Source organism: Bufo gargarizans, chromosome 6 (assembly GCF_014858855.1).
Source record: "Bufo gargarizans isolate SCDJY-AF-19 chromosome 6, ASM1485885v1, whole genome shotgun sequence".
In the NCBI taxonomy this organism is placed as follows: Eukaryota; Metazoa; Chordata; class Amphibia; order Anura; family Bufonidae; genus Bufo; species Bufo gargarizans.
The window spans coordinates 139807238-139951416 of record NC_058085.1 but is presented as its reverse complement, the minus strand read 5'-3'; the positions used below and the strand labels follow the sequence as shown (position 1 = coordinate 139951416).

The following is a 144179-nucleotide window of genomic DNA, read 5'->3' as shown; positions in this document are numbered from 1 at the left end:
TAGCTTGTCTCTGTAACTCTGTTTTTTTTTTGTTACAAATGAGCGGGGGATTTTTAAATTCTTCAATCTGTGGATATGCTCTTCCCAGCAGAGGCCAGTGCTTCCTCAATGTTGTCCAATTTATGATTAAAAGGATGGTATTTATGAACCAAGGCCACTCGTGGGGTGTCTATTTCATCAGATCTACAGGGATTCTCTAGATCACTCACGGTTTTCCTTAAGGCTAATGAGGGATATCCTCTTTCCTCAAACCTCCTAGTCATTTCCTCAATCCTAAGTCCCCGTATAGAGGGGTCTGAGACAATACGTCTCACTCTCTGATACTGGGACTTAGGAATTGCCCTTTTCAAAGACGGTGGGTGGGCACTGGAAAAGTGGAGGATACTGTTCTTGTCTGTCTCTTTTCTAAATATGTCTGTAGAGAGGTTACCATTGGGATCCTTAATTACCCTTGTGTCTAAAAAACTCAGTTTGACTATCACAAGTTAATGTGAATTGTAAACCAACACATGCATGGTTCAGATGTGAGAGGAAGAGTTCAACGGTCTCACGTGGCCCCGTCCATATGCAAAAAATGTCGTCGATAAATCTTTTCCACAATAAAATGTGGTTATGGTACCACTCAGTATTGTATACACACGTGTCTTCAAATTTTGACATATATGCATTAGCATAGGGCGGGGCCACGTTCGACCCCTTCGCGGTCCCCCTCCTCTGCAGATAATGGGTATCTTCAAACAGAAAATAAGTCCACTATTAGGACTAAGAATTTATTGCTCCCAATTCCCTCCCATTTTGAAAAATATAAACACACTATTGCCCAATTGAAATTCCAGGTAATAGAACGGGTCATGAGACCCAGAAGGGGAGGTGATATTAAGAAGCTATTATTACGCCGAGAGACCTACTGGATCCATACCCTAGATACCCTGTACCCCAGAGGTCTTAATAGGGATTATGAAATCACACACATTTAAGATCCCTTGTCAACCAATGCATCATTTCTGTTTAATCTGGTGATCTAACATATATCATCATTATTATTATTTTTTAGACATCATCTACTCATTGAAGAATCTCCCATCTGAGATGGTATCTATAATATATAATATAAGTGTTGTGATACATTGCCGCTATATGGTTTTCTTTCTGTTATTTTTCTGTTACTTTTTGGTTACCTCCCATGTACCACCCCTTTTGGGGTCTGATGTCACTGGGCGGTTCCCCCATCCCTGGCATTATAGGTGTATATAAACCTGTGTTATATGATGGACATTTATCTGTTGAAAAAGGCTACTATAGCCGAAACGCGTCCTAGAATACAGGACATATTGTTACTTTGACAATAAATTTGTTATAAGCATCAAGTCACGTCTGCTGGGATCCCTTACTTCATTGCACGTGGAAACTGATCCTGGTCCCGTGCGGCGTGCATCCAAGCGAGTGCTGACCAACTTATCTTCACTTTAGGCCTCTTTCAGACGGGCGTCACATTTTGGCTCCGGATGCGTCCCGCGCGGGTAGGTACGCAATTGCAGTCAGTTTTGACTGCGATTTGTGTTCTGGTTTTATCCCATAGGTGCAATGTCTTTTGCACGCGCGTGATAAAAAACTGACTGTGGTACCCAGACCCGAACTTCTTCACTGAAGTTCAGGTTTGGGTTCAAGGTTGTGTAGAAGTAATTATTTTCCCTTATAACATGGTTATAAGGGAAAATAATAGCATTCTTAGCTGGAGGGGTTAAAAAAAATATAAATTTAACTCGCCTTAATCCACTTGTTTGTGCAGCGCAGCTTCTTTTCTGTCCAAATACATGAGGCGGGTGCCGCAATCAAATAGCCGACACTGACTAAAAAACACCTAAAAGTGGCCCCATGTTGTAAGCGGATCCAAATTGACAAAAGGAGGAGCAACACAAGTAGGCGGGTTCAGCAATACCATAGCGCTAAATACCATCCCATCAGAACCATATGTCACAGTGCAGCACAATATATTGCCCCAAAAGCTGTCCCCCCTGTGCTGACCATCAATGGCTTCTATTTGTCTCTAATTTAAAATATGAAGCAGAAGGTAAAGGAGGTGGTGTGGGTCACAGCAGTTAAATTCCCAGTAAGGTCTATGACCAGTCTGCCTCTGGTGCCACAGCTGTCTGTAGGTTGTGTATGGTATTTCATCTCAGCTCCACTGAAGTAAATGGAGCTGAGCAGCAGCCTGCAATACCACACAACCTGTGACCAGGTATGGTCCTGTTCTTGAAAGAAAGCAGTCATGTTTTTCTAATCCTGGACAACCCCTTTAAAAACGTGAAATCTGAACTACTAGGAATATAAGATTTTGAATTACATACTTTAGATGTGTGATTAAAAAAATTAGATTAGAATTAGATCGCACATACACAAGCTTTGATCTATTCTCAGCAAAATTAACATTGCTTCTCAGTGCAATATTTAGTGTACGCACCCCTATACTGCATGCTATATAAGAGGCATTAGTGTACGTTTTGATCAAAAGGCATAAGCCCACTCATCACGTCAAGGTTGCCTCTTAGAGTGGGACCTCCGACACCACAGCTCCGGCTCCTGCTGTCTGGCAATGCCACCCTGGCCCCGAGTCCCACCAACCCACCAGCGCAGGGCCACAGCAACAACGGCTGCCACCCAGCACCGCATGTGAACAGTTGTTAAAGCTCACCTTGTTATGCTTTTTGATGAAATTGTATACTAATGCCTCATGTACAGCATGCAACATAGTGGTAGGTATACAATAAATTGCGCTGAGAAGCAGTTATTAGATTAAAGCATAGTATTGAGGATGTGTGCGATCCAGTTTCACTTTCTCATATTTTACATACCGTATTTTTCGCCCCATAAGACGCACTCCCCCTCTGTGCCACCCACAGATCCCCCCCCCGTAACAGTGCCATCCACAGATCCCCCCCGTAACACTGCCATCCACAGATCCCCCCCCCCGTAACAGTGCCATCCACAGATTCCCCCCCCCCTGTAACAGTGCCATCCACAGATTCCCCCCCCCCTGTAACAGTGCCATCCACAGATCCCCCCCCTGTAACAGTGCCATCCACAGATCCCCCCCCCGTAACAGTGCCATCCACAGATCCCCCCCCCCTGTAACAGTGCCATCCACAGATCCCCCCCCTGTAATAGTGCCATCCACAGATCCCCCCCCCCGTAATAGTGCCATCCACAGATCCCCCCCCCCCCGTAATAGTGCCATCCACAGATCCCCCCTGTAACAGTGCCATCCACAGATCCCCCCTGTAACAGTGCCATCCACAGATCCCCCCTGTAACAGTGCCATCCACAGATCCCCCCCCTGTAACAGTGCCATCCACAGATCCCCCCCCCTGTAACAGTGCCATCCACAGATCCCCCCCCCCTGTAACAGTGCCATCCACAGATCCCCCCCTGTAACAGTGCCATCCACAGATCCCCCCCTGTAACAGTGCCATCCACAGATCCCCCCGTAACAGTGCCAGCCACAGATCCCCCCCCGTAACAGTGCCAGCCACAGATCCCCCCCATAACAGTGCATCATCCACAGATCCCCCATAACAGTGCGTCATCCACAGATCCCCCCCCATAACAGTGCGTCATCCACAGATCCCCCCTGTAACAGTGCGTCATCCACAGATCCCCCCATAACAGTGTCCTTCACAGATCCCCCCCCCCCCCATAACAATGCCATCCACAGATCCCCATTAATAGTGCCATCCACAGACCACCATTAGTTCCAAACCCACCAAAAGCACACCTTTTGGTTACAAATATTTTTTTTCTTATTTTCCTCCCCAAAAACCTCTTATAGGGCGAAAAATACGTGTACTTTGATATGCCCGAAATAAATGGAAAAAGATCGTCTGAAGCTACATCACCAGTGAAAGAATACCAAGGTTAAGATATTTATACGAAGTCTCTCAATTGCCATGTATGCAAATAATGTATAATCATCCTGGTCTGACATATGGCTTCTCCTTTGGAGGTATGAATCACCTGCCCTGTGTATTGTAGGTAAACCATGGAACATACTGTGGAGTGAAGTACTACCAGTCTCATCAATAGGAATCTCCTCTTAGGAGATTACCTTACAATTTTTATGTATTTCATATATATTATCTCAAATTTTATATTCTAATATCATCCTCCGACCTAAGGGGGCACTATTCATTTCATTGATTTCAATCATCCTTTCTACATCCTTGGGAGTGGCGCCTTTTGTAGTGTTTTCTGTTTTTTTTTTTTAATCTTGTCTGGTGGGATCCATCTGGTATATCCCCTGGTTATATTATTTGGAGACTCCAGACAAGATTCACCTGTCACTGGTACATACTGTGGAGGACATTGTGGCCAGTAATGTTATAGGGGACACTTTCCAGCTCTGGGATTACCTCTCATTTTCAGATAAGCAAAATTGTTATTCTTGGTTGAAAAAAAAGAGTTCTGCAGAAGCTAAGAAATCCTGTGTCCCCTACTCTAAAATACCCTTTTTATAGTGTGTGTTATGCAATTTTATTTAGTGTATGGATCAGATTTTTTTATTTTTTTTTATAGCCTACAAAATGTCAAGAGATCTCTACAAGTATGGCCTATCAGTCGGCTTATTCAGTAGGTCAACGCTGTTTATCTTGTTTGCTGTGGCAAAGAGGATTACGTCTGTCAAAATAAACCATTTCAAGTTGCATTAACATGATTATGGATGATTATAGGAGTCCTTAAAGACCAATTATGGAGAATCCACTTGTGTAGTAAAGATATTGTGTAATGACGTTCCTTAATATCATTATTTCATCTCTCAGGTTATTCTTGGAGAAGGTGTGGGATGTAGTTGTCGAAATTCACCCTCTCAGTTTACAGAACTAGGGGAAACAACAAATCAGAAGTTTTTGTAAAACTTTTTTTTTCAGATAAAAAAAAAAAGGAATTCAAATGTGGAGTGAGGATTATTTCGAGATTGTAGGATGGATTACTTGAATGCATTAAAGGGGTTGTCTCATCTCACAATGCAAATGGCGAGATGGAACTAAGAGATGGGCTAAGGTGACCAGGCTTACAGAAACTGCTGACCAACGCGGCGCTCTGCTGTTTTTTGTAAATCAGGAGTTAAGGAAGCAGCGAAGCTTGTTCTGCTATGCTGTTTGCCAACTCCCATTCATTGTATTGGCAGCTACGAAAAAAAGCTGAATGCACACTCGCTCGGTGGTTACGGTAAGCCTGGAGACATGCTAAAGAATTACTACAACTTGAATACATACTAAATGGGCCATACATAGAATAGAAATCAGAGCTTCCTTATCTGAACCTATATGAAATCCACTTAAAGGGTTTGTCTCACTTCAGCAAATAGCATTTATTATGTAGAGAAAGTTAATACAAGGCACTTACTAATGTATTGTTATTATCCATATTGCTTCCTTTGCAGACTGGATTTACACTGCTCGTTTCCATGGTTACGACTAGAGATGAGCACATTTTTCAGAAATTTTAATCTGCCGGTTCGCGAATTGCGTTAAAAAAACGTCTATTTTCTGGCTGCAGAGAGCCTTTATAGTGGTGTAGAACACTGTGCCTTGCAGTTACACGCATAGGGAGTCTGCTGTGGTAGTGAAACAATACTGTGAGTCAGTATGACATGCAGAGGACAGGGGTCGCTCTTAGAATCACTGCACACTTCACTTATTTGGGCAGTCATGGGGCCAAAACTGACCAAATAACTCAAGTGGGAACTCAGCCTTACAGGTCAATGTTAGCGTCAAGAAGAAGCGCACTCTATTTACACTGTCGTCAGCTGATTCCACATAGATGTCTATAGAACCTGTTCTATTAAACGCTTATACAAGTATTGTTCCCCCGACAGTGGAGTGGGTGTCAGCAGTAAGTTTGTGTTGATGTCACTGATTATTTTGCCCTTCCTCTGAACTGTCAGAACAATAACCCCCAAGCATCTGCCTTCACTCGCTCAGCATTTGGTCAGTAATCCATCACCATTGCTATTAAAGGGGTTGTCCGGGTTCAGAGCTGAACCCGGACATACCCTTATTTTCACCCCGGCAGCCCTCCTGAGCCTGGCATCGGAGCATCTCATGCTCCGATGCGCTCCCGTGCCCTGCGCTAGATCGCGCAGGGCACAGGCTCTTGTGTTTACAATAACACACTGCTGGGCGGTAACTTCCGCCCAGCAGTGTGTTCGGTGACGTCACCGGCTCTGAGGGGCGGGCTTTAGCTCTGCCCTAGCCGTTTTACTGGCTAGGGCAGAGCCAAATCCCGCCCATCAGTGCCGGTGACGTCACCGGGGTTCCTGTCAGCCCCATAGAGAGCCCCGGTACGTCACCGGAACTCAGAAAATGCCTTTGCCCTGCGCGATTTAGCGCAGGGCAAAGGAGAGCATCGGAGCATGAACTGCTCCGATGCTCATGTCAGGGGGGCTGCCAGGGGGAAAATGGAGGGCTGTCCAGGTTCAGCTCTGAACCTGGACAACCCCTTTAACAAAAAAAAAAAACAAACAGGAGTAGATCCAAAACAGAGATGACACGTGAATGGAATATTTGCATGTCTTCTGTGTTTTGTACCCACTCCTGCTTTTGGCTACCAAATCACAAACCAATTCTGATGGGACCATACAGGCCTTACAGCTTCTACACAGACAGGATCTGTTGTACATCTCATTTATTTATTTTTTACTTCCTTCTGACAGATAAGGAGGAGGGTCAAATAAATGATGATGGTCAGCCAGGCCGAAAGGCAAAATAGTGGCCCAGTCATGAAGTGGGGAGGGTGGGAACAGCATGAGAAGTCCACAGAGTGGCCCTATGACATAGTGGTGAGGTGGGAGCAGCATGAGGAGACCACAGAGTGGCCCAATGACAGTGTGGAGGTGGTTGCAGCATCAGGAGGCCACGATACACCAAACAAGTAAACATGCATTAGTAAATAATAGAAAATGTACACACTTTATTTATTACCCACATCATATAATGACATCAATGCAATTAAAAGCAGATCCTAAGCAGCAGCACATAGTAGGTCATGCACCAAAGCAGCAGTACATACATATAACTACTATCATTGTAGCTCCACACAACAGACCAAAAGTGCATCAATAGAACTAAGGTCCATTAGACAATGTCCCATGGAGTAATAAGACTGCAAAAGTGCAAGGTGGATAAAACAGACTGACCGTGAGATGGTGCAGCCTCCAATGACTCCCCGGTGTGCGTTTCGCCCAATGGCTTCTTCCAGGGGGGCGTGCATCAGTAGGCCACAGAGCGGCACACTGACAGAGTGTGGAGGTGGCAGCATCAGCATCAGGAGGAGGCTACAGAGTGGCACAATGACAGTGTGGAGGTGGCAGCAGCATCAGGAGAACACAGAGTGGCAAGGTGACATAGTGTGGAGGTGGCAGCAGCATCAGGAGACCACAAAGTGGCAGGGTGACAGTGTGGAGGTGGCAGCAGCATCTGGAGACCACAGAGTGACCTGATGACCGAGTGGGGAGGTGGCAGCAGCATCAGGTGAACACAGAGTGACCCGGTGACAGAGTGGGGAGGTGGGTGGCAATACCAGATACCAGTACGAGCTGAAGATGGTTGGTGAAAGAAGAAGCACTTGGCATCAGATGTGTGGCATCAGGCGGGTGGCAGCATAAGAATAGTAGATTAGGCATGTAGCTCAAGAAACCGGTCTCTTTTGTCAAAGTGTTGGTGTGGCACCATGGATGATCTAGTCTGATACATCAGGCATTGGTGGGTGGAAATCCTGGCTGATCCACGCTTGATTTATCTTGACAAAGGTCAGTCTCTCCACATTTTGGGTGGACAGGCGACTTCTTCTTGGGGGTAACTATGGCCCCTGCCGCACTAAACACCCGCTCTGATTCCACACTACTGGCCGGGCAGGACAGCTTTTCCAGGGCAAACACTGCTAGTTGCGGCCACAAATCCAGTTTGACTTCCCAGTAGTCCAGCGGATCTTCAATGTCAGGTGGCAGGGTACTGTCCAAGTATGCCACCTCCTGCTGGTTCAGGTCCTGCTCCAGGTCTAGCTGCTGCTGCTCTGCTGGTTAGTAGTTTCTTCGCTAGGCGGGTAAAGAAAGCTGCTCATGCTAGACTCAAGTTGTTGCTGATGGAGCTCAAACTGCTCCATAGTGCCCCTATAATGTGCCAGTATAAAATACCCCTATAGTGCTCCTCTCCCCCCCTTCCTCCTAGTGCCCCCCATAATGTACCAGTGTAAAATGCCCCATATACACTCATAGTAACATAGTACATAAGGCCGAAAAAAGACATTTGTCCATCCAGTTCGGCCTGTCATCCTGCAAGTTGATCCAGAGGAAGGCAAAAAAAACCTGTGAGGTAGAAGCCAATTTTCTTCACTTTAGGGGAGTAAAAATTCCTTCCCGACTCCAATCAGGCAATCAGAATAAATCCCTGGATCAACGACCCCTCTCTAGTAGCTATAGCCTGTAATATTATTACGCTCCAGAAATACATCCAGGCCCCTCTTGAATTCCTTTATTGTACTCACCATCACCACCTCCTCAGGCAGAGAGTTCCATAGTCTCACTGCTCTTACCATAAAGAATCCTTTTCTATGTTTGTGTACAAACCTTCTTTCCTCCAGACGCAGAGGATGTCCCCTCGTCACAGTCACCGTCCTGGGAATGAATAGATGATGGGAGAGATCTCTGTACTGACCCCTGATATATTTATACATATTAATTAGATCTCCTCTCAGTCGTTTTTTTTTCTAAAGTGAATAACCCTAATTTTGATAATCTTTCAGGGTACTGTAGTTGCCCCATTCCAGTTATTACTTTAGTTGCCCTCCTCTGGACCCTCTCTAGCTCTGCTATGTCGACTTTGTTCACTGGAGGCCAGAACTGTACACAGTACTCCATGTGTAGTCTGACTAATGATTTGTAAAGTGGTAGGACTATGTTCTCATCACGGGCATCTATGCCCCTTTTCATGCAACCCCCTCTTATTGGCCTTGGCAGCAGCTGCCTGACACTGTTTTTTGCAGCTTAGTTTGCTGTTTATTAAAATTCCTAGATCTTTTTCCATGTCAGTGTTACCGAGTGTTTTACTATTTAATAAGTACGGGTGACTTGCATTATTCCTTCCCATGTGCATAACTTTACATTTGTCAGTGTTAAACCTCATCTGCCACTTATCTGCCCAAGCCTCCAATCTATCCAGATCGCTCTGTAGTAGTATACTGTCCTCATCAGTGTTAATTACTTTACACAGTTTAGTGTCATCTGCAAAAATTGATATTTTACTATGCAAGCCTTCTACAAGATCATTAATAAATATATTGAAGAGAATAGGGCCCAATACTGACCCCTGAGGTACTCCACTAGTGACAGTGACCCAATCTGAGTATTTACCATTAATAACCACCCTTTGTTTTCTATCATTGAGCCAGTTACTTACCCACTTACAGAAGTTTTTTCCCAGTCCGAGCATTCTCATTTTACAGACGTGGACAAAATTGTTGGTACCCTTTGGTCAATGAAAGAAAAAGTCACAATGGTCACAGAAATAACTTTAATCTGACAAAAGTAATAATAAATTAAAATTCTATAAATGTTAACCAATGAAAGTCAGACATTGTTTTTCAACCATGCTTCAACAGAATTATGTAAAAAAATAAACTCATGAAACAGGCATGGACAAAAATGATGGTACCCCTAGAAAACACAGAACATAATGTGACCAAAGGGACATGTTAATTCAAGGTGTGTCCACTAATTAGCATCACAGGTGTCTACAACCTTGTAATCAGCCATTGGGCCTATATATATGGCTCCAGGTAATCACTGTGTTGTTTGGTGATATGGTGTGTACCACACTCGACATGGACCAGAGGAAGCAAAGGAAAGAGCTGTCTCAAGAGATCAGAAAGAAAATTATAGACAAGCATGTTAAAGGTAAAGGCTATAAGACCATCTCCAAGCAACTAGATGTTCCTGTGAGTACAGTTGCACATATTATTCATAAGTTTAAGATCCATGGGACTGTAGCCAACCTCCCTGGACGTGGCCGCAGGAGGAAAATTGATGACAAATCTAAGAGACGGATAATCCGAATGGTAACAAAAGAGCCTAGAAAGACTTCTAAAGAGATTCAAGGTGAACTTCATGCTCAAGGAACATCAGTGTCAGATCGCACCATCCGTCGTTGTTTGAGCCAAAGTGGACTACATGGGAGACGACCAAGGAGGACACCATTGTTGAAAACGAATCATAAAAAAGCAAGACTGGAATATGCCAAACTACATGTTGACAAGCCACAAAGCTTCTGGGAGAATGTCCTGTGGACAGATGAGACAAAAATCGAAGTTTTTGCCAAGGCACATCAGCTGTATGTTCACAGACGAAAAAATGAAGCATATCAAGAAAAGAACACTGTCCCTACTGTGAAACATGGAGGAGGCTCTGTTATGTTCTGGGGCTGCTTTGCTGCGTCTGGCACAGGGTGTCTTGAATCTGTGCAGGGTACAATGAAATCTCAAGACTATCAAGGAATTCTAGAGAGAAATGTACTAGCCAGTGTCAGAAAGCTTGGTCTCAGTCGCAGGTCATGGGTCTTGCAACAGGACAATGACCCAAAACACACCGCTAAAAACACCCAGTGGCCTTCTATGAGCCCTGACCTCAATCCTATTGAGCATCTTTGGAAGGAGCTGAAACATGCAGTCTGGAAAAGGCACCCTTCAAACCGGACACAACTGGAGCAGTTTGCTCATGAGGAGTGGGCCAAAATACCTGCTGAGAGGTGCAGATGTCTCATTGACAGTTACAGGAAGCGTTTGATTGCAGTGATTGCCTCAAAAGGTTGCGCAACAAAATATTAAGTTAGGGGTACCATCATTTTTGTCCATGCCTGTTTCATGAGTTTATTTTTTTACATAATTCTGTTGAAGCATGGTTGAAAAACAATGTCTGACTTTCATTGGTTAACATTTATAGAATTTTAATTTATTATTACTTTTGTCAGATTAAAGTTATTTCTGTGACCATTGTGACTTTTTCTTTCATTGACCAAAGGGTACCAACAATTTTGTCCACGTCTGTATATACTAACCTTTTATGTGGTACAGTGTCAAATGCTTTGGAGAAGTTCAGATACACGACATCCATTGATTCGCCGCTGTCAAGTCTAGAACTTACCTCCTCATAGAAACTGATTAAATTTGTTTGACATGACCGATCCCTCACGAAGCCATGCTGATATGGCGTTATTTGCTTATTTCCGTCAAGATGCTCTAACAAAGCATCTCTCAGAAAACCTTCAAACAGTTTACCCACAACAGATTTTAAACTTACCGGCCTATAGTTTCTGGGCTCTGTTTTTGGACCCTTTTTGAATATTGGCACCACATTTGCCATGCGCCAATCCTGTGGGACATTCCCTGTCAATATAGAATCTGCAAATATCAGAAATAAGGGTCTGGCTATGACATTACTTAATTCCCTTAGGATACAGGGGTGTATGCCATCCGGTCCTGGCGATTTGTCTATTTTAATCTTTTTAAGTCGCTGTTGCACTTCTTCCTGGGTCAGACAGGACACTTTTAATGGGGAATTTATTTCAACATTCGGCATGTCATCTGACAGTTTATTTTCCTCAGTGAATACATTGGAGAAAAAATATTTAACAGCTTTGCTTTCTCCTCGTCGCTCTCTGCGACTCCCCCCTCATTACTCTTTAACGGGCCGACACCTTCAGATTTATACTTTTTAACATTTATATAATTGAAGAACATTTTAGGATTTAGTTTTACTCTCTTTGGCAATTAATCTCTCGGTCTCTAGTTTGGCCGCTTTTATTTGTTTTTTACATGTTCTATTTTTTTCCTTATAATTTTTCAGTGCTTCCGTGCTACCTTCCTGTTTTAGTGTTTTATATGCTTTCTTTTTGTCATTTATTGCTTTCTTTACAGTTCTGTTTATCCACATTGGTTTCTTTTTGTTCCTTAACCTTTTATTCCCATACGGTATGTACCTCTCACAATGAGATTTTAGGATGCTTTTAAAGATATCCCATTTTGTGGCTGTATTTTTATTTGTGAGGACTTTATCCCATTTAGTTAGGCCTATGGCCTCTCTTAGTTGGCTAAATTTAGCTTTTTTGAAGTTTGGTATTTTTGTTCCTCCCTGTAGAAACGCTCTTTTGAATGATAATTGGAAGGTTATTACTTTGTGGTCACTATTTCCCAGGTGTCCCCCAACCTGCACGTCTGTTGTTCTGTCAGGCCTATTGGTTAATACTAAGTCCAGTATGGCCGTCCCTCTAGTCGGGTCCTGAACCAGTTGGGAGAGGTGTCTTTAGTTATTGCCAAGAACCTGTTTTCCTTTATGAGATATACAAGTTTCAGTTTCCCAGTCTATATCTGGGTAGTTGAAGTCCCCCATAATAACCACCTCATTATGATTTGCCGCCTCGTCTATCTCGTTTAGTAGTAGATTTTCTGTGGACTCTGGTATATTAGGTGGTTTATAGTAAACTCCTATTAGTAATTTATTATTGTTTTTAGCGCCATGTATCTCTACCCACAGTGACTCCACATGTTCATGTCCCTCACTTATATCTTCCCGGAGTGTGGGCTTTAGACAGGACTTTACATAAAGGCAGACCCCTCCCCCTCTCCGGTTTTGACGATCCTTTCTAAACAGGCTGTAACCCTGTACATTAACTGCCCAGTCATAGCTATCATCCAGCCATGTCTCAGTTATTCCCACTATGTCATAGTCCTCCTCACACATCACTAATTCCAGTTCACCAGTTTTATTAGTCAGGCTTCTGGCATTAGTATACATACATTTGAGAGGTTTATGTATATTTTTTACTCTACACCTTTCCTTCTGAACTGTTCTAGTCCCTCCTTCCGTTCCTCCCCCAGTCTCACTACCTTGACCCCGGTCTCTATCTGCACTATCTTCCCATTCTATAACATAATTACCCTCCCCCCCAGTCCCTAGTTTAAACACTCCTCCAACCTTCTAGCCATCTTCTTCCCCAACACAGCTGCCCCTTCCCCATTGAGGTGCAGCCCGTCCCTACGATAGAGCCTGTAGCCGATAGAGAAGTCGGCCCAGTTCTCCAGGAACCCAAACCCCTCCTTCCTACACCAGTTCTTGAGCCACTTGTTAATTTCCCTAATCTCCCGCTGCCTCTCTTGTGTGGCCCGTGGTACAGGTAGTATTTCGGAAAATACTACCTTTGAGGTCCTTGCCCTCAGCTTTTGACCTAAATCCCTGAAATCATTTTTAAGGACTCTCCACCTACCCCTAACTTTGTCATTGGTTCCGATATGGACCATGACCGCTGGATCTTCTCCAGCCCCTCCCAGTAATCTGTCAACCCGATCCGCGATGTGTCAAACTCTAGCGCCAGGAAGACAGCACACTGTTCGGCGATCACGGTCTTTGTGACAGATTTCCCTATCTGTTCCCCTAATAATTGAGTCTCCCACTACCAGCACCTGTCTGGCCTGCCCTGCTCTCCTAGTTGCCTGCTTACCGGAGCTGGCATTCCTCTGACTGGCAGAGGAAGTGTCTGGCTGTGGCAGTGCCATCCCTGGACTGACATCCCCCTTATCTGCCAAACGTGCAAACTTGTTGGGGTGTGTCAGATCAGGGCTAGCCTCCCTGGCACTCTTCCCTCTACCCCGCTTTCTAACTGTTACCCAGCTAGCTACCTCACTTTCCTCAGCCTCCTCTCTGTCACCCTCCCCCTCATCTACCCCAAAGAGTGCTTGCTCGGTGAGAAGCAAACTCTTTTGCAAATTGTCAATGCCTCTCAGTGTTGCAACTTGCCCATTTAGAGACTCGATTAGCGATTCCAAACGGGTAATTTGCTCACATCTTGAACAAAGATATGCACCCTTGAAATCCTGTTCCAGGACTGCATACATCATGCAAGATGTGCACTGGACTGCGTTGTCAATTGTGCAACACATACTAAATGGGGAGTACACCAGCAAAGTAAAAAATACAATATAATGTAGTACTAAGAAACTGGCTAATTACAGTCCCCCCACTCACCTAAAGAATTATTAGGAACACCATACTAATACAGTGTTTGACCCCCTTTTGCCTTCAGAACTGCCTTAATTCTACTTGGCATTGATTCAACAAGGTGCTGATAGCATTCTTTAGAAATGTTGGCCCATATTGATAGGATAGCATCTTGCAGTTGATGGAGATTTGAGGGATGCACATCCAGGGCACGAAGCTCCCGTTCCACCACATCCCAAAGATGCTCTATTGGGTTGAGATCTGATGACTGTGGGGGCCAGTTTAGTACAGTGAACTCATTGTCATGTTCAAGAAACCAATTTGAAATGATTCGAGCTTTGTGACATGGTGCATTATCCTGCTGGAAGTAGCCATCAGAGGATGGGTACATGATGGTCATGAGGGATGGCCAAATTCGGACATTTTTCCAGTCTTCAACAGTCCAATTTTGGTGAGCTCGTGCAAATTGTAGCCTCTTTTTCCTATTTGTAGTGGAGATGAGTGGTACCCGGTGGGGTCTTCTGCTGTTGTAGCCCATCCGCCTCAAGGTTGTGCGTGTTGTGGCTTCACAAATGCTTTGCTGCATACCTCGGTGGTAACGAGTGGTTATTTCAGTCAACGTTGCTCTTCTATCAGCTTGAATCAGTCGGCCCATTCTCCTCTGACCTCTAGCATCAACAAGGCATTTTCGCCAACAGGACTGCCGCATTACTGGATGTTTTTCCCTTGTCACACCATTCTTTGTAAACCCTAGAAATTGTGAAATACTCAGACCGGCCCGTCTGGCACCAACAACCATGCCATGCTCAAAATTGCTTAAATCACCTTTCTTTCCCATTCAGTTTGGAGTTCAGGAGATTGTCTTGACCAGGACCACAACCCTACATGCATTGAAGCAACTACCATGTGATTGGTTGACTAGATAATCACATTAATGAGAAATAGAACAGGTGTTCCTAATAATTCTTTAGGTGAGTGCATAATGCCCCAGTAAAATACACCTTCTAATACTCCACAAAAGGCTTAAGAACATATAACTGCACCGCTGAACGGCAAATACATTTTTTTCCCACTTATACATTCCACAAAAGGGCTTTAGAACAAGTAACTGCACCGCTGAATGGCAAATATATTTTTCTATTTTCCACCAATACACTCCACATAAGGCTTTAGAACATAAAACTGCACTGCTGAGCAGCAAATATATTTTCCATTTCATCCACCATGACGGCCCACATTGAGATTGACCCTTGACCTCTGTAGGGGCAGGAACACATAGAGAGTTTAAGAACCCCCCACCCCTCCACCTCCTCAGTGCTTTCCTGCCCCTACAGGGGCCAACACGTGGAGAGGATCCTCCTCAAGGAGGATTACATCGTTAGTTTTACTTTGCAGGTTCTCCAGCTGGCCTCCCGCGGCAGGGGCTAAGGCTGGCCAGCTTGGAGCATCGAGGACCCTCGTCTCGGCCTATGCTGGGGCCTGTGGTCCTCCCCCATACCTCTCGTACTTCCTTCCCTCCTTAGGGAAGCAGTCGGGGGTGCCGGATTCGCGGGCGCGCGGTGTGCGGTGTGCAGCGTTCTTCCTCCGCATGCTGTGGGCTTGTGACCGGCTGGGGGAGCAGGTGCGGCGCATGGAGCGCTCAGGAGGCAGGCCGGACGCCGCACGCATCCTCTCATAGGCTCGTGCGGCGCCGGCTCTTGCCGTCACTAGGGGCGCAGCTTGATGACGTCAGACGCCGGGAAATTTGAAAAGGGTAATAGACCGCGGTTCCCTCCAGCTCTTGCCTGCTGCACCGCGATGTCTGAGACACCTGCTCCCCGCCAGGAAGGCCCTGATCCCACTACTGCCAGTACCGTGAGTCCCCTTCTGGGGGGTATATATTTCAGTCTTTTGTCATTGAAATTCTAATTGGCATATCTGGTTGCTTCCTCACTCCAGGGCAGCAAGGAGTCAAAGCCAAAGTCCAAACTCCTAAAATGCTGCGCTTGCTCTAAGCGTCTCCCTGAGAACTACAAAAAAAGGTTGTGCAAATCTTGCACATCGGAAATTTGGAAAGAAGAACAACCAGATATTCTGTCTGAAATGAAATCTTTTATTGCGGACGAAATTAAGTCCTCTTTAGCCACCCTGACAGCCCCCGCTAGTACTCCTATCCCCTCCAAGAAACGCAAGTTGTCCGCTATCTCCTCTTCTGAGGGCGAGGATGTTGAAGTGGCTTCCACCTCATCCAGACAATTTCCTAATGAGGAACCCTTGTCTGACGGGGAAATTCCGGACGAGGATAAGAAATATTTCTTCTCCGCTGATGAGATGGAGGAGCTGCTGAGAGCAGTTAGATCCACAATGGGTATCGAGGATACCCCTAAACCTCGTACGGTGCAAGACGAAATGTTTGGGGGCCTTAGATCTAAATCCTCTATAGTTTTTCCCATTAATGAAAATATAAAGGAGATGATAATGGAAGAATGGTCAGACCCGGAGAAAAGGTTAGGCGTTCCTAAGGAGTTCAGAAACAGGCTCTGCTTTGATCCGACTGAATGCAAACTTTACAATCAGACCCCTAAAGTAGATCTACAAGTGGCTAAGGTAGTAAAGAAGACCGCCCTACCCTTTGAAGACTCCTCACAATTGAGCGATCCTATGGATAGAAAGGCGGACGGGCTCCTAAAAAGATCCTGGGAATCAGCCATGTTTGGGGTCAAGACTAATATCGCTGCTACTTCTGTTGCTAGAGCAATGTATATATGGCTAGGGGAGTTGGACGTACACCTGAAAAATAAAACCCCAAGAGAAGAGATCAGAGACTCGCTCCCTCTTCTTCGCTCCGCCACAGCATTTCTGGCCGATGCTTCTGCAGAGTCGATCCGCTTCTCAGCCAAGGATGCGGCTCTTTCTAATGCAGCCCGGCGGGCGTTATGGATGAAGGCCTGGTCCGGGGACAAGGCTTCCAAGGCTAAACTCTGCTCCATCCCCTTCTCAGGGGAATTTGTCTTCGGTCCCACTCTGGATAAGATCCTAGAGGGGGCAGCAGACAAGAAAAAGGGGTTCCCAGAGGAGAAGGATTCTAAAAAGAAGCCCTTTCGTCAATTCCAGCCTCAGCAGAGATCCTACAGGGGGAAAGGGAAAACTGGCCGATGGAGCTATCCCAAAGGAGGGAGAGGAAGAGGCTTCATCCTCAATCCCCAAAATAGACCAAACAAACAGCAGTGACGCCAGAGTAGGGGGGCGACTGATGGGTTTTCTATCTTCCTGGAAACAGGTAACTTCAAATCCCTGGGTCCTAAATGTAATCTCTCAGGGCTACAAGATAGAATTCGCATCAGTCCCCCCAAGAAGATTCTGCATCTCACCCCAGCGCAGGTCAGAACTTCCAAAAATTTGGCAGGGCGTCCAAGACCTCTTAGACCTAGAGGTGATTCAAAGGGTCCCTATCCCAGAGGAAAGGAGAGGGTTTTATTCCAGCCTTTTTTTTATAAAAAAACCAGACCAATCCTTTCGCACCATTATAAACTTAAAACCCCTAAACAAGTCCATTCTATACAGGAGGTTCAGGATGGAAACAATCCCATCCATAATTCCCCTGATCCAGAAGGGGGCGTTCATGTCATCGATCGATTTAAAGGACGCCTACTACCACGTCCCCATTCATCATCTTTCTCAGAGGTATCTAAGATTTGCTATAAAAGGTCAAGACGGATCAATCCATCACTTTCAATACGTGGCCCTTCCTTTCGGTATCTCCTCGGCCCCCAGGGTCTTCACAAAAGTAGTAGTAGAGATGGTGGCCTATCTTCGTCAAGAGGGAGTTACAATCATCCCATATCTCGACGACTTCCTGATTCTGGGCAAGACAGAGTCCGAGAACCTCCGAGCAACGCAAAGATTCTTGGAATTCTTAAACAATCTCGGCTGGATCATAAATCTAAAGAAATCCACCCTAATCCCATCCAGGAGAATAAGGTTCCTGGGAGTGGAACTGGACTCATCCCTGTTAAGAACTTTCCTCCCTCAGGACAAGGCCACGACTCTAATGGAAAAGATCCGAGCATTCCAGAGGTCTCGCAGTTGCTCCATCCGGAAGGCCATGAGTCTCCTGGGCAGCCTAACAGCCTGCATCCCTTCGGTTGCCTTGTGCCAAGGCCACACAAGGGTGATCCAGAGTTGGATCCTAGGCATCTGGGACGGGAAGCAGGTAAGTCTGGACAAGACTTTCCGGATCCCGCAGGCCGTAAAAACAGACCTAGACTGGTGGAAAGAAAGAGGAAGACTGCTTGGAGGCCTACAGTGGCAGAACCACCCGGCCGTTCAGGTTATCACGGACGCAAGCCTAGGAGGCTGGGGTGCAAAGATCGGAGATCATCTTCTACAGGGCTCCTGGCCAGCCGAGATACGAGTCAAGTCCTCAAACTACAGAGAGCTGTATGCAGTCCTGGAGGCGTTATTAAGGGGAGAGAGTCTTTTAAAAGGGCAACACCTAAGAGTAATGTCCGACAACACCACAACGGTGGCCTATCTGCGACATCAAGGAGGGACAAGGTCACGGCCTCTGGGTGCGTTAGCAAGAAGAATCTTCTCCTGGGCAGAAGAGAACGTCTTATCTCTCTCCGCCATCCACCTAAAGGGCTGCGAAAATACGATAGCAGATTTCCTGAGCAGGAGGACGATAGATCCAGGAGAATGGTCTCTGAACAGGGACATCTTCCGGAAGATCTCGGAAAGATGGGGCCGTCCGGAGGTAGACTTGTTCGCCTCCAGAAAAAATGCGCAGGTGGAATGCTTCTGCTCCCTAAACCGGGAGGACAGACCCTGGGCAATCGATGCCCTATCGATACACTGGAATTGGAACCTGGCCTACGCCTTCCCCCCAATACCTCTTCTTCCCAGGGTCATCCAGAAACTCCTAGGGGAACCAACTACTCTGATCTTAATAGCCCCTTTGTGGCCAAAGAGGAGTTGGTTCTCCACTCTAAAACAGCTATCGCTGGAGGATCCATGGGAAATCCCTTTTCAGAAAGATATTCTAGTCCAGGGCCCTCTACTTCATCCAGACCCCGGGATATTCAGACTGTCAGTCTGGATCCTGAGAGCGAGACATTAAGAAACAGGGGTCTTTCAGAAAAAGTGATATCTACCCTAAGGGCCAGTAGGAAAAATGTGACGTCTGCCATCTACCTAAAGATCTGGAAGAGATACTGTTCCTGGTTAGGAGTGGAGCGCCCAGACACCTCCTCCCCTCCCATCAATAGGATCTTGGACTTTCTGCAGTGCGGCTTGGAATTGGGCCTAAGACCTAGTACCCTGAAAGTCCAGGTTTCTGCTCTCAGCTCCTTTTATGACTGCAGCCTAGCTAGCCACAGATGGATCAGGAGGTTCTTTAGAGCGGTTTCAAGGTTGAGACCCTCCCTGAAATCGAGGGCTCCTACTTGGGACCTTAACATAGTCCTAGAAGGCCTAACAAAACCTCCCTTTGTACCGTTATCAGAAATCTCTTTAAAACACCTTTCCCTAAAAACTGCCTTTTTAATTGCTATCACCTCAGCCAGACGTATTGGAGAGATCCAGGCCCTTTCTTGTAGGGAACCCTACCTCCAGATCACCCAAGATCACATCCGTTTAACTCTCGATCCAGGTTTTCTCCCAAAAGTAGTCTCCCCCTTCCATCGGGAACAGGAGATCTTTCTACCTTCCATCCCCAGATCTGAATCTTCAGGGTCTAGTGTTAATTTACATCTCTTAGATGTCAGGGATACAGTGATCCAGTACCTGGATTCTACCAGGGATTTTAGGGTTGATGGCAATCTCCTTGTTCAGTTTTCGGGGAAAAATAAGGGAAAGAAACTAGCTAGGTCTTCCATAGCCAGATGGATCAGATCCACCATTGAATATTGTTACAGGTTCCAGAATATACCCAGTCCTGATAATGTTAAGGCCCACTCTACTAGGGCCACTGCCTCCTCTTGGGCTGAGAAAGGAGGAGTCTCGCTGGACCAGATTTGCAAGGCTGCAACCTGGTCAAGCACCAATACCTTCGTAAAACATTACCGTCTTAATCTTCCGGATTCGAATGAAACTCTTTTCGGCCGGAAGGTTTTACAGGCGTTATCCCCACCCTTTTAGTTATCTGTTATGTCTCAATGTGGGCCGTCATGGTGGATGAAATGGAAAAACCGCAATTAGACTTACCGGTAATTCCGTTTCCTTGAATCCACCATGACGGCCCATACTATTCCCCTTCCCAAAAAAAATAAATAAAAAATATATATAAAATAAAAAAATAAAAAAAAGGGGAGATATATGCTTACGAATATATCTTTTCGTACTTTAAGATAAATAGGAGTTTAAGGGTATGGATTAATATCCTTTTACTTTTGTTCCACCTTTTCGGGTAATTGTAAAGCACTGAGGAGGTGGAGGGGTGGGGGGTTCTTAAACTCTCTATGTGTTCCTGCCCCTACAGAGGTCAAGGGTCAATCTCAATGTGGGCCGTCATGGTGGATTCAAGGAAACGGAATTACCGGTAAGTCTAATTGCGGTTTTTCTTTTTTCCTCTTATACACTCCACAAAAGGCTTTAGAACATATAACTGCACTGCTGAACGGCAAATAGGCCCTCATTTTTTTCCACTTATGCACTCCACAAAAGGCTTTAGAACATATAACTGCACCGCTGAACGGTAAATATATTTATCTTGCAGACATCAAGGTAGACCTGCAGAAGAAGGTGACAGCGCAGTATGTGATGTATATATGTGTGTAATGTATGTAGTGCATGGTGTGATCATCACATACTGCACTCCATACATTACACACATGTATACATCACATGCCACACTCCGCAAAAGGGCTTTAGAACATATGACTGAAGGGCAAATAGGCCCTTACTTTTTCTGCATATACACTCCAAAAAAGTCTTTAGAACATATAACTGCACCGCTGAATGGCAAATATATATTTATTTTTTCCACTTATACACTCCACGAAAGGCTTTAGAACATATAACTGCATCGCTGAGCGGCAAATATATTTTTATCTTTTTCACTTATGTTCTCCACAAAAGTGCTTTAGAACATATAACTGCACCTCTGAATGGCAAATAGGCCCTTATTTTTTTCTACTTGCACAGCCCACAAAAATGCTTTAGAACAGTGATGCCCAACCTACGGCCCGCGGGCCAAATGCGGCCCACGAAGCCATGTCATGCGGCCCGCGCACTGACCTGGACTTTATCAGCGCAAGGAGCTCTGCGAACGGCACAGGCAGCAAAGCAATGTTGCCTGTGCCTACAATCTCCCCGACCCGGCCACGCCTCCTAGCTAATTTATTCACTGAACTTGCCTTTGTGAAATTGAAGAGAAGTGGCGTAATCTCGCACAGGCGCACTGGCAGAGGCATCGAAGTGCGCATGCACTATCTTCATTGCATCTGCCAGTGCGTGATTAAAGGCGCTTCTCTTCAATTTCACAAAGGCAAAGCAAGTGCAGTGAATAAATTAGCTAGGAAGCTGAACTGGGTGGGGGGGGGGGGGATATTTGTGGATGACACCGAGGGGGGGGGGGGGATATCTGTGGATGACACCGAGGAGGGGGATATCTGTGGATGACACTGAGGAGAGGTGTATCTGTGGATGACACTGAGGGGGGGGGTGTATCTGTGGATGACACTGAGGGGGGGGTGTATCTGTGGATGACACTGAGGGGGGGGTGTATCTGTGGATGACACTGAGGGGGGTTTATCTGTGGATGACACTGTGGGGGGGTTATCTGTGGATGACACTGAAGGGGGGATCTGTGGATGACACTGAGAGGGGGGGTTATCTGTGGATGACACTGAGGGAGGGTTATCTGTGGACGACACTGAGGGGGGATCTGTGGAGGACACTGAAGGGGTGATCTGTGGATGACACTGAGGGGGGATCTGTGGAGGACACTGAGGGGCGGGGATCTGTGGAGGACACTGAGGGGGGGGGGATCTGTGGATGACACTGAGGGGGGATCTGTGGATGACACTGAGGGGGGATCTGTGGATGACACTGAGGGGGGATCTGTGGATGACACTGAGGGGGGGATCTGTGGATAACACTGGGGGGGGGATCTGTGGATAACACTGAGGGGGGGATCTGTGGATAACACTGAGGGGGGGATCTGTGGATAACACTGAGGGGGGGATCTGTGGATAACACTGAGGGGGGGATCTGTGGGTGACACTGAGGTGGGGGGGATCTGTGGATGACACTGAGGGGGATCTAGGGAGGGGTGTGGGGATGTTGGGGTGGGAGCTCTGGAAGGGGTGGGAGGTCCGATAGGTATGTGGGGGTGGGAGATCCAGGAGGGGGGACCCATACATTTTTTTGCTATGGGGCTCAGTCATTTTTAGCTACGCCCCTGATTGGTAAGATTGGGCGGGCACTGGAGCGATAGAGCGCCCTGCTGTGGGAGAAACCGGCGGGAGTCGAAAGGAGGAGGGGCCTGCTCTTGGTGGTGTCGGGCACACGGCGCAAGCATGGCGGTGGAGGATCTGACTGAAGCCTAAAGACCAGACATCAAGGTAGACCTGCAGAAGAAGGTGACAGCGCAGTATGTGATGTATATATGTGTGTAATGTATGTAGTGCATGGTGTGATCATCACATACTGCACTACATACATTACTCACATGTATACATCACATGCCACCTCACAGTAATAATGCCAAGATATGTGCCCACTTCACAGCAGTAATGCTCATACATGACCCCTCACAGTAGTTATGCCCAGATATGTGCCCCCTCACAGTAATAATGCCAAGATATGTGCCCTCTTTACAGACGTAATGCTCACACATGCCCCCTCACAGTAGTTATGCCCAGATATGTGCCCCATCACATTAATAATGCCAAGATATGTGCCCTCTTCACAGTAGTAATGCTCACTCGTGCCCCCTCACAGTAGTTATGCCCTAATATGTGCCCTCTTCACAGTAGTTATGCCCTGATAAGTGCCCTCCTCACAGTAGTTATACCTGATATGTGCCCCCTCACAGTAGTTATGGCCAGATATGTGCCCCCTCACAGTAATAATGCCAAGACATGTGCCCTCTTCACAGAGATGTAATGCTCACACATGCCCCCTCACAGTAGTTATGCCCAGATATGTGCCCCCTCACAGTAGTTATTCCCAGATATGTGCCCTCTTCACAGTAGTTATGCCCTGATATGTGCTCCCTCACAGTAGTTATGCCCAGATATGTGCCCCCTCACAGTAGTTATGCCCTGATATGTGCCCCCTCACAGTAGTTATGCCCAGATATGTGCCCCTCAAAGTAGTTATGCCAGATATGTGCCCTCCTCACAGTAGTAATGCTCACACGTGCCCCCTCACAGCGTTTGCATTTCTTCTGGCAAAGCTACCTGGTTCCGGCCCGCAAAATTTATACCAAGTCTAGTACGGCCCTCAGACGAAAAATGGTTGGGCACCACTGCTTTCGAACATATAACTGCACCGCTGAACGGCAAATATATTTTCTTTTTTCCTCTTATACACCCCACAAAAGGCTTTAGAACATATAACTGCATCGCTGAACGTCAAATATATTTTAATTTTTCCACTTATGCACTCCACAAAAGACTTTAGAACATATAACTGCACCGCTGAACGGCAAATATATTTTTCTTTTGCACTAATTCACGACAAAAAGGGCTTTAGAACATATACCTGCACTGTTGAATGGCAAATATATATATTTTTTGCCTCTAATACACAACAAAAAGGACCTTAGAACATATAACTGCACTGCTGAATGGCAAATAAAAAAAATAATTGTGCCACTAATTCACGCCAAAGACGGCTGTAATTTTTGCACTTCACCACGCAACGGCTAATAAGCCTCTTTTTTCCCACTAATACAAGCCAAAAGGGGCGCATAAGGGCAAATAAGACGTAGAAATATTATCTTGTAATAAACCCTGTTAATGGCTGTATCAAACACCACTTGCACCCCAATAACAAGAACGGTTTGCTGGAATTACAGAGCTGTATAATGGCAATTTGGATCCGCAGTCAGTGCAGCAAGGTGTAATAGGATTGTTGCTATTACCCAGGCTGTAACCTCCCCTACTGAACCCTGTTCTACATAAATGCTGTGGAATGATTCCTCCCTATCCTTTCCCTACACCTTGAATAATCTTCCCTGAATTTGTAAATAATTTTTTTAGCACAATGAAGTCTTTCCTAGCACTGTCCCTAGCGCCTGCAAATGGCAGAATCCAAGATGGCTGAGGCTATTTATAGGGCTGTGACTGGCTGCATGCATTGCATTATGGGTGATCCCACGTTCCCAGAGTTCCTTGCTCCATGTCCTCACATGTGCAGCAGCCATTTTAGGAAAAAATTTGATTTGTTACCACGAAGCGTGAGGAAATTTGGATTCGGTGCGAATCAAATTTTTCCTGAAATTTGGATTGAATTCCACTTCATCAACTTTGATTCGCTCATCTCTAGTTGCGACCACCCTGAAATTCATCAGTGGTGGTTGTGCTTGCATACTATAGGAAAAAGCACCAGCCGCTCTGGTGGCCAGGACCATGGGAGCTCACATAGGCTACTGCTTTTTACTGTATTGTGCAAGCACGGCCACCGCTGCTGGAATTCAGGGTGGTCATAACTATGGAAACGAGCAGTGTATAATATGATGTAAAAATGTATCCAGCCAGCAAATAAAGCAATATGGATAATAACAATACATTAGTAAGCGACTTGTATTAACTTTCTCTACATAATAAATGCAAATTGCTGAAGTGATACAAGCCCTTTAAGTTCTAAAATTCTATCCTTATGGGCTCATGCACACCACCAAATGTGTCTAGCGGTCCCATGTGCATGCTGCCATTTTCTTTTTCAAAACGGACAAAAATAGGACATGTTCTATCCTTTTTGCAGATCTGTGGAACGGTGTGCTGTCCACATTGTGGAGCCCCATCAGATCCCAAATAATCCAGATTGGATTCAGATCAAAATACAGCCGTGTGCATGAGCCCTATTTCTGAATGTAACCATATTGCACTTAGAGCTCAGTTTTCCAGGTACAGAGCTAATGCCTCTTTAATAACGTTACTACTGCATACTTTAGACACAATAGTAATAGTGAAATAAACTATTTACTATTTTATACTCTTGTGTATGCTCCCTTTAATGTAACTCATCTCTTTTAGCCACTAGAGGGAGATCTGAAATGAAATATAATTGCCAAGGAGCTTGGCTGTTTGCTGCCAACTAAAGCTGAGTTTACACGCATGCATTTCTTACCAATCAGACCGATCTCACAGATGATGAAATTGCTCTGAGTTGGCAGTTTACGAGTGCAGATATTTTGGGAAGTTAGAACCGATTCTTGACTCGTCTGTTATGGTTGTACTAAAATAAAACCTTTCTAATCCCTGTAATAGAGTTGTCTTTCAGATGCTGTTTAAATCCCACCAGTGTCGGACTTGGGTTTCTTGGGCCCACCAGAGGAAATTATTCTTGGGGCCCAACCTGTATATTATCAATAAAGTCTAATACGTTTTGCGTCAAAGAAATAGACCCCAGTGCAGGGATGCCCAACCTGCAGCCCTCCAGCTGTTGCAAAACGACTACTCCCAGTATGCCGGAACAGCTTACAGCTATTAGGACATGCTGGGAATTGTAGTTTTGCGACAGCTGGAGGGCCGCAGGTTGAGCATCCCTGCCCTAGTGGTATGTGATCAGCTTGAAAGGCAGCTCCAAATGGGTTTACTTCAACTGGGCTTTTGGGGCCCACTGTGGTATCAGAGCCAGGGCCCACTGGAGGATCCTCTGGTGGACCAGTCCTACACTGCACACCACAACCAAGTGATTGATCATATTTTTACGCACAACAGATCGGTTTTCGGGCAGATGAGACAGACTGCAACCAGATCAATTACACAGTAGGATACCTGCCATGGAGGCAACCTCCTTCCCACATAAATCCACAGCGTTTTCCTGCAGCCGCCACCAGGCGGGGCGGGGGGGAAGGAGGGATCTCACTGCAAAGAGATCTGCTGCTGCCGCCATTGTATTCAATGGAACTGTATAAATTCCTGTGCACTGAGCCTCCTCTAGTGCTGGCTGCAGGCAGACAACTTTATATTATAGTGTATGTGGGTAAGCAAGGGTCTTTTGGTTGTATGAGATGTTTGTCAATGTATTTATGCCAGTTGTATGGTGTTAATACATGGAGCAATATAATGTTCAGAATAAAAACCATATTAATAAAGCGCCGGTTCCACTTTATTTTCTAGCACAGAATTTAGGTAAAGTAAGTAATGCAGAGTGTTTCCTCCACTGTAAATGGGTTGTATCATTTAAATATAACTTAATAACAACAATGTACACACCAGTGGGATGATAGTAAATACGATAGAATTAGGATTATTCCCTTCCCCCACGTTTTTTATTTCTTTCTTTCTCTCTTCTTCCGTTCATGCATTTGGGGACTAAAAACAAAAATAAAATAAGACATTAATTATGACACTAAATAAACTTCAGATAATACATATGTTCCTTTAAGTAGTCGTGGAACATGTAACATAGCCAGTTTTACTTCTTTGTTATAAGGAAAAAGGTCTAAATAGGCAGATCCAGCAGTATGGTTTTTGTTCACTTGTGAGTTTGGATATTTATCCACTTCGGTTCCACGGTAACATCATATGTGTGATCGGGGTGGATGGGGCCCGTTTCACACAGTGCGTTTTATTACATATATATACACTTATTTGCAAGTTTGAACCAATGCTGTATTGGATCGCAGCCATTCAATTATTCATATGAATTTGTGGTTTTAATGACCTTTGATATCTACTTTTTGCATAAGGGGTAAAATAAATGCAATATGTGTGCACTGGTCACAGAGGGGTTAATCCCAGCCTCGGTTTTAGATCCTGGGATTATTTTTGCTGTGTGGCTGGTTCACACATGAGAGTAAGGACTAACAAGTCCGAAACATGTCAATCTAGCGGTGGAGGGAGAATCTGTCCATGTATGTGAATTGTGACCATTATAAATAAAGAAAACATCTAGGTTTTATCCTGAATACTGGAACTTCTCTTTTTTTGTGTTAGAAGTAATGCAGAGTGTTTCCTCCACTTTAAATGGGTTGTATCACTTCAGCAAGTGGTATTTATCATGTAGAGTGCAAGCACAACCACTACTGCTGGATTGCGCAGTGGTCGTAACCCCTAGAACTGAGCAGTATAATGTGATTGAAAAATGAATCAAGCCATTATAGTAGGCAATATGGACAATCACAATACATTTGCGAGTGCCTTGTATTAAAGAGGTTCTCCGGGCTTTTAATATTAATGACCTATCCTCAGGATAGGTCTTCAATATCAGATCGGTGGGGATACAACACCTGACACCCTTCCCTCCTCTCTCTCTTCCGCTCACTGCTGCTATGTCTATGGTGAGCAGGAAGAGAGACTGGAGATGGCACGTGCACACTGCGGGAAAAGCTGATCGGTGGGTGGTGCTGAGTGTTGGCCCCCCTCCGATCTGATATTGATGACCTATCCTGAAGATAGGCCATCAATTTTAAAAAGCCCGGAGAGCCCCTTTAACTCTGTCTACATGATGTAATTTGCTAAAGTTAATAAAATGCAGAAAACGGTGGAGGGTCCCCATACTAATTTTGCTGTTGGGCCCTATAAGATCTGTGTACACTCCCGCATTTATTATAACGAACCACACCAAAAAAAAACACATGTATTTGCAAAATAAGTAATAAAAGAGGCTGACAATTGTATTTTGGGTATTATATTGAACTTAAAGTGTAACTGCCATTTTATTTGTATTTGTGTAATGTAGAGGGGCAGTGAGGCTAAAAAATTTTGTAATATACTTTAATTACTGAAATCATACATTTCTATTAGAAAAAATATCTCTAAAGTACCCCATTTTAAGGTCTTAGCAACGCTCCTCTGTCTTCTGTTTACATAACACAGTCAGTGTTGAGCAAGTCTCCACTGTTATGTAAACAGAAGACAGAGGACTGTTGCTAAGGCTCAAAATGGGCCACTTTAGTGCTATTTTTGTAATAGAAATGTACGATTTCAGTAATTAAAGTATATTACAAAAATGGTCAGCATCACTGCCCCTATACATTACACAAATAAAAATAAAAGGACAGTTACACTTTAATTTTGCATATACATGTTTTTTTACTTCTTGTGTTGCAAGTCTTCATATTATACCAATGAAATTGGCCCACCTGTTGCATGTGCACTTGGCAGCTGAAGGCATCTGTGTTGTTCCCTGTTCATATGTGCCCGCATTACTGAGGAAAATTAAGTTTTAATATATGCAAATGAGTCTCTAGGAGCAACGAGGGCGTTGTCATTACACCTAAAGGCTCAGCTCTCTCTGCAACTACATTGTTATTTTGTTCACAATTTTCTCTCTCCTCCTTTACATGATTGTCAATTAGAAGAGAGAGATTCATTATGAGGGTGGGAACCCGCACCTATCTAGCATACATATTGGGGGAGATTTATCAAACTGGTGATAAAGGGAACCTGTCATGAACTTTATGCTGACCTCACTGAGGGCAGCATAAAATAGTGACAGAACTGCTGATCTCAGCGGTGTGTCACTCATGAGCTAAAAGTAAGTGGTTGCTGAGAACCAGCATCATAATCATTGCAGCACAGGCTTTGACAAGAGTCAAATCTACTAGAGAAGAGTCATGATTATTCAAAATCTCCTGCTCCCCCCGCCCATCCGCTGATGATTGACAGGTCTCTCCTAGAGAGATGGGGAGGAAACTAGGTAGAAGCCTGTCAGTCATCAGCAGGTGGCAGGAGAGCAGGAAGTCATGAATAACCAGGACTCTTCTCAGGAGGCCATGACTCTTTTCCAGGCCCAGTCTGCAATGATTGTGATGTTGGTTCTCGGCAACCACTTACTTATAACTTTTAAATGACAGACCACTGAAATCAACTCACCTGTCTCTACTTTAAGCTCCCGTTAGTATGGGCATCATGAAGTAGATGACAGGCTCCCTTTAAGGAAAACTGGCTTAGTTGCCCATAGTAACCAACCCGATTCCACCTTTCATTTTCCAAAGGAGTTCTGAAGAATGAAAGGTGGAAGCTAGAACCAGCCCTGTACCTCACATAGATCCAGATATCTCCCCATCCATTGCTCTGATAGATTTATATCAAGTTGGAAGCTCAGGGGGCTTGCACATGTTCTCCCTATCACAGCTCAGGAGGCAGTTGAAGGTTGAAACTGAGCATGTGTGTCCATCTCAGTGAGCAGGTCAAAGAAATAGGAAGAAAAAAAATACAGGTGGCGCTATACAGATATATTTTATTGAATAACTCAGTGGCTATGCTAAATCTTTAATTACATGCACTTACAAAATAATTCAAATCCAGTTGCTGGTTTAAAAAATGTAGCCAGATAATTGTCGCTAACTATTGCCAATCGATGATAAATCAAGGTGATCAGTGCGCATTTTCATCTGTTTACATGGTGCAATCATCGTTTGTATGCAGGAACGAACCCCATACATTTTTCATTATTGTCAGAAGCACATCTCTGTTTACAGATTGGATCATGTTGCCGACCGTGATTTTTATGTCCGCATGAAAGATGCGAACAATAGAACCTTTCATTGTTTGTCAGTTGATCTGCAGACATATATACATACACAGGGCAATGATCTGTGAGTGCGATCATTGCCTTGTGTAAAATGCCCTAAAGGGGTATTCCCATCTTGGACATTGGTGGCATAACGCTGAGATATCTCCGCAATGTCTGATAGGTGCAGGTCCCACCTCTGCAGCCCGCACCTATCTCTAAAACAAAGCCCGCCAAGAGAAGGAGAGCAGACAACACATGTGCAGTCACCCTTCATTCATTTCTATGGGACTTCCGAAGAGCCGCAAGCCCCAAAGAAGTGAATGGACCGGTGGCTGCGCTTGCGCGGTGCGCTTCCCATTAATTTCAATGGGACTTCCGAAAACAGCCGACCACCACTCTGCTTTTTTTGGCAGTCCCATAAGCAATTTGTAGAGAGTGGCCACAAAAGCGGTACTTTGTGGGCTCTTAATATAGTTGCAGGTCCCACCCTAGCGATATGCCCCAATGTCCAAGATGCAAATATATCTTTAACATCCTATTACACCACACAATTTTTGGGCCAATTATTGGGAACAAGTACTCATATAAACGCTTGTTCCAGACAATTGGCCTGTATAATCAGGTGGCGATCAGCTGATGAACGAGCTCTTTCATTGGCTAATGGGCATCTTTTATCAGGGTGAAACATACCCGATTACTGGCAGCACATCTCCCTGTGTAATCAGGCATGTGCTGCCGATAATGAATAGAAGAGAATTAAGGAGGAATCACTGCAGTAGCAATCATTCCTCCCACATTCCTATTGGTCTGTGTAATCAGGCCTGTTCAAACAAGCACCGATGGATGTGTTTATCCATTGGTGCTCGCACTGCCCAAACATTGGGCAGTGTATTGGGCCCCTAAAGACAGTTTCAGACCCCCCAATCTCCATCAGACCTCTGTATCAGACTCCTATTCCTCCTCTGACCTCAGATCAGACGCCTATCATACTCCCCATTACTTCTCAGTCCTATGTATCAGATCCTCATTCCTCCTCACAGGGAGATGTGCTGGCGTTTCCATAATGAAAGTGGACATTAGTATTCGCTCCATAAGACGCATTGCCATTTCCTCCCCTTTTAGGGGCGAAAAGTTTGTTATATTATTTGAAAAATGCGGTGTAAAGGACAGATACAATTTCTCGTATTTTTTTTTATTCACTACTGGTTTTTGCTTCCAAAACTGCATGCCGAAATCTGACAGTATGACCGCGTACCCTAAGGCCTAATTCAGACAGTTTTTTGTCTGTGTATGCAACTGGCAGCACACCGACCCATAGAGCACAATGGTGCAATTTAGTAGTACATGTACTGTGGTCCATAGCCTTCAGAACAAGGGCCTGGTGAGAACTTATATAATGTACACCATTTATCTTTTTCTTTTTTCTTTTTTGCCATTTCCTAAAATGCATCCATGTTTAATGGGCAATATGATGAGATATAACACCCTAGTTGGGAACTTGCCCATGCAACTGATCTTGGTGGGGCTATGGGCACTAGCAAAGATAAGTACAGAGAGAACATGTGTGGATTGCCCTCAGCGGTGAAGGAGAAATTGTAAATTCATGCTTCTAAGCCTTAGAAAAAACTAAAGATGTTTATTTTTCCTATGGGCACCAGCAGTGCTTCTCCTGGCCACGTTCAGGAAGGATATTTGGCTATTTAAATTTTACTAGAGATGGTTGTCATTTAATATCTGCTTTATAAACCACAGTGTAGCCACTGTCTGCAGCACTGACCTCATAAATATGACAAAAATGTAGTTTTCAGTAAGAAGATATGTAAGTTCTGCAAAAAGGTTTTTATCTCTTTGCTTTTACACCTGGCAGCTGTGTGGCCCCACAAGGTGCCTCTTCCAGTCCTGGCATATAAAGAGGGCATTCCTCAGCCGCATCCACCAGGGTTGATCTATCTAACTTTTAGACATTTTTGGGGATCAGGGGCGGACTGTGAACTTAAAGTGGCCCTGAAAAAAAACTATAAGTGGCCCCATGTTGTAGGTGGGTCCAAAGGTGGGACAACAGAAGTAGGCAGGGCCAGCAATACCATAGTGCAGAACAAAATACTGCCACCCAAGCCACAGTATGAAACTATCATCATCCTGAAGATGGCAAAACATTAATTAAGGGTACTTTCACACTTGTGGCAGAGAGATCCGGCAAGCAGTTCCGTCGCCGGAACTGCCTGCCGGAACAGGCAAAATGTATGCTAACTGATGGCATTAGTAAGACTGATCAGGATCCTGATCAGTTGAAAGAATGCATTGAAATGCCGGATCCGTCTTTCCGGTGTCATCCGGAAAAACGGATCCAGCATTTATTTTTTTCACCTTTTTTTCAGTCTGCGCATGTGCAGAACGGAAGGCCGGATCCGGCATTCCGGTATTCTGAATGCCGGATCCGGCACTAATACATTCCTATGGGAAAAAATGCCGGATCCGGCATTCAGGCAAGTCTTCCGTTTTTTTTCGCCGGAGATAAAACCGTACCATGCTGCGGTTTTTTCTTTTGCCTGATCAGTCAAAACGACTGAACTGAAAACATCCTGATGCAAACTGAACAGATTACTCTCCATTCAGAATGCATGGGGATAAAACTGATCAGTTATTTTCCGGTATAGAGCCCCTGTGACGGAACTCAATGCCGGAAAAGAAAAACGCAAGTGTGAAAGTACCCTAATGCTGAGAGGATCAGGTCTTTACGTACCTGGCTGGTAGCCAAAAGGGTTTGGGTGGTCATCTGTGCATTGGCCCACCGGGAAATTTCCCTGCAGGGTCTATGGCCAGTCCCCCCATGTTTGGGATCAATGATGAATGAACTGATCAGACACTGATGTATAATATGGCTGTATGCTTGAGCGTTTACTTCGATGATGAATGGTCAGTCAGGTTCTCTTAACAAGGAGACAAGAAGTAGCAAGTAGCAGGGGACACCTGTGGCAGCAGAAGGGAGAAGTCCAGTTAGGTAAGGTAGCTAGGTTAGTATTTTGCCTACATGTAAGCACTTTTTAAACCAACCATGGTGCAGTTTTGTTGATAGTGCATTATGATTTTCCTCATTTGGCAACCCTTTTTGCAGTAGTACTGTATTACTTCACACCACAAAATGTGAACTTTGCTCTAGAATATATCCTTACTAAGCACTTACCATAAGGTTTTTTATTTGTTTCAGGCAAGATCAGATATTCATTCTAAATGGAGGAAACCGTTAACTTGAGATTTATGTAGGGGTTTGAGTGCATTAGTAGGTGTTTATACCAAAACTTCCACTGCAGACTCAGAAGTCAATTTGTCAGGCCATGTACCTCGGTAAACACACAGACAAGCAATGAATATACAAAGTTCAGGTTGGAAAGTTATTGTGGGTTGTCAGTATACCAGAATGTAATCTCATTTCTTTTGTTTTGCAACATACAGTCAATTACAGACACATAAACAGATATTCACCTTTGAATGGCGTTTTACAGCTTGGACTCTGTTTGTAAATAAGGGTACTGGAGGGGAAAACAGAGGTGGTATGGAATACCACAGAATAGGGGAGGGGGGGGGGGTGGATAAGGAAAGAGGAGGAGAAGAGGGAGAGAAGGGAGCGGGGGAGAGGGAGGTGCCAAGGGTTACCCAAATTGTCAGGAAAAGAAGAGGTAAATGAGGCTGCTCCCACTAAGTTGGACCACAGGCTGCAAAGAGTAATCAATATGAGAAAAAGAAAAGAAGGGTTGGTGGAGCGCCTAAGGTCAAGAATCGGTGAGGGAGTGGCACCAAGACAAAAAAAGGGGGGGGGGGGGGGGGAGATGGTAAACACCTCTATGTAACTTTACTGAATGCTCCTAAATACCACAGGGAAAACTAGAATCGTGCCCCCATAAATTCAGAGAGTAGGGTGAGTTGGAGCAGTATACAATATTTATAATATAAAATATAAATATTGCAGCTGTGTATACACCCTTTGATGCTCTTGAAGAAGTTTTTTTTTATTCCCCCGAAACGCCTCAAGCTATTTGAATTAAAGAAGTTACTTTGCACTTTGGAAGTCCGTTGTGTCATCTATTCACAGGACGACGAAAGAACCACCTACTTACAGGCGATCTCGGCGGGGGAGGGTCTGGTGTCAAGTGTCATGTACTTATCTTCGTGGTGACGTGAGTACTAAACAAGATTGTTTGTACTTCTTTTTATCGATAACTTTGGATATCGTTCTAGACTGATTTTAATGTCATAACCTCATGTCATCTTTTTTACATATCCATATACTGCCCCAACTCACCCTACCCTCTGGATTTATGGGGGCACGATTCTAATATTCCCCCGTGGAAGTATTGGCGTTATGTATTTGACCCTGTTCACATATTCACCTGTTCACTTAGTCTTAGTCCATTTAGTGGTGTGCTGCTACTTTATTTGTTTGCTATATATATATATATATATATATATATACAGTACAGACCAAAAGTTTGGACACACCTTCTCATTCAAAGAGTTTTCTTTATTTTCAGGACTATGAAAATTATAGATTCACACTGAAGGCATCAAAACTATGAATTAACACATGTGGAATTATATACATAACAAAAAAGTGTGAAACAACTGAAAATATGTCATATTCTAGGTTCTTCAAAGTAGCCACCTTTTGCTTTGATTACTGCTTTGCACACTCTTGGCATTCTCTTGATGAGCTTCAAGAGGTAGTCACCTGAAATGGTCTTCCAACAGTCTTGAAGGAGTTGCCAGAGATGCTTAGCACTTGTTGGCCCTTTTGCCTTCACTCTGCGGTCCAGCTCACCCCAAACCATCTCGATTGGGTTCAGGTCCAGTGACTGTGGAGGCCAGGTCATCTGGCGCAGCACCCCATCACTCTCCTTCATGGTCAAATAGCCCTTACACAGCCTGGAGGTGTGTTTGGGGTCATTGTCCTGTTGAAAAATAAATCATGGTCCAGCAAGATGCTGTGGTAGCCATGCTGGTTCAGTATGCCTTCAATTTTGAATAAATCCCCAATAGTGTCACCAGCAAAGCACCCCTACACATCACACCTCCTCCTCCATGCTTCACGGTGGGAACCAGGCATGTAGAGTCCATCCGTTCACCTTTTCAGCGTCGCACAAAGACACGGTGGTTGGAACCAAAGATCTCAAATTTGGACTCATCAGACCAAAGCACAGATTTCCACTGGTCTAATGTCCATTCCTTGTGTTCTTTAGCCCAAACAAGTCTCTTCTGCTTGTTGCCTGTCCTTAGCAGTGGTTTCCTAGCAGATATTCTACCATGAAGGCCTGATTCACACAGTCTCCTCTTAACAGTTGTTCTAGAGATGTGTCTGCTGCTAGAACTCTGTGTGGCATTGACCTGGTCTCTAATCTGAGCTGCTGTTAACCTGCGATTTCTGAGGCTGGTGACTCGGATGAATATATCCTCCGCAGCAGAGGTGACTCTTGGTCTTCCTTTCCTGGGGCGGTCCGCATGTGAGCCAGTTTCTTTGTAGTGCTTGATGGTTTTTGGGACTGCACTTGGGGACACTTTCAAAGTTTTCCCAATTTTTCGGACTGACTGACCTGAATTTAGTAATGATGGCCACTCGTTTTTCTTTACTTAGCTGCTTTTTTCTTGCCACAATACAAATTCTAACAGTCTATTCAGTCGGACTATCAGCTGTGTATACACCTGACTTCTCCACAACACAACTGATGGTCCCAACCCCATTTATAAGGCAAGAAATCCCACTTATTAAACCTGACAGGGCACACCTGTGAAGTGAAAACCATTTCAGGTGACTACATCTTGAAGCTCATCAAGAGAATGCCAAGAGTGTGCAAAGCAGTAATCAAAGCAAAAGGTGGCTACTTTGAAGAACCTAGAATATGACATATTTTCAGTTGTTTCACACTTTTTTGTTATGTATATAATTCCACATGTGTTAATTCATAGTTTTGATGCCTTCAGTGTGAATCTACAATTTTCATAGTCCTGAAAATAAAGAAAACTCTTTGAATGAGAAGGTGTCTGTACTTTTGGTCTGTACTGTATATATTTTGGAAAGTCTTCAGACACTCACTTTTTTTAACATTTTCTTATTTTGTGGTTTTGCGCTAAAATAATTAAAGAAAATAAAAAATAGTTTTCCCTGTTAATCTGCACTCATAATGGGAAAGTGAAAATTAGAAATTTTTGCAAATGTGTTAAAAAGGAAAAACTAAAATTTCACATGGACATAAGTATTCAGACCCTTTGTTATGACACTTGATCATCTTTAAAATATTTCCACGCCTGGATTGGAGTCCACCTGTGGTAAATTTAGTTGATTGGTCATGATTTGGAAAGACACAGCACTGTCTATATAAGGTCTCACAGCTGACAATGTATATAAGAGCAAAAGCCAATCCACGAGGAGGAAAGAACTGCCTGTAGAGATCAGAGACAGGATTGTGTGGAGATGGAGACCTGGAGAAGGGTACAAAAAATTGCTGCTGCCCTGAAAGTTCCCAAGAGCACAGTGGCCTCCAAAATTCTTAAACCCTTCCTGACATATGATGTACTATTACGTCATAGTGGGAAGTGATTTCCCGCAACGTGACTTAACATTACATTATGTCAATAGGGCAGGCACTGAAGCAGTGCGTGCCTAATCAGTGCAGGGGCTCAGCTGTGACTGTATCCGCCGGCATCGCTGTAAACAGTGATGGCGGCAGATTAAACCCTTGTGTGCTGCAGTCATACAGGGGGTCTGCAGTCTCATTGAGATCCCCATCAGGTTCCTGTGCTGCGGTGACAGGGACCCGATGGGCAAAAGGTTTTGCCTTCTACGGAAGCCTGGGAGATCCAAACCCTTAGGCTGGGTCTCCTAGGCAACTGTCAGTGTAACAGGATGCATTGTAATTCTTAATAAAAAATAAAGTTTCAAGTAAAAAAATAAAATAAAACAGACATATTAGGTATCACTGCATCCACAGCGACTGGCTCTAAAAAAAATATCACATAATCCACCACATCAGGTGAACACTTTGTAAAACTGTGCCAAAAAAGAATTTTTTTTTGTTACTTCACCTCACAAAAGCATAATATAGAGCGATCAAAAAGTCATACGTACTCCAAAATAGTACCAATCAAACCATCACCTCATCCCGCAAAAAAAAGTTAATTTCAGGGAATGGAGACACAAAAACTTGATTTTTTTCAAGAATGCTTTTATTGTGTAAAACTGAAATACATTTTTAAAAAAGTAGACATAGTAGGCCTCATTCACATTTCCATGTAAGTGTCACGTCCGTTAAAAAAAGCGTACGTTTCATCTGTAAAAGCTGTCCGTGAACGATCCGTGGTTGGTTTGTGTGTCTGTTCTTACCATCCATGTGTCATCTGTAATTCACTGACGTTGCTCAGCTGAAAATTAATTTCCAAAGAATCTCCTATTAGTCCAAAGTGAAAAACGGGCACAACACAGACACAACATGGATTTGTTTCAGTGATTTTCATAGACCCGTAGACTTCAATGGGCGTGCTTGGTCTGCATCACAAATCAAAGTAGTGCATGTCCCCGTAATTTTTTTATCCACGGTCAGTAAAAAAAATACTGAAATGTGAACAGACGCATTTAAATTAATGGGTACATGTGCTGTCTGCAGAAAATGCGGACAGCACACGTCAGTGAAAAACGGAAATGTGAATAAGGCCTTCGGTATAGCTGCATCTGTTGCACATGATCTACCCCCTAAGGTGAATACTGTAAATAAAAACTCTGCCAAAACAACCAATTTTTTGGTCACCTTGCCTCATAAAATGTAATATTGAATGATCAAAAAAATACCCAAAAATCGTACCAATAAAAAGTCAACTCTTCCTGCAAGAAACAAGCCCCTACTCAAGACGATTGGCAGAACAAAAAAATATATATATGACTTTCAGAAAATGGAGGCGCAAAAACATGTTTTGTCAAAAATGCTTTATTATGTAAAACTGAAACAAAAAAAGTAGAAATATTTGATGTTGTCACGTCAGTAACAACTTGCCCTATAGAAATAGCACATGATCTGTCATGTCAGTTGAAAATTGTAAAAAACAAAAAATAAAAACCTTGCCTCAAAAAAGCATAATATAGAGCGATAAAAAAAATCATATGTACCCCAAAATAGTACAAACAAAACTGTCACTTTTTTCTGTAGTTTCCAAAATGGGGTCACTTCTTCAGAGTTTCTACTGTAGCGGTGCATCAGGAGGTCTTCAAGTGGTGACATGGTGTCTAAAAACCAGTCCAGCAAAATGTACCCTCCAAAAACCCTATGGTGCTCCTTTCCTTCTGCGCCCTGCAGTGTGCCCATACAGCAGTTTACAGAATCTCAGGATAATAGATATGAGGGTATAGATATTGAGCTTTTTTTGGCTGTTAATCCTTGATTTGTTACAGAAAAAATGTATTTAAATGGAAAATCTTAATTTCCATTTTCTTTAAATTCTTGTGAAGCACCTAAAGGGTTTACAAAGTTTGTAAAAATCTGTTTTGAATAACACGAGGGGTGTAGTTTCTTAAATGGTTGGGCCATTTATTGGTGGTTTCTAATATGTAAGCCCCATATTGTGACTTAATAAATTAACTGATCCTTAAAAAGTGTTTTTTTTAATTCTAAGTCTTCTAACGTTCCAAAAAAATGACATTTACAAAATGATGCAAACATAAAGAAGACATATGGGAAATGTAAAGTAATAACTATTTTATGAGGTATTTAACATTTTTACATTTGGAATTTAAAAAGTTGCCACCAAAAAAATGTTGTTGGACCGCCTTTGGTTTTGATTACGGCACACATTCGCTGTGGCATTGTTTTGATAAACTTCTGCAATGTCTCAAGATTTATTTCTATCCAGTGTTGTATATATTTTTCACCAAGATATTGCATTGTTGATGGTAGAGTCTGACTGCTGTGCAAAGCCTTCTCCAGCACATCCCAAGATTCTCAATGGGGTTAAGGTCTGGACACTGTGGTGGCCAATCCATGTGTTAAAATGATGTCTCATGCTCCCTGAACCACTCTTTCACAATTTGAGCCCAATGAATCCTGGCATTGTCATCTTGGAATATGCCCGTGCCATCAGGGAAGAACAAATCCATTGATGGAATAACCTGGTCATTCAGTATGTTCAGGTAGTCAGCTGACCTCATTCTTGGAGCACATACTGTTGCTGAACTTAGACCGGACCAACTGCAGCAACCCCAGATCATAGCACTGCACCAACAGGCTTGTATAGTAGGCACTAGGCATGATAGGTGCATCACTTCATCTGACTCTCTTTTACCCTGATGCGCCCATCACTCTGGAACAAGGTAAATCTGGACTCATCAGACCACATGACATTCTTCCATTGCTCCAGAGTCCAATCTTTATGCTCCCTAGCAAATTAAAGCCTTTTTTTTTCTGGTTTGCCTTACTGATTAGTGGTTTTCTTACGGCTACACAGCTGTTCAGTCCCAATCCCTTGAGTTCCCTTTGCATTGTGCGTGTGGAAATGTTCTTACTTTCACCATTAAACATAGCCCTAAATTCTACTGTTGTTTTTCTTCTATTTGATTTCACCACAAGTTTAAGTGATCGCCGATCACGATCATTCTGGATTTTTTTCCCCGCCACATTTCCTCGAATACGATGGGTCCCCACTATCCTTCCAGTTTTTAATAATGCATTAGACAGTTCTTAACCCAATTTTAGTAGTTTCTGCAATCTCCTTAGATGTTTTCTCTGCTTGATGCATGCCAATGATTTGACCCTTTATAAACAGACTAACATCTTTTCCACGACCTCGAGATGTGTCTTTTGACATGGTTGTTTAAGAAATGAGAAGCAATCGCCCATGCAGTAATTATCCAATAGGAGGCTCATAACTATTTGCTTAGTTAAATCCAGGTGGTGACTTTTTTTTGGACAGGCAGTGTATATCAACTCATATTTACCACTGTCATGAAGTACAATGTTTCACGAGAAAACAATCTCAGAATGGCTTGGATAAGTAAAAATGTTCCAAAGTTATTGCCAAAAGTGACACGTTAGATTTGCAAAAAATGGACTGGGCAGGAGGGTGAAAAATGTCTCTGTCTTGAAGGGGTTAATGGAAGAAGTTTGTAACAACCAGGACTCTTCCTAGAGCTGGCCGCTCCTCCAAACTAAGTAATTCAGGGGAGAATGGCTTTGGTAAGAGAGATGACCAAGATCGCAATGGTTACTCCTGACTGAGCTCCAAAGATCCTATGTGCAGATGGGAGAAATTTCCAGAAGATCAACCATCACTGTAGCGCTCCACCAATCTGGACTTTATGTCAGATAAAATGTAGAAGAAAATTCAAGTCAGCAGTAGGGTTGAGCGAAACCGAACTGTAAAGTTCAGGTTCGTACCGAACTTTAGGATTTTTGGACCCCGGACCCGAGCCCGAACATTTCAGTAAAAGTTCGGGTTCGGGGTTCGGCGAGTTAATGGTGCTTTTTGAAAGGCCAATCAACAAGCGTTTAACTCTGTCCCCTTAGAAGCCATCACAGCCATGCCTACTAATGGCATGGCTGTGATTGGTCAGTGCAGCATGTGACCCAGGCTCTATATAAGCTGGAGTCACGTAGCGCTGCACGTCACTCTGCTGTGCTTAGTGTAGGGATAGGATGCTGCTGCTGTGAGGGAGAGAATAGGAAAGAAACTATTCAGAACTGAAATTGAACTCAACGATCTACATAGATTTTGTTGTGTGGGTGCAGTGCACAATCTTTTTACCCTGCCCTGAGCCCAGTGACAGAGAAAAAGAACTTTTATCCATCTGTTAGTTAGGTGGGCGGTGGCGGCCATTTTATGCAAGCTCAGTGCACCAGCACTGCATAGGTGCTTTTGTGACATTGAAATCCAAGCTTAAAAAACTGCAATAATAATCTGGGTTTAAAAAAAACACCAATTTTTGGCAATATCCTACATCTGGTGCCTTTGCAGCATTAGTCAGTGTGCAATTTAAGCTAGAAATACAGCTATATTGTGGCTCACAGCTCAGCTATGGCAGATAATATTTCAGCACATAATGCTGCTCTGGACGCTGCTTTTGGGCTCATAGAAGATCAAGAGAATAGGAGCCGGCGCAAAAATGTGAGGGTAAAAGGCTTACCTGAGACGGTCGTACACGATGACCTGCCAGCGGCCACGTCGGGCCTGTTTTGCAGCATACTAGGAGAGGAGAGGGCTCAGTCTGTTACAATTGAGAGGGTTCACAGATCCCTGAGGCCTCTTCCCAGAGAAGGAGAACCACCAAGGGACGTGGTGTGTGGCCTGTTGAGGTACCTGGACACTGCGGCCATCCTGAAAGGAGCCAGGGATCTCCCTAACTTGTCCTGTGAAGGTCACGCAGTCTCTTTTTTTCAAGATATTGCACCTTCCACACTACAAAAGAGGCGAATTCTCAAGCCCCTATGTGACCACCTTAGGTCACAAAAAATTGCTTATCGTTGGCTGTTCCCTTTCGGCCTACAGGCGACAATAGCAGGCAAGCGATGTGTTATTAAATCTCCTGCAGATCTAGATAGAGTCTGGTCACTGCTTAACATGGAACCGCTGGACATTCCATCATGGCTACCTCAAGCCCTTCAACTAGCCCAACTACCTCCTCTACCTAAAATTACTGCTTGGTCTGAAGTCAGAAGATTTATGCAGCCTGGCCAGAAGACACATTTGGGTTGATCATATGACTTCAAGTTAAAAAAAATGTTTGGGTAAAAGTTATAGCGTTTACAAACTATGGTACAAAAATGTGAATTTCCGCTTTTTGAAGCAGCTCTGACTTTCTGACCACCTGTCATGTTTCCTGAGGTTCTACAATGCCCAGACAGTACAAACACCCCACAAATGACCCAATTTCGGAAAGTAGACACCCTAAGGTATTCACTGATGGAAATAGTGAGTTCATAGAACTTTATATTTTTTGTCACAAGTTAGCAGAAAATGATGATTTTTTATTAATTTTTCTCTTACAAAGTCTCATATTCCACTAACTTGTGACAAAAAATAAAAACTTCCATGAGCTCACTATGCCCGTCACAAAATACCTTCCGGTGTCTTCTTTCCAAAATGGGGTCACTTGTGGGGTAGTTATACTGCCCTGGTATTTTAGGGGCCCAGATGCGTGAGAAGTAGTTTGAAATCAAAATCTGTAAAAAATGACCGGTGAAATCCGAAAGGTGCTCTTTGGAATGTGTGCCCCTTTGCCCACCTAGGCTGCAAAAAAGTGTCACACATCTGGTATCGCCGTACTCAGGAGAAGTTGGGGAATGTGTTTTGGTGTGTCATTTTACATATACCCATGCTGGGTGAGAGAAATATCTTGGCAAAAGGCAACTTTTCCCATTTTTTTATACAAAGTTGGCATTTGAACAAGATATTTATCTCACCCAGCATGGGTATATGTAAAATGACACCCCAAAACACATTGCCCAACTTCTCCTGAGTACGGTGATACCAGATTTGTGACACTTTTTTGCAGCCTAGGTTGGCAAAGAGGCCCACATTCCAAAGAGCACCTTTAGGATTTCACCGGCCATTTTTTACAGATTTTGATTTCAAACTACTTCGCACACATTAGGGCCCCTAAATTGCCAGGGCAGTATAACTACCCCACAAGTGACCCCATTTTGGAAAGAAGACACCCCAAGGTATTCCGTGAGGGGCATGGCGAGTTCCTAGAATTTTTTATTTTTTGTCACAAGTTAGTGGAATATGACACTTTGTAAGAAAAAAAAAATATATCATTTTCCGCTAACTTGTGACAAAAAATAAAAAATTCAAGGAACTCATCATGCCCCTCACGGAATACCTTGGGGTGTCTTCTTTCCAAAATGGGGTCACTTGTGGGGTAGTTATACTGCCCTGGCATTTTAGGGGCCCATATGCGTGAGAAGTAGTTTGCAATCAAAATCTGTAAAAAATGACCGGTGAAATACGAAAGGTGCTCTTTGGAATGTGTGCCCCTTTGCCCACCTAGGCGGCAAAAAAGTGTCACACATGTGGTATCGCCGTACTCAGGAGAAGTTGGGGAATGTGTTTTGGGGTGTCATTTTACATATACCCATGCTGGGTGAGAGAAATATCTTGGCAAAAAACAACTTTTCCCATTTTTTTATACAAAGTTGGCATTTGACCAAGATATTTATCTCACCCAGCATGGGTATATGTAAAATGACACCCCAAAACACATTCCCCAACTTCTTTTGAGTACGGCGATACCAGATGTGTGACACTTTTTTGCACCCTAGATGCGCAAAGCGGCCCAAATTCCTTTTAGGAGGGCATTTTTAGACATTTGGATCCCAGACTTCTTCTCACGCTTTCGGGCCCCTAAAATGCCAGGGCAGTATAAATACCCCACATGTGACCCCATTTTGGAAAGAAGACACCCCAAGGTATTCAATGAGGGGCATGGCGAGTTCATATAATTATTTTTTTGGCACAAGTTAGCGGAAATTGATTTTATTTTGTATTTTCTCACAAAGTCTCCCTTTCCACTAACTTGGGACAAAAATTTCAATCTTTCATGGACTCAATATGCCCCTCACGGAATACCTTGGGGTGTCTTCTTTCCTAAATGGGGTCACATGTGGGGTATTTATACTGCCCTGGCATTTTAGGGGCCCTAAAGCGTGAGAAGAAGTCTGGAATATAAATGTCAAAAAATTTTACGCATTTGGATTCTGTGAGGGGTATGGCAAGTTCATGTAAGATTTTATTTTTTGACACAAGTTAGTGGAATATGAGACTTTGTAAGAAAAATAAAATATCTATTTCCACTAACTTGTGCCAAAAAAAATGTCTAAATGGAGCCTTACAGGGGGTGATCAATGACAGGGGGGTTATCAGGGAGTCTGTATGGGGTGATCACCCCCCTGTCATTGATCACCCCCCTGTAAGGCTCCATTCAGACGTCCGTATGTGTTTTGCGGATCCGATCCATGTATCCGTGGATCCATAAAAATCATACGGACGTCTGAATGGAGCTATACAGGGGGGGTGATCAATGACAGGAGGGTGATCAGGGAATCTATATGGGTGATCACCCCCCTGTCATTGATCACCCCCCTGTAAGGCTACATTCAGACATCCGTATGTGTTTTGCGGATCCGATCCATGTATCCGTGGATCCGTAAAAATCATACGGACGTCTGAATGGAGCCTTACAGGGGGGTGATCAATGACAGGGGGATGATCAGGGAGTCTATATGGGGTGATCAGGGGTGATCAGAGGTTAATAAGGGGTTAATAAGTGACAGGGGGGGGGTGTAGTGAAGTGGTGTTTGGTGCTACTTTACACAGCTACCTGTGTCCTACCTGTGACCTGATGGGTTCTCGTATAAATATTATAAGACTTTCAAGACCGAACTAATCCCTCACTTAGTAAGCCTTTTTAATCATTTTCTAGCTGGCAACGCAGTACCTGCCCGAATGTCTCACTCTTATCTCACAATGATTCCGAAACCTGGGAAAGACCCCCACGAGTGCCAAAATTACAGGCCCATTGCCCTGCTTAACTCAGACCTTAAGATTTACACCAAGGCCCTGGCCTCCCGACTAAATGTTTTTCTCCCCTCCCTGATCCACAAAGACCAGGTGGGACTTGTCCCAGGCCGCCAGGGGGCCGATAACACACAAAGAAGCATTGACTTGATAGATGTCATATCTCGCTCGAGTGAGGAGATGCTACGTCTTAGTTTAGATGCAGAAAAGGTGTTCGACTGTTTAGGTTGGCCTTTCCTTTTTGCTACCTTGCAGGCTTATGGCCTTTCTGGCCCTTTCGTTAGGGCCATTCGTATCCTATACTCCTCCCCCACAGAGACAATAAAACTACCTCATGTTCAATCTCAACCCATACGCATTGCTAATGGGACAAGACAGGAGTGCCCCCTATCTCCTCTATTATTTGCCATGTGTATCGAACCCCTGGCAGCCAAAGTCAGGGCATGTCCAGACATCAGAGGTGTTATGGTCAGGGACAAGGAGTTTAAGCTATCGCTATATGCAGACGACATCCTTCTTACCCTCACTAAACTTCATATTTCCCTACCAAACCTCCACTCTATCCTGCAGGAATTCGGCTCTCGGGGTATAGGGTCAAAACTGAGGCCCTCCCTCTTAATATTTCTCATGTGGCCCTGAGCTCTCTTACGGTTAACTTCCCTTTCCACTGGAAGATGGATTTCCTGCGATATTTGGGTGTTGATCTGATTTGTATGCTAGGGTGACAGAGGTCCGAACAATGGAATACTTCATGGCTATGTTTCAGGACAAAATTGTACTCTTTAACGCCATATGGGACCTGTGGGGTAACTACTGTGCCACGAGGCAACCTTAACGACCTTGTGAGAAAGATGTCCCCCCCATTGTGTCATTGTCTTCTTATTTGTCTTGTCTTTTGGATATTAGTTTGATGAAGCATTACATATTGAGAATCTCTGGGCTCTCGGGTCTCTAAGACACCTTCACTACTACTTGATGTCTTATTGGTTCTAGGATTTGCTGATCAGTAGTCCTATCTTGGACTGATTAAAGATAGACACAGTTTCTCTTAGTTCACTTTATTGTTATATTACTGCTCAGTTTTTCATTTTCCATCATCGCATATTATCGAGTGTTATACATGCTCAATCAATATAAATGGGATGCTTTACATGTTTCATCTTTTGCCTTGCACTATTGTGCATGAATTTATTGTAGATGTGCATTGTCATTTATATATTCTTTAATAAATATACAATTATTTAAAAAAAAACAAGCTTGAAATACTTCAATAATTTTCTGGCTTTTAAAAAACACCCATTTTTGGCAATAACCTCCATCTTGGGCATCTGCCGCATTAGACAGTGTGCAATTTAAGCTAGAAATACAGCTATAATTTGCTGGGTTTTAAAAAACACCCTTTTTGGGCAAAATACAAAATTTTACAACCCTTGCAGCATCTGTACGTGTGAAAATCAAGCGTTATATAATGCTGTCATATTCTGTTATTCAATAAACACCCATTTTGGGCAAAATACTTAATTTGCTTGCGCCCTTGTCTGCATCTGTACGTGTGAAATTCAAGCGTTATATATACTGCTGTCATATTCTGTTATTAAAAAAACACCCTTTTTGGCCTAAGTACTTAATATTGCAGCCTTTGCTGCATCTGTGATTGTTAAAACAAGCTTTAAATACTTCAATAATTTTCTGGGTTTTAAAAAACACCCATTTAGGGCAAAATACTTCATTTGAGGCCTTGTCTGCATCTGTACGTATGAGATACATGCTTTAGATACTGCTGTGCTATTCTGGTATTAAAAAAACACCCATTTAGGGCAAAAATCTTAATTTTGCAGCCTTTGCTGCATGTCATTGTGAAATACACCCTTTAGATACTGTTGTTCTATTCTGCAATTGAAACAAAAAAATTGGGCCAAAAATCTTAATTTGCAGCCTTTGCTGCATCTGTCATTGTGAGATACATCCTTTAGATACTACTGTTCTATTCTGCTATAAAAAAAAACATCCATTTTGGGCAAGATCCTACATTTGAGAAATATAAGGAGAGCGTCAAATAAGGGACGTGGCCCCAGTCATGGTGCTGCTGGTGGAGCTCCTGTTGCAGGGAGAGGTCGTGGTCGATCTGTGCCAGCTACACGCACAAGTGAAACACCTTCCTCAGGTGCGAGTAGGCGACAGAACCTTCAGCGGTATTTGGTCAGGCCTAATGCGGCTCTACGAATGGTGAGGCCAGAACAAGTACAGGCGATAGTAGATTAGGTTGCTGACAGTGTCTCCAGTTCCTTTAGATTGTCTCCCACCCAGTCTCCTGCTGAAAGATCAGAGTTGGCACCTGTAGCCGATGTCCATCAGTCTTTCACCTGACCCCCTTGCAAATCAGCCAAGCAGTCTGAGCCCCAAGTCATGCAGCAGGCTCTTCTGCTTTTTGATGACTATGTTAGCAGGATTTCCCAGGGCGAACCACCTAGCCCTGCCCCAGAAGTGGATGAGATTGAGTGCACCGATGCCCAACCACTTATGTTTCAAGATGAGTACATGGGAGGACCATAGCAGCACGTCTCGGATGATGACGAAACACAGGTGCCAACTGCTGGGGCTTTTGAAAGTGTGCAGACCGACAAGGAGGGCAGGGGTGAAGACTGGGTGGAAGATGATGTGGAGGACGATGAGGTCCTCGACTCCGCATGGAATCAAGGTCATGCGAGTTACCTGTGTAATTCGGAGGAAGAGGCGGTGGTCGCACAGAGCCACCAGCACAGCAGAAGAGGGAGCAGGGTGCAAAAGCAGAGCGGCTGTCCCCTAGACAGTACGCCTGCTACTGCCCACCGCAGAAAGGAACCGAGCACACCAAAGCCAGCTCCAAGGACTTCCCTGGCGTGGCAGTTCTTTAGACAATGTGCTGATGACCAGGTACGAGTGGTTTGCACGCTGTGCAATCAGAGCCTGAAGCAAGGCATAAACGTTCTCAACCTGAGCACAACCTGCATAACCAGGCATCTAAGTGCAAAACACTAGCTGCAGTGGAGTAGACACCTCAAAAACCAAGAAAGGTCTCTGGCTCCTCCTGCTTCCTCTTATGCTGCAGTTTAGGCCTCTTCATCCACCTCTGGAGTAATAGTGCCACCTGCCACCCCGCAAACAGAGGATCTGCCAGCAACACCACCATCTGGGTCACCAAGCATCTCCACAATGTCCCACGGAAGCGTTCAGCTCTCCATCTCCCAAACACTGGAGCGGAAGAGGAAGTACCACCCTACCCACCCGCGATCCCTGGCCCTGAATGCCAGTATTTCAAAATTACTGGACTTTGAAATGCTGTCATTCTGTCTGGTGGAGACGGAGAGTTTTAAAAGCCTTATGGCGGTGGCTGTCCCACAGTACGTCGTGCCCAGCCACCACTACTTTTCCAGGCGTGCCATCCCTTCTCTGCACAACCAAGTGGGGGGCAAAATCAGGTGTGCACTTGTCCGTACCTTGTGCAGAATAGACATATATACCGGCCTTAACCAGCCACTGTTATACTACAGTGCAATTGCTCATTCTTGTATTTTGGATATTTCACACTCCTTTGGAGTGTACCCTAATAAAAAAAATTGTCAGTGTTGGCTACCTTGTCCTCCTTCACCGCCGCTTCCACCTACACTGCTACGTCCATCGCCTCCTCAAACTCCTGCTTTATATGGACCTCCACCTCATAAATCAAGTGTTTTTTTTGTACGTATTTTGTTTTTTCATTTCACTAATTTGTCTGTTACATTTTCGTGTGAAATTCACCAATTTTTGGATGTAATATACCACTGCTCTACCTAGTAGACAGATTTAAAAAAAAATCACTAATTTGTCTGCTCTACCTAGTAGACAGATAAAAAAAGTTCACTAATTTGTCTGTTACATTTTTGGGTGAAATTTACCAATTATTGGGTGTGATATACCACTGCTATACCTAGCAGACAGATAAAAAAAAATTCACTAATTTGTCTGTTACATTCTTGGGTGACATTTGACCATTTTTGCCATGATTAAACCCCCTACTCTGCATAGGTGATAGGGACCTAAATTTCCAAAAATCGTCTGTTACAAGGTGACATTTTACCAATTTTGCCGTATACAAAACCCTTGCCCTGCATAGGTGACAGGGAATAAAATTTCAAAAATTCTTCTTTAATTGATCCTTTCATTCAATGCTTAAACTTTAATAACTTGTCCCACATTTGCGCTTCAATAATTTGACCCACTTTTCCGCTTGATCATATTTAATTTAAAAAAAATGTACCTCCCTTGGATGCGGTCTCTCTTTCTCAAGCTCCCTCTCCGGCGTGGAACCCTGATTCGCCGATAACCATGATCAACATGGTAGGCTCAGAAAAGAACATCGAAAGTTGATAGAGAAGATATCCAAATGGATCATGGACATCACAGTGACGTGAATCATGGCGGGGCAGTATGTGTGCACACACCTACACAAACTGACTGATGGGTCTTCAAATTGGGCACATGGCCTGAACTTGCCCTTTACGCCTTGGAGGTGCTGGCCTGCCCTGCAGCTAGTGTATTGTCTGAACGTGTGTTTAGCAAGACTGGGGATATCACAGGTTATATTTCCCAATGTTTTGGGGTGTACCCTAATTTAAAAGTATGTTTAAAAACATTTTATTAAATATAAAAAAAAAAAAGTTTCTCCACCACATTCAAAAATCAGGCTGGTGGTGCGAGTTAGAGTCTTGAATCTCGTATGAATATGTACCAGCTCTACAAAACTCACACCCCCCCCCCCCCCCCCCACACACACAAATATCTCCAACCATCCCACAATGAGAAATTGTATTTTGTTCCAGGGAATAGAACATGTGAGGACATCACCCAGAGGGGGTGATATAGACATTTTATTCATGAGAAAAGAGGCCCGATGGACCTTCATCCTTGACACCTTCAAACCCAGTGGCCTCAATGATTCAATATCCTATGCATGTTTCATTTGAGGTGAAGTGTCTGCACTCTGTCCCACTATAGCTATGGAGTATATGGTACACAATTGGTTCTTATGCCTGTTGACTGCTGCGGTTTGCAGAGCACTGTTCACACTTATTATCGCATAGGTATATCCTATATGCGGTTTTCTCTGGAGGGGACGGTGGTGTGTCTATACCACTAGTCTCCTCTGGGTGATAGAGAGTGATAAGTATAATATAATAGTTCATACTGTATTTTTTACATGCTGCGCTTGTGCGCTTTTTCTAACACATTTGTAAAGTGCAGCATGCAATATACTTCATGTTATAAAACAGCTGTGGTTGGGATATATAAGATCGCTGAGTAGGTCTATATCTATGGACAATAGTTTCCTGGGATATAAGGTTACCTAAGCATAAATCACAACAACACACGAACCCTGGATGCCAATAGCATATAGTATGACGACAAAAGGAGGTGTGAGAGTGAGGATGGATGTACCTCATTGGCTCCTGCTTTGGAGGCTTGGTAGGTCGGGGGGCGGAGAGTTCTCCATTTAAACAGCGCTGTATTCGACCGCTCTACGGCCGTCATAGTGCCGGAGGCTCTACCTTGCTGCACGCACACCATCAGAGGCGTGCAGTATTTTTTGTTTTGTTCTGTTTTTTTTGTCTCAAAACACATGTTTACTGTACACTCACCACTGAGTGATGCACTTAAACCTGAACAGTGCCCTCTATGATTAGGTTGCCGTTGCTCCTGAGGAAATACCGCGCAATAGCGGCAGAGAAACGCATTGAGCAATACAGAGCGCCTTGTTATGTTCAGTAGTAGTTTAATAAACAAATAGTGAGCCGCTTACTTAGTGCGGGTCCATTTAAATCATACCACCAGTGGTTGCACTTTGTACTCCAATCTATATTACAGACCCAGTCTAGTGGCCTGGACTCCTATCACGCCACTTTATGTGTGGGCTTTCTTCAGCCCCTATACTCTTCCCTGAGATATTTGTGGGGGTGTAGAGTTTTGTAGAGCTGGTAGATATTTATACAAGATTCCAGACTGTAACTCGCACCACCAGCCTGATTTTTGAATGTGGTGGAGAACCAATTTTTTTAAAAATATTTAATAAAATGTTTTTAAACGTACTTTATTTAGGCAGTTAATAGTGTTATATACCTAGTACGCTAAACAGTTATCCATTCAACAGTTAATTTGTACCCTAATTTAAAAAAATAAAAATACATTTAAAACCAAAAAGCAGTGTAGGCTACATCCTCCTCCTCCACTGCCGCTTCCACCTACACCGCCACATCCACCACCTCCTGAACCTCCTACTCCATATGGACCTCATCCTCCTAGATCAGGATTATTTTTTTTAGAATTTTTACGTATTTTATGTTATTTAAAGTAATTTCCCTATCCACATTTGTTTGCAGAGCACTTGCCATGATCTTAACCACATTTTGATGCCATTTGCAGCCCTCTAGCCCTTTCCATTACATTTTTACAGCCATTTTAGTGCTCAAAAGCTCGGGTCCCCATTGACTTCAATGGGGTTCGGGGTCAAGTTCGGATCCCGAACTCAAACTTTTTTGTGCAGTTTGGCCGAACCCGTCGAACCCGAACATCCAGGTGTCCGCTCAACTCTAGTCAGCAGCGGTGCAACCAGGAAGGTCCAGTCGTGAAGGTAAGTTTATAGCTTTTATTTATTCATAGTTTCCAGAGGTTACCTGTTTCTGGGGAAGGGACCATTCCGGCCAGAAACGCGTAACCTGTGGAAACTATGAATACATAATAGCTATAAACTTACCTTTAAGCCTGGACCTTCCTGGTTGTGCCGCTGCTGATCCAAATTTTCTTCTATATTTTCTGCTTGGCACGCTGTGCTCTGAGGGAAGAAGTTTGGCTGCACCAGCTACCTCTATCCTCCAAGCGTAACCCATCCAGGTGAGCCCTTTTCACAGGCAGATTAAACTATCTGTCAAAATGGTCCCACCGATGAGTGCTGCTCTCCTTCTGCTTTTCTTTCAGTTCTCCTCAATAAAAGACACATGAAAGCCCGTCTGGAGTTTGCAAAAAGAACCTAAAGGATTCTCAGACTGTGAGAAAGAATATTTTCTGGTCTGGTGAAACCAAGATTGAACTTTCCGGCCTCAATTCTAAGTGTCGAGTTTGGTGGAAACCAGGCAGTGCCCAATTCCATCCCTACAGATATCCCTACACCCCCTAGAGATATTCTTAATGAAAACCTGATCCAGAGTGCCCTGGACATCAGACTGGGCCAAAAGTTCATCTTCCAACAACATTTTTATGCATTTAGACGAGGCAATAATTGTTGGGTTGTAGTCAGAACAATATTGGAAGTTTTTGGTGGCTCTTTACACAAGTCATCCCTATTGAAAATGTCTCTCTTTTTTTAAAGAATTAATGGCGGCTAGCTATGATCAGGTCATCACTTCACTTTTCGGTTCCACATGGCAGCTATGCTGATAGGGTCAGTCTACAGTTGAGCGGCAGCTGGAAATCTATTGCATCAGACCTTCCCCCCTTTAGGCAGAAAAGATTTAGTTTGTTGTCTTTGCTAACATATGTTTTAACAATTAGATCCTCATCCAGCTGCATATTTTTCCTCCTTAAAGATACCTTGACACAGCAGGGAGGTATGGAGGAGAAAATTGTTTGTAATTTAATAGTCTGTGCATGCGTGTACTGCAGATACCATTCTCCTTGTCTGCAGCTGATAATGGGAAAAAGGGAAAATTACAAAAATTGCAGAGTTTGCTACAATGGTGTCTACATTCCCCTACATTTCCCCGCCCCATCCCAAAATCTCCATCTGGTTCTAATAAAGTATTATTTGATGCCTTGTAGGAAGCCAAATGGGGGGGAGGAGGGATGAGAGACAGAGAGCTTCCTGTAACAATTCAGCAGGGGGTGAGACTGACTGAGGTTGTAGAGCTGTACAGTATAGGAGACAAAAAAAAGTACACGTCATGAGGTTTGTCATTTGGAAATTACAAGTATGTAGAATTCAATACATTGCGATGATGTGTGATTGTGTCCATGACACCTACGACCCAGTATACCCACAAAGAATAATGTATATTTTTATACTACGTCACATTGATTAATGCAAACAGTGGTTGGTTCACTGAATTGAACTGTTATTAGGAAAATGGGAACAATGTAATGTGTATAGGTGCACAGGGTCATGTGAAGGTCTGGAATAAGTGGGTGGAGAGCTCCGGAAAATGGGGTTAAGTGCTGGCAGAGCTGCAGTGTGTAGGTGGATTACACAACATGATTCAGGGCTGTGTTAAAGCCTGGTAGGCTTTTCTGAAGACATAATAAAAAGAGCACAAGATGCGGGACCAATGTCATGTTCAGTGCTATTTAATGCCTGCAAAAAAATCTAGAATTATTGTAGTGTTGTCAGGTTAAAAAAGAGGCAAATATTTAGTAGTCAAGTTAAATATGTTAGTATTTTTGTCAATGCAAAATAGTAAGTAAAGATTAAAGCGGTTATGTACTTGGAGGGGTGGAGTTTTGGGTTAGCAAACCTTCCTCCTGGGCAGACCTGCGAAGGAAGCATACTAACCTGCATCCTGATCCTGGCTCCTGGCTCCTTCCCTCTCCAACTTCTGCGGCTCCGCTTGGGTCCCTGAATGTAAACATCTGGTTTGATGCTGACCCCCCCCCGATCACATGACCATTTTGACATGACACAAGAGCTGGGTTACTGGTGCTTTTGTCAGCTTAATAGATAACAAATCAATCGGATACATCAAGGTTGGTTGCATCATAGCTCAGACAACATGTTGTAAATGCTAAGCAGACCTATAGTGCATTCGAAAAGTCTTCAGATCCTTTCATCTAAAGACTTTTATCTTTTTCACATTTTGTTAAGTTGTGACCTTGTGCTAAAATTAAAAATAAATCAGGTTTCCCCCATCAATCTGCACTCAATACCCCATAATGCGAAATGTCTGCAAATTCATTAAATAGGAAAAACTAACATTTTGCATGGGCATAATTATTCAGATCATTTGCTATGACACTTTCTCTTTATCATATTTGAGAGGTTCCTGCACCTTGATTGGAGTCCACCTGTAGTAAATTCAGTTGAATGGACATGATTTGGAAAGATACAACCCTGTCTATATAAGGTCTCACAGCTGACAATGCATTTCAGAGCAAAGCCAAACCATGAGGACGAAAGAACTGCCTGGAGAGCTCAGAGATAGGATTGTGTGGAGACACAGATCTGGAGAAGGGTACAAAACATTTCTGCGGCACTGAAAGTTCCCAAGAGCACAGTAGCCCCCATAAATCTTAAATGGAAGAAGTTTGGAACAACCAGGACTCTTCCTAGAGCTGGTCGTCCAGGGTCAGACTAGGGTGAACACAGTACAGCTACCTGCAAATACCACTTGTCCATATGGCGGCGGCAGCAGCAAGATGCTCAAGACGACTAAGGGGTCCCTGCAGTGCCTTAAAAAAGGCGGATGCCTGGGAAAGAGGATACTTCTTGGTGTGCATATCTAAATATACATCATCTCAGCCAATGCATCTATAATAATCAACTGGGTAATTAAATAATCCATAGGCGGGATGAGATGCTGCTTATTCTTATGTAGTGCAGTCAGTCTACTGCTCCATGTGGCACTTGTGCAGGGGTGGGAGACTGGGACAACCCTTGCTCAAGGCCTGCCAGGGGATTCACCTGTTTCCCTGTGGGCCAGGCCGGGCCTGTGGCTGCACCACCAAAGTAAGTAATCATGAGAGAAGGGCCTTGGTAAGACAGCTGAACAAAAACCCAATGGCTGAGCTCGAAAGAAAAAAGTAATATAAAAGTTTAAAGGGTAACTGTCATGTTTCGATCAAAAAATCTATTTTAGCATATGTTACTGCTGCAGTAGCATTATGTATAAAGCAATATTTAGTTTTTTCACATACCACTGTTTTCCTTGAGTTTTCCCTTAGTTACGGCTGTTTAAACATTTACAATATGAGGACCTTTTCAAGATGGTTCCTCTGTCAGTTCTCTGAGGCCAAAACTGCTTTCCCTCACTTCACATACACACTTGCTATAGCCAGCAGGGAGCCAACCAATCAGTTTGGATTACTGAGAGACACGCCTCCTCACTCTGAAGTCTAATGCAGACATGCAGTGTGAAGGACCGCCCCTCCGTCTGCCTAGCCAGAGACAGACAAGCCATAGCAACTGTCTTTTAAGGGAGCAGTGGAAAGGGACAGAGGATTTACAGAGTTATTTACATGGGACTGTAAGTTGGAGGGGGCTGGGGCAGGGGGATGGTATTTACATGGGACTGTATGTTGAAGGCGGCTGTGGTAGGGGATTATGTTATTTACATGGGACTGTATGTTGAGGGGGCTGGGGCAGGGGGATGTTATTTACATGGGACTGTATGTTGGAGGAGCCTGTGGGAGGGAGTGATGTTATTTACATGGGGCTATATGTAGGAGGTTACCTGGGGTGCGAGGGAGTGAGTGATGTTATTTGCATGGGACTGAATGTTCAGGGGGCAATGTTATTTACGTGGGACTGTATGTTTAAGGTGGCTAGTGGGGGGGATTATGTTATTTACATGGGACTGAATGTTGAGGGGGTGATGTTTACATGGGAATGCATGTTGGAGGTGTCTGGGGAGGGGGTGATATTATTTACTAGGGACTGTATGTTGAAGGCGGCTGGGGAGGAGGTGATGTTATTTACATGGCACTGTATTTTGAAGGGGGCTGTAGATAGAGAGGGACTTAGAGAACTGGGCCATATTCATTTGGGGCTTGGGCCCGGATCTTTTAATATCCTAGCAACGCCTCTGGTATAATGTGATGGAAAAATGAATCCAACCAGCTAAGGAGGCAATATGGACAATCACAATACATTAGTAAGTGCATTGTATTAACTTTCTCTACAAGATAAATACCATTTGTTGAAGTGAGACAACATCTTTAAGCCATGCAGCTGCTGATTTATAAGAATTGGAAGATTACAACTTTGCAATGACTGACTGTAGCCCTTATCTCTAGTTCCCTGACAGCTCATAAATACTCATTTAAGCTAAATTATGATCAACCTGAATTTCTGTGTTGCAGTATCCTGAGAGTCATAACTTTTATATAATAAAGCAATCTAAATCTATTATACCGTATTAGTAAATGTAAAGCTGAGATGGGTCTACCCCTTCAATAGCAGCTAGACTGCATTCTTAAGCAGTTAGAGCTCAAATCTCAAATAAGCTCACACAAAATGCAGAGAGACTTAAAGGGAGTCTGTCGCCACAATTTGACATTATAGACCGCTTACATAGCGCTGTAGCAGAACTGTAGATGAGTCAAATTGTACCTTTGTTGTGTTGTTCTGAACGTCAACAGAGGCAAAGTCGCTGTTTAATTCATATGTAAATAAGGGCTCGCAAGTGCCTAGGGGTGGTGTTCGGGCTGTAAGTGCCCAGGCCGGTCTGTCTTCTTCTCACATAACTCCTCCTCAGCCTGTTGCTTGGCCCACCCTGTAAGCCCCTTGCGTCATCCAGTGTACTGGCCGAGATCCTTCCAGCGCATGCGCACTGTGATGACCATTGTGGGCAGCGGCATCGCCCCATAGAGTGTGCATGTTCTGGCGGGATCTCGGCCAGTACACTGGATGACGCAAGGGGCTTACAGGATGAGCCAAGCAACAGGCTGGGGAGGAGTTATGTGAGAAGAAGGCAGAGCGGCCTGGGCACTTACAGCCCGAACACCACCCCTAGGCACTTGCAAGCCCTTTTTTACATATGAATTAAACAGCGACTTTGCCTCTGTTGAACTTCAGAACAACACAACAAAGTTACCATTTGACTCATGTATAGTTAATCTACAGTGCTATGTAAGCGGTCTATAATGTCAAATTGTGGTGACACAAAAGGGTTGTGTCACTTCAACAAATGGCATTTATCATGTAGAGAAAGTTAATACAAGGCATTTACTAATGTATTTTGATTGTTTATAATGCCTCCTTTTCTTGGCTTGATTCATTTTTCCCTCACCATATACATTGCTCCTATCCAAAGGTTATGGCCACCGCTGCAGTGCAGATACGAGGTGGCTAGAATGGGAGCTGCTGCGCATGCGTGCCTATGAATGCTCCAACAGTCCCAGCCATCAGAGAGGTTGGGGCTTTTTCCTATAGTGTGCAAGAACGGCCATCGCTGCTGGATTGCAGGATGGCCGTAACCCCTAGAAATGAGCAGCGTACAGGTATAATGTGATTGAAAAATGAATCCAGCCAGCGAAGGAAGAAATATGGACAATCGGAATACATTAGTAAGTGCCTTGTATTATCTTCCTCTACATGATAAATACCACTTGCTGGAGTGACACAACCTCTTTAACCTCAAAGTCTGTGTCAGAAGTGAATTTTCTGCAAATTTAGTGCAGTGCCATAAAGGGTTAAATCCACTGCAAAGCCCCTCGTCAGATAAGACGCATGTTTTTGCAAGGCCTCATCGTACTGTACTTTGCTGTTTTTTTTTTTTTTTTGTTGCAGATTTCATAACCTAAAATCTGCTGTTTGATTGAAACCTTACTGCTTGTGTAAAAAAATGTCAGGGTGTGCAGGGAACCAGATGGACCAGGAGAGTTATTGTAAGCCACGTTCACATCTCCGGTGAACGTTTCTGGCAGAGAATAGCCTGTTGGAGTTCACCGGATCCGGCATTGCCTGATTCTACAGATCACTGCTGTATACCTATTGACATAAATGCCAGGTTTCGGCTGGACATGCAACGGTTTTTGGTCTGACTGACAGGTGGCATTTGTGCCAGATCAGGTAGCTGAATCCTCATGCTGCAGATGTGAATGTGGCCTTATCTGCCATCATGTTATAGCCTGCACATTTGTAAGACTATACACCGTACTTCTAATATAGGAAAACTGACATAACATTTTTACTTAAAGGGGTTGTCTGGGTTCAGAGCTGAACCCGGACATATCCCCATTTTCACCCCTCCGGCCCCCCTGACATGAGCATTGGAGAATTTCATGGATTGTGCAGGGCACACTGCTAGGCTGAGGCTTCTACCTAGCAGTGTTCCTGGTGACTTCACCGGCTCTGATGGGCGGTCTTTAGCACTGCCCAATCCGTTTTACAGTCTAAGGCAGCACTAAAGCCCGGGCCGCCCATTAGTGACGGCGACTTCACTGGGCTCACTGCTGGCGGAAACCTCTGCCTAGATTCCCCCATTGAGAGCCCAATACGTCACTGGATCTCCATAAAAAGCCTTTGCCCTGCGCGATTCAGTGCAGGGCAAGGGAGGGCATTGGAGTATGAAATTCTCTGATGCTCATGCCAGAGGGGCCAGAGGGTGAAAATGGGGATATGTGCTCTGAACCCGGACAACCCCTTTAAATACCATCCCCCTTGAGTTTAATGGGCTGAGGAGGGCGGCTTTAATATTCAGCATTTATGTCGTCGGCATTTCATAAACGGACATTTCTCCCGTGGTTAGACTTTTCAACTCTCGGTGTCATATATTCATGGTTTAAGTTAAGATTCTTTATCACGTGTTCGTGGATTAGTCATGCATGTTAACGGTACACATATGCCTAACATACTTGTGACACTAGAGACAACCTTTCCCCCTTCCTTTTACAACTAACATATGGCTTATAGCATTTTCTTTTCCAGCTGACAAGCAATGGGAAAGGGGTTCCTATTGCCATCGTCATCTTCCTGTAAGGACAGGCGATTGCTCAGAAGGATGCGTTCCTTCCCATCACCCGCCTGCTCCATAGTGAATTTACATGCAATAATCTCCTCCACTGTATGGGGACAAGCGAAGGCTACTGCCATCTTTTATTCTCCTCCGGATTCATTGTTTCCGGGCAGCAGATCGCTGGTCACACAGTACGACCTGCTACTTCTGGACTGATTTGTCTTGAGTGCTGCCCAAAATGTGTCTAGTCTGAATAGAACACAAAGGCAGATGCAAGTTGTCAGTACAGTCATTTGCATTTGGATGAAGATAACCCAGTAGAAGTCCCTGACAACTGGTCTGTGTCTTATCAGCAATTTTCTTTCAGCCATTTAACCACACAAACCAAAACTATGCAGCACATCTATGGTTAATGTGTTCATTGCTGAGCCCCACAGGGAATATCTGCAGCTTCCGTGACCTGGAGCTATGTCGGTATTACTATGGCATTGTGTGGCACTGCTATATTTAGGCCCTGTACGTTATTCTGCTTCCACAATGTATGGTTGTAGCAGAACTGTCTAGCATTTGTATTTAGGCAAAGGTATGGAGGTGTTATTTGGTCACTGTGTGGCCCTGGGGTGTGGGTGCTCTATGATATGGCCATACTTTGGCCATAGCTCCCAACATTCGAAAAACCAAGGGAGGGACAATATTTGGACTCTTTCAGATGCAATGCGTATTGTGAACCCATAGCATCCGGACTGAATCCTGACCCATTCATTTCAATAAGGCTACTTTCACACTTGCGCTGTTGTTTTCCGGTATTGAGATCAGGCAGAGGATCTCAATACCGAAAGAAAACTGTTCTGTTTTGACCCCATGTTAAACAAAACAAGCAATGCAACAGCTCACTGCAAACAAAATAAAGTACAAAATTGCATCATAATATCAAATGCTGAACTAATAAGTTAGAGATACTTGGCAAATCGTTTTGTACAAAATTATTTGAGCCCGTCTGCCCAACGTCAAGGCAATTTCTAGTTAGACGGGTTCCTAACACTAAATATACCTGTTATGTGCCATAGCGGCTATCATATAATTCAGAAAGTGCAGGTTCCACTTACATGCTGGATCCGCCTGAATTTCTGTCATTTTCGGTGCCAAAATGGCCTCCATTATATCCAGGGAAAGCAGTTACCAGCATGTTTTGACCCCATGCATTCTGAATGAAAAGAGATCCGTTCAGGATGCATCAGGATGTCTTCCGTTCCGTCAGCATTCCGTTTTGTGACTGGACACACAACCCCTGCAAGTTGCGATTTTGTGTCTGGTCATAATAACGGGAAAAAAATGTATCCAGCACTGAAAACAATGTATGTCAATGGTGACGGATCCTATTTTTGTAGGAGCCTAAAAAAACGGATCTGTTACCCATTGACTTTAAATGTATTTAGTGACCGTTTTTCTCTGTTTTGATTTCACTCAACCGCATCCTGATGTGCAAAATCAAAACTTAACCATTTAATTAAGGTTTTGAGATCCTCTGCCGGATATCAGTACAGGAATTAACAACGCAAGTGTGAAAGTAACCTAAGAATGTACACGTGAGCATCATTTGTCACTGATCATCTCTGTCTCTGATCATCATTTCAGGAAAAAGCGCAGTATGTTCTATATTGTGCGCTGAATGGAGCTTGTGTGAAAAACGGAACGGATTCAATGAATTTTTACTGATGGTTGCTAGGAGATATAGATTGTTAGTCTTAAATTTTTCTTCAGGCGCGTGAAAAACTTATCAAAAACTGATTGCAGCTGCACGAAAAAAAAATGAAACACTGAACGCAATTGCCGACAAAAAAAACAATTAAACATGCGTCAAAAAATGATTAAACTTGCGGAAAAAACATCAATTTTTCCCTGAAAAGACCCTGGCTCATTCCATATCACTCTTGTGAATTAAGCTTTGGCGGCACACGGTGGCAATTTTTATTCTATACTAAGCCACACTTCTAACTCCACCCTGTACATGCCCAATCCCACCCAGTACCATTATCTGCCCCATACGGTAGCTATGCCCCCACACAGTAGGTATGTCCCCTTAGTGCCCCCACATAATAGTTATGCCACCGTAGTGCCCCATCACATTAGCTATGACCCCAAGGTCCCCCTCTCCCAGTAAGAATGACCCCTTACTGCTCCCCTCACAATAGTGCTGCCCCCTTAGTGCCTCCTTATAATAGTGATGCTCCTGTAGTTAAAATAAAAATCAAGAATCCCCTAGAATCATCATTCCCTGACCTATGTGTTCTCCCACTCAGCGCAGCAGTCACAATGATGTCACTGCCTCCTGCCCACCTGCTTCACCATGAGGGGTGGATTGGCCATAGACCTTATAGGGTGGGCCAATTTCCAGGGGGCCACCTGGGCCCTCCTCACCGCCGGCCAGTGGAAGATTTTGGGGATGTATTTTGTTCTGCTGGCAGTATTTTATGATGCACTGTGGTATTTGGCTTTGTTGGGGTGGTGTAATGTGCCACAATATGGAATTGCTGGTCCTGCCTTGCATCAATTTGGACCAGACTATAAAACGGGCCACTTTTAATATTTTTTCCAGGGCCACTTCAAGTTCCCAGTCGACCCCTGTTCACCATTGTGTTCAACTGTATCTGTGTCCTCCGGACTCAGGTACTGTTGAAATCAGGACATGCCACAGCTGTCCTGGGCTTGCGGGATAGCTGTCGAAATCCGGGACTGTCCTGCCGTATCTGAGACAGTTGGGAGGCATGACTTTTGTATTGTAATTCATACACTGTATGACCATACACTACAGGAGTAGGGGACATCAAAAGAAGGTACACTGCAGGTTACCATCCAACACTTGGCCTGCACGCCTATAATACTATATCACTCTTATGTCTGGAGATGTCAGGTCGCCACTTTTGCTAGCCAGTACCAGTTCTGTAGTAGACATGTAGACTGGTTTTAGTTCTAGGTGACCATTCTTCCTATCTGTAATTGTTTCTCTTTTAGGACGCCCCTAATCTGTGCCTCAGGATTCACAGATTAAGGCCTCATGCACACGGCCGGACCCATTCAACTTGAATGGGTCTGTGGTCTGTCTGCACCGCAAAAAAATATGACATGTCATATTAATTTGTGGTGCGGAACGACGGAAAGAAACACCACGGAGGCCTTCCGTAGTGCTTCTGGTGTTCCGTGACTCTGTTCCACATCTCCGGAATTGCGGACCCATTCACTTCTGAATGGGTCCGCATCCGTGATGCCTGGTGCATACGGCCAGCGGCCGTGGATTGCCGACCCGCATTTTGTGGGCCGTCCAACAACCGTGTGCATGAGGCCTTACATTGGGACTTTTGGTAAGTGAAAGCAGACGATACAAAAGAGGAATGGAAAGGCACAAACTAACGTGGATGTAGTACATGTATAAGGCAATGGAGGCCTCATTTCTCCCAAACCAGAGCTTGAAGACAAAAGTAAGAAATGTTTCTTAAAGTTACTGTTTCTTAGTTTTAGATCTTCCCCCAGTTTTTCACACTTGCTTATGTAATGTCTGATCCAGCCCATTGACTTAACACTCTCACAAGCTGAGACATACAGACGTTTTTCATCTGTTCACTTTGCCCTCCCTCCCCTTTTTTTTTGGTTCCTCCTCCCTCCCTCCTTTCTCCCACTCTCTGTCCCCTGCATCTTTTGCAGGAAAGCCGGAGGTTAGATTTAGAATGTATTTCAGCAGCAGGCATCCAGCTATCTCCCAGTGGATCACATTCCTTTTAAAATGCACCCTCTTGGTCTTTATCGCTAATATTCAACTTGGCAGTGCCAACCCAGGTAAGAGTTGCCCTCTGATGGTTGCCAACTGATCCTGGTAACTTCTAAATGCTCATGCTTGGAGGTTTAGGCTGGCTGTATGCACTAGGTTGGGAATGTGCTGTGCAGAGGGTTTGTGCGAAACCCTTTTTTATTTTCCATTTAACTCTGTGCCAGTATAGGAAGCAGAGGGAGCTGAGGTGGCTTAGCAGGGGGGAGATTAAAGAACTGGGTAAATGCAGAAGTGCACTGGACAGTTACTTCTTGCAATGGGGGAGGAGGTGTTGAAAAAACTTGGTGCTTGCACTGTGAAAATTAACGCTTTGAAGTTGCTCACTAGGACTTAGATAACCGGCTTGTAGAACTTCTGTACGTATTTAAACTTTCAGGAGCAACATTTGTCGTAGGACATTATATGTTGTAGACCTTGCTCGTATTCTGAGTTGGCCAAGTCATCGCTAGAGGCCTTCACTTGTTATGCTTAGGAGGCTCTGCTCACTCCACATCTGGTGTGAGAAATTCTTTCCTTTTCATCTTCTTTGTGACATCTCATTACAGCCAAAGGTTCTCTTTCTTGGAGAGTAAAGTTTAATTTGACTAGACCATTGTAAAAATGCTTTGCTAAAGTGTGTGCTGTAAAAGTCTGGCGAGACATCCTAAAACCTAATTTTCTAATTCTTCCTCCTCCTCTTTCTCTGCATACTTACAATGGATCTGGCCCTGGAGCATGGAGGGAGAATTATCATTATTATTATTTATTATTAAAGTGCCATTCATTCCATGGCGCTGTACATATGACAAGACGAGTTACAAACTGGTACAGAAGGAGAGAGGGCCCTGCCCGTGTGGGCTTACAATCTAATTTCTGAAAACTGCGACAATCCTTAAGGCTGGGTTCAGACCTGAGCGTTTTTTACAGCTCATTCCTACGCGCTGTAAAACGCTCAACAGGCAAGAACCAATGATTCCCTATCGCGCTGTAAAACGCCCGACGCCCCAAGAAGTACATGAGCTTCTTTGGGGCGTCTTGTCGCGCGTTCCCGTACATAGACTTCAGCGGGAACGCGTGACAATGGGCGTTCGCTTGTCTCTGTATGCGGGATTGCAAACGCCCGTACAATCGCGCATACAGAGAGTACGTTCAAGTACGCTCAGGTCTGAACCCAGCGTAAGATGTGGTAATGCTTTAAGATGCAATGGTCCAATGAGTACTAATGTAAAATGTCTTGCATGACTTGGCATGGCACATGCACCCAGTAATATTATTGAGATGTAATACAGCGCTGTACTGTACGTGTGCTCTCAATTATGCGGTGTAACCTTTTCTCCTATGTAATCTTTCAGGCAAAAAATGCAGAATATGTGGTGTACTATCTCCTAAAAACTATATTTTCAAGGGAGTATATAGCACCAAATGGATGCACCGTATAGCGGCACACTTACTGCCTATGGTTTTATAATACACTAGACATCAAGCCTGTTACAATAACGTGCGCTAGAACAGTAGTGCATAGACATTAGTAGGAACAGTGTATATTAAATGGCAAAGGGACGGCTGGCACTGACTAGTGGTACTGAGACTGCTGTCACTGACTGGTGGCTGAGACTGCTGTCACTGACTGGTGGCTGAGACTGCTGTCACTGACTGATGGCTGAGACAGCTGACACTAACTGGTGGCTGAGACTGCTGGCAGTGGCTGCTGTCTGTGGCTGAGAGAGTTGGGACTGTGCAGCTCTGACTGTGATGCACGGACAGTAATGACTGTGCTCCGACGTGGAGAGCACACCATAACCTGCGAGCAGCGGTGGTAATTGGCCGGCGCGCAGGTGTGGGCAGTGTGTGGAGCGCCGTGTGATGATTGATCGGCGCGCATGCGCAGTTAAAGGATGGTGTGGGCAGCACGGATGCCTGTGGGGCGTCGGTCATTGGGCAGCGCGCTGGTGCGGGCGTCGTGTGGAGGGCAGCGTGCTGGTGCGGTCGTCGTGTGGAGGGGAGCGTGCTGATGTGGGCGTCGTGTGGAGCACTGTGTGCTGATTGGTCGGCGCACCGCGCATGCACAGTTTAATTATTGGCACACACTCACGGACACAGAGCACGCACACAAGGCTTTTATTGTTATGGATGATGAGGGCTGGAGTGTAATATGTGTATAATGATAGGGGTTGGAGTATAATAGGTATATACAGTAATAATGGGGGGGTGTAATATGTATATAATGATGAGGGCTGTAGTGTAATGATGGGGGTTAGAGTGTAATATGTATACAATGATGGGGTTTGGAGTGTAATACGTGTGTAATGCTGTGATCAGTCTCCAGTATTGTACACCGATATAAGGTTGTCCGGTGAAGGATACGCTGCGGCAGGCGGCGGTTGCAGGGCTTGGATCCCGGGGTGTGAGGTGGCTGCAGAGGAAGCCTGAGGGGGAGAGGGGCATGGCAGAGCTGGGTACAGCAATGGGCCGGCGCGCAGTTGTGGGTGGTGCGGGTGCGTGTGGAGTGCCATGTCCTGATTGGTCGCCGTGCATGCCCAATGTAAAAATCGGCACGGACACAGCGCACACACACAGGGCTTTTATTATGTAGGGGATAGGCCAGCACTACAGAGCACATCCTCCCTCACCCTGGTGCTCAGGTAAAGTTTCCTGCCAGAGGTGTGCTGTGTGTCCACCATTGAGAAGAATAGGGGTGCCCTGGGTGAGGAGCCTCATAGAGAGGAGCCGGCACCAGGCGGAGGAGACGTCAGTGTGGTCCAGCGGGCACCTCGCTATTGTCAGCCCCAGAGCCTGTGTGCAGAGCGGACTGACAGTGATGATTTTTCCTTCCTTCCTCCCGGTGCCTCCTCCCTCCCGCAGCCGCTCCTGTAGTGTGTGCCGCCTCACTGATGCTCTCTCCGCCGCCACTGTCACCCAGCGCTGGGGACAAAGCATGGAGTCGCCCGTCTGCCCCGCTCCTTCTCAGCCACCCGTGTGTGTGGTGGGGCACCTGCAGAGCCCTGACCGTTCGGGGACAATGGAATAGACATTTTTGGCCATTGTTACAGGTATCATCATGGGCGCATATACAATTGGATGGGAAATTATTGGCACCTGGATATTCAAGACGCTGCGGCAGGCGGCGGTTACAGGGCCCGGATTGCGGGTTGTGAGGCGGCTGCAGAGGGGGAGGAGGAGGCACAGCGGAGCTGGGCACAGCAGCACTGGTGACACACACACAGACACAGCGCACTGACACTAAGCTTTTATTATATAGGATAGTTGTGGGAACTCTGTCGCTGTACAAGCTTCGCTATGTGCTTGGGATCTTTTAGTTATGATAAAACAGTTCCCTGTTACACAATAGCAATAACCCTTTAAAAGAGTTTTCCGAGATTTTAATACTGATGACCTATCCTTAGGCTGTGCTTGGTATCGCGCTTAGCCCCATTCACTTCAATGGAGCTGAGCTGTGCCTAGGCCACGTGGCAGATATGTCATCACTGGCCTAGGGAAAGCTGTGAGAAGGCCGCTCACAGGAGCGTCATTGCCTTCTCCAAACAGCTGATCGGCGGGGGTCCCAGGTGTCGGACCCCCAACTATCAGATACTATTGACCTATCCAGAGGATAGGTCATCAGTATTAAAATCGCAGAAAACCCCTTTAAATATTATCCGCTATGTCGATGTATTGAAGATTGGATGATATTAAGGTCAGATGCATCAGAACTTATGTAAAGAAGTAACCAATATTATTCCAGTGCAGCAACCTGATTGGTTGCAATTACTCCATTTTACTGGTACATTAGTTTTGATAACGTGTGGCATGTTATACACTATGTAGTGAAAAAAAGTCCTCAGTCTGGCCTTATTTTTGCAAAAAATCACATGAATAAGGTAGTATGAGAAAAACTGGGAAACTTTTCTTGGCGGATGAACTGCTTTGCCATCATTCATATCCCCTTGTGTATCAGTCACAATTTTTGAAACCTAAGTTTGAATGTACAAAAACCTTTTTCAGGTGTCAGAATATTCAAGCCGATTAGAAATGAAAAAAATATCTTTCTGGCGATTAAATGGCATCTGTCCATAGATTTCTACCTATAAACTGGCAGACCTGTTACATGTGCTCTTGGCAGCTGAAGGCATCTGTGTTGGTCCCATGTTAATATGTGTCCGCATTACTAAGAAAAATGATGTGTTAGTATATGCAAATGAGCCTCTACGAGCAATGGGGGCGTTGCCATTACACTTAGAGGCTGTACTCTCTCTGCAACTACCGCACCCTCTGCACTTTTATTGACTGAGCTAGGCGTGATGACATTTACACTGTCTGGCCCTGTCAATCAAAGTGGAAAGGGCTCGGCTGTTGCAGAGAAAGAGAAGCCTCTAGATATAACGGCAACACCCCTTTTCTCCTAGAGGCTCATTTGCATATTTTTCTGACATTAAAGGTTATATATCATTAGGACATCCTCTGTCATTAAGGCATATTTGGCATATGGACAGCATAGAGTCAGGGACCCCTCTCTATTAGGCTAAGTACACATCTGTGGTGGATGTTCGATTAGAAGCCAGAATCCATAATGGAAACCCGATAGACTTCATTATAGTCAGTGTGATTTGGTCATTCCAAAAGTTTAAAGGGGTTATACAAACCTGGAAAATCCACTCACCTGGTCCCCGACACCTGTGTCCTTCCGGATCCCTCCACAGCCGACACTGCATCTCCCCGGCGTGCAGATTATATCATCCATCGACTGGGGGAAGGGGATGCAGCCAATACCAGATCGTGCCCATCACCATTGCGGCCTGCTATTGGCTGCAACCACCCCATTAACGGATGTTGTGATCTGCACACCAGTGGAGATGCAGCATCGGATGTTGGCTTCAGCCCATGGACATATATTCTGATATTTTCCTTTAGAATTTGCTGGTATAATTAAGAATTAATTGTTGTATCAATCTGTCTTGGTCCAGATGCAGCAAAACATGATGCTGCCATCAATAGATTTTACAGATGAGATGAGGTTTTTATGCTGGAATGCAGTGTTTTCCTTTCTCCAGACATAACGCCTCTCATTTAAACCAAAAAGTTCTATTTTGGTCTCATCCGTCCACAAAACATTGTTCCAATAGTCTTCTGGCTTGTCCAGTTGACCTTTAGCAAACTGCAGACGGGGAGCAATGTTCTTTTTTGGAGAGCCGTGGCTTTCTCCTTGCAATCCTGCAATGCACACCCTTCTCGTTCAGTGTCCTCCTGATAGTGGACTCATAAACAATAACTATTAGGCGCCTTGCTCTTTGTTGGTTGACCACTCCTGGGGAGGGTGAAAATGGTCTTGAATTCCGTCCATTTGTACACAATCTGTCTGACTGTGGATTGGTGGAGTCCAAACTCTTTAGAGATGGTTTTGTAACCTTTTCTCATCTGATGATCATCAACAACTCTTCTTCTGAGGTCCTCAGACATCTCCTTTGTTTATGGCCTCATACACTTTCACAAACATGTGTTGTGATAGATTCCTGTTCTTTAAATAAAGCAGGTCACCCACTCACACCTGTCATCCCATTGATTGAAAACCCTTGACTCTAAAGTTATCTTCAAGTTATCTGCTAATCCTAAAGGTTCACGCAGAAGTGAAATTGGACCATTTTCCTAATAAATAAATGACCAAGTCTAGTATTTTTACTAATGTATTTGATTTGGTTATCATTATCTACTTCTTGGACTTGTGTGAAAATCTACTGTAATTTTAGGTCAAATTTATGCAGAAATATAGAAAATTCTGAAGGGTTCACAAACTTTAAAGCAGGTAGCATTTGTTTGTGGTCTATATTATAAACTTTGACTGCATTACCTCTCTCCAATCCAGACTCTCAGCAGTTTGGTGTGTCTATTTCTAGAGGCTTGCATCAGCTGTGATTTTTTTCTTCTGCACCACATGCCCCATCAACATCCGTCCCAATGTTCTGTTTTTATTGCATTACTTTAGTTCTGCACTAGTCCAGCTAGTTGTGATTGGGTTACATGTATGCATCGGCAGCCTGAGTGATAAAAAAGCAAGGATAGATACCATATAAAGCTCAATAGTAAAACAGCTGGAGTAAATGTCCTAGTAAAGTGACAAGCATTTATATGACTTTGACCGGAAGTTCTATGTATGAAAAATGTGAGCGGTCAAAATCTCTCGCTCTTCTATTCATTTTACATTAACACGTTATGACATAAGAATTTTCATATACATCTGTGAGGCCTGACATGCCTTTCTCATGAGCACGGCATGATTATTTCCTGAAAGGTTTCAGACATGACTGAATTTACATCTTTCCCCTCCTTAGGTCACATTTTCAGCCATTCTTTTGCATACCTCTCTTGACTTGTCTTCCAAAAGATAAATTAAAGGGGTCATGTATGTCGTGATTGATGTAAAAAATATGAAAATCTGACAATACCTTTCTAACAAAGCTAGAACCAGCCCTGTACCACACATGGGTCCATGGATTTACCCACTCACTGCTCCAATTGCTCTGCTAGATCTTCAGCCTTGCAGCTCAAGGGGGTGTGTCCCTCCTGCTGCAGCTCTCTCCTTGTAACTGCTACAGCTTCTAATAGAACATACGGCTAGTGGCCCCTTGAGAAAGAAGAGCGAAACGTGCGTCGGAGTGCGCTCCCAGCTGACCAGAGGTCCGATCACTTCACTGGCTGACTACCAAGGTATTCCAACATTTCTCCTTTGTTTAGCCGTTTGTTATTTATATATCCGCAGTAGGCTACCCTGATTGGCCCTATGGTGGATAATTATATATATGGCAGTTGATATGCTTGTTGGAGTAACCTTGGGGGCCATTTTTATCATTGCTCTTTCATTTATTTACGTATAGAGCATTGTAATTTGTGAGGATCTGGTACCTTGTGGTTCAGCCGGTAAGCCGTTTTGTTTGACTGGTCCCCTGATGCAAGCTATTCTCATATACAACCCGTGAATCTTCAGTACTTAACTACAACTCACATACTGCGACTGTGCCTGCTTGGCACTGTCAGACTGGCCCACCAGAGTACTAGAGGTACTCCGGTGGACCCAGGCTCTGAAACCATAGTGGACCCCAAAGGTTCAAGAGAAAAAAATATGATATGGGGTTTGGACCCTTAGAATAATTTCCTCTGGTCCAAGGAACCCCTGTCCAACATTGCTGCTTGGAGTTGTAGTTTAGCAACTGCTGAGTAGATACAGGTTTGAGACCCTTGTTCTTTAGCAAGAGCAGTTCCCCACTCTTGCGTACAGGGTGGACCTAACTAGGGGGTCCCACTCTTTGACATCCATATACCTTATAGGATATACGGACAGCGTTTGTCTTGGTGGGACAACCTTAAATGGGTTGTCAAAGTTTTTATTTAAACTCCACCCACCTAGTATTACCTGTGAAGAAATCTTTGCTTACTTGCTTGCCTCTACATTCCAGCTCTATGACTCCAGGGTTGTCTTCACTGGACTTCAGGTCCCCGTTTGTTACCTTTCTCACGGATAGGGTCACATGTGCTGCTGCGGCCAATGACTGGCCTCAGTATTGACATGCCCACCAACAGGATGTGATGCAGCAGTCATGTACCGCTAGGGGACATGTCCTCACTGAGGCCAGTCATTGGCTGCAGCGGCATAGATGACCATGTCCATGAGGATGCTGACAGATACAGACCAGAAGTCCAGTGACAACAGCCTGTGAGCCACAGGAAGCAGGTAGGTATAGATTTTTTCGCAGGTACCGCTCGATGAGGGTTAATTAAAAAAAAAAAAAAAGCATTCTGGACAACGCCTTTCCATGAATATGGCCTGTGTCTGTATGGCCTGTGTCATTGCCTGTGTCATTGCTAAATATTTATGACAAGGGTCAGCAACCTCTGTCACTCCAGCTGTGGTGAAACTACAGCTACCACCATGCTCCGTTCACTTCTATGGGAGTTCTAAGAACATCCAACGAAGTGTGCATGCTGAGAATCATAGTTTCGCCACAGCTGGGGTGCCTAATGTTGCTAGTCTGTGATCTAATGGTTTTGCTAGCTATTTGAGTTATTTTAATAAAAAATAAATTTATTTTCACTGTTTTGAACCACCTCCTTTGCAGTGCTGCTGCTCCTATCCTCTCCAATGTTTTAATGATTCCAGTGGTGACATGCCATGCCGTACACTGCCGAGGCCAATGATTGAAGGTGACCGTCCCGTGTGGTATACAGGCACATCATTGCAGAAGCCAAAAACATGATGTCATGGTTGCAGCATTGAAACAGTGCTGGTGGGGAAGAGGTTCAGGACAATGAGCATTTTCTTATATTTTTTTTAACTTTTGTTGCCTTAAAAAATTATCTTGGACAACCCCAATATGTTAAAGAAGATGGAGCTACTGAAGTCCCCCAGGCAAGTCATATATTACTACAGGAAGACAGTCACAATTGCAAGGGCAAAGGTATCCGGAGGTTTATTGTACAAACTACAACAATTCTCATTGTTCAGCTAATTGTGTTGTGGTTCTCCTGTCAACGGGATGATCAAAGGGTTGTGTCAATCTCCTCCAGTTGTTTACCCTATAGCTCAGGATGTGTTGTGTAGGTGTAGGCTATTTATACTGAATTCTCAATGCAGGGAACACTTTTGTAATGATGATAACCATTTGTGCTGTAGGGAACATTTATTTGAGTAGAGGATATGATTGTGAATTGAGGTATAACCAAGCATCAATGTACTGCGACAAATCAATTCTTAAAATTCTTAATAATACATATTTTTTTTTTACTATTTTGGAATTGCACCATACAAATACAGAGAGGAATACTGTATTTTCACAGTAGCTCGCCTATAGACGACTTGGAATGCGTCAGAGCTTTCTCTCAGAGGTAGTCATCGGGAAATACTCTGACATATTAATGCACAGGGCCCTAATAATTAGCTGGTCTAGGGCAGTGAAGGGCCTAATGGCAATATATCTGGTTTTCTATGAAAGTAAAGGGGTTTATTTCAGGATTTCTGGTGGTCTAGGGAAGTGAAGGGTTCAATTTCCTGTGGTCTAGGGCATGGAGGGATTATTTTAGATCCCTGGTCGAGGGCAGTGAAGGAGGTTTTTAATATCTGGGGGCCCAGTGGTTACTCACCTCCAGCATTATCCAGGCTGTAGCAGTGCAGGGAAGGAAGTTGTCTAATTTTATGGCTGCACAGTATCTCCTTCTACTCTGTGATAGGGAAGAGTGATTTAGAAGCGCTCTGCATGATTATTAAGGTGGAAGCTCAGGGAGTCAGCCATGCTTCTACTAAGCTTAAAGGGACTCTTGTATAAAGAATTTTTGTAGGTTCCAGCAACTAGGCCTCCACCAGTCAGAATTTTGATGTGTATGTCTCCTTCCGGAAAATATTAAAACTATAGAGCCCCTTTAAACCATAAATCGACTAAAGTAAAATCGCCTTATATCATAAGAGTTATGCATTTCAAAAACATTTATAGATTTCTAACTGGAGCAAATACTCATTGAAAAAATAAAAAAAATATCACACCTAGATAGAAATGTCAAAAACTCGGTATGCAGGTATGTCTCAGGCAAATATGTAAATGATTACAAGTGTGGTCTAATAGACACTGGGTCTTGCTACAAGAGGGTGTAAAAGTGCTTCCTCCGCTGTCCTGTGAAAAGCTCTCCTAGGCTACTTTTTGGTAGTGTACTTCTTGGTGAGAGATCATTAACTGCTATAGATGCCTTTACAATGCACTCAAAGACATTTTTCCAAGTTGACTGACTTTGAGAGAGGGTGCATCATTGGACTGAGAGAAGCAGGGTGGTTGTTTCGTAGAATTTCCCATGATCTAGGTAATTCGACCTAGGTGTTAGGAGGTGTTGGGAGCACCAGTTACCTGGGAACAGGGTCTGGACACCCCAGACACACCGCCAGTACAGAGGATCATTTGATCCACCGACAAGTACGAGCAACTCCCACAGTTTCATTGTCCACCAGAAACAGATGGTATCTAAGTTTTGTGTCACAACGCCCATTACGTGTCCTACCGTTGACAGCCAGCCACCATCACCTTTGTTTGAATTGGTGTTGTGAACAATAAACTTCATCTGCTATGGACTGGAACCATATAGATAAATCCAGGTTCTGTTTGGGATCCAATGATCGCTGGTTTCGAATATGGAGTCCTCGTAGTAAGTGCTTCAATCCTGCCTTTGCTGGGGTGACACACTGCCCCAACTGCTAGTGTGATCATCTGGGGAGCCATCGCATACAGGCTCGGACTGGCCAACAGGGGTACAGGTGAATCCCCCGGTGGGCCCCTAGTCTCCCACCCCCTGCACAAGTGGCACATAACACATTAGATTTACTGCACTACATACATATATTTAATGTACAGCACCTCCACCAGCCTATGTTAATATAAAAACTTGTTAAATTATTTATTATATTCGAATCTATCCGTACAGTGGGCCCCAAAATAAATTTTACTGGTGGGCCCTACATGCCCCAGTCCGACACTAATCGCATATGACAGTCGGTCACCACTAGTAGTGATACGAGGAACACTAAGGTCTAACTGCAACATCTGCGGGCAAATGTGCTGCAGGGTACCATACAGAACCTGTTTGATTTCATGAATCCAGGCTAGAGGCAGCCCCACAGGGTACTAGAGCCTCCTTTTCAATTGTACAGTTTTCCCCAATAAATGTAGTCTCTTCGCTCTGATATTGTAATCTCTTACATATATCATTATTACAATCATAACCATAAGGTTTAATTCAATTCCAAAAGCTCCTTCTTAGTGCATTATATATTTTTTGTCAATAAGTGTACATTTTTGCACAATTTAAGGATCCATGTTCATGTTAAATCTGCATGCACAGATCCTATACAGCACACCTAGTTCCTACGTGGCCATATTACGGATCTGTAACAGTGTGTGGGCCCTACATTTTTAAGAGCACTCCAGACAGTAGTTCTGCACCTTTAAGGGCCCTTGGTGGTCTGGATTGGTTCATTAGTTCACATGGAAAGTGAGTATAGTGAATTCCTGAAGTCGTCTTCTGAACACATGGTCTTCACTAAATCAGTAACGGTTATTCCTGTTCCTTGTAAAGAACAAAAGAAGCATATTTTGACTTAATTTTTCTTTTTAATTTTATTTGGCTCTTGTAGTCTTTTTATGTGGAATTAATCTGCAATACGTCTGTTTTTAGGCAAATTCTGGCACTGAAAAGGTTAACTGTTGAAATGATTTAACAGGCTGCCCTCATGTTCAGCAACACATCGGGCTCTTGACCTCATTCTGTCTCCTCCCTCCCACCCCACCAAACACAGCCAAGGTTTTTACAAGCTCCCCAGTGGGTCAGCTCTGTGGTCACTTGTGATATAATAGGATCTGTGTTCTTCACTTCTTGTGGAGATGGGTGTGACTTTGTCCAAGGGACAGACTTTTTAAATCCTTCAATCTTTCTTACAGACACATAGGAGAAGGAGGTAGTATATTTATTAACCCCACTAGCGTCCGATGTGTATTCTTCCTAAAAGTTCTAGGCTTCATTGCAGTCTCACATGGATCCTTAAGGCACTGAACTTTTTTTTTTTTACTTTTGATATGTTATGGAGATATATCAAAGGGTTTGGGGGTCTTAGTGCTAAGACCCCTTAGAGAACTCTCTCTCCTCACTGCAGGAGATGGGTTCAACAGAAAGTCTATGTGCCCATCTCAATTCTGTCTACTGCAGTTCTCTCTCCTCCTTCTACGGATTGGCAGAGGTCTCAGCACTCAGACCCCCACCATCAAAACATATGTTTTTATGACATATCAAAAGTTTTTGGAAAATTCAGTAACCCTTTAAATTTTGTTTTGGCAGAAATCCTTAAAATGACTCTGAACAGATGCCCTCTGCCTCTAGACTGTTACAGCAGTGCCTAATGCAAGTGATAAGTGTTCCTCAACTACAAGTATTACACCACAGTATATCACTGATACAGTAGTATAAGGGGCCCGTTAACTCTGAATGGGCGTTTCCATGATTAGAAATTATGGCCAATGGCTAGTATATGCCATCACATTGAAGGGTCCGACTTTGAAGATCCCATCTGATTATCAGTATGAAGAGGCACAAAATTAGATATGTGTCCACTCCTTTCAGGTACGCAGTGGATTATCTCCCACGAATCTACAGCAAAATGTGCCAATACAATATTATCACCGAGGTAAGCCACTTTTGACCAGACATTTCTCCTGCTGCCAACATTGTAGGGGAAATGTAGCATGAGTTGGCAACTACTTGAATGACAAATTGGGTCTGCCCATTGTAAAGGCCCTTTATAAAGAACTCTTCTTCTTTCTGATTCACAGAAGGTATTTTTTGTATGCAAAGCCTCCAATGATGCCCATATGCTTTAAAAGGACCTATGGAAAAAGATTTTCTTCAAGTGACAAGCCCGGATCGGTCAGCCATAATAATTTGCCCTATATCAGGGCAGCACATTACATCTACAGCTCCATAATCCTAATAGTTTTGTGCCATTTGTCTGGTTGGAGATCGGTCTGTAGCTGTAATGTGCTTTGTTTGAATTGTTAGTCACCATGAGCTGCTTCTTGTCAGGCACTCAATTTGTGGGTAAATTTGTAGGCTTTTCCTGCATATAGAGTAGTGCTTCCTTCAGCAGCGGCGCAGGTACACAGTTACAATGGTGACATTGTTGGATGGGGAGAAGATATGGTGAATGTTTGGAAAAACCCCGGTAACTTTTGTAAACCTGGTGCCACTGGTCCTTTTAACATATCATATTTTTGCCTGGATTTATTGCTTTTAGGGACTGGTCATAGATCATAGGGAGCGTCTTACTTTTCACACTGTTCTACAGGTACTTCCAACTAATTTTTGAGTTTTCCTCACAAGCCAAATTTCTTTAAATACTTGTAATTGACTCTAGTGATGGGCAACAGAATCAAAATTAATTGTTCCCCCTTCACTGTTTAGTGCACTCACACTGTCTTTGCAGTCTGCGTTGGCGACATACTTTAGAAGGAACTTCTGACATATGGCACATGTTGAAAAAAAATTCAACATGGTATTCCCTAAAGTTGAAAAAAGTTATATCAACATATTCCAGCCCAATGGATGACAAAAGGACACCCGCATTAAGGAAAGCACTTGAGAAGCGATAATGGTTATATTTGACTTCTACCTAGTAGCACTGGGAGTATATTATTGCAAATGTTACAAAATGTCTTGATTTTTAACTTACTATGTCAAGGCTGACCTCCAAAGAAATGCAGATTTTGGGTTTATAGATTATTTATTGGTTAGCACTGGCTTTATTGGTTGCAGGGCAACATCTGCATACAGTTTGGATGTTCTGCCTGTGTTAACGTGGGTTTCCATCGAGACTCAAAAACAAAACAAAAAAAAAAAAAACACCCTGACAGTTGTATATGCTTGAGAGGGAAATTCAAATGTGAATCCCATTGGGAACTGGGATTTATGTGAGGGATGAGTCTCTGCACAGTGCGGAGGAATATTTTGGTGCTCTATAGAATTTAGGTTTGTTAGCTTCAATGTTTGGCTGTTTCACATGGCTGTGTATGGTCCACGTGACGGCCAAATTGTGTGAGCCGTACTCACTGCATCATGGTGATGTATGATGCTGTGAGTTCCATCCCAACAGGGGGTCTACTGGCCGTCACACAGATGGCATTTCACAGGCTGCACTTGGCCATGTACAAACAGCGTAAGGCTACATTCACACATCAGTGGAAACAGCTGTCACACGTCCGTTTTAAGAACAATGGCAGTCTATAGGGTTATTCACACGGCTGATTTTTTTTGAAAGCCAGTGAATTATGGATGTCAAAAAATAGAACATTTTGTTTGTTTTCACGGACCGAAAGCCCCTATACATTGGAAGGGGAACATTTTTAACATCCATTTCTCAGAAAGGCATTAGTGAAAAAAAACATCCATTAAAAACAGACTATTTGTAGCTAATATGAGTATGCGGGCATCGGTTTTCTTTCTGACGAGTCTCTGCATATTTGCCGGGTTGCGGGCGAATCTCCGCCGGTCCCCAATAATAATTAATGGGGTTGGATGGGGACTTACAAGCTTCCAGCAATGCTTGAATAGGTCCAGAATACGGAAGGTGCGGAACGGAGGCACTGAAGTGCTGTGGAGTGCTTCCGTGGTTTTCTGTCCATGTCTTCGAATCGCAAAAAAAAAATAGAACATGTTCTATTTTTTTGCGGTGCAGACATATCACAGACCCATTCAAGTTGAATGGGTCTGTATCCATCGGCACAAGCCACATGGATGGTGCCCGTGCATTGGGGACCGCAATTTTAGGTTCCCAATGCACGTAACGGGCGGCACAAGTTCGTGTGCATAAGCCCTTAGGGTGGTATTAGGCTACTTTCACACTAGCGTTCGATCAGATCCGTTCTGAACGGATCCGCTCATATTAATGCAGACGGTGGCTCCGTTCAGAACGGATCCGCTCATATTAATGCAGACGGTGGCTCCGTTCAGAACGGATCCGATCATATTAATGCAGACGGAGGCTCCGTTCAGAACGGATCTGTCTGCATTATAACTTAGAAAAATTTTCTAAGTGTGAAAGTAGCCTGAGCGGATCCGTTCAGACTTTACATTGAAAGTCAACGGGGGACGGATCCGCTTGAAGATTGAGCCATATGGTGTCATCTTCAAGCGGATCCGTCCCCATTGACTTACATTGTAAGTCGGAACGGATCCGCTCGCCTCCACACGGCCAGGCGGACACCCTAACGCTGCTTGCAGAGTTCAGGTGTCCGCTCACAGAGCGGAGCGGAGGCTGAGCGCTGGCAGGCGAATGCATTCTCAGTGGATCCGCCTCCATGAGAATGCATTAGGGCCAGGCGGCTGCGTTCAGGGCCGCTCGTGAGCCCCTTCAAACGGAGCTCACGAGCGGACACCTGAACGCAGGTGTGAAAGGAGCCTTACACTGCTTGATCTTCAGGCAGTGCGAGCGCCAATGGATTAGAACACTCATTTGCAGAGGTCTGATTACACAGGTCAATGCAAACTGAATGTGGGTAAAATGATTGCTGCTGCCGTCCTGCCTCCCTCATTCTCTTCAATTCATTATCGCAGCATATCCCTGATTACAGCTGATGATCGATCGTTTGCTCGTTGATTGGCTGCTCGATTATACGATCCAATAATCAGGTCCAAGTGCTCCTATGAACGCTTGTTCACGATACATGGCCTGAAATTGTGCAGTGTAATAGAACTTTATTCATTGCGTAATTTTCAAATCTGCACATAATCGCTTTGACCCGTGTGGAGGGTTCAGCCCTTCTGCAGGTCATCTAGGAATTAGCACTGAACATCATTTCCTGAGTCTGTATTTTTTTCCTTTCTGCTGCAGTAAATCTCGTTTTGGTTTCCTGTCATGTTTAAAATTAAAGCCTACCCGTATAGTGGAAGAAATAGAATATGAAAATATAGGTGACAACAAGCGTGTCCGGATTAGGTCCAGATGAGTTGCGTCTGCGATCAGGGAAAATCGTGCGAGTAGGTATGCAATTGCAGTCAGTTTTGACTGCGATTGCGTTCCGATGTTCAGTTTTTATCGCGCGGGTGCAATGCGTTTTGCACGCGCATGATTAAAAACTGACTGTGGTACCCAGACCCGAACCCGGACTTTTTCACTAAAGTTCAGGTTTGGGTTAGGTGTTCTGTATATTTTATTATTTTCCCTTATAACATGGCTATAAGGGAAATTAATAGCATTCTGAATACAGAATTATTACTAAAATGTGGCTTTAGGGGTTAAAAAAATAAATAAAAATAACTCACCTCATCCTGTTGTTCGCGCAGCCGGCATCATCTTCTTTCAGGACCTGCAAAAGGACCTTTTAATGACTTAATCGCGCTCACCACGCGGTGAGCACTTTGACGTCAGCGCAGGTCCTGCTGAATGAAGAAGGAAGTCTTCTATCTTCATTCAGCAGGACCTGCGCTGATGTCACTGCGCTCACTACGTGGTGAGCGCGATTACGTCATCAAAGGTCCTTTGGCAGGTCCTGAAAGAAGAAGATGCCGGCTGTGTGAACAACAGGATGAGGTGAATTAATTTTTTTTTTTTTTTTACCCCTAAAGCCACATTTTACTAAGCATTCTGTATTAGGAATGCTATCATTTTCCCTTATAACCATGTTATAAGGGAAAATAATACAGTAAATAGACTTTTATCAATTGTCTTACGTCATCTCCTCCCCATTCTTGCACAACCCCTTTAATAAAGTGATATATGGCATTAACCCCATTATTGTTTTAATGCAGGAGCTGAAAACCTGCCATGGTCTTAGGCCTCATGCACACAATTGTTGGGTGTTTTGCTGTCCGCAAAACACGGATACTGGCCGCGTGCATTCCACGTTTGGCTGAATGGAACAGCTGGCCCCCAATAGGACAGTCCTATCCTTATTCATAATGCGGACAATAATAGGACAGGTTCTATTTTTTGGGGATTGGCCATGTGGACATATGGACACGGAATGCACACGGAGTCATCATTTCCGTTTTTTGGGGCCCCATTGGAGTGAATACTGTCTGCAAAAAAAACTGAACGGACACAGAAAAAAATACAGTTGTGTGCATGAGCCCTTATCCTGCTGACACAGGTATATGACTTGTTAGGATATGTTCACACAGTGGATTTTGACACTGTCAAAGGAACATCTCCTTTTTTTGGTGTGGTCACAGCTTTTATCCGCAAACGAGTTTTTAGCCTCTAAATGTAAATGAGTTTCCATTCACTAACAGCAAGCAGAAAACTACTGAGAGAACATAATACCATCAATAAGCTTTATTTACATGACATAAGAAAACACCTTAAGCATTCATATGATCCCATCTTGTTTCCCGAGTTCCTCTAGTAAAGGTAGATTACATATGGCCAGCTGCATCCTGACCTGAGCCGAGTCATCCTCTTTGCATTATCATTTTGACCATAGGCATGTGCAAACATAAAGATTTACTGGAAACAAGTAATTACTGAGCTGCGCCCACATAAACCTCTTGTTTTCTGTGCAAATAAACTGTTTTGAACACAATCAGTGCACTATAGGAAATACTGGGTGAGGGCTCATGCACACAACGTATTTATTTTTCGTTTCTGTGCAGGTTTTTTTTTTTGCGGCCTGTATGCGGATCCTTTCATTTTAATGAGTCCACCTAAAAAACAAAATATACCACGTATCCATTCCGCTTCCGCATGTCTATTCTGCAAAAAAATAAAAACATGTCCTATTATTGTCCGTATTGCGAACAAGAATGGGACTGTTCTTTTATGGGCTGGACGTTCCGTTGCGCAAAAGGCGGAATGCACAAAGCCGGTGTCCGTGTGTTGCGGATCCGCAGTTTGCAGACCACAAAACAGGCAGCGGTCGTGTGCATAAGGCCTAATTCCTATTATCTAGAGCAGGGGAACATTAACCTTTTCTGAGTGGGGGCCACATTATCAGACTGAAGGAAAACCAAAGGCCGAAAATAAGTTGAAGGGGTATTAACGACTGAAATACTGTATTTATGGCGTATTGTAGCTGGGCTCCAGAACGGTTAGTGCAGCCCCTTGGGCTCCTTACCAGGCTCATTTACATATATATAAAATCATTTTTTACACTCAATAAAACCACTCAGAGATATGGGACAGGTATATTGCGGACATGCTAGCGGCAATCTAGCCGTGCATGTCCACATCTCTGTAGGGTAAAAAGAGGTGACAGAATCCCTTTAAGAGCTGATGATGTTGATTGAAGAGGTTGAATGCTTTTTCCCCAGAAACAGCGCCGCTCTTCTCCATAGGCCTTATCTGGTATTGCAGCTGAACTAAATTCTTTTTGTAAATTACATTCAAGAAAATTTGGGATGAGCTGCAATCAGACGCAACCAATGGACAAAAGTGGTGCAGTTTCTCAGTTAAAAAAAATAGAATTTTTTCTAGTTTTGCATTATCCCTTATATATGAGCATTCTTTGTTCCTGTCTAAAGCTGCGTTCAGAATGATGTTAGCTTCTTGAAAGCAGTGCATCTTGGGAGTTCAGATGACGATTAGGTCATATACCTAAAAAATCCACAAAAAAAGCCATACAGGCTTAGTACCTAACTTGATAAAATATAACTTTTAATTGTATACAGTATGTTTATTACTCAATTGTGAGCAAATCAAAAAGGTATTAAAAATAAACTGTTCCCTGTGTTAAATGTCTAATATCTTTGTGTTTAGTTGCTAATGGCAAGGATGTGCACTCTCCCTAATAAATCACATAGGTGCTGCTAGGGCCCCTTTCACACGGGCGGGTATTCCGCGTGGGTGTAATGTGTGACGTGAGTGCATAGCACCCGCACTGAATCCGCACCCATTCACTTCAATGGGGCTGTGTACATGAGCGTTGTTTTTCATGCAGCACTTGTGCGTTGCGTGAAAATCTCAGCAGGTTCTATATTCTGTGTTCTTCACGCAACGCAGGCCCCATAGAAATGAATGGGGCTGCGTGAAAATTGCATTGCATCCGCAAATAAGTGCGGATGCAGTGCTATTTTCATGCATGCTTGCTAGGAAATTATATTAGAAAAATAGGGATGAGCAACCCCGGACCCCATTAAAGTCAATTCACTGTATTATTTTCCCTTCTAACATGGTTATAAGGGAAAATAACAGCATTCTTAAAACAGAATGCTAACTAAAATGTCCATTGAGGGGTTAAAAAAATTAAAAAATAAACTCACCTCATCCACTTGATCCCACAGCCGGTATCGTCTTCTCTCTTCTTCTTGCAGGACCTGCAAAAGGACCTTTGATGACGTCATCGCGCTCATCACATGGTGAGCGCGGTGACGTCAGCGCAGGTCGTGCTGAATAAAGATAGAAGGACCTTCTATCTTCATTCAGCAGGACCTGTGCTGACATCACCGCGCTCAGCACGTGGTGAGCGCAATGACGTCACCACAGGTCCTGCAGGAAGAAGAAAGAAGACGATACCGGCTGCGCGATCAAGTAGATGAGGTGAGTTTATTTTTTAACCCCTCAATGGACATTTTAGTTAGCATTCTGTTTTAAGAATGCTGTTATTTTCCCTTATAACCATGTTAGAAGGGAAAATAATACAGTGAATTGACTTTAATGGGGTCCAGGGTTGCTCATCCCTATTTTTCTAACATAATTTCCTAGCAAGCATGCATGAAAATAGCACTGTATCCGCACTTGCTTGCGGATGCAATGCGATTTTCACGCAGCCCCATTCATTTCTATGTGGCATGCGTTGCGTGAAAAATGCAGACTGTAGAACCTGCTGCGATTTTCATGCAACGCACAAGTGCTGCGTGAAAATCAACGCTCATGTACACAGCCCCATTGAATTGAATCATGCATTGCAACCCGCGCGGAATGCTCGCCCGTGTGAAAGGGGCCTAAGACTGCCCCAGATCCACATCCGTGTTGTGTCAGTTTTTCACTGAAGACTAATAGGAGATTCTTTGGAAATTAATTTTCAGCTGAGCAACTTCCGTGAATTACGAATGACACACGGATGTTAATAACGGACACACGGACCAACCATGGATCCTTCATGGACATCTTCACGAATAAAACACGTACGCTTTTTTTCATGGACGTGACACTGACATGGAGATGTGAACGAGGCCTCACTTTCTGTCAGGGTTTCTGCCATTTTAGCTGACCTTAAAGGGGCTGTCTCACTTCAGCAAGTGGCATTTATCATGTATTTGTCCATGTTGCCTCCTTTGCTGGCTGGATTCATTTTTCCATCATATTATACACTGCTCGTTTCCATGGTTATGACCACCCTGCAATCCAGCATCAGTGGTCGTGCTTGCACACTATAGGAAAAAATGTCGGCCTCTCTGGTGACCGTGGGAGTGCACATAGACTGGTGCTTTTTCCTATAGTGTGCAAGCACGGCCACCTCTGTTGGATTGCAGGGTGGTCGTAACCATGGAAACGAGCAGTGTGTAATGTGATGGAAAAATGAATCCAGCCAGCAAAGGAGGCAATATGGATAAAAACAATACATTAGTAACTGCCTTGTATTAACTTTCTCTACATAATAAATTCTATTTGCTGAAGCGAGACAACCCCTTTAACCCTACGTCTACATTGGGATATACTTGCTGCCACTTTGTGATTTCTTGCTTCTTCTTTTGCCTAGACCCATTTCTTATATACAGCTCTGAGGCTGAAGGATGCCTGGAGGTTGAGGACTCTGTGGTTCGTGTCACCCGGCCGTGTAACACCAGCTCACCCATGCAGCAATGGCTCTGGGTTTCAAAAAGGAGGCTCTTCAATATCGGCCACTTGCAGTGCCTAATATCTGTTACCAACGACTCATCGAATACACTCTCTACCTACCAATGTGATGAGAACCTTTTCTTTATTGGGAGATGTGAATCCTTTCTAGAAGTCTTCAATGCTGCTCTACTACCGCAGACCTCTAATGCCACCGGCTTACTTCTGCCACCAGCTAAAACGAAAAACCAGTGGCTGATCTTTGGAACTAACAAAAGCATCTGTTCTGCCACGTTCCAAGGTAAGGATTTTGCCATGGATATAATAGTTTAACCGCCAATTAATTTTTTACATACCATAAATGATCAGTGCTGAAAGATACCTTTGCAATGACACTTTAAAGGGGGTTTCCAAGCTATTTTAACTGATGAACTATCCTCTGGATAGGTCACCAGTATCTAATTGTGGTGGTCCGACTCACGGGACCCCACCAATCAGCTGTTTAGGAAAGCATCGCAGTAGTGCAGCTTTGCCTAGGCATCGGTAAAAAAGTCTTTTTTAAAGGGGTTTTTCCAGGACTTAGATACTGATGGTCTATCCTCAGGATAGGTTATCAAAATCAGATTGGTAGGGGTATTATGACACCCTGCACCTCCACCAATCAGCTGGTTCAGACAACCACTGGAAACTACACACTGTGGGGAGCTGGAAGCAAACACCTCCGTGCACTGTCTAGTGGCCATGCTGCGGTACTGCAGCTCACCTCCCATTCAAGTGAATGGAAGCTGAGCCACAGCACGCGGACGGTATGGAGCCTTCTGCTTCCACTTTGTACACTGCAGCTGCCCAAAACAGCTGATCGGTGGGTGTGCCAGGGGTCACATCCCCACTGATCGGATCCTGAGGATAGGTCATCAATATCGGCAGCACGGCTAACCCTTTAAGATTGTGTTCACATATGCGTTGGATACGTCAGGCATTGTTGGTGTCCGTCTTGGGGTGAATCCAGCATTGCTGCTTTCATTTTTCTGTTTTCCTATAGCCTCAGAGGGGAATTCACTGTTTTACCAGGCGCAAGGGGGGGAATTGATCAAACTGGTGTAAAGGAAAATCTTAGTTCCCCATAGCAGCCAATCAGATTTCACCTTTCATTTTCCAAGGGAGCTCTAAAAAATGAAAGGTGGAATTACACTAGTTTGATAAATGACCCATATGTGTTTTCAATGTCCCTTTAATTCAGATTTTTAAACATCTTGCAGATGGTCATCTTACATTCATGTGGGCAGCGCATCGACCAGTCTTCGCCTTCATGTTTTTCTTATAGCCTTACGCCTCTTGCACACAAAAGATTTTCTTCCCGTTTACGTTCCGTTTTTTGCGTTCCATATACGGACCGTATACGAAACCATTAATTTAAATGGATCCACAAAAAAAGTAAGGTACTCCGTATGCCTTCCGTTTCCATATTTCCGTTTTTCCTTTCCATTCAAAGATAGAACATGTCCTATTATTGTCTGCATAAAGGACAAGGATAGTACTGTTCTATCAGGGGGCCAGTTGTTCCGTTCCGCAAAAAATGGAATGCATACGGACGTCATCCGTATTTTTTGCGGATCCGTTTTTTTGCAGACTGCAAAATACTGAAAAAGCCAAACGGTTATGTGCAAGAGGCCTTACTGATCCAAGGATTAAATCTTCTGTTTGCCTACACAGATATTTACACTATTCAAGGAAATGCCAATGGTCGCCCCTGCGCCATCCCTTTTAAGTACGACAATCAATGGTTCTATAGCTGCACCAGCACAGGTCGGGAAGATGGACACCTCTGGTGTGCGACCACTGTTGACTATGGCAAAGATGAAAAGTGGGGTTTCTGTCCTGTAAAAAGTAAGTTTGAGTGTGTTTTATTTCAGAGGAATATGGGGACAAGGTATTAAGGGAGTTGCGCCAGTTTTCTTATTGTAAAAAAGCCATGATTGCACAAAATGTTGTAACATTGTCAGCCATTCTCATCACTTGTCAACAAAAGCAGGAGGGGCTTAGTTCTAAGGGGTGGGGTCACAGTCAGTCCATCAGATTAACTGAAGTTTTCGCCAGGACCTGTCGCGTGACACGTCTTTGTAGCTGTACACAGTCCGCTCTCCTCATATTTATGAGCACCCGGCTCTCCCTGCCATTGACTGCTATAAGAAGAAAGATGTCCATAAGGCCATAGTCACACGATCATGGGACGGCCATGCCTGTTTTACGCAAAACATGGGCACCAGCTATGTGCACTCCACATTGCGGTGGGGCCCATTGACTTTAATGGGTCCACAATCTGCAGTCGAAGATAGGAGGCTCGGACCCAGAAGCACACGGAAATACACAGAAAGGTTTCCATGTGCATGCCTTCACGCTGCAAAAGATAGAACATGTCCTATGGGTCAATGGCTCTGCTCCGTGATGCGGAATGCACACAGCTGATGCCCGTGTTTTGTGGATCCGCGGTTTGCAGTCCCCAAATCAGGCATGGCTGTCCCACGGTTATGTTAATTTGATGTATATTGATGAAATATTGCACAGGTGTGCCTTAGACTGTCCACAATAAAAGGCCACTCTGAAATGTGCACAGTTTTGCCTTACTGGGGGGTCAGAAAACCAGTCAGTATCTAGTGTGGCCACCATTTGCCTCATGAAGTGCAACACATCTCCGTCGCATAGAGTTGATCAGGTTGTTGATTGTGGCCTGTGGAATCTTGGTCCACTCCTCTTCAATAGCTGTGCGAAGTTGCAGAATATTGGCAGGAACTGGAACACACTGTCGTATACGCCGATCCAGAGCATCCCAAACAGGCTTAATGGGTGACATATCCGGTGAGTATGCTGGCCATGCAAGAACTGGGATGTTTTCAGCTTCCAGGAATTGTGTACAGATCCTTGCAATATGGGGCCGTGCATTATCATGCTGCAACATGAGGTGATGGTCATGGATGAATGGCACAACAATGGGCCTCAGGATATCGTCACGGTATCTCTGTGCATTCAAAATGCCATCAATAAAATGCACCTGTGTTCATTGTCCATAACATATGCTTGCCCATACCATAATCCCACCGCCACCATGGGCCACTCGATCCACAACGTTGACGTCAGCATACCGCTCACCAACACGATGCCTGCCATCTGCCCTGAACAGTGAAAACCGGGACTCCATTGAATGTGAGCATTTGCCCACTCAAGTCGGTTACGACAACGAATTGCAGTCAGCTCCAGACCCTGATGAGGACGACGAGCATGCAGATGAGCTTCCCTGAGAAGGTTTCTGACAGTTTGTGCAGAAATTCTTTGGTTATGCAAACTGATTGTTGTTTCAGCTGTCCGGGTGGCTGGTCTCAGATGATCATGGAGGTGAACATCCTGGATGTGGAGGTCCTGGGCTGGTGTGGTTACACGTGCTCTGCTGTTGTGAGGCCGATTGGATGTACTGCCAAATTCTCTAAAACACCTTTGGAGACGGCTTATTGGTAGAGAAATGAACATTCACTGCATGGGCAACAGCTCTGGTAGACATTCCTGCAGTCAGCATGCCAATTGCACGCTCCCTCAAACGTTGCAACATCTGTGGCATTCTGCTGTGTGATCAAACTGCACATTTCAGAGTGTCCTTTTATTGTGGGCAGTCTAAGGCACCCCTGTGCAATATTCATACATTTATCTGCTGGAATGTGCAGATCTTCTACTCAATACCACTGTTTGTTCAGATGTTTTTGATGGGCTTATTATTTTGACTTCCTCCTAAGATGCAATATAACTGAGCATTGGTTTCTCAGACTGATAGAGACTAATAATTGTGCTCTTTTATTTTGTATGCCTTTCAGGCCCTGACTGTGAAACATTCTGGGACAAAGATCCACTAACTAACAGCTGCTACCAGTTTAATTTCCAGTCCACACTGTCATGGGCAGAAGCTTGGACCAGTTGCTTGCAGCAAGATGCCAATCTTCTCAGTATCAATGAAATACATGAGCAGACATACATTAATGGTGGGTTGGTTTGTGAATATTAGGTTGCCTGTAGACAGTATATTGAGTTATGTTACGGTACATGAGGACATAGATATTTTGGCTAGAGGCAATTTGTAGCACAGTTTTAGGCCGAATGCACACGGCCGTGTTCCGCGGCCGAGAACGGTCCGTGGTATGCCGGGCTGGATTCCTGTTCAGAGCAGGAGCGCACGGCGTCATTGGTTGCTATGATGCCGCGCGCTTCATGCCGCCGCTGGACTACAGTAATACACTCGTATAGTGTATTACTGTAGTCCAGCGGCGGCATGAAGCGCACGGCGTCATAGCAACCAATGACGCCGTGCGCTCCTGCTCTGAACAGGAATCCAGCCCGGCATACCACGGACTGCTCTCGGCCGCGGAATGCGGTCGTGCGCATTCGGCCTTAGGCCTCATGCACACGACCGTGCCGTTTTTTGCGGTCCGCAAACCGCGGATCCGCAATAAAACGGAAGGAGCCTGTGTTGCCTTCCGCAATTTGCGGAACGGAACGGGCGTCGGCAATATAAATGCCTATTCTTGTCCACAAAGCGCGGACAAGAATAGGACATGTTATATTTTTTTTGCTGGGCCGCAGAACGGAGCCACGGATGCGGACAGCACACGAGCCGCCAAAACGGTGGCTTGGATGTGGACCCAAACAACGGTCGTGTGCATGAGGCCTTAGGCTGCATTTATATGTGTGCCTTGGTTTTCAGTTATATCAGATCCATCATGGTCCATGATGGCATGGTCCTCACTAGACTATCTGTTCTGGGTTCCTTCAGAAGCTGTAGGTTATTGAAGCTGTAGGTTATGTATCAAATGCTATACTAACTGACTTCAAATGCGTTAAAGGGGTTTTCTAGTGAATAAAATCATTACCTCATCGACCCCGCACAGCTGCCGTTCAAACGCTACTTCATTCCCCATTGCTGTCCACTTTTTTGATTTGGATAACCGCTGTCACTGATTGGCTGAGTGGGCAGCCCAAGCTATTTCCTGTATACCAAGCCAAGAGCAGGTAGTGGAGAGCTGCAGGACCGCAGCAGTGTCAGAACAGCAGTGGCGGGGAAAAGATGAGGTGTGTAATGATTATTTGTCATTTTAGCCCAAGTATTTTCTAAAAAAAACTCTTTAATTTCACTAAAGCTTAAAGGGGTTATCCGTGTATACATTTTTCCCTTTTTCCTGTGCTTCACCTACCAGGATTTGCAACTTACTAATACACTTTCACTACTTTTTCGGTCTCGCTTTGGAGATAGGGAGAGTGGCCACATGACTGTGTCCTCTTTGGAGACTGGATTTTCTGTGATGTCACAACCAGGCCTCCCATGATGCTCTCTGTCAGAATCACCCAGCCAAATGGTCGTGATTAGCGTTGAGGGAATAGAAGTCCACAAAGTGAAATTGTGCCACTATTGTCATTTGGCCTCATCTGGTATTGAAGCTCACAAACCATTTTTGAATAGTAATGTGATGCGATACCAGACATGGAAAAATTGAGCTCTGTTTCTATTGTAAAAATGATATGCGCGCAATAATATGTCCTAACATTAATCTGCCTATATGGAGTGCACTATGATTGCTGATATGTAAGTCAATCAGTCTTGTGTCTATGTTTTTCCTACAGCACTAATTTGTTAAAGGAAAACTCTCTTTCCTTTCATATGCCATGCTTTATAGAGAGACCTTTCTTGTCATTCATATGTCATACTTATTTCTTATTTTTCTGCAACATTTCCTCTCAGGCCTCCTGACTGGATACAGTTCCACTCTCTGGATAGGACTCAATGACATTAACGTCAATGGAGGCTGGCAGTGGTCTGATGGATCTCCATTAAAATACTTGAACTGGGAGAGTGGTGAGTAACAAATTGCTTTATCTGTGCTTTAACTTTTTTTCCATCTGTTTGCCACATTTAAGTATGTTCTAAGGATTTGTGGTAGTGGTAGTAGTATAGTGTTATAATAATTTTACATGTATGCATTATTTTATGATATTTTACAAATGATTTGCCAAAGTTTACAGTATTACACTGCAATATTTGTATAGTTATGGCTGGACGATGTAATGATATTAGAGTGGCCTATCTATCAATAAAGTTTATTGAAACAAGCATTTGTATTCTGCACAGAATTAAAAGGCTATAAATACCTTTAGGGTGAATTTTTATTATTGCATTTTATGCATTTTGGTCTAAAAGTATTTTTTTCAACTGGTCTTTATGAAAAATTTTCAGCAATTTTTGTTCTACATGGTTACGTTTTAGTCTATCTGCGGAGTATCTTGATTTCAGTTTCACACTGAACCTGTCATGTTGCTGCTCTGAGAGCTATGTGTAGCACTTATCTCTGATCTCCTGACAGCTCATAACCACTCATTTAAACCATAATGTTGTCAGTTTGTTACAAATTTAGCTATAATGAGTGTTTATGAGCAGTCCGGATTTCAGAGATAAGGGCTGTACATACAGCTATCAGAGCAGCAACATGATGGGTTCAGTGGGTTCAAGCAGGATACCCTGCAGATAGGCTGAAACTTAACCCTGTAGGACAAAAACTGCTGAAAATGTTAATGAAGACAAATTGAAAAAATGCAATCCTAAAAATGACCCACCCCAAAGGTGTTCATTCCTTTAAAGTGTACATTTTGTTTTATGTACTTTTTCATAATAAACTTCCATGTGGGTGTATATGAGGAATAATACTATTTCTGGCTATTATATCACTTCTGTCTGGCATTTTTTATCAGCTTTTCCCTCTGCAATCTGTCTGTAATTCTATTTTTTTACATCTAGTGGGTGGAGGCTGGTATCATCTCTACCCATACACTACACATAGAGAAACATGGAATCTTGCTTCATACCTTTCCGTTGCACACCCTCAGAAGCAGCAGCAGTAATGGAGGACATTATACAGCAGAACTAAGCAGTTTAGATGTTAATCCAGTAGTAAAGTTAGGCAGTAATCCATCACAAATCAAAAATCAGCAGCAGTCTCTGTGTCAGTGTCTCTGCCCGTCTCTTCCTCGGACTCCATACACCTTTATGTACTCTGACCCTTCAGTAAGCAGGCATCCCATAATCACCGAAGACAGATCTGGACAGTAAATTAAGAGCTAGTGAAGAGTAGGGGTGTCTGACAATAGGAAATGGAAGCATTTTTCTCTGGTAAGATACAGTACAGACCAAAAGTTTGGACACACCTTCTCATCCAAAGAGTTTTCTTTATTTTCATGACTATGAACACTGTAGATTCACACTGAAGGCATCAAAACTATGAATTAACACATGTGGAATTATATACCTAACCAAAAAGTGTGAAACAACTGAAAATATGTCATATTCTAGGTTCTTCAAAGTAGCCACCTTTTGCTTTGATTACTGCTTTGCACACTCTTGGCATTCTCTTGATGAGCTTCAAGGTTTTCACTTCACAGGTGTGCCCTGTCAGGTTTAATAAGTGGGATTTCTTGCCTTATAAATGGGGTTGGGACCATCAGTTGCGTTGTGGAGAAGTCAGGTGGATACACAGCTGATAGTCCTACTGAATAGCCTGTTAGAATTTGTATTATGGCTAGAAAAAAGCAGCTAATTAAAGAAAAACGAGTGGCCATCATTACTTTAAGAAATGAAGGTCAGTCAGTCCGAAAAATTGGGAAAACCTTGAAAGTGTCCCCAAGTGCAGTCACAAAAACAAGCACTACAAAGAAACTGGCTCACATGCGGACCGCCCCAGGAAAGGAAGACCAAGAGTCACCTCTGCTGCGGAGGATAAGAGACCAGTTCAATGCCACACAGAGTTCTAGTAGCAGACACATCTCTAGAACAACTGTTAAGAGACTGTGTGAATCAAGCCTTCATGGTAGAATATCTGCTAGGAAACCACTGCTAAGGACAGGCAACAAGCAGAGGAGACTTGTTTGGGCTAAAGAACACAAGGAATGGACATTAGACCAGTGGAAATCTGTGCTTTGGTCTGATGAGTCCAAATTTGAGATCTTTGGTTCCAACCACCGTGTCTTTGTGCGACGCAGAAAAGGTGAATGGATGGACTCTACATGCCTGGTTCCCACCGTGAAGCATGGAGGAGGAGGTGTGATGGTGTGGGGGTGCTTTGCTGGTGACACTATTGGGAATTTATTCAAAATTGAAGGCATACTGAACCAGCATGGCTACCGCAGCATCTTGCAGCGGCATGCTATTCCATCCGGTTTGCGTTTAGTTGGACCATCATTTATTTTTCAACAGGACAATGACCCCAAACACACCTCCAGGCTGTGTAAGGGCTATTTGACCATGAAGGAGAGTGATGGGGTTCTGCGCCAGATGACCTGGCCTCCACAGTCACCGGACCTGAACCCAATGGAGATGGTTTGGGGTGAGCTGGACCGCAGAGTGAAGGCAAAAGGGCCAACAAGTGCTAAGCATCTCTGGGAACTCCTTCAAGACTGTTGGAAGACCATTTCAGGTGACTACCTCTTGAAGCTCATCAAGAGAATGCCAAGAGTGTGCAAAGCAGTAATCAAAGCAAAAGGTGGCTACTTTGAAGAACCTAGAATATTACATATTTTCAGTTGTTTCACACTTTTTTGTTATGTATATAAGTCCACATGTGTTAATTCATAGTTTTGATGCCTTCAGTGTGAATCTACAATTTTCATAGTCATGGAAATAAAGAAAACTCTTTGAATGAGAAGGTGTGTCCAAACTTTTGGTCTGTACTGTATATTACAAAGTTTCTTATATTCGCTTGTACTATAAAAAAAAATATATGAAACTACATTTACTCATCAACGGAGAGGTGGCCAAACTTTCTATTAAAGTTTATGGATAAGTGTTATGGGTGTATCAAATGGATATGCAATGCATGTTTAATATAGGATTTTCTTTTTAAAACAACACATCAACACTGTACAGTGTCTGGTCAGTAAACAGGTTGTTTTATTACAACAACCACCTTTTTTTTTTTTTTTTTTTTTTTTACTGTAGTTGGTTCTTGATTAGCTGTTCCCAATGGATCTGGTTCCTGATTATCATGGCAATCAGCTGATATTGCCTGGGGTAAATAGACTGGGCAGTGAATATGAATTTCACCCTATCTGTAGACCTTACTTTCCAGTTATTCAGATTATGCTGCAGAGTAGACTATAGCATTATACAATTTATATATACTGAGTAACTCGTAGACTAGTAATTGAATCTTTATACAAGACTTCTATTGGTTAAGTTAATTGCAAATGCATTAAAAATACTGTATATTTATCATTGTGTCCATATCTTTTTTTGCATGTCTTCTTCCTGCATTCTAGATCAACCAAGCAATTCAGAAGAAGAAGACTGTGCAGTAATTCGTACTGAAATGTCTGGTGCCTGGCAGACCCGTAACTGCTATAATGCTCTACCCTATGTATGCAAGAAAAGCTCCAAGAACAATCCTCCGCCTGTAGGTGAGTGGTGAATGTGTTATGTGTTAGGATCTGTATTGGATGACATTCAAAGGGGTTCTAAATACATAATTTGCCCTACTTACTTGATCCTGTTCTAGTCCATATCACAATCCAGAGGTTGGACAATAAAACAATATATGTCTGCTCCATCTGTGTCTGAAAGCACTCATTTTGTCCAGGGACAGACTGGTCACAGATCCTACAAGGACATTTCCTGGTAGGCTAATGTACGGTGAAGAGGATGGGGGGGTGGCCACCAGTTGGGTACTTAAAGGTGTTGTCATCTCAGACAATGGTGGCATATCGGTGTCTGATACTGTAGGTGCAGGTCCCACCTCTCAGACCCGCACCTATCTTGTGAACGGAGTCGGCAAAATCCCAGATGGTGCACAGCAAGTGCGCGGGTGCCCTCCATTCATTTCTATGGGGCCCCTAGAATCGGCCCCATAGAAGTAAATGGGAGTGGTGGCCGAGCAAGCATGATGTGCTACCGTTAATTTCAATGGGGATTCCAAAAATAGCCAAGAGCGTCACTTGGCTATTATTGGCGGGCCAATAGGAAGGATTGGTGGTGGCCGGCCGCACCCGCTACTGCCGGACACCACTTTGCCAGCCTCGTGTTAGGCTTTGTTTTAGAGATAGATTTGGGTCCCAGAGGTGGGACCTGCACCTACAGTATCAGACAATGGGGACATATCCTGGTGATATGCCCCCCTATTGTCTGACATGGGTATACCCTTTTAACAATCAGATGTTCTCAGCTTCAATAAATTTTGGGAGCATCAGGTACTTAGGCACTTCACTGGCAGCCGCAGGTGCCCTCCTGGGTTCAAATGTATTGCAATACTCACATTTGACTACTTAAAAAAAAATTCTATTTAGTTTTTTCCCCCCCCCTCTTCCAAGAACCATAATTTTTATAGTTTTCCATTCACATAGAGTTATGGGCTTCCTTTTTTGTGGGAGAAGTTGGATTATTTTAATGACACTATTAAATTTACAATATCATGTATTGGAATGTGGGGAATCTTTTTTTTGTGAGGTTAAACTAAAGACCAAAACAACCACTTTTGGGAGTTTTACGGCATTTACCGTACTTTAAAAATGGCATGTGGCATGTTACTTTTATTCTCTGGGTATAATTACAGCGATGCAAAATCTATTTACTTTTTCCTATGCTTAACTACTTGTTGATGAGATGAAATCCTTTGAAAAATAAAGCTTTGTGTTGCTATATTCTGAAACCCATAACTAGAGTTGAGCGAACACCTGGATGTTCGGGTTCGAGAAGTTCGGCCGAACATCCCGGAAATGTTCGGGTTCGGGATCCGAACCCGATCCGAACTTCGTCCCGAACCCGAACCCCATTGAAGTCAATGGGGACCCGAACTTTTCGGCACTAAAACGGCTGTAAAACAGCCCAGGAAAGGGCTAGAGGGCTGCAAAAGGCAGCAACATGTAGGTAAATCCCCTGCAAACAAATGTGGATAGGGAAATTAATTAAAATAAAAATTAAATAAATAAAAATTAACCAAAATCAATTGGAGAGAGGTTCCATAGCAGAGAATCTGGCTTCCCGTCACCCACCACTGGAACAGTCCATTCTCAGATATTTAGGCCCCGGCACCCAGGCAGAGGAGAGAGGTCCCGTAACAGAGAATCTGTCTTCATGTCAGCAGAGAATTAGTCTGCATGTCATAGCAGAGAATGAGGCTTCACGTCAGCCACCACTGCAACAGTCCATTGGCATATATTTAGGCCTAGCACACAGGCAGAGGAGAGAGGTCCCGTAACAGAGAATCTGGCTTCATGTCAGCAGAGAATCAGTCTGCATGTCATAGCAGAGAATGAGGCTTCACGTCAGCCACCACTGCAACAGTCCATTGGCATATATTTAGGCCCAGCACACACACAGGCAGAGGAGAGAGGTCCCGTAACAGAGAATCTGGCTTCATGTCAGCAGAGAATCAGTCTGCATGTCATAGCAGAGAATGAGGCTTCACGTCAGCCACCACTGCAACAGTCCATTGGCATATATTTAGGCCCAGCACACACACAGGCAGAGGAGAGAGGTCCCGTAACAGAGAATCTGGCTTCATGTCAGCAGAGAATCAGTCTGCATGTCATAGCAGAGAATGAGGCTTCACGTCAGCCACCACTGCAACAGTCCATTGGCATATATTTAGGCCCAGCACACACACAGGCAGAGGAGAGAGGTCCCGTAACAGAGAATCTGGCTTCATGTCAGCAGAGAATCAGTCTGCATGTCATAGCAGAGAATGAGGCTTCACGTCAGCCACCACTGCAACAGTCCATTGGCATATATTTAGGCCCAGCACACACACAGGCAGAGGAGAGAGGTCCCGTAACAGAGAATCTGTCTTCATGTCAGCAGAGAATTAGTCTGCATGTCATAGCAGAGAATGAGGCTTCACGTCACCCACCACTGCAACAGTCCATTGGCATATATTTAGGCCTAGCACACAGGCAGAGCAGAGAGGTCCCGTAACAGACAATCTGGCTTCATGACAGCAGAGAATCAGTCTGCATGTCATAGCAGAGAATGAGGCTTCACGTCACCCACCACTGCAACAGTCCATTGGCATATATTTAGGCCTAGCACACAGGCAGAGCAGAGAGGTCCCGTAACAGACAATCTGGCTTCATGTCAGCAGAGAATCAGTCTGCATGTCATAGCAGAGAATGAGGCTTCACGTCACCCACCACTGCAACAGTCCATTGGCATATATTTAGGCCTAGCACACAGGCAGAGCAGAGAGGTCCCGTAACAGACAATCTGGCTTCATGACAGCAGAGAATCAGTCTGCATGTCATAGCAGAGAATGAGGCTTCACGTCACCCACCACTGCAACAGTCCATTGGCATATATTTAGGCCTAGCACACAGGCAGAGCAGAGAGGTCCCGTAACAGACAATCTGGCTTCATGTCAGCAGAGAATCAGTCTGCATGTCATAGCAGAGAATGAGGCTTCACGTCACCCACCACTGCAACAGTCCATTGGCATATATTTAGGCCTAGCACACAGGCAGAGCAGAGAGGTCCCGTAACAGACGATCTGGCTTCATGTCAGCAGAGAATCAGTCTGCATGTCATAGCAGAGAATCAGGCTTCACGTCAGCCACCACTGCAACAGTCCATTGTCATAAATTTAGGCCCAGCACCCAGGCAGAGGAGAGAGGTCCCGTAACAGACAATCTGGCTTCATGTCAGCAGAGAATTAGTCTGCATGTCATAGCAGAGAATCAGGCTTCATGTCAGCCACCACTGCAACAGTCCATTGGCATATATTTAGGCCTAGCACACAGGCAGAGGAGAGGTTCATTCAACTTTGGGTAGCATCGCAATATAATGGTAAAATGAAAATAAAAATAGGATTGAATGAGGAAGTGCCCTGGAGTCCAATAATATATGGTTATGGGGAGGTAGTTAATGTCTAATCTGGACAAGGGACGGACAGGTCCTGTGGGATCCATGCCTGGTTCATTTTTATGAACGTCAGCTTGTCCACATTGGCTGTAGACAGGCGGCTGCGTTTGTCTGTAATGACGCCCCCTGCCGTGCTGAATACACGTTCAGACAAAACGCTGGCTGCCGGGCAGGCCAGCACCTCCAAGGCATAAAAGGCTAGCTCTGGCCACGTGGACAATTTAGAGACCCAGAAGTTGAATGGGGCCGAACCATCAGTCAGTACGTGGAGGGGTGTGCACACGTACTGTTCCACCATGTTAGTGAAATGTTGCCTCCTGCTAACACGTTGCGTATCAGGTGGTGGTGCAGTTAGCTGTGGCGTGTTGACAAAAGTTTTCCACATCTCTGCCATGCTAACCCTGCCCTCAGAGGAGCTGGCCGTGACACAGCTGCCTTGGCGACCTCTTGCTCCTCCTCTGCCTTGGCCTTGGGCTTCCACTTGTTCCCCTGTGACATTTGGGAATGCTCTCAGTAGCGCGTCTACCAACGTGCGCTTGTACTCGCGCATCTTCCTATCACGCTCCAGTGCAGGAAGTAAGGTGGGCACATTGTCTTTGTAGCGTGGATCCAGCAGGGTGGCAACCCAGTAGTCCGCACAGGTTAAAATGTGGGCAACTCTGCTGTCGTTGCGCAGGCACTGCAGCATGTAGTCGCTCATGTGTGCCAGGCTGCCCAGGGGTAAGGACAAGCTGTCCTCTGTGGGAGGCGTATCGTCATCGTCCTGCCTTTCCCCCCAGCCACGCACCAGTGATGGACCCGAGCTGCGTTGGGTGCCACCCCGCTGTGACCATGCTTCATCCTCATCCTCCTCCACCTCCTCCTCATCCTCGTCCTCCTCGTCCTCCAGTAGTGGGCCCTGGCTGGCCACATTTGTACCTGGCCTCTGCTGTTGCAAAAAACCTCCCTCTGAGTCACTTCGAAGAGACTGGCCTGAAAGTGCTAAAAATGACCCCTCTTCCTCATCCTCCTCCTCCTCCTCCTGGGCCACCTCCTGTTCCATCATCGCCCTAAGTGTTTTCTCAAGGAGACATAGAAGTGGTATTGTAACGCTGATAACGGTGTCATCGCCACTGGCCATGTTGGTGGAGTACTCGAAACAGCGCAACAGGGCACACAGGTCTCGCATGGAGGCCCAGTCATTGGTGGTGAAGTGGTGCTGTTCTGTAGTGCGACTGACCCGTGCGTGCTGCAGCTGAAACTCCACTATGGCCTGCTGCTGCTCGCACAGTCTGTCCAGCATGTGCAAGGTGGAGTTCCACCTGGTGGGCACGTCGCATATGAGGCGGTGAGCGGGAAGGCCGAAGTTACGCTGTAGCGCAGACAGGCGAGCAGCGGCAGGATGTGAACGCCGGAAGCGCGAACAGACGGCCCGCACTTTATGCAGCAGCTCTGACATGTCGGGGTAGTTGTGAATGAACTTCTGCACCACCAAATTCAGCACATGCGCCAAGCAAGGGATGTGCGTCAAATTGGCTAGTCCCAGAGCTGCAACGAGATTTCGCCCATTATCACACACCACCAGGCCGGGCTTGAGGCTCACCGGCAGCAACCACTCGTCGGTCTGTTGTTCAATACCCCGCCACAACTCCTGTGCGGTGTGGGGCCTGTCCCCCAAACATATGAGTTTCAGAATGGCCTGCTGACGTTTACCCCGGGCTGTGCTGAAGTTGGTGGTGAAGGTGTGTGGCTGACTGGATGAGCAGGTGGAAGAAGAGGAGGAGGAAGCCGAGAAGGAGGAGGTGGCAACAGGAGGCAAAGAATGTTGCCCTGCGATCCTTGGCGGCGGCAGGACGTGCGCCAAACAGCTCTCCGCCTGGGGCCCAGCTGCCACTACATTTACCCAGTGTGCAGTTAGGGAGATATAGCGTCCCTGGCCGTGCTTACTGGTCCACGTATCTGTGGTTAGGTGGACCTTGCTACAGATGGCGTTGCGCAGTGCACACTTGATTTTATCGGATACTTGGTTGTGCAGGGAAGGCACGGCTCTCTTGGAGAAGTAGTGCCGGCTGGGAACAACATACTGTGGGACAGCAAGCGACATGAGCTGTTTGAAGCTGTCTGTGTCCACCAGCCTAAATGACAGCATTTCATAGGCCAGTAGTTTAGAAATGCTGGCATTCAGGGCCAGGGATCGAGGGTGGCTAGGTGGGAATTTACGCTTTCTATCAAATGTTTGTGAGATGGAGAGCTGAACGCTGGCGTGTGACATGGTTGAGACGCTTGGTGACGGAGGTGGTGGTGGTGTTGGTGGTACATCCCCTGTTTGCTGGGCGGCAGGTGCCAACGTTCCTCCAGAGGCGGAGGAAGAGGCCGAGGCGGCAGCAGCAGAATAGGCCGAGGCGGCAGCAGCAGAAGAGGTAGCAGGGGGAGCCTGAGTGACTTCCTTGGTTTTAAGGTGTTTACTCCACTGCAGTTCATGCTTTGCATGCAGGTGCCTGGTCATGCAGGTTGTGCTCAGGTTCAGAACGTTAATGCCTCGCTTCAGGCTCTGATGGCACAGCGTGCAAACCACTCGGGTCTTGTCGTCAGCACATTGTTTGAAGAAGTGCCATGCCAGGGAACTCCTTGAAGCTGCCTTTGGGGTGCTCGGTCCCAGATGGCGGCGGTCAGTAGCAGGCGGAGTCTCTTGGCGGCGGGTGTTCTGCTTTTGCCCACTGCTCCCTCTTTTGCTACGCTGTTGGCTCGGTCTCACCACTGCCTCTTCCTCCGAACTGTGAAAGTCAGTGGCACGACCTTCATTCCATGTGGGGTCTAGGACCTCATCGTCCCCTGCATCGTCTTCCACCCAGTCTTGATCCCTGACCTCCTGTTCAGTCTGCACACTGCAGAAAGACGCAGCAGTTGGCACCTGTGTTTCGTCATCATCAGAGACATGCTGAGGTGGTATTCCCATGTCCTCATCATCAGGAAACATAAGTGGTTGTGCGTCAGTGCATTCTATGTCTTTCACCGCTGGGGAAGGGCTAGGTGGATGCCCTTGGGAAACCCTGCCAGCGGAGTCTTCAAACAGCATAAGAGACTGCTGCATAACTTGAGGCTGAGACAGTTTCCCTGGTATGCATGGGGGTGATGTGACAGACTGATGGGGTTGGTTTTCAGGCGCCATCTGTGCGCTTTCTGCAGAAGACTGGGTGGGAGATAATGTGAACGTGCTGGATCCACTGTCGGCCACCCAATTGACTAATGCCTGTACCTGCTCAGGCCTTACCATCCTTAGAACGGCATTGGGCCCCACCATATATCGCTGTAAATTCTGGCGGCTACTGGGACCTGAGGTAGTTGGTACACTAGGACGTGTGGATGTGGCAGAACGGCCACGTCCTCTCCCAGCACCAGAGGGTCCACTAACACCACCACGACCATGTCCACGTCCGCGTCCCTTACTAGATGTTTTTCTCATTGTTATGGTTCACCACAACAACAAATATATTATTTGGCCCAATGTATTGTATTCAAATTCAGCGGGATATAAATTTGAGGCCTAGTATTTAGGCGCTGGGTGACCGGTATGGATTTAGTGACAGAATTAGACTTGGAAATGCACAGAAGCGTGTGTGTGAAGTTATTCTGAATGACCCAATGTGCACCTTGAATATTATATACCCTTTTTGGGATAGATTTCAAATAGCTCTGATATAGCAGGAACCACTAAATTATGAAATTGCTAAATTGGGAATTGTACTTCAACCCAGAACAAAAAATGTGCTTTGACGGGCACTAAATAACTTTCCCAGCTACAACAGTACAGCGGTAACGAGAGATTTAGAGGGATTTAAATTTGAGGCCTAGTATTTAGGCGCTGGGTGACAGGTATGGGTTTAGTGACAGAATTAGACTTGGAAATACACAGTAGCGGGTGTGTGTGAAGTTATTCTGAATGACCCAATGTGCACCTTCAATATTATATACCCTTTTTGGGATAGATTTCAAATAGCTCTGATATAGCAGGAACCACTAAATTATGAAATTGCTAAATTGGGAATTGTACTTCAACCCAGAACAAAAAATGTGCTTTGACGGACACTAAATATCTTGCCCAGCAACAACAGTACAGTGGTGGGTAACGAGAGATTTAGAGGGATTTAAATTTGAGGCCTAGTATTTAGGCGCTGGGTCACCGGTATGGATTTAGTGACAGAATTAGACTTGGAAATGCACAGAAGCGTGTGTGTGAAGTTATTCTGAATGACCCTATGTGCACCTTCAATATTATATACCCTTTTAGGGATAGATTTCAAATAGCTCTGATATAGCAGAAACCACTAAATTATGAAATTGCTAAATTGGGAATTGTACTTCAACCCAGAACAAAAAATGTGCTTTGACGGACACTAAATATCTTGCCCAGCAACAACAGTACAGCGGTGGGTAACGAGAGATTTAGAGGGATTTAAATTTGAGGCCTAGTATTTAGGCGCTGGGTCACCGGTATGGATTTAGTGACAGAATTAGACTTGGAAATGCACAGAAGCGTGTGTGTGAAGTTATTCTGAATGACCCTATGTGCACCTTCAATATTATATACCCTTTTAGGGATAGATTTCAAATAGCTCTGATATAGCAGAAACCACTAAATTATGAAATTGCTAAATTGGGAATTGTACTTCAACCCAGAACAAAAAATGTGCTTTGACGGACACTAAATATCTTGCCCAGCAACAACAGTACAGCGGTGGGTAACGAGAGATTTAGAGGGATTTAAATTTGAGGCCTAGTATTTAGGCGCTGGGTGACAGGTATGGGTTTAGTGACAGAATTAGACTTGGAAATACACAGTAGCGGGTGTGTGTGAAGTTATTCTGAATGACCCAATGTGCACCTTCAATATTATATACCCTTTTTGGGATAGATTTCAAATAGCTCTGATATAGCAGGAACCACTAAATTATGAAATTGCTAAATTGGGAATTGTACTTCAACCCAGAACAAAAAATGTGCTTTGACGGACACTAAATATCTTGCCCAGCAACAACAGTACAGCGGTGGGTAACGAGAGATTTAGAGGGATTTAAATTTGAGGCCTAGTATTTAGGCGCTGGGTCACCGGTATGGATTTAGTGACAGAATTAGACTTGGAAATGCACAGAAGCGTGTGTGTGAAGTTATTCTGAATGACCCTATGTGCACCTTCAATATTATATACCCTTTTAGGGATAGATTTCAAATAGCTCTGATATAGCAGAAACCACTAAATTATGAAATTGCTAAATTGGGAATTGTACTTCAACCCAGAACAAAAAATGTGCTTTGACGGACACTAAATATCTTGCCCAGCAACAACAGTACAGCGGTGGGTAACGAGAGATTTAGAGGGATTTAAATTTGAGGCCTAGTATTTAGGCGCTGGGTCACCGGTATGGATTTAGTGACAGAATTAGACTTGGAAATGCACAGAAGCGTGTGTGTGAAGTTATTCTGAATGACCCTATGTGCACCTTCAATATTATATACCCTTTTAGGGATAGATTTCAAATAGCTCTGATATAGCAGAAACCACTAAATTATGAAATTGCTAAATTGGGAATTGTACTTCAACCCAGAACAAAAAATGTGCTTTGACGGACACTAAATATCTTGCCCAGCAACAACAGTACAGTGGTGGGTAACGAGAGATTTAGAGGGATTTAAATTTGAGGCCTAGTATTTAGGCGCTGGGTCACCGGTATGGATTTAGTGACAGAATTAGACTTGGAAATGCACAGAAGCGTGTGTGTGAAGTTATTCTGAATGACCCTATGTGCACCTTCAATATTATATACCCTTTTAGGGATAGATTTCAAATAGCTCTGATATAGCAGAAACCACTAAATTATGAAATTGCTAAATTGGGAATTGTACTTCAACCCAGAACAAAAAATGTGCTTTGACGGACACTAAATATCTTGCCCAGCAACAACAGTACAGCGGTGGGTAACGAGAGATTTAGAGGGATTTAAATTTGAGGCCTAGTATTTAGGCGCTGGGTGACAGGTATGGGTTTAGTGACAGAATTAGACTTGGAAATACACAGTAGCGGGTGTGTGTGAAGTTATTCTGAATGACCCAATGTGCACCTTCAATATTATATACCCTTTTTGGGATAGATTTCAAATAGCTCTGATATAGCAGGAACCACTAAATTATGAAATTGCTAAATTGGGAATTGTATTTCAACCCAGAACAAGAAATGTGCTTGAACGGACACTAAATAACTCGCCCAGCTACAGCACTAGGGACAGATTTAGCTGGATATAAATTTGAGGCCTAGTATTTAGGCGCTGGGTGACCGGTATGGATTTAGTGACAGAATTAGACTGGGATATGGCCAAAAAATGAACAGACTATTGCTGGTTAAATGCACTTGGTGTGACAGCTTCACCCTGATGTAGGCTTTAGCCAAAAAACAACCACACCATTGAGGGTTAAATGCACTTGGTGACAGGCGCAGCTTGCCCCTGATTTTGTATATGGCCAAAAAATGAACAGACTATTGCTGGTTAAATGCACTTGGTGTGACAGCTTCACCCTGATGTAGGCTTTAGCCAAAAAACAACCACACCATTGAGGGTTAAATGCACTTGGTGACAGGCGCAGCTTGCCCCTGATTTTGTATATGGCCAAAAAATGAACAGACTATTGCTGGTTAAATGCACTTGGTGTGACAGCTTCACCCTGATGTAGGCTTTAGCCAAAAAACAACCACACCATTGAGGGTTAAATGCACTTGGTGACAGGCGCAGCTTGCCCCTGATTTTGTATATGGCCAAAAAATGAACAGACTATTGCTGGTTAAATGCACTTGGTGTGACAGCTTCACCCTGATGTAGGCTTTAGCCAAAAAACAACCACACCATTGAGGGTTAAATGCACTTGGTCGCAGCTTGTGCTGGCGCACCACAAGACACAAAATGGCCGCCGATCACCCCAGAAAAATGAGACTGACAAACGGTCTGTGCAGCCTAAAAACAGTGAGCAATTGAGGATCAGCAGCTCAATGATCCACAGCTGCAGATCGATCAGTTAATCAAGTCCTTTGGAGGAGTTAATCTGCCTAATCTCGCCCTACTGTCGCAGCCGCAACCTCTCCCTACGCTAATCAGAGCAGAGTGACGGGCAGCGCTATGTGACTCCAGCTTAAATAGAGGCTGGGTCACATGGTGCTCTGGCCAATCACAGCCATGCCAATAGTAGGCATGGCTGTGATGGCCTCTTGGGGCAAGTAGTATGACGCTTGTTGATTGGCTGCTTTGCAGCCTTTCAAAAAGCGCCAAGAAAGCGTCACAAAAGCGCGAAGAAAGCGACGAACACCGAACCCGAACCCGGACTTTTACGAAAATGTCCGGGTTCGGGTCCGTGTCACGGACACCCCAAAATTCGGTACGAACCCGAACTATACAGTTCGAGTTCGCTCATCCCTACCCATAACTTTTTATATTTTCATGTACAGAGCTGTGTGGCTTTATTTTATGTCGGGTGAGCTATAGATTTAATTAGTACTATTATGTTATATGTACAGGATGAGGTAATAAAAAAATTGCATTTTCTAAAAGCAACAATACCAAATATGTCTATTTTTTATTTTGTGTTTATTTTTAAATGTCAAATTTAGAAAGATTTAAAATGCTAATATTGTTGGGTATTTTTATATTTTTTAAACTTTTTTTTTTCCAGCCTTTCCCCTTAGGGTACTTGAACATGTGATTGCTTATACCAGGGGTGGGGGAGCTTTTTGCTGACAAGGGCCATTTGGATATTTGTAACATCGATCGCGGGCCATACAAAATTCTCAACTTGACTGCTAAATTTGTTCTAACATATACAGTCAGGTCCATAAATATTGGGACATCGACACAATTCTAACATTTTTGGCTCTATACACCACCACAATGGATTTGAAAATGAAACGATCAAGATGTGCTTCAACTGCAGACTGTCAGCTTTAATTTGAGGGTATTTACATCCAAATCAGGTAAGTGGTGTAAGAATTACAACAGTTTGCTTCTGTGCCTCCCACTTGTTAAGGGACCAAAAGTAATGGGACATAATAATAATCATAAATCAAACTTTCACTTTTTAATACTTGGTTGCAAATCCTTTGCAGTCAATTACAGCCTGAAGTCTGGAACGCATAGACATTAGCAGACGCTGGGTTTCATCCCTGGTGATGCTCTGCCAGGCCTCTACTGCAACTGTCTTCAGTTCCTGCTTGTTCTTGGGGCATTTTCCCTTCAGTTTTGTCTTCAGCAAGTGAAATGCATGCTCCATCGGATTCAGGTCAGGTGATTGACTTGATCATTGCATAACATTCCACTTCTTTCCCTTAAAAAACTCTTTGGTTGCTTTTGCAGTATGCTTTGGGTCATTGTCCATCTGCACTGTGAAGCGCCGTCCAATGAGTTCTGAAGCATTTGGCTGAATATGAGCAGAAAATATTGCCAAAACACTTCAGAATTCATCCTGCTGCTTTTGTCAGCGGTCACATTATCAATAAATATAAGAGAACCAGTTCCATTGGCAGCCATGCATGCCCACGCCATGACACTACCACCACCATGCTTCACTGATGAGGTGGTATGCTTAGGATCATGAGCAGTTCCTTTCCTTCTCCATACTCTTCTCTTCCCATCATTCTTGTACAAGTTGATCTTGGTCTCATCTGTCCATAGGATGTCGTTCCAGAACTGTGAAGGCTTTTTTAGATGTCGTTTGACAAACTCTAATCTGGCCTTCCTGTTCTTGAGGCTCACCAATGGTTTATATCTTGTAGTGAACCCTTTGTATTCACTCTGTTGAAGTCTTCTCTTGATTGTTGACTCCTGGAGAGTATTCTTGATCTGGCCAACTGTTGTGAAGGGTGTTTTCTTTACCAGGGAAAGACATCTTCGGTTGCTGCTGAGCTCACCAGTGCGTTCCTTCTTTTTAAGAATGTTCCAAACAGTTGTTTTGGCAACTCCTAATGTTTTTGTTACCTCTCTGATGGGTTTGTTTTGATTTTTCAGCCTAATGATGGCTTGCTTCACTGATAGTGACAGCTCTTTGGATCTCATCTTGAGAGTTGACAGCAACAGATTCCAAATGCAAATAGCACACTTGAAATGAACTCTGGACCTTTTATCTGCTCATTGTAATTGGGATAATGAGGGAATAACACACACCTGGCCATGGAACTGCTGAGAAGCCAATTGTCCCTATACTTTTGGACCCTCAACAAGTGGGAGGCACATATGCAAACTGTTGTAATTCCTACACCGTTCACATGATTTGGATGTAAATACCCTCAAATTATAGCTGACAGTCTGCAGTTAAAGCACATCTTGTTCGTTTCATTTCAAATCCATTGTGTTGGCGTATAGAGCCAAAAATGTAAGAATTTGTCCTAATATTTGTAATGTGTAGTAAGTAAGTTACATAAACTGCTGTTTAATAAATAAAAAAATCGAGCGCTGTATTTCTGGAGCACAAAATGGTGCCTGCACTATCTATATTATATATAGTACAGGCACCATTTTGACCACACATAGCAGTCTAATTTTTAAGTTCAGAATGTTATGTATTTAGTTCTTTATTTGGCATTAATGGCAGCCAAGCTAAACCCAGGGGGGTATAGAAAGAGGCTTAACGAGCTTTGACGAGCTTTGACTCTCTCTGCCACCGTCCCTGCCTCTTCCTTCACAACTGTCCCTGCCTTTGTCCCTTTCTCAGCCTCAGATCTGCACCCCCACCTCAGCCTCCTATCAGACCTACCAGCCTACATCAGCCTCAGATCAGACCCTCATCAGACCTCCCAGCCTCAGATCAGACCCCAATCAGACCCCCCAGCCTCAGATCAGACACCCAGCCTCAGATCACACCCCTCAGCCTCAGATAGGAATCCCATCAGGCCTCCCAGCCTTAGATCAGACCCAGATTAGACCCTCCCCAGCCCCTATCAGATCCCCAGCATCCAATCAGATCTCAGATTAAACGTTTAAAGCATAACTGTCATATTTTCATTCAAAATTCAATTTTCATATATGTTGTTGCTGCTGTGGTGATAATCACTAATTATTGTGTTCACATACCACTTGTTTAATAAGATTCCGTCCATAGCAACCGCTCCTCACAAGACTTCTTTTTTGACTTGACTATCTTCTCAAGATGGCCGCCGATGCCCTTACCCTAAGGCTTAGACCTCCCTCCTTAACTACCCAGAATTAATTCGGCTCATCTCGGGAACGAGCAGCCTCACCCCAACCAATCGGCTTTCTCCAGACTTAAACACGCCCTCTTCCTCTTGAGTAGTGTTGATCACGAATATGCTAATCGGGAATTTTTATCGCGAATATCGGCACTATCCTGGTTCGACGGGAGCGTGCACGCAGCGTTTGGGACTGCCCACTACTACATTCTCCGTCTTCTGTATATAGAAGATAGGAGATGAGGACACCTAACAACGCTGTTTTAGCCGCACCACTGAAATTCCTGAGGGAGGAAAGAACATGCTGCAATAACTAGGTAATTCAATACCTGTACAAAAGTATTAACTTAAACTTAGTCAGACCAATCCAATTATATTTTTTTTTTTAAAGACAGTTACCCTTTAAAAAAATAAAATAATAAACTTACCTCTCCAGCCCCGAACGGCGCTGCCACTCGGCAGATTCATTTACCCTCCCTGGTCGTCTTCCCGCTGCGCTGTACTGTGACCAGATAGCGCACAGCGTCAGGTCATAGTGCGCGTCTATATACACTACGTCCTGGCACTATATGTGTCAGGACATAGAGCGGGGCCGGAAGAAGACCTGGGAAGGTGAGGACAGCCAGTAGAGTGCTGTTCTCATATCCCTGTGCCTCCCGCCTGCTAGTGACCGCTTCCATAAATGAAGCGGTCATCAGCATTTTCATTGTGTTCTGGCAGGGAGCCTGGGGCCACATGAGATGATCCCGCGGGCCACATACGGCCCCGGAGGTTCCCTACCCCATACTTATACTATAGACTGCAATAGCATACAACTGCAGACTATGGGGATGATGCTGTCTTACTATTAAGCCCTGGGATACTCAGTGACTGACAGCCTTCCCCTTGTGAGTGAGACTTTCATTCACTGAGTAAAACCACTCATCCGGCTAGTAAGCCAGGAATGATCAGAAGTTTAAATGAGAGAAGGTAGGTTATTGGTGGCTCACCTGATCAATACAATGTGTAGGTGCTCTGGTTCTGGACTGATTCACCCAATCAGAAAGGAGGTTTATAACAATAAAGGTATATAGTGGAAAACCGGCACTCTACATCTATCAGTAATGCTAAGGAGGCAATATACACGTAGGATAGTAAAATATGTATTTATTTTTATAAGGGTACGTTTTAAGAGTGGAGAATAAAAAGGTAGAGGTTCTAAAAATGTGGAAGTCCCAAAAAATGAGGTTCTCAAAAATAAAAATGATGTTTTGCAATATACAGCATTGAAGGTGCACAATAACAAAAATAAAAATATGCAGAGTGGAGATGTGACAATGCAGTGATTGTCTGGCAGCAGTTTCCACCTTCAGTGGGTGCAGTAAATGGCTGTGTCCATTTGTGTACAGTCTATAAAAATTGTCTGTCTGTGACCTGGTGACCTCCCTCTAAAACCTGCTAAGAACCTTATCCTGGAAGTGCTTCCGAATAACGAATTCCATCTGAATCCTCCGGATCGAAAAAGACCACCAACGAAAATCTCAAAACCAAGTCCGGCAAAGACACGTGAGACGCCGAAGAAGTGACGTCATATCCACGTGGCACGCCGAAAAGACCGGGAAAACAAACACTGCAGAGCGCAGCAAAGCTGCTCCAACAGCCAGGACACCTCGCAAAGAAGGTAAACAGTCAGGGTGCAGTCTTCTTTAATGTGTGGGACGCCACACTAAGTACAGCACCCGACTGACATACCACCTATATATATTTTTGTATTTTATATTTTTATCCTTTTTACCTTTTCATTGCTCTATCCATATACTATATACTTTCTATGTGACCAACACCGGTGGTACAGACAGACAATTTTTATAGACTGTACACAAATGGACACAGCCATTTACTGTACCCACTGAAGGTGGAAACCGCTGCCAGACAATCACTGCATTGTCACATCTCCACTCTGCATATTTTTATTTTTGTTATTGTGCACCTTCAATGCTGTATATTGCAAAACATCATTTTTATTTTTGAGAACCTCATTTTTTGGGACTTCCACATTTTTAGAACCTCTACCTTTTTATTCTCCACTCTTAAAACGTACCCTTATAAAAATAATACATATTTTACTATCCTACGTGTATATTGCCTCCTTAGCATTACTGATAGATGTAGAGTGCCGGTTTTCCACTATATACCTTTATTGTTAGAAGTTTAAATGAGTATGTTCCAATTTATAATGAATCTTCCCCCCCCCCCCCCCCAAAAAAAAAAAAATCTCTGCTCAGCTCTTCCTCCTCTACAACATGCTGCTAGCCACATGGACTGCAATTTCAATGTGTCAGGCTCCCTTTAAAGGAGTTTTATGAGATTTTTAGTTATGCAATGTCTCAAACGAAATGAAAAGCTTTATTTACTCACCCCTTTCTCCATTACTGTTCTTTGTGACTCTCTTCTGGTATTCCCACTGCGGCTTGTTTTTAAACAGCATGTAACTAGAGCTGCAGCCAATCCGTGAGGACAGCGATTGGCCACAGTGGTGAGGTCATGGTGCCAAATGAAGGCACGTCACTGTGCACATAACAGTAGTCGGTGACATGTATAGTTATGTACCTGGATTTGGCACCTCATCACTGCAGCCAATCATTGTCCTGGCTAAGGCAGTCACGTGCCGTAACCAGGCATGTCATCACTTCTGTTTGAAAAGCGCTGCAGAGAACGGTGCTGGAGTAACGAATGAGTATATGATGTTTTTATTTTAAGACATTGTAGGGTTTGTCCAAGATTTTAAACCCTTTAAGAGTTTGGAAAAAGCCCTTTTTTCCCTAATTGATTTCTAAGTTTCTTATTAGTGTTGAACGAAGCGAGCTTCGGATGCTTCATACGAAGTCGCTTCGTTCAAAACTTCCGAATAATACTGTACGGACGGTTGTCTCCATACAGTATTAGAATGTATGGGCTCCGTTGAGCCGAAGTTAGTTATTCACGAAGTTGTACGTGACTTCGTTGAATAACTTCGGTAATTGATTTTTAAAATGGAAAACTCCTTTAAAACTTGAAACCGAACTCGGATTTGGGTCCGAGGTATTAGTTGGAACCGAAGCCGCGTTCGGTTTCAAGTGTTGAAGAGGTTTTCCACTTTAAAGATCAATTATCGAAGTCTCCGTACAGTATTATTCTGAAGTACAGAATTATTCTGAAGTTTTTAACTAACTGATTTTGGATGAAGCAGGCTTTGCTCAACATTATTTCTTATCCTTTTAAAAGTTATACATGCCCAATTCATTAACCATAATAAAAAAAAAAATTCCCCTGGCATTCTTTGCTTATGTTTTCCCCAGTGTGTTTTCTTAGATATGGGTGATTCCATGGGGCAGCATTTTCAGATTATTAATTCTTGCGCTTGCTACCCAGTAGCTGAATTTTCAGTTTGAGTGGAATTTAGTAACTGAAACTATATTACACAGCATTGCTTTGCGGGGGTTCAGCATTCTTTCTCAGTTGGCAGGGCTCATGATGGTTTTAACATCACTTTCCTCGCACCCTGCTGAGGCAGGCAATGTTCACTGGAAAATTATTATTCTGATACCAGTGGCTCACAAGCCGTATTTGCTGGATTCAGACGATGACTACTGACCATAACATGCCTTATAATATATTATAATATACATTTATAATATTATAAGAAATGCAGAAGCCATTCATTGCAGATTTCCTCCTATACCCCATGACTTATTCTAGTGGATCCCCAATGGACAAGTGTAATGGATGTGGAGTTTTTACAGATTTGTATATGGCGATATACTCGTTGGTAGAACACGAAAGAAACATCAGTTGCATATCCCGATACCCTGATAGAAAGTAAAATATGAATTTGTTTAGTGACTGGTAGTCTGTATGATGTAAACTACTTCACCTCCACATCTGCTTATAAGGCTACTTTCACACGTTTTGGCTTTCCGTTTGTGAGATCTGTCATGGGCTCTTACAAGCAGTCCAAAATGGATCAGTTTTGCCCTAATGCATTCTGAATGGAAAAGGATCCGCTCAGAATGCATCAGTTTGCCTCCGTTCAGTCACCATTCCGCCCTGGAGGTGGACACCAAAACGCTGCCTGTGTCCGTCCTGGCACACAATGTAAGTCAATGAGGACGGATCCGTTTTCTCTGACACAATCTGGCACAATAGAAAACGGATCCGTCTCCCATTGACTTTCAATGGAGTTCATGACGGATCCATCTTGGCTATGTTACAGATAATACAACTGGATCCGTTCATGACAGATGCATGCGGTTGTATTATTGTAACTGATCCGTGTTTGCAGATCCATGACGGATCCGCCAAAAACGCAAGTGTGAAAGTAGCCTAATTCTCCAGGTCTGAGGGCTTTTGTCCTCAGTCGTAATATTAGGCACTGTTTGCCCTTCATTCACTGTAGCTATGGAAATTAGCAAAATGTAGGCAGTAAAGGCAATGCCATTGTGCAGTACCCCAGACCTGAGGCTGCAAAGTTTGGTTTGTTATATAATGTTTGTAATTATAATGCTATGTACTGCACACTCAGTTGTTCCAACATGAGCCAGGAGTGTGGGCTGGCTCCTCCCCCTACTTCCAGAACATTCCAGTCAGAGTAGCTGTAGAGAGGGAGAAAGAAGGAGCAGTCTTCATATGCTCCTCTCCCATATACTCCAGCTTCAGGCCCTGGAGCCTCCGTCACCTCGATGAGCTCCAGGAGATAAAAGCAAGCAAGAACTAAAGGAGAAGGATTTGCATGGCTACAGTGAGAAAGAGACAGCAAGATAACCCAGCTTAAGATGATCCAAACCCTACTGCTGCAGAGGGATAACAAGTTAAGACACCCCAGAATAGTGGACACTACAGCCATTGTTGCCATAGATCCCTATAGCAGCTAGCCAGAGTAATCTGATGGCCAATGCCTTATTCATCTGCTTAGCTCATGCTGGGACATCTGGGAGGACTTTACATTGTATACAGACTACTGCTGGATGTACAATTGTAATCCTGCATACAATAAAGAGAGACTCTTGTTAAGTTTCTCTGGACTGGTATCTGACTCTGTTAACACCACATGCTGGCCATTGTATCTCCTACATATGACCTGCCTAGAAGTCACATGGACATTAACACCATGAACACCCCAAAACCACCATCAGGCAGGGGCTCACAGCTACAGGGAGTGCCCAGAGGGCGGCTTTGGTTTCAGGCTTGTGTGGTAGTACATGTCACTCATGATATACTCTCTTCTTTTTTTTTCGTCAGAGCGCATTGAGCCAGATGTTGTAAAGTGTGATTCTGGATGGCAGAATTATGGCACAAACTGCTACCGTCTGACTAGAGAGAAAAAGAGCTGGCAGGAAGCAAAGAAGACATGTGTGCGGAATGAGGGCAACCTCATCAGCATCCATAGCCTACTAGAACTGGAATTTGTCACCAATCAGATAAAACAAGGTAATTATCCTGAAAAATGCAAAACTTAGTTCTTTGTTAATCTGCAACAGTTAGTTTTTTTGCAGTTATAAATGCATTTTTAGGGGGAAATTTCACTCTTTTAAGGGTGTTTTTCATCAGAGACAATCCCATTAATCTGATAGCTGGCTCGCTAATACCGTTTTTAAGGGGGCAGTTTAACCAGTTATGCATTTTCCCTGCAGCGGAAATGTAGTAATACATGGAGGCCATTCAGATGAATAAGCGTCCAGGTTGTTCCTGGAAGCCTTAAAGATGCATGTAACCTCTCCTGACATGTCTGTTTTAGAACAACTTGAAGGTTACCAGTTGGGGTGTGTCTGATATTATCCAATCAGTGCCGCCAGTGGCGGACTGTAGAAGGACACTCCCCCAACTGGTAACACCCATCTTGACTGTTAGAAATTCTTTCATAACGTCTAGCAGGAATAATAAAGAAATAATCCACCATGGAGTGATAAGAATAGATGCTCCAGAATTGTTATTACATGGGGAATACAAGTAGTTAATAAAACAGATGTGTCAGGAGAGGTTACAAGTTCTAATGAAAGTCCACCAGGATAAGAGCTGCTGTTGTCAGCAGTTCTGTACTCTGGCTCATGCAGGGGGAGTCACATGAAGATAATAACTTACTTTTGATTTCAGATGTTGAAGAGCTGTGGATTGGACTCAATGATATCAAGCACCAGATGAATTTTGAATTGGTCAGATGGGAGTGCCGTCACCTTTACGTCATGGCATCCTTTTGAGCCTAACAACTTCAGGGATAGCATGGAAGACTGTGTTACCATCTGGGGACCGGTAAGAAAGAATATCATAAGGAAACTTACTTCACATGTGGTGTGCAGTGAAACAGAATGATTCACAGTTCTCCAGAATTTGCAACAATTGCTTTTAGTGTTTTCTCTTTTGCAAAATCCAGACTAAACAAATGCATTTGTGTCTGGTATTGCTCCATTGAAATTAAAGGGGTTGTCCGGGCTTTTACTACTGATGACTGAGGATAGGTCATCAATGTCAGATACTTTGAGAAGATGAAGAACCGCACTGTACTTGTTGGGTTCTAGTGCCAATATCAGATAGGCAGGGGTCTGACACCCAGCACCCCCACCGATCAGCTGTATGAGGAGACGGCACGCACAGTGTGCACGTGCCATCTCCCATCTCTCTTACTGCTGCTGCTATGTCTACGGCAAAGCAGCAGTGAACAGGGAGAGAGACAGGAGATGGTGCCGTCTCCTCATACAGCTGATCGACGGGGGTTCCAGATGCCAACCCCCCATCTGATATTGATGACCTATCCTGAGGATAAAAAGAGAGCGTTATGGCAGGATCATTTAGGAAAACGGTGGTCTTGAGATACCTGTGCCAATGCACTCGCCTTGGTCTGTTCTTGCACTGAGGTGAGTTGTGCCAAATTAATTAAGGGGTGCATACATTTTAATAAATTTGTTGCATCTCCAGCTGTTTGCGCGCCAGAGGGAAGACTACACCGAAAGCTGGAGTAGATTTCAGGTGTAACATATTCCTGTTTTCTAGCACAAAGGTTATTAAATGAGTCTAGCAGCAGAGCTCCTGCCCATGGCCAGCTTCCTCCCGTATCTGCCCTGCCTCTTCAAGGTCATCAGAAAACGTTACAAAAAAATCACAAATGTTGTGGCAAAATGGCACTTGTGACAAGGTTTGTGAGTTTTCTACACCAGAAAACTCTATGTAGAACCATAATAAATATATGGTTTCTGTCTTGTATAGACTTACATTAGAGCTTCAATGATACTCAATGGTAATGACACAGCAGGTTTTCCAGACAAAAACAAGTTTCCAAACATAACAACATGGCTAAAACCAGACATTTAAAAGGCAAGGCTGTCTGCTTTTTGGTGGTAAACAAGTTTGGGGTTTTCCCTCCAAAACATGGAGGTGAACACGTCTGGATTTTTCCTTCCAAAACATGGTCTTCTTTAAACCCTATGGCAGCTTTGGAAAATTACCAGCTTCTCAATCAAAGCCCTAACAGTCTTTTAGTATTCATTAGCCCTTTCCACAGAGCCATGTAAATACAGTGATAATGATGAACAGGATATATATCACAACATATTTATAAAATGCAGTTACACAGTATTAAACATTGCAAGTTAACCCTTTTAGGAGAAATAAAGTAAGAAGTTTTAACGTTGCATAGGAGAAATGTCCAAAAATGTCCAAATGTCAAAGTACTCTCCCTGTTCCAGGGCACTACACTTTAAAATGATGTTGTTCTGAGAGATCTCTGTTTCAGGCCAAAACCAATATAATATTTCATCAGATCTCAAATAGTATGTACAGCTTGTTATTCTTGAATATTTTTTCTAACAGGAGGGTAAATGGAATGACAGCCCTTGTAATCAGACCCTTCCATCTATCTGCAAGAAGCCTGGACAAGCCACACAAGGGACCACTGAGGACCACCAAGGTCTCTGCCAAAAGGTACAAACAAAAGTGCTGTTATTTATTATAATAAAGAGGTATTCAACTGTGCAAACTGCCTGCATTGTTCATACTAGGATTGTAGATTCACTTTGGATGAGTCACACCTCATCCAAATGACCAGGAAACATGCCAGTCTTTCTGAGTACCAGCCGCTTACCACAAGCACAAAGCATTAGTGATGTATTAGGAAGTCTGCATGTGTTGAATTGTTTAACATATCATTCCAAAACCTTGGACAATAATATGGAGTTATATTCCCCCTTAGGACTGTATGGGAAGGGTCTCCAGTAGATAATATAGCATTGTTACCATCCATAACCACTTATACAGTAGGCCCGAATTTTTTGCTTAAACAATTCAGGAATGGTATCTACTGGCTTTGCAGCGATGCCTAGTCTTGAATGTTACAGTGGAGTCAGGGCCGCACTGGGGTTCCTTAGGTCCACCAGAGGAAATTATACTTGGGGCCCAACCCCCGTGTCATCAATAAAGTCTAATAGTTTTTTATATAAAGAAATAGACCCTAGTGGCAATTTATTGTCTCTAAAGGCAGCTCCAAATGTTTTTCTTCTCCTGGACCTTTGGAGCCCACTATAGTATCAGATCCTGGGCCCACCTCTGGTACCTCTGGTACTCTGGTGGGCTAGTCCGGTGCTGAGTGGAGTTGAGTCCGGTCAACCAACTATAGTCTCTCACAACTGCTTACTGTCTCTCTGCTATGTACAGAGGTTCCGGCATTTCATTTCACAAGTCTGGCAACAGCTTCCTTAATGTGAACCCAATCTTTCCTCAGTTTCACAGCTGCTCTTCAGGCAGGCACAGCAGACACATTCATGTGGTGCTGCACCCCAATTCTTCCCCTTGGCGAAAAACACAGGCAACTACATCTGTCACCTCCTGGACTCCTCCTAGCTGGGTAATGTGGTACATGTGCCACATGCCCACTCTGGTGTGCCAAGTCTGCAGTAGTTCCCATAGTGCCTGCCATTGCAGCTAACTAGGTAGCTAACACATTAGAAATGTACTGACTCATCTCACTCCTCCATTACTTTTCACCACTGCATCTCCTACAGGAAACATAAATTAGAGATAAAATTACATGTGGAGACTTATTAACACTTGATCAGTCTTGATCTTGTGTGTGGTTGAGTGAAATTTGCTTAATTTATTAAGAAATTAGGCACATCTGTGGCCCTTCCATGTGCCAGAAACTTGATCTACGTCAGCTAGGGGCTGGCATAGACTTGAGCTTTAACTTAATAAGCATAAAACATATCTAAGTTCCAGTGTGCCGATGTCCAGTGGGCAACCCCACCCTCCAAGACCGCCGGTGGGTACATAACAATCTGAAGATGTCCTGAGAAGTTCTGCTGGGGCAGTGTATTGTACTGCATTGTAGCATTTGTTTTCGCTGGTACACTATATTTTATTGCACTATGGTATTTGGTTCTGGTGGCGCAGTATATTGTACTGCAATGTGGTGTTTGGTCCTTCTGGGGCAGTATATTGTACAGCACAATATCAAAGTGTAGCACACTACACTTCCCCTCTAATCTATTGCTAGTCTCACCTACTTGAGTTGACCCCTCATACTCAGCCATCTTATGTCAATTTGGGCATGCCTACAACATGGTTCCACTTAAAAAATTTTTCCAAGGCCACTTTAAATTCCCAGTTTGCACCATCTCAATAGTAGTATAGATAGCACACCTTACGACTAAGTATCCCTTCCCAAATAATATTCCTCGATCTCCTGTTGCCTAGCAAACAACATCCAAGCACCCCAGGTATCCATTCCTTACTGCTGTCAACAGTGGGCAAATGGACTGGCACCAATTTCAGCTAAAATTAATCTTCTTTATTCCATCATGTTAAAACATATGAACCTGGCAACAGCACAAATTAAAATAAAATAAAAAACCTTGCTTATTTTACGCATTTATATAGCGCTACTACTGTATATTCTGCAGCGCTTTACAGCCATTAGTATAAAGCTGTCCCCAGTGGGGATTACAATCTATGTTCCCTATCAGTATGTCTTTTGGAGTGTGGCAGGAAACCCACACAAGCATGGGGAGAACACACAAACTCCATGCAGATGTTGTCCTTGGCCGGATTCGAACTAAAGAGGACCTGTCACCACTCCAGACATACCTGTTTTAATGGCTACATGCATTCCCCATGTAATAACAATTCTGGAGCATCTATTCTTATGTCTCTATGTTGTGCCATTCCTTTATTATTCCTACTAGAAGTTATGAATGAATTGCTAGTAGTCTGCAGTAAGGGTACACAGGGGTGGTAACTACGGATGAGCGAATCGACTTCGGATGAAACATCCGAAGTCGATTCGCATAAAACTTTGTTCTAATACTGTACGGAGCACAAGCTCCGTACAGTATTAGAATGTATTGGCTCCGATGAGCCGAAGTTATTGTTCGGGAAATGTTTTTTTACAGTACAAATTAATTTATTAAATTATTTTGCGAAGTCTCTCGAGACTTTGCAAAGCAATAACTTCGGCTCATCGGAGGCAATACATTCTAATACTGTACAGAGCTTCTGCTCCGCACAGTATTAGAACAACGTTTTTTGTGAATCGGCTTTGGATGTTTCATCCGAAGTCGATTCGCTCATCCCTAGTGGTAGCCAGTTGGAGTTGTGTACCTGCACAGACTCACTCTATCCACTCAGTGCTGCCATTTTCAGACTGTAAAGGTACGCACCCCCAACTGGTTACCACCCCTGTGTACCCTTACTGCAGACTGCTAGCAATTCATTTATAACTTCTAGTAGAAATAATAAATCTATGGCACAACATAGAGCCATAAGAATAGATGTTCCAGAATTGTTATTACATGGGAGATGCATGAATCTAATAAAACAGACATGTCAGGAGTGGTGACAGGTCCTCTTAAGGACCCCAGTGCTGCAAGGCACCAGTGCTAACCTCTGAGCCACCGTGCTTATGCCTTTTAGACTGAAAGGAAGTCTGTCACCTCCAAAATCAATTGCAAAGTAAGCATACCACCATCTAGGGTAGATGAACCAAAACATAATCATACATTTCTTGTGAAAATCTGGTCCCCTAATCCTGAGAAAAGCTTCTTTCTATTTTTATGCAAATAAGGTTTTTGGTGCTCTGTGGATGGGGCCACTCCATTCGCTCCACCTGACCTCATAGCTACCAGCTCATGTCAATCAAACAAGAGGAGGAAGTACGGAGTAGGTCATATGGCGGAGCAACCTGAACACCTAAAATTATAAAGAAGGATTCATCAGGATTAGCTGACTAGAAAATAAAAACATTGAAGCAGCCCTTCATAATGTAAAAACCAGATGTAAAACTGTGGTGCCAGAAGTATAAGGCAGCTTAAAAGAGGCACAACACTGGTAACGGCTTGTAGCTAATAGAACCGGTAATGCGCCTGAGCTGCTCTCTTCTGGGTCAGTACGGTCAACAGACCCCTGGAATTTTTGCTTGCAGATAGTAGAATTAGGATCAAGCAGGGCACTCAGTCCAGCAAAACGTATTAAAACAGATAGAAGTACAGTACAAGACAACATCAAAACACATAAGAGAAGTGCGCGCTACTGGTAAATTGCACTGTTGTAATTTACCAGTGCAGCATACTTCCCTTATGTGTTTCGTATTGTTTTATACTGTTCTTTTATCTCCATTTTAATACATTTAGCTGAAATGAGTGCCCCGTTTGAGCCTAGTTCTACTAACTGCAAGGATTACAAGACTGAACTGTACCGGAGAAAAGTGCGGCTATGTTTTGGGGCACAATCGATGAAATGAGGGCAGCACTCCGGTCTTATGGTGAAAAAGGTGGATTTTATTACACCCAACAGCAATGCAGCATTTCAGCTCTCTCAATGGAGCCTTTGTCAAGCTAGTGAATATAGTGCTCACAACATATTTAAACAGGTAGATCTCATCAGTATTACATAATTGGTCATCAATGAATAAATGTAAATATACAGTGAAAAACATGATTAAAAACATAATTTCCAAGTGCTACATATATACAAAGTACAGCATTATTGCAAAGCCATCGTGATTACAATAAATAATCTTTCATATCCATAATTCCGTGTCAAATACATAATTGCCAATAATTCATATATACAGTCATGTGAAAAAATTAGGACACCCTTTGAAAGCATGTGGTTTTTTGTAACATTTTTAATAAAAGGTTATTTCATCTCCGTTTCAACAATACAGAGAGATTAAAGTAATCCAACTAAACAAAGAAAACTGAAGAAAAGTCTTTTCAAGATCTTCTGTAAATGTCATTCTACAAAAATGCCTATTCTAACTGAGGAAAAAGATAGGACACCCTTGCCCCTAATAGCGAGTGTTACCTCCTTTGGCTGAAATAACTGCAGTGAGACGGTTCTTGTAGCCATCTACCAGTCTTCGACATCGGTCTGAGGAAATTTTACCCCACTCCTCAATGCAGAACTTTTTCAGCTGTGAGATGTTTGAGGGGTTTCTTGCACGTACAGCCCTTTTCAAGTCACCCCACAGCATCTCAATGGGATTCAAATCTGGACTTTGACTTGGCCATTCCAGGACTCTCCATTTCTTCTTTTTCAGCCAATCTTTGGTTGATTTACTAGTATGTTTTGGGTCATTGTCATGTTGCATGGTCCAGTTCCGCTTCAGCTTTAATTTTCTAACTGATGGTCTCACATGTTCTTCAAGCACCTTCTGATACACAGTAGAATTCATCGTGGATTCTATGATGGTGAGCTGACCAGGTCCTGCTGCAGCAAAGCAGCCCCAAACCATGACACTTCCACCTCCATGCTTCACAGTTGGTATGAGGTTCTTTTCTTGGAATGCTGTGTTTGGTTTACGCCAAACATGTCCTCTGCTGTTGTGTCCAAATAATTCAATTTTGGACTCATCTGTCCAAAGAACATTATTCCAGAAGTCCTGGTCTTTGTCAACTTTATCTCTGGCAAATGTCAGTCTGGCCTCGATGTTTCTCTTGGAAAGCAAAGGTTTCCTCCTTGCACACCTCCCATGCAAGTTAAACTTGTACAGTCTCTTTCTGATTGTAGAGGCATGTACTTCTACATCAACAGTAGCCAGAGCCTGCTGTAGTTCTCGAGATGACACTTTAGGGTTTTTGGAGACCGCTTTTAGCATCTTGCGGTCTGCTCTTGGGGTGAACTTGCTGGGGCGACCAGTCCTGGGCATGTTGGCAGTTGTTTTGAAAGCCCTCCACTTGTAGACTATCTTCCGGACAGTGGAATGGCTGATTTCAAAATCTTTTGAGATCTTTTTAAATCCCTTCCCAGACTCATAGGCTGCTACAATCTTTTTTCTGAAGTCCTCTGACAGCTCTTTTGCTCTCACCATGGTGCTCACTCTCACTTCAACAGTCAGGAGCACACCAAACTAAATGTCTGAGGTTTAAATAGGGCAAGCCTCATTCAACATGCAGAGTAACGATCTACTAATTATGTGCACCTGGTGTGATATACCTGTGTGAGATCTGAGCCAATTTAAGAGGGAATACATGTGAGGGTGTCCTATCTTTTTCCTCAGTTAGAATAGGCATTTTTGTAGAATGACATTTACAGAAGATCTTGAAAAGACTTTTCTTCAGTTTTCTTTGTTTAGTTGGATTACTTTAATCTCTCTGTATTGTTGAAACGGAGATGAAATAACCTTTTATTAAAAATGTTACAAAAAACCACATGCTTTCAAAGGGTGTCCTAATTTTTTCACATGACTGTAAAGTGCATCTGTGCTTAATCATATATCAATAAAATAGGACAAAGCCACGTCATGAATCCTCACATGTGTATCGTAACCTCAGCGTCTCATATTGGATACTGCGCCTGTGCCGGCATATATCCTAGGAACACGAGATTTCCTCACGTCCCGTGCATGCGTCCCATATTGAGTACTGCGCATGCAGCGGCATATGTCCTAGGAACGTGAGAGAACCCCACGTCCCGCGCATGCGCCCCATATAACCTTGTCCGTCCGTACTGAATATATCAGCTTATGTGGTATACAACAACTGCGCATGTCCAGCAGAGGGATCTCACATTGTTATCATCAAGTAACCATGGTAACCATTATCATGTGGGGCAAGGAAAAAATACACTGGATCGAAGGATGTCTGTTACGGGATCAGCACTAAGCATGAACTTAAGTGCAAATCCCATCGTGGTCGGGGATCAGAGGCAATCCATTGACCTTGTCCCCAGCCACTACATCACTGATGTTGCACGGAATAAGGGGGTGGTGCAAGGTCGGAAATGCTCCACATCGGTGCGTACAACCCAATCAAGGATGTGAGCCTCCGTGCGGAACAGAGGAGAGGGGGGCTTCAACGTCACCTCTCCCCTGCTCCCTCATTCAACAACCAATACACAACTCCCCAACAAAGTTCACGTATCCATGCCATACCACACAATGGTAAATATATCAGTGTCAAATCCCCCAATTCTCTGGTAAATTGCACCCTTTTAATAGAAAACTAGAGCAAAGGAGAAACAGGTTAAAAGGCCTTTTTTGTGGGTCATATTCACATGGAGGCTTTATGTTGGGCGATGTCCTCATGCTCAAGACAACAACTTCCATCCAGATATCCTGAAATAAAAAGAAAAACAGTAAATTAAGATCACCAATCTTGACATACACATTCAGATATAAGGCAGGGACCCCACATGTCTATGATCATACCACCCTAAACTCAACATTCAACCCGTTGGGTTTTAAGGTCTGTAACTGGTAAATCCAGTAAAGTTCACGTTGCTTTAGCATCATTGACCAGTCACCACCCCGGCGTGGCATTGCAACCTGGTCAATGATCCTGAAACGTAAGTCCCTCTCAGTATGTTTTGCTTCCGTGAAGTGCTTTAACACTGGTAGATCCAATTTCTTTTTCCTAATGGTGTATCTGTGCTGATTCAATCTTGTTTTAACATCCCATGTGGTTTCACCCACATAGAAAAGATGACATGGGCATTCCAATAAATACACAACATACGAGGAGTCACAAGTCAGATAATGTTTGATCACATATTCGTCTCCTGTCAGTGGATGTGAAAAAGTACAAACCAGATTCCCAAAAAGTTGGGACACTATACAAATCGTGAATAAAAACTGAATGCAATGATGTGGAGGTGCCAACTTATAATATTTTATTCAGAATAGAACATAAATCACGGAACAAAAGTTTAAACTGAGAAAATGTACCATTTTAAGGGAAAAATATGTTGAATCAGAATTTCATGGTGTCAACAAATCCCCAAAAAGTTGGGACAAGGCCATTTTCACCACTGTGTGGCATCTCCCCTTCTTCTTACAACACTCAACAGACGTCTGGGGACCGAGGAGACCAGTTTCTCAAGTTTAGAAATAGGAATGCTCTCCCATTCTTGTCTAATACAGGCCTCTAACTGTTCAATCGTCTTGGGCCTTCTTTGTTGCACCTTCCTCTTTATGATGCGCCAAATGTTCTCTATAGGTGAAAGATCTGGACTGCAGACTGGCCATTTCAGTACCTGACCCTTCTCCTACGCAGCCATGATGTTGTGATTGATGCAGAATGTGGTCTGGCATTATCTTGTGGAAAAATGCAGGGTCTTCCCTGAAAGAGATGACGTCTGGATGGGAGCATATGTTGTTCTAGAACCTGAATATATTTTTCTACATTGATGGTGCCTTTCCAGACATGCAAGCTGCCCATGCCACACGCACTCATGCAACCCCATACCATCAGAGATGCAGGCTTCTGAACTGAGCATTGATAACAACTTGGGTTGTCCTTGTCCTCTTTGGTCCGGATGACATGGCGTCCCAGATTTCCAAAAAGAACTTTGAATCGTGACTCGTCTGACCACAGAACAGTCTTCCATTTTGCCACACTCAATTTTAAATGATCCCTGGCCCAGTGAAAACGCCTGAGCTTGTGGATCTTGCTTAGAAATGGCTTCTTCTTTGCACTGTAGAGTTTCAGCTGGCAACGGCGGATGGCACGGTGGATTGTGTTCACTGACAATGGTTTCTGGAAGTATTCCTGAGCCCATTCTGTGATTTCCTTTACAGTAGCATTCCTGTTTGTGGTGCAGTGTCGTTTAAGGGCCCGGAGATCACGGGCATCCAATATGGTTTTACGGCCTTGACCCTTACGCACAGAGATTGTTCCAGATTCTCTGAATCTTCGGATGATGTTATGCACAGTTGATGATGATAGATGCAAAGTCTTTGCAATTTTTCGCTGGGTAAGACCTTTCTGATATTGCTCCACTATCTTTCTGCGCAACATTGTGGGAATTGGTGATCCTCTACCCATCTTGGCTTCTGAGAGACACTGCCACTCTGAGAAGCTCTTTTTATACCCAATCATGTTGCCAATTGACCTAATTAGTGTTAATTGGTCTTCCAGCTCTTCGTTATGCTCAAATTTACTTTTTCCAGCCTCTTATTGCTACTTGTCCCAACTTTTGGGGGATTTGTTGACACCGTGAAAATTTGAATCAACGTATTTTTCCTTTAAAATGATACATTTAATCGGATTAAACGTTTGATCTGTCATCTACGTTCTATTACAAATAAAATATTGACATTTGCCATCTCCACATCATTGCATTCAGTTTTTATTCACAATTTTAGTGTCCCAACTTTTTGGGAATCCGGTTTGTAGCACCCCTCAACATAAATGGGCAAATCACACATCCATGGCAAGGAAAGCAGCCCTTCCTTGATGCACCACAATAAGTACTAAACGAGACCTTATTTGTGCCAATGTCTGCCCGCACCAACTGATCCTTAATGTTACATGTGCGCCTATAAGACATCAAAGGAGGATTGACCAGCTCAGGAATATGTTTAAAATTGCTGCCCAAAATGGGCCAGTGTCTCTTCAGAATACCACTGATCCTATCACTGAACGGTGAAACCGTGTAACAAAGGGAATGCATTTAACATCATCTACCTTTGTTACCTCTTTGTCCAGTAAGGACTTCCTGGATTGCAATAGGGCCCTCGCTATATGTTGTTGTATAAGTTTTCTGGGATAGCCTCTCCTGATAAATTTGGTTCCCATCTCTGTCAGTCTAACCACAACATCTTCTCCCCCTTGTACTATCCTCTTAACTCTAAGCAACTAACTATATGGCAATGACCTGACCATACTCCTGGGGTGACAACACAACTGTCATACCTGAGCAAAGTATCTTTATCAGTTACCTTAGTGTATAGATCAGTATACAAGTGATCACCTGATCTGCTCACTGTCACATCCAAAAACTGGATGTCCGTCTCTGAGGCAACAAGTGTAAACGTCTGGGTCAATACTATTGAGGAAGTCACCAAACTGGTTTAGTTCCCCCATAGTGCCGGTCCATAGGAGGAAGATATCGTCTATGTACCGCCCTCACCCCAGAACTAGTCTGAAGTGGTGGCTAACATAGACGTATCTCTCCTACAAGTGTGTCATAAAAATGTTAGCATAATTTGGCGCTACATTTGAACCCATTGCGGTCCCGTGTAATTGAATAAGATATTCATCCTGTAATATAAAATAATTACACGTGAGCACAATCTGTAGGAGTGTGATCAAAAACTCCCTACATTGTATGGAGTAAGATGAATCAATTAGACATCCCCTTACCGCATCAATGCCCCTGACATGTGAGATCGATGTATACAAACTAACTACATCAAAAGATGCCAAAATTACATGTGCTGGAAGATGTATTCTGCTTACTTCATTAAGGAAATGTGTGGTATCCCTTATATATGACTTGGCCCTCTGTACATACGGTGACAGAATCCTGTCTAAGAAGATGGCAACCTGAGAAAAAAGGGAACCATGCCCGACACTATGGGGCACCTACCCTACATAGCGGTATGCTTATATTAAAACTGATTTTGGAGGTGATACAGTAGTGGTGAATACAACAGTAGATCTGAGATTGTGCACCTTCTGCAGGCTTGACGTGGTATCAAAGAAAAATACTGTAGTTTACGGAAAAAGCATTTGCATATTCGGGGTAGTGAGCTTTGTCATTTACACCATGCACTTCTCCTTCTTCAGGGCTGGAGCTGGCACAGTCCATCTTGTTACTGGCTCAGCGATGAGGAATTGACATACAATGAAGCTATTAAATCTTGTTCTGATCGTGCCTCTAGAGTGGTCGTTATCCAGAACAGGTGGGCCTCATGTGATAAAGTTATATGATTCATAACACTAAACGTTTTGCTTGATGTATTTGTATGCATATAGTATGTTTATTATGTCTTAAATCCTTCTTTCTCCTTCCATAGGTTTGACCAGGCTTTTGTTAATAGTCTTCTATATGAGTCTGATGGGAAATATTACTGGACAGCGCTTCAGGATATGAATCGCACTGGAATTTTTCGCTGGTATGGTGGGGAAGAAGTGATTTACACTCACTGGAACAGAAATGAACCCGGTAGGTAACAACATCATGAGAAATCCTATTGATGCCCAAATCCCAGTGGATCACTGGTAATGGTTAGCACAGCTAGTAGTCCCTCTGCTGCTGCCACCATTACGTTGTTTTTGTAATGCTATACAGACTTCATCTTAATAATATGTTCTTCTTCAATTAGGTTACGATAAAGGGGGATGTGTTGTGTTGGCTACTGGAAGGTCTCTTGGTTTGTGGGAGGTAAAGGACTGCAATTCATTCAGATCAAAGTACATCTGTATGCAGACTCTTCTCCCAATGGTCCCTCTGTTACCTGCAGCCCGGCCCACACCTAGCGTTAATGGAAGTTGTCCTGATGACTGGAGCTCTGCACCCAATCTAAGGCATTGCTATAAGGTGAGACAGAATGAAGGCTCTCGCAAAATGGAATGATACTTGAACTGCTTAAATAACTGGATTCGAATAATTGTGAGTACAAGTACAGGGTCGGATTATCCTACCAGGGGATCCTTCAGTGACCCTACTACAAAATGCCCATCAAGCCCTACTGCCATCTGCCCCTGTCACCCTTCCACGTTGTGCCATGTATAATACTGTCTTGATAGGATGCAGGGAGAATGCAGGGCTTCATAAATTACCTCCTATGACTTTTTAGGCTAATTCACAAATATCCCATTTCAGTTACTAATGACAGACCCTCTTTTTCCCATCTAGGTCTTTCATTCAGAGAATCTGAGGGATAAAAAGACTTGGAGATCAGCTCAGCTATCTTGTCGGGAAATTGGGGCTCAGTTGCTTAGTATCTCCAGTGTTGAAGAGGAGCATTATGTTGCCCATCTACTGAACAAAATCTTTGGGTAGGTGTTAACTATTCTGTATTTTCTCCTATTTGCCCAAACTTAGAAATGTAGAGCTTTTTTTGGGGGGGGGGGGGGGGGGGGGAGTTGGTTCACGCCTTTCCAGTGGTTGTCTACAGAATGTGTGCAAATACTGAGTCCGGCCAGCCACCCCTTTGTCTGCATTGTACGGTTTCAGACTGCCATTACCCTACATGCAATATACATTAGCTGCTAGTTTGTGCCAATGAAAAATACAGGGAGTCTCTGAACTGTACCATCCCTGTATTGCATGCCCTGTTAGAGTGTATGGATATGACAGAGGAGGACCCCTCCTCAGCATTCTCCCTCAGCAAAGAAAGGCAGAGGAGCTGCTGCAACTAATGGCATCCACTGTATTGCATAATTTACTCTTCTTTTGACTGTTTTTCATGTACTCATATTCCTCAGATCAGACCCTCAATCTTCATCAAGCCCCCAATTTTTAACAGACCTCAACTCAGACCCCCAATCTTCATCAGACCTTAGATCAGACCCACAATCTCATCAGACCTCAGATTAGACCCTAATCTTTATAGACATCAGACCCCCCAAATTAGACCTTTAATCTGACTCCCAAATCGGACCTCCAATCTTCGCCAGACCTCAGATCAGAAAACAAAATAAATAAAACGTACTTCTTCTGATCTGGACGGTGCTGCCACCTGCGCTCTTCCTGCTGCTTCTGCGCACTATGTCCAGATGCTGTATGCTGTCAGTACACAGCATGGTGCAGTGCCCGGAGAAGACCAGGGAGTGATAAGTAATACCAGCGCTACCCTCACCACTTCCCTATCCTACTGTACTAATAAGCGCTCTCATAATGCACAAACGCATTGACATTTTTCCCTCACTTTTCTCTCCTATAGAGAGAACAATACGGTAAGTCTCTGTTCACACTTTTAGGCCCCATTCACACGACTGTAGTGCCACTGTACCCATATTGCAGACTGCAAACCCTGCACCATGGTGTCGACCCATTGACTTCAACGATTCGGCAATCTGCAAGATGCTGCTAAAAATATGACGTGTTCTATCTTTTGCTGTGTTGAGGCTTGGACACGGAAACACATGGAAGACCTTCACGCCGCAAGAGATAGAATATGTCCTATATTTCGCCACATCTTACGGATCGTGGACCCATTCAAGTCAGTGGGTCCACATTGTAATGTGGAGTTCAAACAGCCGGTGCCCATGTTTTGCAGACCCGCAGTTTGCAGTCTGCAACACGTACACAACGGCACCATGGTCATATGGGGCATCATTCACATTTTCAGTAAGTTTTTTTTTAGCTTTTTGAACAGAATAGCATACAAGTCTATTCTGTCCATAAAAACAAACAGAAACCTGGCCTGTTCGTGCTAAGTCCATGGGATCTATTAGGATATGTTACAAATCAGGTCATAACGCAATCATAAAATTATTCATGGACTACTCCTGGCAATGTCCACTAATCACTGTCTTAAAAGACAATGCTGTCCATTTTGGACAATGACAACCACTTTCATTTTACTGTCCACACTGTGGCATTTTATAGATCGTTATTATAGATGTTACGATCTGCTTTCTCTCAGGGAATCAGATTCTGAAGTCCATGAACAACACTGGTTTTGGATTGGCCTTAGCCGAGGAGATCCCAGTGGTGACCAAAGTTGGGTCTGGAGTGATGGACAAGGGGTAAGTGACTATAAGGATGTTTGTGTGTGCTATTTTGTCATCTTCTTTTTTTATCTTTGATCTGATTTACCAATGATTTTTGTTTAAGCTTTAATTAAAGCTGAAGAATTACTTAAGAATGAACAGCTCATGTAAGAGGAATGTTAAAGGCTATATTCAATGCTACAATACAGTAAATCTAAAATGAAAGTAGCTTGATTCAAAATCTTCAGCTCCTATGCAGATGCATATGTATGATATTGCAGTCATATTCGGTTCCAAATGTCTCCTACTTCTTGCTAAACTATAAAATTGATGTTAGCAAGATGTATTGGACAGATGGTAAGGATGGCAGCAAGGTTAGACTACACAGGGTTGGTGTGTAGTCTGTTACCATGGAGACACAACAGTCTCCTTAGAAGGTATAGATACAAAACTGTTGCAAACTTTAGAAAGTTGCTTGAGCTTTCATTTAGATTAATTTAGAACAGGGGTGGGGAACCTTTTTGTTGCCGAGGGCCATTTGGATATTTGTAACATCATTCGTGGGCCATTCCTTCTGAGGAAGCTGGTTGACCCAGAGATATGCGTGGGGTGTTGTTGTACCTATGCACCATGCCGGCCTATATCTTTTGGCGGCTTACATTTGTCCACATTTAGGACTTGGTAATCATAGGTATGTGTATTGGACGTATTACTTTGTTCTGACAGATGCTTGCAATTGTATACAATGTTTTTAACCTTTGCTTTGTGTTTTTGCGGTTTTGCTTTTTCTATTATTTTTTTTGTTTCATACTAATACCGCGTTTTGCACTATAAGGCTTCTATTTGTTTGGTGTGCCCCCTGATTGTATTCTTTGTCTTTCTTCACAACTGTCCCTGCCTTTGTCCCTTTCTCAGCCTCAGATCTCCCCCCCCCCCCCCTCACCTCCATTATCTTCAAATCAGCCTCCTATGAAACCCCCAGCCTACATCAGCCTCAGATCACACCCCCATCAGACCTCCCAGCCTCAGGTTAGACCCCAATCAGACCCTCTATAGCTTCAGATCAGACCCCCAGCCTCAGTTCAGACCCCAGCCTCAGACCAGACCCAGATCAGACCCCCAGCCTCAGATCAGACCCTCATCAGTCCCTCCCCAGCCCAGCCTTAGATCAGACCCCCATAAAAACCCCCAGCTTAAGCTCAGACCCTCCTCAGACCCTCCCTAGCATTAGATCCGGCCCCCAGCCTCAGATCAGACCCTCATCAGACCCTCCCCAACCTTAGATCAGACCCCTAACAGGCCCCCAGCCTCAGATCAGCCCCCCACCCTCAGATCAGACCTCCGCAGTCTCAGATCAGACCCCCATCAGACCCTTTTCCACCCTCCATTAGCCTTAGATCAGCCCCAATCAGACCTCAAATCAGACATTTAAAATAAATAAATAAACTTCTCCATCTCTGGACGGCGCTGCCTCCTGGAAGATTCACTTTCCCTCCCTGGTCCTCTTCCCGCCGTGCTGTACTGTGACCTGGTAGCGCACAGCGTCAGGTCATAGTGCGCATCTACGTGCACTATATCCTAAAGGTGTATGTATCAGGATGCAGTGCGGGGCTGGAAGAAGGCCAGGGAAGGTGAGCACAGCCAGTGCAGTTCTCACCTTCCTGTGCCTCCCACATGCTAATGACAGCTTCCACATGAAATGATCCCGTGGGCCGGAGGTTCCCCACCCCTGATTTAAAAAGATAAAAATGCTTTTGAGTGTATATATACTTCAGTCATTGTACAGTATTAGAGATCTGAAAAGTAGAGGGTAAATGAAACAAAACATAGAACTGTATTAATTTTTTCATTATTTAACTGAACCTGTGCTATCTGTTTAATACAAGGTAGCAAAATTATTAGTGAGCTACACACTAGAGCAGGCATGCTCAACCTGCGGCCCTCCAGCTGTTGCAAAACTACAACTCTCATCATTCCCTGGCAGCCTACAGCTATCATCCTACAGAAGGGCATCGTGGGAGTTGTAGTTTTACAACAGCTGGAGGGCCACAGGTTGAGCACCCCTGCACTAGAGAGAGAGAACATGTTGAGCCTAACTTGTTGGGACTACATGTGGATGATATGATACTTTCTCCTGAATGTTGTTCTAGTCTATAAACTGGTTTACTAAGTAGGCAGCAAATATTACAAGAACTCTTGTCATCTAGTTTGTTTTTCCTTTTAGTATGCGTACCATAACTTTGACCGCAGCAATCAGGAAAATGATGACATCAGGAGATGCGCAGTGTTAGACCTTTCAACCCTGCAGTGGGTGGCTCTTGAATGTGAGTCTCAGACAGACTGGATTTGCAAGCTTCCTAAAGGTACTATTTTATGAATGAATCACTTACATATGTTTTATGTTTATTAGAAGATAATGTATTATGTTGTTGTTATTATTATTGTAAGAGTTATTAGAAACATTTCCCTGAAAGCCTATTCACTTATGAATGCATGTAACACATCTCATCTTTGGCTATTAAACAAAAGTAGCAGGATTACAAAACCATGGCTGCATTCTTAAAAGAACAGTGTTATACCTGCCTCCAGATTATGAGTGATGAGTGGAGATGATCTGCAATATCAGACACAACCCATGAAAAGGTGTGGTGCTGATCCTGGAAGAAAGTAATGACATTTTTCTAATCCTGTACAACCCCTTTAACCAATGCAGTCTAGCATTGCAGTTAAAGGGATTCTGTCACCAGGTTTGGGACTATAGAGCTGCGGACATGCACGGCTAGATCGCCGCTAGCATGTCCGCAATATATGTGTCCTATAGGGCTGTGTGGTTTTATTTTCTTTAAAAAAGGATTTTATAGATATGTAAATGAGTGTTGAATGTGTCCAAGGGGCTGTACGAATCTTACTTGTGTCCAGCCGTGCCCAGCCACGCCCGCCTGTGAAGGAGCCCAGCACCACCTATGTCTCCTCCTTTCATCAACGATAGATAGCCGTAATCTCACGATGCGCGAGCTCGCGCATGCGCAGTTCTTTCCCTGAGGCTGATGCCAGCACAGGGAAGAAACACTACTGGCACTGCGCATGCGCGAGCTCGCGCATCGCGAGATTACGGCTATCTATCGTTTATGAAAGGAGGAGACATAGGCGGTGCTGGGCACAAGTAAGGTTAGTATAGCCCCTTGGACACATTCAACACTCATTTACATATCTATAAAATTATTTTTTAAAGAAATTAAAACCACACAGCCCTATAGGACAGGTATATTGCGGACATGCTAGCGGCGATCTAGCCGTGCATGTCCGCAGCTCTATAGCCCCAAACCTGGTGACAGAATCCCTTTAACAAAGTGCAACATGACTTACACCATGATTTTTCAAACTATAACTCTCCAGGTGTTGCAGAATTACAACTCCCAGTATACCCGGACAGCTGCAAGGTTAAATAGGACTGAGCTACACATAGGCCATGTAACTGATGAACGTTATGTCATTGGCCTAGGAAGAGGCCTCAGTGCTCACCGGGGTGCCACAGCTAATCAGCGGGGGTGCTGGGAGTCTGACCACCACTGATCAGATATTGATGACCTACCCTGAGGATAGGTCATCAATATATCAATCTTTAAATCACAAGGTGGCTAATGGCTATTATCCCTTTTAATATCATTTTTTAATTTCTGCTACCTCTTTTTTTTCTAGGAACAGGTATTAAAGAGCCAGATGTTCCCAAAGGTGAGCTTTGCTTCCTTTCTTATTCTTTTTCCCATATATTATTTTTATTTCTCTTTGTGCTCTACTTCGCATTTCTTCCGTAGTTGCTGGTATAACAGAACTTTTTGCAATGTCTTCCCATCAGGAAACACAGAGTGGGTCAAATTTGAAAGTGCAGAGTATAAGTTTTTCGAGCATCGCTCCACATGGCTGCAGGCTCAGCGGATTTGCACGTGGTTTAAGGCTGAGTTGGTGTCTGTTCACAGTCAGGGAGATCTCGATTTCCTGGGGCAAAATCTACAAAAGGTACAGAAAATATAATGACCTAGAACTGGGTTCAAATGATTTGTACTTTAATGTTACTACTTAAATCTATGTTCCTACATAACAAACACGTCACGGCCAACTCCAGTGGGTAAACCAGAGCACGGAAATGGTGTGGAAACCAAATAAGCAGCAAAGAGAAGTTCCAGCTCCTGGATAAACTCACAAACTCCTTTACTGATACTTCAGAAAGTCCAAAGTTAAGGAGGAAGGACACACAGCGAGAAATGTATCAAACTGGTGTAAAGTAAAACTTGCCCATAGCAACCAATCAGATTCCACCTTTCATCTTCCAAAGGGGCTGTGAAAAATGAAAGGTGAAATCTGGGCAACTAAGCCAGTTCTACTTTACACCAGTTTGATAAACCTCCCCCACAGTGTGGAAAACAGGGAAGCCACTAACAGGTTTCGAGTGAACAACACAAGCCGTTCCTGATTTGCACACGGCGCGTCCTTACCTTATCAGGATTAGTAAAGGAGTTTGTGACTTTATCCAGGAGATCTTCTATGTTCCTAGATAGGTGCAGGCAGCGTTGTTCTGAATTTGAGGGCCCACCCAGGGCATAAGCACGTTCACATTAAGTAATTTTTTTTTATCGTTGCACATTCAGGTCTTATCATTAAATGGGGTATTCTGATTACCTAAAGTTATCCCCTGACCACAGGATGACGGATAACTGTGAGATCAGGACAGCTGGGACCCCCCACCAATCACGAGAACGAGGGCCCCGTACCCAGTAGAGCCCCCCTAAACAGTGTGGCCATTTGGGCATGCACTCAGCCTCTCTATTCATTTCTATGGGAGTTTCAGAGATAGCAGAATGCTGTAATTCACTGTTAATTTTATTTTTGCCCTCTTGGGACTGTCCGGACTGCCCACATTCACCATACAAACCCAACACACTGTAGTTATGCCCCCTTACTGTCCCCACACAATAGTTATGCCGCCTTAGTGCCCCTTTCGTGTGATGTATGGCTCCATAGTGCCTCTTCACAGTAATTATGTTGCCTTAGTGCCCCCAAACAGTAGTTATGCCCCCATAGTGCCCCCACACAGTAGTTATGCCCTCATAGTCCTCCCACACAGTAGACGTTCTTCTTTGGTGCCCCCACATCTCTGGACCACCCTGCCACTGCGGGCTTTGTAGCAGCTTCTACGGTGGCAGTTCTGGACATGTTCTTTATATGTCTTTCTAGTGGTGGCTCAGTTTTCTGATAGATTTACAAATCCTTTAAATAAGACATAAACTGTAAATATAAAATGTTGTTACCTGAAACCACCACAAGAGGGAACTTGCTGAATACTATTTCATTATTGAGTTAAGTTACAGTGTACAAATGTTATGCAGTGACCATGTTAGCTCTCCCTAATAGTGGCTACAGGCATAAATAGGGTTCTCCAGCAACTTCTAGAATGTGAGCAGGACTGGTTGCCTCTATTTGCGAAGCTGACCAGGAAGACAGAGCCTCACTACATTCTGGCACTTTTATATACTACCTATTGATGGGTTGTCCTGTAAGGCTGCTCAGTCATGATGGCATTTTGTAGACAGTGTAGTGAGGCCTCAACGCTCAGCCCCCTAGGCAGCTTTGCAAGTCGTGGCAACCAGTCCTGCTCATATGCTAGGACAGGCAGCTATTATAGAGCTGGAGAGCCCCTTTAAATAGTTTTTTCAGGGATTCAGGATAGGTCATCAATATTAGATTGGACTAGCACCCGGCACCCCCACTGTTCATCTGTATAGGCCAATCACTAGTGCCATAAATGATACAGTAGACAGAGCAAGGACCAGAAGGTTCCACCCACCGTGTATTAGCTGTGTCGGGGTACTGCAGCTTAGCCGAATGGGAGCTGAACTGCAATAGGTTAGCGCTGGAAACTACACAGTGGACAGAGCCTTCCATCCACTGTAAAGGTTCCAGCACTGACAATTGCCCGAAACAGCTGATCGGACTACATCTATGACTGAGGTATGATTTATGTATGCCTTTATGCATTTAATGTGTACTGTTCTGTTTTCTATTGACATGTGCGGATTTTATTCTCATTTCTCTGTCTTGTTTTTTAAAAGTTCTCTCGGGGACAGGACCAGCACTGGTGGATTGGACTACACACTTATGAAAACGATGCAAGATTTAGGTAAATATTTTTTTCATGTGTAGAGTTTATACAGTTTCCATTGTCTGCTATGGAAGCTGTAATCATCTCTTTGTGCTGAGCTCCCCCTAGTGGTGGCTGAAAGAAAATGCAATGTTTCCGCTTTGGGAACAAAAGGATTTCAATGCTGGTCCCAGCCCCCTAGCCCCCATAGCAGATGCATGGTCTGCCTCTATTTAAAGTATGCCACTGATTTATTAGCCCAAAATGAGTAGATGGCTCCATAGTCTTTAAGTTTTCATTGTACGCTGCAGTGTGGTAATGTTATGCTAAGGGTGTCGGTGGTGATCCAGTGGAACAGCAGACAGGGGTCTGAATGTTGCAGTCTTCATCAGATCATGAACTGGCCTTTTACGTTTTTATAATCTTGTTTCTATTTTTTTTTTTCAGATGGTCAGACAGGTCTGTGCTCAATTTTGTAAATTGGGCTCAAGGACGGCCAGGTCGCATTACTAGAGAGAAGAAATGTGTATACACAATGGCCAACCGTGGTAAGTAAGGGTGATTGAATGGAGACATGGCACAATACTAATACCTATTGTACTGTGTAACACTCCTTGTGTGACACACATGTGTATAAAAGAATCTGTTACCATATACTATAATGTGACTATATTGAAAGCTAGTCTATGGGTATACTGAACAATGTACGGCCAATCAAATTTAGCTGTCATCCTTTAGAGAAGCCAGATATACATTTTTCATAAATGATATTCCTGAACCGAACCAGTCGTGAACACAATGACATGACATTGGATGCTGAACGCACATGCAGTGTTATGTGCTGTAAAAATATCCAAAACCAATACATACATCCATACATATAGTATATGTGTAAGGCTACTTTCACACCTGCGTTCAGGTGTCCGCTCGTGAGCTCCTTTTGAAGGGGCTCACAAGCGGCCCTGAACGCAGCCGTCTGGCCCTAATGCATTCTCAGTGGAGGCGGATCCACTGAGAATGCATCCGTCTGCCAGCGCTCAGCCTCCGCTCAGTGAGCGGACACCTGAACGCTGCAAGCAGCGTTCGGGTGTCCGCCTGGCCGTGCGGAGGCGAGCGGATCCGTTCCGACTTATAATGGAAGTCAATGGGGATGGATCCGCTTGAAGATGACACCATATGGCTCAATCTTCAAGCGGATCCGTCCCCCATTGACTTTCAATGTAAAGTCTGAACGGATCCGCTCAGGCTACTTTCACACTTAGAAATTTTTCTAAGTTATAATGCAGACGGATCCGTTCTGAACGGAGCCACCGTCTGCATTAATATGAGTGGATCCGTTCAGAACGGATCCGCTCGAACGCTAGTGTGAAAGTAGCCTAAGATTGTAATTAATAATCTTTATTTATATAGCGCCACCATATTCCGCAGCGCTTTACTGTTCAGGACCTTTGGTCAAAGAAAAAAAAGGCCATTATAATGTCCAAAAATGTCCAACATATTACTGACACGCAGCATTATGTTTCTAAAACAGAATGGGGTGATCAGAAATGCATCACTGCGCTGCCCTATATCTGTAAAAGGAGCAATGGATCGGCAACACCACTACCCACCCTACCACCTCTACCATCACCCAATGCTGGAGGATGCCCGAAGGGCTGGCTGCCATTTCTGAACAAGGTGAGTTATGGAGAACATGAAACCACATGGTTCTCTGTCAGTCTAGTGGTTGTCATCCAGCCTTCCCAGTAACAAATCTAATTAAGAAATGACTGGATTTTGAAGATGACAGAAGTGGAAGACACAAGAACTTTCACTGAATCAATCTTTGCCTTGTTTTTATGGTGTGCTTTATATTCCAACTGTAAATGTGTCTCATCTTAGTGCTCATTTGTTGACCATATCCATTGCAGTGTTTTGGAGTAAGGGCAGACAGTAAGGTTGACATCAAGACGTGGCAACAGGCTCGAGATTCCTGCAAAATTCTTTCTGCTGAAATTGCCACAATTGACAACTACTTGGAACAAGGTAAATAGCTCTTTGCTTGTCAAGCAAGTGAGTTCATTGCTCGGGACTTCTAAACAGGTCTTAACAAATATATTTTTCTTTTTCGTCAGCTTTCATTACATCCATTCTTCCAAATATTACCACTGACCTTTGGATTGGCCTTCATAATAGTCGACAAAGATTCCAGTGGGAGGAAGGCCAACCATTGTCTTATGTGAATTGGGCTCCAGGTGCCCCATCCAGACAGAGCGCATCCAATGGCAAGATGGTCAGCACTATCTTCTTTTCTATCGTGTCTACAGATGGTAGTATGAGATGCAGTATTGTCCATGGAAAGCCTTCTCATGACATGGGTTTTCTCACCATCAGAAGTGATGGCATAATCCTAGGATATATATTTACCTCCAAATCGGTCAGGGTCTGACTTCTTGGACTCCCACCGCTCCTCAGGATTGGCACTGCAGCTTCACAATAGCATCACAGTTCCACTTGAATGGAACTATGCTGTAGTGTCCAGCACAGCAGGTGACCAGAGCACCAATATGCAGAGAAAACCTGAAGGAGTCTTGGTTCTCTAGAATATTGAGGTCCAAGAAGTCACACGTCTTAATTTTATGGCAAATCCATGCAATGTTATAACATTATAATATGGTAATAAACATTTTAAAGTTTTTGATATACATTTGGTGGTTTCCCCCACCAATCACTAGAATGATGAGAGAAAAGCGCTCGCATATCATGCTGTTTCCCCACTGCAGAAGAAGAAACAAGATGGATTTAATAGAAAGTTTAAAGGCCCGTCTCCATTCAGTCTCCTGCAGTGAGGAGAGAGAGCATGAAATGTGAGTGCTTTTCCCTTCTCGTTCTAGGAATCAGCACTCCGATCACTAGTGATCAAAACTTTTAATATGTCTCTATGACATATCAAAAGTTTTGTGAAAACTTAGTGACCCTTTAACTGTGACAACCAATATTGGGATTAGAAGCTGGCAAAACATAAATGCATTTGTACATGTGGTACTAGATATCTTCTTAATGTGTTTGCAATGTCTTTTATGTGCAGATTAGCTGTGCCGCAGTATGGCATGGTTCACCACCTCTGTTTACCGGACGATGGGAAGACAAACTCTGTCTGGAAAAGTATGGCTACATCTGCCAGATAAACAAAGGTTTGAACTAGTTATTAAACCTACAAAAGAAAAACCTCTCTGTCTAGTCTAAACAGAACACATCACTTGATATCATCCAATCTATAAGCAAAAAAAATTCAAGTGGAAGGGGTATATATATCAAAATATCACTTTATTCTCAAATAATAATTACGGGAAAAGACAGGATGGAAAACAGTATTCAGAGAGCCATAGGGACGTACACAAAAATGGAATCATGTACAATCATGCAATTAAGCATGGATAATCCACAGGTGCAGATAATATTGGCACATGGATGATCGGAATCCTGTGTACTAGCATATGGGAAGTAGCAACCGAGTGAGTGAGCAGCCCACCATAAGACTGCATCCCATATTACAATAACAAGGGGACTACCGATCATACATGAACCTCACATCAGCAAGGAAAACATAATAGTATATACACTTGCAAGGATTCAGTATGGGTGATATAATAAATAGGATCACTAAGTATCACTATAAAACCCCCCCACAACTAGTATTGTGGATCTAGTGTGGATGCCAGCTGGAACCAAAACGTGAGTACGCCCTGTGATATACTACTAAGCGAAAACTGTACCTGAGGACATGGTGACCATGATTGTGAGCCCCTAGAGCGCAAAGAGGTTTGCGCTCTAGGGGCTCACAATCATGGTCACCATGTCCTCAGGTACAGTTTTCGCTTAGTAGTATATCACAGGGCGTACTCACGTTTTGGTTCCAGCTGGCATCCACACTAGATCCACAATACTAGTTGTGGGGGGGTTTTATAGTGATACTTAGTGATCCTATTTATTATATCACCCATACTGAATCCTTGCAAGTGTATATACTATTATGTTTTCCTTGCTGATGTGAGGTTCATGTATGATCGGTAGTCCCCTTGTTATTGTAATATGGGATGCAGTCTTATGGTGGGCTGCTCACTCACTCGGTTGCTACTTCCCATATGCTAGTACACAGGATTCCGATCATCCATGTGCCAATATTATCTGCACCTGTGGATTATCCATGCTTAATTGCATGATTGTACATGATTCCATTTTTGTGTACGTCCCTATGGCTCTCTGAATACTGTTTTCCATCCTGTCTTTTCCCGTAATTATTATTTGAGAATAAAGTGATATTTTGATATATATACCCCTTCCACTTGAATTTTTTTGCTTATAGATTGAACTAGTTATTACCTGTTAATGAAATGAAGCATAGAGGTGTATGCTGTAAGTAAACATATCCCTCTCTTTGCAGTGGCCGCTCTCAGCCCTCCTGCAGAGCCATTTCCATTTCCAACTGGCTCTACTCTGCGCTACAGGAACAATTCTTACCTGATTCTGCAAAAACCAATGACTTGGTCAGATGCCCGACTCCTGTGTGAGACTCGCAACGCTACCTTGGCCAGTATCATCGATCCATTCCAACAGGCTTATTTGACCTTGGCAGCCGTCGGTCAGAAAACCCCTCTGTGGATTGGGCTATCAAATGAAGATGTAAATAAACCTATGTATCATGGATTTAGATTTAGTTCCTGTATTTATGTACATCCCAAATTACTGCATATACTTAAGTGACTACATTTAATAAATCACATGGGTCTCTTGTTCTATTTGCTCTTAAAGGGGTTGCCCACGCCTTTTATATTGATGAGCTGTCCTCCGGATAGGCCATCAATAACCATAATTGGCTAGGGTCCAACACCTGCACCCCTGTCCGTTTAGTTGCAATGACAAAGCTACTGCAGAACTGCTGATCGGCAGGGATGCGGGTGTTGGACCCTAGTCAATCAGATATTGATGGCCTATCCTGCGGATAGGCCATCAGTAGTAAAAATGTTAGAAGACCCCTTTAAAAGGTCACTGAGTTTTCAAAATATGTTTGATATGTCATAGAGGAATATCCAAAGCTTTGATTGGTTGGGGTCTGAGTGCCGAGACCCACACCGATCACTAGAACGAGCAGAGGAGAAGCACTTGCAAAGCGCACTCTCTCCTCACTGACTCTCTCCTCCCTGACGGGCTCAATAGAAGTCTATGGGCCCATTTCAGTTCCGTCCTCTGCATCATGCTATGTGAGCTCTTCTCATTCTAGGGATCGGTGGGGTTCTTATTAGCACTCAGACCCCCACCAATCAAAACTTCTGATATTCCTCTATCTCTCTATAACATATCAAAAGTTTTTGGAAAAGTCATTGACCCTTTAATTAAGGGTCAGTTCACACAGAATTTGCAGTGTACAGTATACAGTATAGCCATACACTGACAAAATTCTGTGCAGACGTATTTCTTAATATCTTGATAATGGTCAAAGCAGAATTTTTCTGTAACTACTACTAGGGGACGCATACTAACTCACTGCATACAGTTCTATTATGGTGTACAGAACTTTATATCTAACTTGGTCTATCCAGGGAATTTGGATCCCTACATCAGAAAAACAATACTCCAACTGTTTAAAGAGATCTTCCGTGATTTTGACACTGATGACCTTACCCTAGGATAGGTCATCATTATCTGATCAGTGCGGGTCTAACACCTGGGACCCCGCCGATCAGCAGAAGGCAGATGTGGTGGCCTTCTCTATGCTTACCAAGCACAGTGCCGTACATATTATAGCGGCTGTGCTTCGTATGGCGCTCAGCTCAAAGTCCGTGCTTGGTGAGCTGCGAGAAGGAGCTCACAGGAGCTGCGAGAAGGAGCTCACAGGAGCGCCACAGCCTTCTCATACAGCTGATCGTCAGGGGTCCCAGGAGTTAGACCCCCACCAATGAGATACTAATGACCTATCCTAGTATCAGTATCAAAATCATGGAAAACCCCTTTAAGGATGTTTTCAGTATATGTGAACTTATTGTATTGTCTCTCTATGTTTATTATAGGGTAGTCGAACATACTCTTGGCTCACAAATGATGGGTTATCGTACACCAACTGGAAAGAAGGAGAACCCCAGTATATAAGTAGCTGTGTATATATGGATGAGCAGGGAACATGGAGCCTGGCCAATTGTGCTCACAAATTGCCTGGAGCTATCTGTAGCTTCAATACTCGTGAGTTTTCCTTTTTTTATGTTATCACTCTATTTGAGTGTTTTATTGTTATAATTTCTTTTTTGCTAGTTACAACAAGGAAGGTGTATGTAAGGGCACACTAGGTGAACTAGGCTGGAAGCTAAAGAATTATCTATTATCCTAGTGTCCTCACATTCTCTTTTTCTGGACAGCATCATCCAAACCTCACAAGTGGAGCTTGAATAGCACTTGCCCTAACTCAATAGGTGACTCTGATTGGATCGCATTCCGTGACTACTGCTACTCCTTCCACATGGAGGTTAATGTGGGTCAGAAGGATGCAGCCAAGAGATGCCAGAAAGGTAATTGGTCATTTATACTTCCAGTCTCTCAAGTATTTGAAATATTTACCTACACTGAGCATCACCACATCCGTTATATCTATTTTTGTTAGACATGGATCTGTCAATATCTAAGGTAATATACTGTATGTTATTTCCAGATAATTATTTCTAAATCCTTGCAGAGGCTTACAAAATCCCTTTGGCTCTGAACCACAAAGCTGTAGGCACTCCATCTGCTGTTTTATGGTATCTCTGCATGGCACTCTCCCCTGTTCTTCTAGAGAAGAATACTTCCATAGAACAGCATTTCGAGAATCTAGAGAAAGTTTCTAGAGTCCAGTAGATCTCAGTGACATTATTGTATAGGATTGTTAGAGTGGTGTAGTGAATTGCTGTTTACTGTCTTACAGTCGGTGGCGAGGTGCTGACCATTGTTGATGAGACGGAAAACTTATTTGTATGGGAGCACCTGCAGACATATGAGAGTCAGTCCAAGGGGGCCTGGCTTGGCATGTCCTTCAGCATCAAAGGTATGAATCTTTTAAGTATCCTATTCTGTAACTCTAACCAGGAAAGTAGTAGGAGGAAGAAGGGGACTTGACATCAGCACTGCCTCGATCCACACAGAGGTAAATTGAAATGCTTTATTAGGACACTCACAACACATTTCGGGACCGGACTAGTCCCTTTCTCATGTACACCAATATATTGGTGATTACCTGACAAAGGGACGGGTGCAGTCCTGAAATGTATTGTAGGTGTACCAATAAAGCCTTTTAACTTACCACTGTCTGGATCGAGGTGGCAGCCCGGTCAAGTAGCTTCTTCATCCTACTAATTTCCTGACTGCATCCAGACCACCCTTGGGTCCTGGTGTGGATCGCAAGCTGCACCTTGGGATTTGACTGAAAGCCTTCTAGGTTGTTGTGTCCTCTATGCAGCTGACTCAGTTGAGCGGCCTGGTTGACTGTTTCTCTCCACCCATTGCACCTACGGTCTATGTTGCACCCTCCCTTGCAGTCTTAAATGTGAATTTTGTGAATGTAGGTATGGAAAGATACATCTTAGTGCCAAGAAGAAAAGATGCATGTCTATGTACCTTCCTATTTTATTTAAGGATACTTAGTTATGCAGCTGACCATGTCTACTGTCAGAAGTCTAAAAGTGATGATGGTCAATGTAGCCAGTGAAGCAGTTGATCCAGATGCTGAAGCAGCCACACAACAGAAACTGCCTTCAGTGTCATATAATTTCTTATGCAACCAGACCAGTGACATCTCGCACTTCTGGCCAGAGATGCAGTCAGCTGCATAACTAGATACCCTAAAATAACATTATTGCGCAGCTTTCAGTAGGTGCCTTGGAGAACAGCTCTGTAAATCTTACTGACTAATTTGGACCTGTGTGCCTTTGTCTTTTGCTATTGCAGAAGGTTCCCTTGTATGGAATGATAACACTCCAGTAAATTACTCCAATTGGGGAAGACAAGACTCAGGTCCCAGTCTACTGAGCCCAAACTCTTGCTACTGGATTGAAGGGAGCAATGGAGTGTGGAGCCTGGGTTCCTGCACCAACATCAGCAAGGGGGTAATTTGCAAATTATCTAGAGGTAAGCTAAATGTTTTATTACTACAGAGCTCATGAAGGCCTGATTTGTCTGTCTACTCAATTGGACCATCCATTTTGGGGACTGCTGATGGGTGCTTCTGACTGTTATCAATTAAAACAGATTAGGGGCTCAATACTGGAAAAAACGCATCAGTTTTATCCCAATGCATTCTAAATGGAAAGCAATCCATCTTACCTTATCTCTGTGTAGCCTCCAATCTTTGTTTTGGCTCACAATCACTGGTGTGTGAACTAGGCCTTACCCCAAGCAGAGAACAGCTTTAAACAGTATTACTCTTTGGAAGTCCAACAGCTCTTAAATTTTAGCGCAAACCACAGATTACAACAGATAGTTGGGGTATCATGAGTGAGAACCCTGTTATCAAGTTATTGACCCTTCTAAGAAAAATGGATTATCCATAATGAGAAGCTAAAACATACATCCAAAATGACCTGCATAAATGTTGAGTCAATGTAATGGATCTAAAAAATTCTGCACCACAATTTTTCTCTAATAGACCTGGAGCAAATCTTAGACTCATTGTTATACCTGGTGCAAATGCTTTTATGTATAATAATCAGAGACATATTTTGTGCAAAGTATATAATGTATTTAGCAATTATTTAACCTGCTAATTAAGCAGGAAATAATTAGTGATGAGCGGAATATTTTGTAGAATATTCATCATATATTTGCGAATTCGCTATTATTTTCTTGATTGCGAAAACCGGCAATGTAATATTCGTATAAAGCATGTGCAATAGAGGCATGGGTCACTTTCGCTACATTTTCCAAGCTGCTAGAATTTTCCTGAGACTGGAGAAAATGGTTGATAGATTGCTCCAATATATTCGTGATAGGGCTAATCAGCAAATAATTTTGGCCCAATACATGAAACTTCCCATTTTAGCAGGTCTGACTACATATTACTGATTGGTGCACTAAGTATTGTAGTGACATCACAGCACTATGTCTGTAGCCTGTATGTATGGACAGCAGAGAAACAGTAATTCCTATCACACTACCTAACACCCTGCACTGGAACCTATCAGCTACACTATATCAGGATCTAACCTACACTGACTATCTCCCACTAACTATCTGTGTACATATATATATATATATATATATATATATATATAGTTAAGATATCTAACTATCCATCTAATGCTGTGTGGAAAGCACAGAACACAGCAATGACACTGCTCTCTCTCTCAGAACTTTAAAAAACTGCAGAAAATGGCTGCTGGAGAGGTTCTTATATAGTAAGGGGTAGGAAACTTTCCTATTGGTTGCTAGGGATGTTGCTAAGCTCAGACATTGCAGCCTTCTCATTGGCCCACAAGCAAGAAGCATGGAGGGATCATGGGTTCAGATGAAAAAAGAAATCTACAATTTTCGAAAATAAGAATACCAGTATATATCACTATATTCTAAATATTTGCAAATTCTCAAAGTGCCAATATTCACAATTAATATTCTCTATTTGAATATTCGCGCCCAACACTAGAAATAATCAGTGTCTTCTGTATCACTTTTTAGCAGAAGAAACCAAATTGGACAGATCTGGTAAGTAATATATCTGCTTGATCACAATGCATAGACACATTAAAGTAAAAGTTCAGATGTTGTCGCTAATTTCCTAAGAAAGTTGCACACCGTAAGCTGTACATAAAGTATATTTTATTCGACCAGCACAATGTTATTCATATCTCCACCCTCATTACACTGCTCCATATAATGGTAAGAAAGTATAAGCGTAATTCTGTAAAAATCACCACATGCCATGTGGTAAAGTCCACACATTGTCCAGCACCAGGTTCAGGATCGTGTGTGGACTTTACAACATGGCATGTGGTAGGTGCTGGTGTCTCAATATGTGATGCTTATATATGTTTGTTAGAATTATTGTCGTGACTGCGACCCCACATTTTTATGTATAATTTGCTGACCATGTTAAGTCCAGGTCACATTGGTTGCTTTTAACTGGTGTTTTGAAGAAAAAAAAAGATTTTGTACAGCTGCGAATTAATAAACATAGTATATTTATTGATATTCTGTATATTGCAACAAGAGAGAAATGTGTTACACATTCGTTAACTGATAGGGGCAGGTAGTAAATCCAGATGTCTAACTAGTTTTTTATCCTTGCAGTTCTACCACCGCACAGCACTGCAGTGGCGGTTGTAGTGCTCTCCACCTTCGCACTGTGTATCTTAATCGTTGTCATCATCTACCTGTACCGCCGCAGGAAGCTCGCAGCTCAGCAAGGAGCTTTCGAGAGTGCCAGATACAGCCGCACCAGTACCGGCCCAGATGGATCAATCGACAAAAACATTCTGGTGTCGGATATGGAAATGAATGAACAACAAGATTAATAAAGAGGGAGAACAGCCATCAGGAAAAAAAACTTTTCATTTTTTCAACCACTGAGGTGGTGTTTGATAACAGAGGGTGCAGGATGCCCCCTTCCGAAATTGAATGTGTACATTGTCAGTGTTATTTGGGGGCTGTTGAGCATTGCTGAGCAATGTATTGCAAGTTACTCCAACATCAAGAAGCCATAATTATGAGCAAGAACCCTGAAAACAGTCCCCTTGTGCCATCTCATATCACCCCACATAGGAAATCTAGCTCAAGATGCGTTCACTCTTAGAAGCGAAAGACAATAAATATGGGGTATTGGGGTAAGTCTCACTGGCAGTGTACATGTGTACTGTTAGCTTAGGACCAAAATGACTGCCATATTGCTCTCTATATCATTTTGTAAATTCTCTGTATTTCTTCTCGTCTGTTTACTCTGCCTGTGACATGTCATTATCCAGTAGATTATTCTCTTTATCTTAAGCTTTTTTTTTTGTAAAATACAGACCAAAAATGTGCCTGGTGCCCGTGCTGGGTGGGAAATTTTATACTGCACTTTGCCAGCAATTGTATTAAATTGCTCATAGAAGCTAAGAGTGAACACACCTTGATAAAAGCTCATCTCACAAACCAAATGAAGTGTCTCAGGTGGTGTACGGAGCATGTAGGTTATCTCCTCTCTGCGGTGATGCCATGGCGAGAGAGAGAACGTTTTTCCCCAATACCTCCATCTCCCATTCATGTGCCAATGTTTGGACATCTTCTGGAACAAAGGATCGACATAGTCCAGGGTCCCATATGCAAGAGCACTATGTGCTAAATTCCAGGGGCTTTAGACATAAGAGGACTATATATGTATGCCCATATGTCCAGGCCTGGCATATAGGTATATGGCCAATGACAATAAACGTGAACGCAATTACTTGTAATATTATCTCTTATTTGTTTGATGCGTGGGTGAATTTATATCCTGTTGCTTTAGGTCTTGTGTCAGCAATGTGACTCACACTTTGCAACATTTTTGTCTCTTCTGGCGAGACAGTGAATCATTTCATCTGAGTATAAATGACCACATAAACATGCTGAAAACTGAATTTACAGCTTTTTCAACTTACAACTTTATGTTGAACAGAAATGGATAATACTTTGTCTTAATTTAGCACACAATATTAAATAGAATTACCAAGAAAATAGAAATTCCACAATTCAACACAAGACGCAGTCGGATGTTCATGTTTCACAAGCCACATATCATTCACAACAGTACATTGTTATGTACATAATTAGAATAATATCTAACAGCAGCCTGTGATGGTTTCTAGGCAGCAGATCTGCACAAGATTAGCTTTAGGCCCCTAGCAGACGAGCGTGTCCGGATTAGGTCCGGATGCATTGCGTCTGCGATCAGGGAAAATCGTGCGAGAAGGTACGCAATTGCAGCCAGTTTTGACTGCGATTGCGTTCCGATACGTTTTGCACGCGCGTGATAAAAAACTGACTGTGGTACCCAGACCCGAACTTCTTCACTGAAGTTCGGGTTTGGGTTCGGTGTTCTGTATATTTTATTATTTTCGCTTATAACATGGTT

General features: G+C 43.7%; 1 protein-coding gene and 1 long non-coding RNA gene across 2 annotated transcripts; one reads left to right on the top strand and one right to left on the bottom strand.

The window, feature by feature from the left end:
• Nucleotides 1-26296: 26296 nt before the first annotated feature.
• On the bottom strand, nt 26297-52823 carry LOC122940684. The gene is made up of 3 exons (XR_006390380.1): nt 52755-52823; nt 32397-32623; nt 26297-26505 (listed from the first exon to the last, which is right to left on the bottom strand). It is a non-coding gene; the product is annotated as an uncharacterized LOC122940684 (long non-coding RNA).
• An 8725-nt stretch (nt 52824-61548) lies between these two features.
• Nucleotides 61549-143644, top strand: MRC2 (mannose receptor C type 2). Its single transcript, XM_044296874.1, is given in 31 exon segments — nt 61549-61704; nt 81880-82257; nt 83670-83843; nt 85817-85981; nt 87733-87846; nt 91296-91433; nt 110336-110524; nt 111188-111243; nt 111245-111343; nt 112898-113008; nt 123088-123203; nt 123318-123466; nt 123627-123841; nt 124160-124302; nt 125895-125997; nt 128186-128324; nt 129661-129693; nt 129818-129978; nt 132069-132136; nt 132545-132645; nt 133629-133774; nt 134008-134122; nt 134212-134369; nt 135165-135270; nt 136521-136759; nt 138145-138313; nt 138487-138636; nt 139029-139148; nt 140048-140227; nt 141770-141796; nt 142382-143644. Coding segments are annotated over 31 exon segments (4395 nt in total). The 5' UTR covers nt 61549-61595; the 3' UTR covers nt 142606-143644.
• Nucleotides 143645-144179: the final 535 nt, after the last annotated feature.